Source organism: Chlorocebus sabaeus, chromosome 6, assembly GCF_047675955.1.
Source record: "Chlorocebus sabaeus isolate Y175 chromosome 6, mChlSab1.0.hap1, whole genome shotgun sequence".
Lineage (NCBI taxonomy): Eukaryota > Metazoa > Chordata > Mammalia > Primates > Cercopithecidae > Chlorocebus > Chlorocebus sabaeus.
Genome location: NC_132909.1, coordinates 24545586 through 24647545, shown reverse-complemented (window position 1 = coordinate 24647545; position 101960 = coordinate 24545586). Strand labels below are relative to the sequence as shown.

The 101960-nt window shown below is 42.2% G+C and overlaps 1 protein-coding gene across 5 annotated transcripts; it reads left to right on the top strand.

The window, feature by feature from the left end:
- Positions 1-37419: 37419 nt before the first annotated feature.
- On the top strand, positions 37420-96728 carry LSM14A (LSM14A mRNA processing body assembly factor). 5 transcript variants are annotated; one of them, XM_073016667.1, is made up of 12 exons: positions 37431-37540; positions 52788-52894; positions 62161-62324; positions 64575-64704; positions 76461-76583; positions 83819-83995; positions 84291-84356; positions 88056-88238; positions 88375-88546; positions 90159-90390; positions 95050-95106; positions 96002-96728. In XM_073016667.1, the coding sequence occupies exons 2-11, from the start codon at positions 52876-52878 to the stop codon at positions 95071-95073; spliced, it is 1290 nt and encodes a 429-aa protein (XP_072872768.1). In that variant the 5' UTR covers positions 37431-37540; positions 52788-52875; the 3' UTR covers positions 95074-95106; positions 96002-96728. The 5 variants fall into 5 exon arrangements, with proteins under 5 accessions (XP_072872767.1, XP_037847445.1, XP_037847444.1 ...); XM_073016666.1 differs by lacking the exon at positions 52788-52894 and having other exon boundaries at positions 37420-37540; positions 88378-88546; XM_037991517.2 differs by lacking the exon at positions 52788-52894 and having other exon boundaries at positions 37420-37540.
- Positions 96729-101960: the final 5232 nt, after the last annotated feature.

Below are 101960 nucleotides of genomic sequence, written 5' to 3'. Positions count from 1 at the left end.
GTACGCCTTTATTTGGATTAATAGCTAGCAGTGAAATGGTTGTGTCAAACAGTAGGTGTATGTTCAACTTTTTAAGAAACTGCCAAACTGTTTTTCAGATGAGATCAGGTGTGTTTAGGGTGATATGGCCGTAGACCCAAACTATTTTTCAAAATGGTTGTTCCAGACCAGGCGTGGTGGCCCATGCCTGTAATATCAGCACCTTGGAAGGCCAAAGCGGGTGGATCACCTGAGGTCAGGAGTTGAAGACGAGCCTGGCCAACAGGGCAAAACCCCATCTCTACTAAAAGTACAGAAATTAGCCGGGCATGATGGCGGGCGCCTGTAATCCCAGCTACTCGGGAGGCTGAGGCAGGAGAATCGCTTGAACCAGGAGGAGGAGGTTGCGGTGAGCTGAGATTATGCCACTGCACTCCAGCCTGGGCGACGGAGTGAGACTCATCTCAAAAAAAAAAGAAAAACACAAAGTGGTTGTTCCATTTCACATTCCCACCAGAAGTGAATGAGAGTTCTAGATCCATATGTCCAACACTTGTTAGACATTCTAAAAGTATGTAGTGGTATCTTGCTGTAGGTTTAATTTTTACTTATCTAATGACATTAAGCATCCTTGACTGGGTATGGTGGCACACACTTGCAATCCCAGTACTTTGGGAGGCAGAGATGAGAGGATTGCTCGAGCTCAGAAGTTCGAGACTAGCCTGGGCAACATGGCGAAGCCGCTTCTCTATTTTTTTTTTTTATTTTTAATACAAAAAAAAAAAAATTTATACCCAGCACTTTGGGATGCCAAAGTGGGCAGAGGGTTTGAGCCCAAGAGTTCAAGACCAACCTGGGCAACATGTCACAACCCCATCTCTACAAAAAAACATGCAAAAATTAGCTGGGCGTGGTGGTCTGAGCCCATAGTCCCAGCTACTGGGGAGGCTGAAATGGGAGGATTACTTGAGCCCAGGAGGTGGAGGTTGCAGTAAGCCAAGATCACATGACTGCACTCCAGTCTGGGCGACACAGTGAGACCGTGTCTCAAAAAATACATACATATAAAACTTTTAAAAGACATTAAGCATCCTTTCATGAGCTTATTTGCCATTCATATATATTTTTTGGTGAAGTGTGAATTCAAATATTTTGCCCATTTTTAAAATGAGGTTCTTTATTACTATTCATAAAAATCTGGGTATGTCTTTTCAGATACGTGTTTCATTATTATTATTATTATTTTTTCGTGACAGGGTTTCGCTCTGTCACCCAGGCTGGAGTGCAGTGGTGCAATCACAGCCCGCTGCAGTCTCAACCTCCCAGGCTCAATCGATTCTCCCACCTCAGCCTCCTGAGTAACTGAGAATACAGGTGCAAGCCACCACACCCGGCTAATTTTTGTACTTTGTGTAGAGACAGGGTTTTGCCACGTTACCCAAGCTGGTCTCAAACTCCTGGGTTCAAGCAATCTGCCTGCCTCAGCCTCCCAAAATGCTGGGATTACAGGTGTGAACCACTGCACCCGGCCCTCATAAATGTGGCCTTCATAAATAATATCCTTTTGTTCTCTTAAAAGCATATTTCAAAAGCATTCTTAATTTTGATAAAGTTTAATTTGTCAATTTTTTTGAGACGGAGTCTCGCTCTTTCTGCCAAGCTGGAGTGCAGTGGTGTAATCTGGGCTCACTGCAGCCTTCACCACCTGGGTTCAAGTGATTCTCCTGCCTCAGCCTCTCAAGTAGCAGGGATTACAGGCACACACTGCCGCACCTAGCTAATTTTTCTATTTTTTGTAGAGACAGGGTTTCACCATGTTGGCCAGGCTAGTCTCGAACTCTTGACCTCAGGTGATACACCCACCACGGCTTCCCAAAGTGATTTGTCAATATTTTAATTTGTAGCTTGTGCCTTTAGTGTCCTATCTAACAAATATTTGCCTAACCCAAAGATTTTCTCCTGTATTATACTTTTCTCTTGAACTTTTATAGTTCTAAAATTTAGAATTACATCCATGATCTACTATGTTAATTTTTATACATAGTGTAAGATATGAGTCAAAGTTAACTTTTTGCATATAGATATCCAATTATTTCAGTCATTTGTTGAAAAGTTTTTTTTTCTGAATTACCTTTGCCACTTTGTTGAAAATTAATTAATCACATAAATGTGAATTTATTATGGAATCTCCATTCTGCTCATTAACCTATTTATGTGTCTTGACACTGATAGCACATGGTCTTGATTATCATAGCTTTATAGTAAGTCTTGAAATCAGATAGGTTTTGTTTGTTTGTTTGTTTTTGAGATGGAGTTTCACTCTTGTTGCCCAGGCCGGAGTGCAATGGTGCAATCTCGGCTCACTGCTACCTCCGCCTCCCAGGTTCAAGCGATTCTCCTGCCTCAACCTCCCAAGTAGCTGGGATTACAGGCACCCACCACCACGCCCAGCTAATTTTTTGTATTTTTAGTAGAGACGGGGTTTCACCATGTTGGCCATGCTGGTCTTGAACTCCTGACTTCAGGTGATCCGCCTGCCTCAGCCTCCCAGAGTGCTGGGATTACAGGCATGAGCCACCGCACCCAGGCGAGATCAGATAGTTTTAATCTTCCAACTATTTTTTTCTCAAAGTTGTTTTGGCTACTCCATGTCCTTTGCATTTCTAAATGAATCTTAGAATCAGCTTATCTAGTTCAACAAAAAAAGCCTACTGGGATTTGACTGAAATTCCAGTGAATCTGAAGATCAATATAAGAAAATTAACACCTTAAAAATATGGTCTTTCAAACTCTGTGGATGTGGTATATATTTCCATTTACTTAGATATTCTGTAATTTCTCTCAGAAATGTTTTGTACTTTTCATGAGCAGACCTTGCACATCTTTGGTCAGATTCATTCCTAAGTGTATCTTACTTTTGTGCTCTTTTAAATTGTTTTTTTGTGTGTGTGTGTTTTAGAAACAGAGTCTCATCTGTCACCTGGCTGGAGTGCAGTGGCATGATCATAGCTCACTGACACCTCAAACTCCCGGCCACAAGCAATCCTCCTGCCTCAGCCTCCCAGAGTGATGAGATTACAGGCATGAGCCACTGTGTCCAGACTATTTTTAATTTTTTAATTTAAAACGTATTTAAATTTTTAAATTTAATTAAAATATATTTTAAATTTTTAGTTTGTTGCCAATATATAGAAACATAATTGATTTTTGTCTGTTGATCTTGTGTCCTGAACATTTGCTACACTCACTTATTAGAGTAGCTTTTTATACATTCTATAGGATGTTCCATGTAGACAGTCATGTCAACTGTGAATAAAGACCATTCTCTTCTTCCTTTCCAGTCTGGATGCCTTTTATTTCTTTTTCTTGCCTATTGCACTGGTTTGAACCTGCAATACAATTCAATGGAGGGATGGGTGGTCTTTTCACTAAGTGAGTGTGGGTCAATTAGATATTCATATAAAAAAGTGAATCTGATAAACCAAATAGTATCTGAGACAGGTCTCCAACAATTTAGAAGTTTATTTCTCCAAGGACCTAAGAGAGGTCTGTGCATTTCTCCAAAGATGACTTTAAAGGCTTCAGTATTTAAAGGGAAACAGCAGGCTGGAGGGAAAAGAGGGAGGGAATGGTTACATTACTAAATCCACATGTTGCAAAAGAAAAAGAGCGCATAGGGGAGTGAACAGTCAATCATGTTATTAGTCTCCTGCTCAATAAATCAGCACTTTACATAAGATAAGGTGAACATAGCGTCACTACCTGTGGAGATCTTCAACCTTTTATCCACAGCTCTCTGCTTAGGAACGAAAGGAAAGTTAGGTTCTTGCCTGATTCAGCTTTCAGCTTAATTTTTTCTCCTTTTTGCATAGTGAATTTTTTTTTTCTGTGTACTCTCATAGAATGGAATGGCATAGTGAATTGGGGTCCCAAGTTTCTATTTTTCTTTCACAACCTTTACCCCTACCTAACACCAAACACAAAATTTAATTTGAGAAGCATCATCAACCTCAATGTGAAAGGCAAACCAAGAACACTATTAAAGAAAATATAACAGATCATGTTAATGTGTAAGCATAGGCAAAGGTTCCTTAAACAGGATGCAGATGCCAGTAACCATGAAAGATTAATAATTTATAGAATAACTTTCAGTTGTACATTAATTAGTAAAATGTGTGTACCTCAAAAAACACCATTAAGAAGGTCAAAAGGTAAATGACAGGCCAGGAGAACATACTGCAGAACATGTGCCAAAGAGCCCTAGAAATTGATAAGAAAAAGACTGACAACCAATTTTTCTTTTTTGAGACAGAGTCTTGCTCTGTCACCCAGGCTGGAGTGCCGTGGCACGATCTTGGCTCACTGCAACCTCTGTCTCCTGGATTCAAGCGATTCTCCTGCCTCAGCCTCCCAAGTAGCTGGGACTACAGGCTCTGCCACGATGCCTGGCTAATTTTTTGTATTTTTAGTAGAAACAGGTTTTACCGTGTTAGCCAGGATGGTCTCAATCTCCTGACCTCGTGGTCTGCCCGCCTCAGCCTCCCAAAGTGCTGGGATTACAGGCGTGAGCCAGGCCCAATTTTTTTACAGGAGTGGAGGCGCAGAGGCTTGCCCTGACCTTCACCAAAGAGGATAGCCACAGGCCAATAAGCAGAAGAAAAGGTGTTTAGCATCATTAGTCCATTTGCAAATTAAAACCAGGACAGAGATGCTGTTGCAGGGCATGTGGACCCCAAAATTGGGGCTTAACCCAGGAAGGCTCTTGGCTTTGCCCAGAAGAGAATTCAAGGGCGAGCCGATGGTGTTAGCAACTTTTCTTGAAGCAGCCATGAATAACAGCAGCAAAGGGGCCGCTCCTTGCAGAGCAGGGCCACCCACAGGCAGCGTGCCCAGAGGAGCAGCTCAGAGGCAGTGCTGCAGTCACGTGTATACACACTTTTAATTATATGCAAATTAAGGGACAGATTATGCAGAGATTTTTAGAAAAAGCGTGGTAACTTCTGGGCCATCAGGTCATTGCCATGGAAAGGGATGGCAATGACCTGATGACTTCTGAGTGGTGCCATGGCAATGGTAAAGTGACAGAGCACACCACTGGGGGTGTCTTATGGAAAGCTGCTTCTGCTCAGTCCCTGTTTTAGTTAGTCCTCAATTTGGTCCAGTGTCCAAGTTCCACCTGCGGGGTCGAGTCCTGCTCCCTGTCACAACACCACTACAAACCAACATGCTCAACCCCACTATGATGGAAAACACACGGCGTCTACTAAAGCTGAACATACTCACTCTATGATCTAGCAACTCCATTCTCAGTATAGATCCAACATGAGTGCTGTGTCCACCAGAACACATGTATGATAATGTTCATAGAAGTTTTATTCATAATAGCTAAAAGCTGGAAACAACTCAAACATCCATCAACAATAGAATGAGTAGATTGTATCCACCCAATGGAACACAGTCGTGTGCCACTTAACGATGGGTATACTTTCTGAGGAAGGTGTCATTAGGTGATTTCATCATTGTGCAAACCTCATAGCGCACTTACACAAACCTAAATGGCCTGGCCTTCACCTACCTATACTATATGGTATCGTCTATTACTCCTAGGCCCCTAAATTAATTGTACAGCATGTTACTGTACTGAACACTGTGGCCAACTGTTACACCGTAGTAAGTATTGGCCAGGTGCAGTGGCTCATGCCTGTAATCCCACTTTGGGAAGACAAGGCAGGTGGATTGCTTGAGGTCAGGCGTTGAAGACCAGCCTGACCAACATGGTGAAACCCCGTCTCTACTAAAAATACAAAAATTAGCTGGACGTGATGGCGGGCGCCTGTAATCCCAGCTACTAAGGAGGCTGAGGCAGGAAAATCTCCTGAAGCCAGGAGGCAGAGATTGCAGTGAGCCGAGATCTGTGCCACTGCACTCCAGCCTGGGCAACAGAGAGACACTCCATCTAAAAAAAAAAAAAAATTAAGTGTTTGTGTATCTAAACATAGAAAAGGTATAGTAAACATATAATACAAAATATTTTTCAAAAGGTACATCTGTGCAGGACACTTACCGTGATGGAGCTTGCAGGACTGAAAGTTACTCCAGATGAGTGAGTGAATGAGTGGTGAGTGAACGTGAAGGCCTAAGACATTACTGTATACTACTCTCAACTTTATAAGCACTGTACACTTAGGCAACACTGAATTTATTTTTTAATGTTTTTATTTGTTCCATAATAAATTAATTTTAGCTTACTGTAACTTTATAAGCTTTTTTAATGTTTGACTTTTGTACTGTTGTAGTAACACAGCTTAACATATTGTACAGCTGCAAAAAAAGTTTTCTTTATATCCTTATTCCATGAATTTTTTTCTATTTTTAATTTTTTTTTTTTTTTTTTTTTTTTTTTTTGAGATGGAGTCTCGCTCTGTCGCCCAGACTGGAGTGCAGTGGCCAGATCTCAGCTCACTGCAAGCTCCACTTCCCGGGTTTACACCATTCTCCTGCCTCAGCCTCCCCAGTAGCTGGGACTACAGGCGCCCGCCACCTCGCCCGGCTAGTTTTTTGTATTTTTTAGTAGAGATGGCGTTTCACCGTGTTAGCCAGGATGGTCTCAATCTCCTGACCTCGTGATCCGCCCATCTTGGCCTCCCAAAGTGCTGGGAATACAGGCTTGAGCCACCGCGCCCGGCCTTTTTTTTACTTTTTAAACTTTTTTGTTAAAAACTAAAACATAAACACACACATAAGCCCGGGTCTACACAGGGTCAGGATCATCAATATCATTGTCTTCCACCTCAACATCTCAGCCCACTAGAAGGTCTTCAGGGACAATAACATACATGGAGCTGTCACCTCCTGTGATCATAATAATGCCTTCTGGATACTTCCTAAAGGACCTGCCTCAGGCTGCTTTCCAGTTAACCTTTTTTATATAAGTAGAAGGAGTACATTCGAAAACAACAATTGAAAGTATGGGCCAGGCACAGTGGCTCACGCCTGTAATCCCAGCACTTTGGGAGGCCGAGGTTGGGCAGCTCACCTGAAGTCAGGAGTTCAAGACTAGCCTGGCCTACGTGGTGAAACCCCATTTCTACTGAAAATACAAAACTTTAGCTGGGCGTGGTAGCAGGCACCTGTAATCCCAGCTACTTTGGAGGTTGAGGCAGGAGAACCACTTGAACTGGGGAGGTGGAGGTTGCAGTGAGCCAAGAGCATGCCACTGCACTCCAGCCTCTTGTCACTCTAGGTGACAAGAGCAAAATTCCATCTAAAAAAAAAAAAAAAGGATGATATAATACATACACATACAAAATGCTTACAAAAGAAATCCAAGACTTGAATAAATGAAAAGACATGCCATGTTCATGGACTATAAGACTCAACACAGTAGAGATGACAATCAGCCTGAAAATGATATACAGGTTTAATGCACTTCCAATTGCATTGTTACTGAAGATACCGTTTGCTAGAGGGCATGAAGCTTGTAAGTCGGCGCAGCTCATGCACCTGCTCAATGCAGATCTTGTCTTCTTGTACCTGAGCCTTCTGCTGAGTTAACTGCTACAAAGCTTCCTGCTGCTGGAATGCCTGATTCTGCCTTGCTGGTGTGTGTGATTCCTGCCGTGAGTCCTTCTGAACAGGCCAGTTGAATCAATGTTTTTTGTCTGTTTTTGTTTTTGAGATGGAGTCTCGCTGCGTCACCCAGGCTGGAGTGCAGTGGCAAGATCTTGGCTAACTGCAACTTCCACCTCCTGAGTTCAAGCTATTCTCCTGCCTCACCCTCCCAAGTAGCTGGGACTACAAGTGCATGCCATCACACCTGGCTAATTTTTGTTTTTTTTTTTTTTTTTTTAAGTAAAGATGAGGTTTCACCATGTTGGCCAGGCTGGTTTCAAACGCCCGACCTCAAGTGATCCGCCCACCTCGGCCTCCCACAGTTCTGGAATTACAGGCATGAGCCGCCGCACCCGGCCCGTGAATCAACGTTTAGTTGAATATAAGAAGACCCCGGTGGGCATTGCAGAGTGATGGCAACAGTAAACTAGACTTTCAGTCCCTACATTTCATTTGGCCAATGAACTATGAGATGACAGGGATAAGGAAGGAAACATAGACGAGGCTTTGAATGCCTGGGTAACAGCGTCTATCTACCCAGGTCCTGGCATAGAAAGCTCTCCAGCCCATGATGGGGAGCAGATGTGGGTTGAAATGAAACCAAATTCATATTAAGAGGAGAAACTGCTCAGGGTTCATGAAGAGGATCCAGGTAGAAACCTACCTGTGGCCGGGCTGTGGGGACGGATTCATGTCTGGCTGGGATGGGTGTTGGGGATGGAAGGTGAAGACAATGGAATGATCCTGCAGACCCCGTTCTTGGGATGGGACTGCCACTTGACAAAGCAGGGGAACTGCCAGATTCACTCCAACTCCTCCAAACTCCAATTTATGAGGGAGAAACCGTTTGGGAACCCCCAAGACCATATAGAGCTAAAGCAGATAGGCAGGGCTACAATAGCAACAGTTTAGTAGGATTTGGTGAAATCCCATTAAAACGTTAAAGAAATCTCTCCGAGTGTGGAAGGGGTAACCTAAACAGCATCCCTGAGTCTGAAAAGCTATGGGCTGAGGGTGCACCAGTCAACTGAACCCTGCATTGGAGTCGGACCAGTGTCCTCTGCCGCCATCTAGTGGAAATTCATAGGAATGCGGACATTTTCTAAAGTGACAGGAGATTTTTTAAGCAGTCATAAATAATTGTTTATTTTAAAGGTCTAAGCCATACTTTAAGACTGGATAAACCTTAATTTACATATTGCAGACGGGGGAAAATACACTTTTTATAAAATGCTTAAACAACTTTCACTGTAGTAAGTTGGTTTGGTTAAAAACTATCATGGGATATCATTTGATGTAAAATATCTAGGCCAGAAAAAAAAAAAAATATATATATATATATATATATATATATATATATATGCCGGGCACCGTGGCTCACGCCTGTAATCCCAGCACTTTGGGAGGCTGAGGCAGGTGGATCACTTGAGACCAGGAGTTTGAGACCAGCCTGGCCAATATAAAGAAACCCTGTCTCTACTTTAATAAATAAATAAATAAATAAAAAGCTGGATGTGGTGGCACATGCCTGTTATCCCACCTACTCAGGAGACTGAGACATGAGAATCACTTGACGTGAGGAGAAGGAGGTTGCAGTGAGCTGAGATCGCACCACTGCACTGCAGCCTGGGCAACAGGGCAAGACTCCCTCAGAAAGGGAAGGGAAGGGGAGGGAAGGGGAGGGGAAGGGAGAGAGGAAGGAAGGAAGGAAGGAAGGAAGGAAGGAAGGAAGGAAGGAAGGAAGGAAGGGAGGGAGGGAGGGAGGGAGGGAGGGAGGGAGGGAGGGAGGGAGGGAGGGAGGAAGGAAGGGAGGAAGATGTTTAAAATTCACAGAATAAAAGGAGTATCGCATGCATAATAAAGACTAATTCAGTTGCCTAAAACTGTTTCAGTTGCGTAGCATATGGGATGACATCCCATTGGGGAATAGAAATAGAAATAAAACACAAATCCTGGTGATCACTGAATGTACTAACTTGTTTTGTTGTTGTTGTTGTTGTTTTTCTGAGACAGTCTCACTGTGGAACCCAGGCTGAAGCGCAGTGGTGTGATCATAGCTCACTGCAGCCTCAAACTCCTGGGCTCAAGCAGTTCTCCTGCCTCAGCCTCTCCAGTATCTGGGACTACAGGCGCACACCACCATGCCTGGCTAATTTTTTTGTAGAGACAGGGTCTCATCATGTTGCCCAGGCTGGTTTTGAACTCTTGGGCTCAGGCAATCCTCCTGCCTCAGCCTCCCAAAGTGCTGGGATTACAGGCATGAGCTACCGCACCCAGCCTGAACTTGTCCTTTTTTGTTAAAGGTGTTAACCAAAGTCTTGGAGGTACACCATTGGCAAAAGTTTAACAAAATGCTTCTGCATGAGAATCTAACCTTAGGGTTATTTCCCTGAAAGCATGTATCAACTACATTGCTAGGCAACTATTGCTTAGAGTCAAAATGATCATTGGTACCTGGTACCTGGAATCACCGGGTAGTTATATGTGGTGTTTATACCAGTTTTTGCTTTTTAAGTGTGGAATTCTTATAACTGGGCATGTCCCTTGCAGAGACCCTGGAAGCTATGTTTATGGAATGGTTATGGGGTTGTCTCCTTTGGGGCACAGGGCTTTTAAATCAGGAATGCTGAAAGCAGTGGTTCGTGGCTATAATCCCAGCACTTTGGGAGGTTGAGGTAGGAGACTTGTTTGAGCCCAGGAGTTCGAGGCCAACATGGGAACATAGCGAGACTCCATCTCTACAAAAAAAAAAAAAAAAAAAATTAATTAGCCAGGTATGGAGGTATGCACTTGAGGTCCCAGCTACTTTGGAGGCTGAGGCAGGAGAAGCGCTTGAGCCCAGGAGTTAGAAGCTGCGATAAGCCACTATTGTGTCACTGCACTTCGGCCTGGGTGACAGAGTGAGACCCTGTCTCAAAATCATCAATGAATCCATCATTTAGGGCAGCTCTCCTAAAGGCCTAATGTAGATCTCGCCTGTCTCGTTGTATCTACTGAGTGAACTGCACCAAGGACACTAGATTTGAGGAATGACTATCTGAAGGAAGCTGCCTTCGTGACAGCTGGGGCCCCCGTGCTTCATCCTTCTAAATACTCTGAATGTGACTCGTGGTCATCTCATGAGTTTGATTAAGCCTAAAAAGACCACTAGTGGGGATTGCATCAGTTATATCAGCCAAAATGATTTTTCTTTTCTTTTGAGACGGAGTCTCACTCTGTCTCCCAGGCTGGAGTGCAGTGGCCCGATCTCTGCTCACTGCAGCCTCCACCTCCTGGGTTGAAGTTATTCTCGTGCCTCAGCCTCCCAAGTAGCTGGGATTACAGGTACCTGTCACCACACCCAGCTAATTTTTGTATTTTTAGTAGAGACACGGTTTTGCAATGTTGGCCAGGCTGGTCCCGAACCCCCGACCTCAAGTGATCTGCTGGCCTCAGCCTCCCAAAGTATTGGGATTACAGGCGTGAGCCACGGCGCCGGGCCCTCTTTTGTCTTCTTTAATTTGGAATGCTTCTTTAACTTTGTTTTGTTTTTCCTTTCATGACATGGACATTTTGAAGAGAACAAGCCTATTGTTTTAGTAGAATGTCTTCAATTTCGCTTTGTCTGATGTTTCCTCATGGTCAGATTCTGGGCTGGGGCTTCCCCCACTTTAGGGAAGTCCACTCTGATACCCTCCCCCAGCCTTGCTCTCAAGTTCACAGCCAAGGGGTCAAGCCCATTGGAGCCTGCCCACTGCCACGTTCTGGAGGACAGGTTGGCAAATTTTTTCTCTAAAGGACCAGAGAGTGAATATTTTAGGATTTGCAGGCCACATGGTCTGTGTCACAATTTGACTTTGCCATTGTAGCCTGAAAGCAGCTAAAGATAATACATAAATGAATTAGCATGGCTATATTCCAATAAAGTTTTATTTACAAAAATCAAGTGAAGGGCCAGATTTGGCCCCTGACTCTAATCCATGTCCCAGTCCCCAAAACCTCCAGAATTCCATGCCCAAACAGCCTCCAGTTTGTTTCCAGGGTAGGCCTCTCTTTCCTGCATGCTGTATCCTGAGGGGCATTATATTGCCATGTGGGTGTATGTTTTCCCTAGACTAAGAGGTGACTGGGTTTTGTTTTGCTTTGTTTGAGATTGAGTCTGGCGCTGTCGCTCAGGCTGGAGTGCGGTGGCACGATTTCAGCTCACTGCAACCGCTGCCTCCCAGGTTCAAGTGATTCTCATGGCTTTGTCAGCCACTGCGCTCGGCCAAGGTGGCTGTTTTGAGGGCAGGTGTGGATATACAAGCTGAGGTGTCTGCAAGAGTGCAGGTGAAGACTTGGCACATTGCCAGGATCAAAGTATCCTCCCACCTCAGCCTCCCAAGTAGCCAAGACCAAAGGCATGTATCACCATGCCTGGCTAATTTTTAAAAAAAATTTTAGAGGCCAGTTGGGGTGCCTCGCGCCTGTAATCCCAGCTCTTTGGAAGGCCGAGGCTGGTGGATCACTTGAAATCAGGAGCTGAAGACCAACCTGGCCAACATGGTGAAACCCCATCTCTAATAAAAAATAATTTTAAAAAATAGCCTAGCGTGGTGGTGTGCACCTGTAGTCCTAGATACTCAGGAGGCTGAGGCAGGAAAATCACTTGAACCCAGGAGGTGGAGGTTGTAGTGAGCCGAGATCACGCCACTGCACTCCAACCTGGGCAACAGAATGAAACTCCATCTCAAAATAAATAAATAAATAAAATAAAAATAATTGTTTTGGCCAGGCACAGTGGCTCACACCTATAATCCCATCGCTTTGGGAGACTAAGGCAGGCAGATTGCTTGAGCCCAGGAGTCCAAGACCATCCTGGGCAACAAGGTAAAATTTTGTCCCTAAAAAAAATTTGCTTTACCTAGCTGGCACGGGCCAGGTGTGGTGGCTTACAGCCATTATCCCAGCACTCTGGGAGACCAAAGTGGGCAGATCACTTGAGGTCAGGAGTTCAAGACCAGCCTGGCCAACATAGTGAAACACTGCCTCTACTAAAAATACAAAAATTAGCTGGGCATGGTAGCACACGCCTATAATCCCAGCTACTTGGGAGGCTAAGGCAAGAGAATTGCTCGAGCCTAGGAGGCAGAGGTTGCAGTGAGACAAGATTGCACCACTGGACTACAGCCTGGGTGACAGAGCAAGACTCCATCTTGAAAAAATTTAAAAAAATTAGCCGGCGTGGTGGTGCGCACTTTCAGTCCCAGCTACTTGGGAGGCTGAGGTGAGAGGATTGCTTGAGTCTAGGAGTTCAACGCTGCAGTGAGCCGTGACTGCATCACTGCACTCCACTCTGGGCGACAGAGCAATACCCTGTTTGACAAAAAATAAATAAATAGATAAGTTTTTGTAGAGGCAGGGTCTGGCCATGCTGCCCAGGCTGGTCTGGAACTCTTGGGCTCAAGTGCTCCTCCCACCTCAGCCTCCCAAAGTGCTGGGATTATACGCGTGAGCCGCCAGCCCAGCTACAATCCTAATTTTTCTTTCTTTTTTTTTTTTTTTTAAGATGAAGTCTCACTCTGTTGCCCAAGCTGGAGTGCAATGGTGCGATCCTGGCTCACTGCAACCTCCACCTCCAGGGTTCAAGTGACTCTCCCACTTCAGTTTCCCAAGTTACTGGGACTACTGGTGCACGCCACCAGGCCCGACTAATTTTTGTATTTTTACTAGAGACAGTGTTTCACCATGTTGTCCAGGCTGGTCTCAAACTCCTAACCTCAGGTGATCTGCCCACCTTGCCCTCCCAAAGTGCTGGAATTACAGGCATAAACCACCACGCCTGGCCTAGAATTCTAATTTTTAGACATTTAGACATATGATATATCATCTCCATTTGCACTTTGCACCTGCCCCACAATGCAAGGGGCAGCCTGTGTGAAAGCACAAACGCTTCTCAGAACAGTCTTAGCCAGGCTGGCCTAGTTCCCACAGATGTTCACCTGGGAAGGGAGTCGGCAGACTGGCTTCTATCTCCACATCTCCCCTGGGAGAGTCCGGAGTGGTTCCCCGGCCATGCCTCCCAGCCTCCCCTTGCCTGCAGCCACTCAGCTCAGCACCGGGCCCCAGCCTTGATGCTCAGCTTCTCAACAACAGAGCAGAGAAGACCCCAAACTGACCAGTTTCTCAGTCTTCCCACCCTCTACTTCTGGAATCTCTTTTCTTTTTTCTTCTTCTTTTTTTTCTTTTGTATACATTTAGGGGGTACAAGTACAGATTCCTTACATGCATATATTTCATCATAGTGAAGTCTGGGCGTGTAGCATACCCATCACCTGAATAAAGAACAATGTACCCAACAGGTAATTCTTCAGCCCTCATCCCCCTCCCACTCTCTCACCTTCTGGAGTCTCCAATGTCTATTTTTCCACTCTATATGTCCATATGCACCCGTTGTTTAGCTCCCACTTATAAGAACATGCAAGGCCAGGCACAGTGGCTCACGTCTGTAATCCCAGCACTTTGGAAGGCCGAGGCAGGCAGATCATGAGGTCAGGAGATAGAGACCATACTGCCTAACATGGTGAAACCCCGTCTCTACTAAAAATTCAAAAAAAAAAAATTAGCTGGGCATGGTGGCAGGCGCCTGTAGTCCCAGCTACTCAGGAGGCTGAGGCAGGAGAATGGTGTGAACCCAGGAGGCGGAGGTTGCAGTGAGCCGAGATCGTGCCACTGCACTCCAGCCTGGGCAACAGAGTGAGACTCCATCTCAAAAGAAAAAAAAAAGACCATGCAGTATTTCACTTTCTGTTTCTGAGTTATTTCTGCTAGAACAATGGCCTCCAGGACAGGCATGGTGGCTCATGCCTGAAATCCTGTACTTTGGGAGGCCGAGGCAGGTGGATCACCTGAAGTCAGGAGTTTAAGACCAGCCTGGCCAACATGGTGAAACCCTATCTCTACTAAAAATACAAAAATTAGCCGGGTGTGGTGGCAGGTGCCTGTAATCCCAGCTACCTGGGAGACTGAGGCAGGAGAATCACGTGAATCTGGGAAACGGAGGTTGCAGTGAGCCAAGATCATGCCACCGCACTTCAGCCTGGTGACACAGTGAGACTCCATCTCAAAAAAAAAAAAAAAAAACCTAAAAAAACAAAAAATAACAATGGCCTCCAGCTCCATCCCACGTGGCTGCAAAATACATTATTTCATCCTTTTCTAGGGCTGAGTAGTATCCCATGGTGTACATGTACCACATTTTCTTTATCCAATCCTCAATTAATGGACACTTAGATTGATCCATGACTTTGCTATTGTGAACAGTGCTATAAGGAGCATATGGGCGCAGGCATCATTTTGATATGATTTATTTCCCTTTGGGTATTTACCCACAGTGGTTTTGCTGGATGGAATGGTAGTTCTGTTTTTAGTTCTTTGAGAAATCTCTATACTGTTTTCCATAAAGGTTGTACTAATTTACATTCCCATCAACAGCATACAAGCATTCCCTTTTCTCCGCATCTTTGCCAACATCTGTTGTTTTTCGTGGAATGTCTTTTCTTTATAGTTTATCTCATTGCCTTTAACCTCCTGATATGTGAACAACAAATTCATCCCTTTTGGCAGCATTAAGACCTTTGGAGGTTTCTTGTTCTCCCTCTCTCATTCATTGAACACACCCACCACCACCACCACCGTACTACCATGACTACCCCATCTCTGCCATCTGATCAGCACAGGACCTGAAGGCACATTCCCTGTACTCAGAACACTATGAAGCAACAGGATGTTGTAGGAGTTACCATCCTACCAACACTACTGCATGCTCATGTCCAAGATGCTTTCTAACAAAATAACACTAATATGGTACCCAGGTCGCATAAGCACTCAAGTGTATCCAGAAAGATGAACAGTTCTTTAAAATGTGATCCCATGAAATATCTCTACCTTTTCACAATCTCAAAAGGCAAGTGACAGGTATTGCTCTAAATATCACTTTCAATAATATAATACTTGTGGCAAGGTATCCTATAATTTTAAGAGCTATTGCTATGTAATTTACATAATTACTATAATATAGTAACAGTTACATAATGCAATTTTTTATTTTCATTATTTTGCTCAGTGTTTTTACTTTTATCCTAAAATTGCTTTCATAAACTCAAAAAGTTGTTTCTTTCTTTTTTTTTTTTTTTTTTTTTCTGAGACGGAGTCTCGCTCTGTCACCCAGGCTGGAGTGCAGTGGCCGGATCTCAGCTCACTGCAAGCTCCGCCTCCCGGGTTCACGCCATTCTCCTGCCTCAGCCTCCCGAGTAGCTGGGACTACAGGCGCCGCCACCTCGCCCGGCTATTTTTTTTTTTTTTTTTTTGTATTTTTCAGTAGAGACGGGGTTTCACCGTGTTAGCCAGGATGGTCTCGATCTCCTGACCTCGTGATCCACCCGTCTCGGCCTCCCAAAGTGCTGGGATTACAGGCTTGAGCCACCGCGCCCGGCCAGTTGTTTCTTTTAATACTTTTTCTCTAGAGAAAAAGCAATTTTATGAAAGTGTTTTGCAATAACATATTGATTAGTTATTCTATCATTTTATTTGGCCATAGTTATACCCATTCCATAGCATAATTACTTATTTATCTCTTCAATGACCCAGGTCACCATCAGAACACATAATTACTCAAGATAAGAGGTTGGGCAAAGCAGGAATTTTGCACACTAAGGTAGAGCCATATCAGTTATTGAGTACGTTAATTTCTTTTGTAACTGGGTGCTGTAATAAAAGAGCTGAGGCTTGGACTTTAAAACTTGTGGTACAAATCTTGACCCAGCTGTCAACCACCTCAAGTCAAGACTATCACCTTCCCCGGCCCTTAGTGCCATTATCAAGAGAGGAACTTACAAGAAAGCGTTAATACCGGTGATATTAATGTGCTAGTTATTATCTCATGATGTGCAGTCTTCTCATTGGATCATGATTCCCAGTGCTGTCATGGCATTGCTTTCCTTTGACAGACTGTGATGGTTAATTTCTCATGACAACTTGGCTAGGCTAAGGGATGCCCAGATCACTGGTACAACATTATTTCTGGGTATGTCTGTGCAGAGGCTTCTGGAATAGATTAGCATTTGAAACAGGTAACTGAGTAAAGATTACTCTCAACCATGTAGGCAGGCATCATCCAATTTACTGAGACCCTGAATAGAACAAAAAGACAAGAGGCCAGGTATAGTGGTTCACGCCTGTAATCCCAGCATTTTGGGAGGCCAAGGCAGGAGGATTGCTTGAGGCCAGGTGTTCAAGACCAGCCTGGGCAAGCGTGAGATCTTGTCTCTACAAAAAAATTAAAAATTAGTGTGGCGTGGTGGTGACATGGGATTTGTTCCCTTGACCTTGACCCCCTTCGTGGGCGGGAACTGGGGTGGCTCATTTTGCTCAGCCTGCCGCTGGCCACTCCTTGCAAGAGGGAGTGTGCGAGCAAGAGAGTGTCGGAACCCGAGGGAACGAACGCTAGAACCAGGTTCTGGAGGGAGCAGGCTCTGTATGGTCCTCACAGCAGCATCCAAGTCCCCGCCCTCTTCGTACCCAGGTTCTTGTCTGGCACCCAGGAAGAATCAGGTTGCATGGTCAGATTGAAGGGTAGCATATGTGGAGGATTTTACTGGGTGATGGAAGTGGCTGTCAGCGGGATGGGAACTGGAAAGGGGATGGTGTGGGAAGAAGGTGTTCTTCCCCTGAAGCCACACCATCTGAAGTTAGCCGTGGCCATCAGTCGTCTCTGATGCTCAGTCACTTGTGTTGTTCTGCCAGTTGAAATCCTTTTATGGGCACAGGATAGGGATGTGGCAGGCCAAAAAGGCAACATGTGGGCGGAAAAACAGGGTCAGCTGTTTTCACTTAGGGGCGTAGTTCCAGGCTTAAGAGTGGGGGGAAGGTTAGCCAGGAGCCCAGCTGTTCTGTATCAGTGGTGCATACCTCTGGTCCAGCTACTCAGGGGGCTAAGGTGGGAGGATCACTTGAACCCAGAAGGTTGAGACTGCCGTGAGCTGTGATTGTACCGCTGCACTCCAGCCTGGGCAACAGAGCAAGACCTGTCTCAAAAAAAAAAAAAGAAGAGGGAATTCTCTCTCTTTCTGTTTCTCTCCTTGAGCCAGTAAGTTCACATTTTCCTGCCCTCCAACATCGAAGTTCCTGGTTCTCAGGCATGCACCCTACCCCTACGCCTACACTTTTCCATTCTTTGGCCTTTGACTTCAGACTGAATTACACCACTTGCTTTCCTGGATCTCCAGCTCCTAGACAACAGATGGTGGGACCTCTCAGCCTCCATAATCACATGAGCCAGTTCCTACAGTAAAGCTCTTCTTATCTCTCTTATCTATAAATTGAAGGAGAGAGAGAGACAGACAGACAGCGATTCTCGTGCCTCAGCCATCTGAGAAGCTGAGTTTACAGGTGCCTGCCACCACGCCCAGTTAATTGTTGTATTTTTAGTTGAGATGAGGTTTCGCCATGTTGGCCAGGCTGGTCTCAAACTCCTGCCTCAACAGGAGATAGATAGATGATAGATTGATTGATTGATTGATTGATTGATACATCCTATTGGCTCTGTTTCTCTGGAGAACCCTAATACACAGATGATGTTATCCGGACTTTTCTGCACAGGCAGCAGTGTGCTGGAACTGTCCTCTCTCTTTGTTGGAATTGTACCTTGAGAGTAAGTGCCTCCTTAAATCTTGTGCCCTAGGTGCCTACTTTGCCTCACCCTAGTGCCAGCCCTAGTACTTTGCAGAAAGATCCATAAAAAGCCAGCAGATGCAGGAATAAGCCACTGTAATCATGTCTTGGTCTAAAGAGCTCTGGTTCCTGAAGTTCCTTCATAGAGGAGTTGGCCCTCTCCATTCCCCTGCATTGGGCTGACAGCGGACCTAGAAGTCACTGGATTTTATCTTCATGTCCCATCATTATCATCCATCTCAAGAACTTTTTCATCTTCCCAAACTGAAACTCTGTATCCATTAAGCAATAGTGCTCCAATCCCCCTGCCCTCAGCCCCTGGCAACCACCATTTTACTTTTTTGTGTGTGTGAGACGGAGTTTCACTCTTGTTGGCCAGGTTGGGCTGGAGTGCAGTGGCGTGATCTCAGCTCACTGCAACCTCCGCCTCCTGGGTTCAAGCAATTCTCCTGCCTCAGCCTCCCAAGTAGCTGGGATTACAGACATGTGCCACCACAACTGGCTAAGTTTTGTATTTTTAGTAGAGACGGGATTTCACCATGTTGATCAGGCTGGTCTTGAACTCCTGACCTCAGGTGATCCACCCACCTTAGCCTCCCAAAGTGCTAGGATTACAGGCATGAACCACCGTGACTGGCCCCACCATTCTACTTTCTGTCTCTGTGAGTTTGACTACTCTAGGTACTGCATATCAGCGAAATCATACAGTATTTTTGGTTTTGTTAGAATATCCTCTTTTCAAAATGAATAAACTCCTGGTTAAAGATGGTGGTTTAACCCTATAGTTTATCACCACTCCCTCCCAATACCTCACTAAAATAATAGTAAAGGAGGTAACAAGTTGGAAATCTACAAAGCACGGGAAGCCACCAAGAGATAAGAAATTTCAACAAAATTACTAAAGATGTTAAGTAGCCAGGTGCAGTGGTTCATGCCTGTAACACCAGCACTTTGGAAGGCTGAGACAGCAGGATTATTTGAGGTCAGAAGCTCAGGACCAACACAAAAAGATCCCGTCTCTACCAAAAAAAAGATTAGCCAGGCTCATCATGTTGGTGTGTGCCTGTAGCCCCGGCTACTCTGGAGGCTGAGGCGGGAGGCTCACTTGAGATCAGAACTTGAGGCTATAGTGAGCTATGATTGCACCACTGCACTCCAGCTCAGATGACAGAGAGCAAGACCCTGTCATTAAATTTAAAAAAAGAGAAAAAAAGGGGGAAAAAAAAGATGTAAAGTAGAGGGTGGACCCAAAGGACAAATACTGTAGGACCAATACCACTTATATGAGGTTCCCAGAGGGGTCAGATTCATAACCACAGTAGGCAAAATGGTGGTTGCCAGGGGCTGGGAGAAAGGGGAATAAAGAGTTCTTGTTTAAATGGGTACATAATTTTATTTGTGTGTTTGTGGCTTTGTTTTTTGTTTTTGCTTTGTTTTTGTTTTGTTTTCAGACAGAGTCTTTCTCTGTCACCCAGGCTGGAGTGCGGTGGCATCATCTTGGCTCACTGCAACCTCTGCCTCCCAGATTCAAGTGATTCTTGTGCCTCAGCTGCCCGGGTAGCTGGGATTACAGGCGTGCACCACCGTGCCGGGCTAATTTTTGTATTTTTAGTAGAGACAGGGTTTCACCATGTTGCCCAGGCTGATCTCGAACTCCTGAGCTCAAGTGATTCACCTGCCTCAGCCTCCCAAAGTGCTGGCCGTGCCTGGCTGGGGATAGAATTTTAGTTTGGGGAGATAGAAAAGTTCTGAAGACAGATGGTAGTCATGGTTGCACAATAACGTGAATGTATTTAATGCCATCAAACTGTACACAGAGAAGTGGTTAAAATGGTGATGTTTATGTTATGCGTATTTCATCATACGCTCACAAAAATAAAGGGTAGCAGTAATGGACGAAGCGAAGCAGAGGCTGACAGGGACTGGAATGGCCACGGAGGGGAGGTGGAGAGGAAAATAGCAGCCAAGCAGGGAGCAACCCATACCTTGCGACCTCCAAGTGGCTCAAGCCCCATATATTCCCGGTAGAGCAAAGGATAGAAGTAAGACATGGAGTGGAATATTCCTACACCCTGACCCTCACGCATATGACACAGCGCATTTTGGGAGGCCGAGGCGGGTGGATCACTTGAGGTCAAGAGTTTGAGACCAGCCTGGCCAACATGGTGAAACCCTGTCTCTATTAAAAATACAAAAATTAGCCAGGCGTGATGGTGCACGCCTGTAATCCCAGCTACTCGGGAGGCTGAGGCAAGAGAACTGCTTGAACTAGGGAGGTGGAGGTTGCAGTGAGCCTAAATCTCGCCACTATACTCCAGCCTGGGCAACAAAGCAATACTCTATCTTAAAAAAAAAAAAAAAAAAATCGAATGTCTTAAAACACCCACAGTCTGTCATTTAGAGGTTCACCAATGTCTAGAGAATGGCTTCCTTCCTGATCACCCTAAGTGAAGGCCTCCAGTGAGTAAATCCACTAAAAATACAAAGGCCCTCAACAAATGATTTATGACATCGTTCTCATATACATTCCAATATGGTGACTTTGATGAAAGTCTCCAACATGCAAGACTCACTCTAAGATAAGCAAGCAAAAAGCAGGACCAGAAGGCAGGGACATCTTCATGCTATGTAACTGTCAGCACAGCCAAGCCCATGCTTACTCAGAACCAGTAGCACATGTGCATAACGGGCCCACCCTATCATGCACACAGCCTGGACAGCAGGCCTGTGTGGAGCAAACAGAGGTAACTCAGGAATAGAAAATAACTTTAAAATTTCTCTATGTACTTGGCCCGTGAGCTAAATCTGCATTTATCATAGCTGGAAATCAATAGACAACGTCCAAAATAGATGAATCAAGAACTGGTGATAATGGGATACTATTCAGCCATTAAAAAAAAGAAATTGCATCTTTTCACCTGTATCCCCAGCACTTTGGGAGGCCAAGACGGGAGGATTGCTTAAGGCTAGGAGTTTGAGACCAGCCTAGACAACAGAGGGAGACCACTGTGTCTAAAAAAAGAAAAAGACATCATGTCTTTTGCAGCAACATGGATGGAACTGGAGGCTATTATTCTAAATGAAACAACTCAGAAACAGAAAGAAAAATACTCCGTGTTCTCACTTATAAGTGGGAGCCAATGAATATATACACAAGGACATTAAGTGTGGACTGATAGACACTGGAGACTAGGAAAGGTGGGAGGTTGGGAGGAGTGTGGATGATGAGAAATGAACAGGTACAGGTTGGGCACAGTGGCTCATGCCTGTAATCCCAGCACTTTGAGAGGCCTAGTTGGGTGGCTCTCTTGAGCCCAGGAGTTCAAGACCAGCCTGGGCAATAGGACAAAATCCTGTTTCCACAAAAAATACAAAAATTAGCTGAGTATGGTGGTGCATGCCTGTAGTCCCAGCTACTTAGGAGGCTGAGGTGGGAGGATTGCTTGAGTCCAGGAATGCCAGGCTACAGTGAGCAGAGATCGTGCCACTGCACTCTAGCCTGGGCCACAGAGTAAGAGCCTGTCTCAAAAAATAATAATAAAAATAAAAAATAACAGGTGCAATGTACTTTATTCAGATGATGGATGCGCTAAAAGCCCTGACTTCACCATTACTCAATAGATCCATGTAACAACATTGCACTTGTACTCCTAAAATTAACACAAATTTAAAATAGGACCAGGTGCAGTGGCTCAGGCCTGTAATCCCAGCACTTTAGGAGACAGAGGTGGGTGGATCACTTAAGGTCAGGAGTTCAAGACCAGCCTGAGCAACATGGTGAAACCCTATCTCTACTAAAAATACAAAAATTAGCCAGGCAAGGTGGTGCATGTCTGTAATCCCAGCTACTCAGGAGGCTGAGACACAAGAATTGCTTGAACCCAGGAGGTAGAGGTTGCAGTGAGCCTAGGTGGGTGACAGAGCGAGACTCCATCTCAAAAAAAATAAAATAAAATAACTTGTGACCTAACCATATTATTTCCATGCAACAATAACCACCAGGAGAAACAGCTGAAGGAACTAAATATGGTTACCTCCATAGGACCACGGCTGGGGAGAGAGGGGCTGGAACGATTTCCATGCATCATAAACTCTCCTGCATAATTTGATTGTTTAACCTTACGCATGTATTAGTGATACTTTGATTTTTTTAAAAAAATTGTTCCAAATAAAATGACTGGAAGTTTTTTTCTCCTATAGCATTGTTTCATTCCAGAATCTTCCAATTAAGCTTTTGGCTAAACACATAAATATGATAATGATAATTATTCAGGAATCAGGAGGTTTGTGAAAACATTGTGTCATTAGAGTAATCAAGCTCTGCTCTAACACATCTTGGCTTTTTGGGATAATTAGACCACACTGGAGGCCCAGATGGGGTGAATGAGAAAGCCATGGGTGTCTGCCACAGACTAACAAGAAAACATCACACAAACCTACTCAGCTGGTAGTTGAAATCTGCATGTTAACTTTGTGCACAAGGAAAAAGGAATAAAAATACTAGATTTAGGGCAAACCATTTCACTTTAAAAACTAAGTATAGAACATGAGTGCAGTAATTAATGTCCTACATAACTTATTTTAAGCCCTTCTGTGAAAATCGACTCTTGGCTATGGGGAGGGGACAGGTCTCACTCTGTCCCCCAGGTTGGAGTGCAGTGGTGCAGTCACAGCTCACCGCAGCCTCTATCTCCCAAGCTCAAATGATCCTCCTGCTTCAGCCCCCCTAGTAGCTGGGACTACATAAATGCACCACCACGCTGTAGAGACAGGATTTTGCCATGTTGTAGAGATGGGTTTTTTGTAGAAACAGGGTTTTGCATGTTACCCAGGCTGATCTCCAACTAATTTTGTAGAGACGGGGTTTTGCCATGTTGCCCAGGCTGATCTCCAACTCCTGGGCTCAAGCGATCTGTCCGCCTTAGCCTCCCAAAGTGCTGAAATTACAGGCATGAGCCACCAGGCCTGACCTAAAACAGAATCTTTAAAGCTAGAAGTGATCTCTTCTATAGGTTCTATTTTTTAAAAAATTCACCTCCTACTGTGAGCATAATACCAAAAAAATTTTTTTAACCTATTAATTCATCTAACCAAGATGTATTGATTCCTACTCTCAGCCAGGCCAAGCTGGAACTAAGAATGCAATGGTGAGACTGGGCATGGCAGCTCACGTCTGTAATCCCAGCACTTTGGGAGGCTGAGGTGGGTGGATCACCTGACATCAGGAGTTCAAGACCAGCCTGGCCAACATGGTGAAATCCCGTCTCTACTAAAAATACAAAAATTCGCTGGGCGTGGTGGCAGGCACCTGTAATCCCAGCTACTTGGGAGGCTGAGACAGGAGAATCGCTTGAACCCAGGAGGCAGAGGTTGCAGTGACTGGAGACTGCACCACTGCACTCCAGTCTGGGAAACAAGAGCAAAATTCTGTCAGACAGAAAGAAAGAAAGAGAGAGAGAGAGAGAGAAAGGAAGGAAGGAAGGAAGGAATGCAATGGTGGAAAGACACATACAGTCCCTGCTCTCAGGGCAACTTAAAGGCCAGTATAGAATATACACAAGAAAATAGACAATGTCACCACAATGTGCAATGACAGAGTTTGGTAAAGGAGTACAGTTGTGCGACAACAGAGTTGGTACAGGTTGAGTAACAACTATCTCAGACAGCAGATCTCAGGGCAGCAGTGAGAAATCTCCTGAACTGAAAAATATCTAGGCTGAGCAGGAGTGAGAAGGCTTGATGGGAAGAATCTGGGAGAAGTTTCATGTGGTTTCTGGAATGCAGGACAAAGGCTTGGAGGGACGAGGCACAGGGGCTCACTCCTGTAATCCTAGCACTTGGGAAAGCGGAGGGAGGTGGATTGCCTGAGGCCAGAAGTTCAAGACCAACCTGGCCAACATAGCGAGACTCACCTCTCTCTTTAAACTTAATCATATTATATGATAATGATATGGTTTGTATGGTTTGGATCTGTGTTCCCACCCAAATCTCATGCTGAGTTGAAATCCCCAATGTTGGAAGTGGGGCCTGGTGGAAGGTGATTAGATCATGGGGGTGCTTTCTAATGGTTTAGCATCATCCCCCAGTGCTGCTCTCATGGCAGAGTTCTCACGAGCTCTCCACGACTGTTGAAAAGTGTGTGAGAGGTGGCTCCTGCCTGTCATCCCAGCACTTTGGAAGGCTGAGGCGGGTGGATCACTTGGGGTCAGGAGTTTGAGACTAGCCTGGGTAACAAGGTGAAACCCCATCTCTACTAAAAATACCAAAATTAGCTGGACTTGGTGGTAGGTGCCTGTAATCCCAGCTACTCGGCAGACTGAGGCAGGAGAATTGCTTGAGCCCAGGAGGCAGAGGTTGCAGTGAACTGAGATCGCACCACTGCACTCCAGCCTGGGCCACAGAGCGAAACTCCATCTCAAAACAAAACAAAACTTGTGTGACATCTCTCCCCACCATTATTTCTGCTCCATCCACATAAGACGTGCCTACTTCCCCTTCCCCTCCCGCCACAGCTGTTAAGTTCCCTGAGGCCTCCCCAGCCATGCTTCCTGTATAGCCTGCAGAACCATGAGCCAATTAAAACTCTTTTCCTTATCAATTATCAAGTCTCAGGCATTTATTTGTAGCTTTGTGAGAACGGACTGATACCGATAATATAAAAAATATTAGTAGGCCAGGTGTGGTGGCTCAAGCCGGTAATCCCAGCACTTTGAGAGGCTGAGGCAAGCCAATGACCTGAGGTCGGGAGTTCAAGACCAGCCTGGCCAACATGGTGAAATCCTGTGTCTACTAAAAATACAAAAATGAGTCGGGTGTGGTGGCACACATCTGTAATCCCAGCTACTTGGGAGGCTGGGGCAGGAGAATCGCTTGAACCTGGGAGGCAGAGGTTGCAGCGAGCTGAGATTGCATCACTGCACTCCAGCCTGGGTGACAGAGCAAGACTCCGTCTCTAAATAAATAAATAAAATTAAGTTAAGGCTTGGGGGGAGTAGAGAGACACAATAGGGGAAGGTAAAGGCGAGAGACAAAAGGTGAGACCAGAGATTTAAGCAAGTGCCAACTCACGCAGGATTTTGTAAACAACATAACCAAGGATATTCTAAGAGAACAGAGCAAGGAGAAGCTATTAAAGCCCTTGATGTCTTTGGGGATGGGGGGAAGTACAATAGACTGAATGTTTATGTTCCCCTAAAATTCATAAGTTGAAATCTTAGCCCTCAAGGGGATGGTATTTGGAAGTAGGGCCTTTAGATTAGGTCATGAGGGTCAAGCCCTCATGGACAAAATTAGTGCCTTTAGGGTCGGGTATGGTGGCTCACACCTGTAATCCCAGCACTTTGGCCAAGATCATACCATTGCACTCCAGCCTGGGCAACAAGAGTGAAACTGTCCCCCAAAAATAATAATAATAATAAATATATATATATACACACAATGCCTTTATAAAAGAGATTCTGGCCAAGCATGGTGGCTCACAAATGTAATCCCAGTACTTTGAGAAGCCAAGATGGGAGAATCACTTGAGCCAAGGAGTCTGAGACCAACTTGGGCAATATGATCAAACACTGTCTCTATTACATTTTTTTTTAATAGTGGGGTGTTGTGGTAAATGCCTGTAGTCCCAGTGACTATGCAGGAGGCTAGGGCAAGAGGATTGCTTGAGCCCAGAAGTTTGAGGCTGTCATGAGCCATGATTACACCACTGTACTTCAGCCTGGGTGACACAGCGAGACCCTATCTCAAAAGAGAAACAGCCGGGCGCAGTGGCTCACACTTGTAATCCCAGCATTGAGGGAGGCCAAGGCCAGCGGATCACTTGAGGTCAGGAGTTCAAGACCAGCCTGGCCAACATGGCGAAGCCCCGTCTCTACTAAAAAATACACAAATTAGCCGGGTGTGGTGGCACACACCTGTAGTCCCAGCTACTCTGGAGGCTGAGGCAAGAGAATTGCTTGAACCCAGAAGGCAGAAGTTGCAGTGAGCCGAGATCGCAACATTGCACTCCAGCCTAAGCAACAGAGAGAGACTCTGTCTCAAAAAAAAGAATTTTTTTCTTCAGAAAAATTAATTATAGATTAGTTTCCATTATTTGATTACTTTCCAATCATACATATCTTATCAATTTCTATTGTTCGTTGTTAGGGTAGTTGGACAAATATTTGAGAAATGGTAAGGATAATAAAACTAATTGTAGAATGCTATTAAATTCACAAAGCACTTAGTCATGCATTTACTTAAGAGGCAGATGGTATAGACAGATTTGCACCTGGTGCCACCATCCTTCTGCCCTATGTCCACTGAAGGCACTGGTAATTGATCATGGTACAAGCTCCTGATGTCTCAGACACAGTCTCACAATCCTTCTCAACACAAATCTCCAGGCAAGAAGTGTCACCTGCTTAAGTTGTCACTTGATAAAAAATTATATTTGCGCCATCCTAAAATGGTGTAAAGCACCTACATTGTGGAATTATAACCACTTGATAGAAATCCATGACTTCCACCTTAATACTAGATCTAAGTTACTTGACTTCCACTTTTGAGTGGTGTGTGTGTGCATGTGTGTGTGTTGCGTGCATGTGTGTGGTTTTTGTTTCATTTTTTTTTTAGACGGAGTCTCACTCTGTTGCCCAGGCTAAAATGCAATGGCACAACCTCAGCTCACTGCAACCTCCACCTCCCAGGTGTTGCCATGCCCAGTTAATTTTTGTATTTTAGAAGAGACAGGTTTAACCATGTTGGCCAGGCTGGTTTTGAACTCCTGACTTCAAGTGATCCACCCGCCTTGGCCTCCCAAAGTGCTGGGATTACAGGCATGAGCCACCGCGCCTGGCTGGTTTTTATTTTTTGTTTTGGGGAGTTTTTTGAGACATTCTCTCACCCTGTTGCCAAGGCTGGAGTGCAGTATCATGATCACAGCTCACTGCAGCCTTGACCTCTTGGGCTCAAGTGATCTTCCCAGCTCAGTCTCCTGAGTAGCTGGGACTACAGGAATGTGCTATCACATACAACTAATTTTGTTTTATTTTTGTAGAGCCAGGGACTCGCTATGTTGCCCAGACTGGTCTGGAACTCCTGGACGCAGGCAATCCTCCTGCTTCAGCCTCCCAAAGTGCTGGGATTACAGTCATGAGCCATCACACCCAGTCAGTTTTCTCATTTTAAAAATAGACAGAAAGACATGTAACAGAGGGCTGCTGTAACTAAATTAAGAAGCAGCAAACTATGAAATTGTACTGTCTATGTCTTTATACCAATTCAATGATCCTGTTTTGGAAAGAGAGAGTAAAAGAAAGATAGGAATCAGTAACAATTCCACTCAATGTGCATGCACCCCAGAGCACGTATGGGATGAGAGACACTTTCCCTAGCAATGGTTATTAGTTTCAGCTTCAGTGTGTCTCTCACAGAATGAGACGTTCACCCAATGAGAGTGGGTCTGTGATTTGAAGGGACATATTTTCCAAAACACAGGGCCCCCAAATGCAAGCCAACAGCATCATATATTGCTTAAACAAAGGACCAGCAGTTTATCTCAACTTTAGAGAAAAAACTAGTTAGGAGGGACTCCCTAAGGATATAACAGATATGTTCCTAATGGATTTAAATATGGCCAAAGGCCGGGTGTGGTGGCTCACACCTGTAATTCCAGCAGTTTGGGAGGCCGAGGTGGGTGGATCACCAGAGGTCAGAAGTTTAAGACCAGCCTGGCCAACATAGCAAAACCCTGTCTCTACTAAAAATACAAAAATTAGCCAGGCATGGTGGCACATGCCTGTAATCCCAACTACTCGGGAAGCTGAGGCAGAAGAATCGCTTGAACCCGGGAGGCAGAGGTTGCAGTGAGCAAAGATCATGCCACTGCACTCCAGCCTGGGCAAAAGAGTGAGACTCCATCTCAAAAAATAAACAAATAAAATAAGAATAAAAAATAAATACAGCCAAAAAAATCTTTCAAATTCCTCTTCCAATTAGGCTGTAAAGATCTAAATAAACCACCAGTTTTGTTATAAAGATGGGGGAAAACAGATAAAGTAAAATATCATACTGATTTTTCAGATACCATAAAATAGTCTAAAGGAACTAAATTCTAGAGAAAAGGGACAAGGCTTCATAGGTAGGAAAAATTAGGGATCAGTGGGGGCATTTGCCAAGTCTGGGCATGGGCAGGCAGAGGATGGGCCCTGCCACAGAGGATGGGGCTCTGCTTGGCTAAGAAGAAACCACTAATTCTTTAAACATCTCTATGGGCTGAAGCAACAGATGGAAATATCTAAGAACTCAAAACACAGTGCTAGTCTTCCATTTTTGCTAAGTGGGTTGCAGTGCAGGAGGCTGGGTCTTCTGTCTTCCTCACTGAAAGACAGAGAGAAAACTCCACTAACTCTTCATGCTTGGGTGCAAAATTCCTCTAGAAGAAAGGGCCCATAAGATGCAGATCACATCTTGCTCTTAAGACATTTAAAATCCAGGTGGACAAAAGCTAACTAAACCTGCAATTAATCCAACCCCAATTCAGCTCCAGTCTTGATTGGATCTGACTGATCAGCTCCTCATCCTAATTGACTGGCAAGAGGAAAGGGCTTGCCCTCTCCAGGGAAAAAATATTTACTTCAGTCACTTTGGTTCTTTACAATGTCTAGCATACAGTATCTAGCTAGACACAATATCTGGCATAAAATTAAAAATTATGAGATGCAAAGCAGGAAAATGTGATTCATAATCAAGAGAAAAAACAATCAACATATGCAGATTCTTACATGATTGAGATATTGGAATTTGCAGATAAGGACTTTATGATAATTACTATAAGTATGTTCATGAAATTAGAGCATAAAACAGACAAAATGATGAAAGATGAAGATTTTTTTTTTTTTTTAAAGACAGAGTTTCACTCTTCTAACCCAGGCTGGAGTGCAATGGCATGATCTTGGCTCACTGCAACCTCCACCTCCCAGGTTCAAGCAATTCTCCTGCCTCAGTCTCCCCAGTAGTTAGGATTACATGTTTCTGCCACCACGCCTGGTTAATTTTGCTATTTTTAGTAGAGATGGGATTTCACCATGTTGGCCAGGCTGGTCTCAAACTCCTGACTTCAGGTGATCCACCTGTCTTGGCCTCCCAAAGTGCTGGGATTACAGGTGTGAGCCACTGTGCCGGGCCAACAAGATGCAGATTTTCAACAGAAAAATACACTCTTTTTAAAAAGATAGGTGGACGTGGTGGTGTGCACCCGTGGTCCCAGCTACTTGGGGGGCTGAGGTAGCAGGATACCCTGAGCTCAGGAGGTTGAGGCTGCAGTGAGCTGAGCTTGCACCCTGTACTCCATCCTGGGTGACAGAGCAAAAGCCTGTCTCAAAAAATTTTTTAAAAATTTAAAAAAGAGAGAAACCCATTAATCTGGGGATCAAGTGTACTAATACTAAGGTGAGATGCAATCTCAGGATAAGACTTTAGAGTATTGTTTACCATATATACATATATATACACCATATATATACCATATATATAAAAAATATGTGTGTATATACAGTATATATATACACGTGTGTGTGTATATATGTTTATATGTTTATATATACACACACACACATATATTTTGGAAACGGAGTCTTGCTCTGTCACCCAGGCTAGAGTGTAGTGGCGCCATCTGGGCTCACTGCAGCCCCCTGCTTCCCAGGTTCAAGTGATTCTCGTGCCTCAGCCTCCTGAGAAGCTGGGATTACAGGTGTGTGTCACCACACCCTGCTAATTTTTTGTGTTTTTAGTAGAGACAGGGTCGCATTGTGTTGGCCAGGCTGGTCTCAAACCCCTGACCTCAAGTGATCTGCGTGCCTCGGCCTCCCAAAGTGCTGGGATTGCAGGCATGGGCCACCACGCCCAGGCACTACCTCTAATTTTTACTGGCTTCCAGAAATAACTCATCATGCTGTTCCAAGAAGTGAAGTTAGCCAACAGGATCTACTTCCGCTTTCAATCCAAGTCCATGCTCCTCCCAGGTAACCCCAGCCAATGACAGAACACAGCAGGGGTATTAGGGCCTAACCATTTCTGTTCCAAAGAGCCATCTTTGCTCCAGGGCTTCCTGTTGGGTTGGCCAAGACGTTGTCAGATCTGCAGTACAGTCTGGGGCTCTCGCTGCTCAATCCTGTTTCTTCTCCCTTTTACTTTTCCCAGGCATTACCTCCAATAAACCTCTTAACTCTGGCTCAGCATCTATTTCTGAGAAGAACCAACAGACACACATGGCTTTAGAACTCAACCTGTGGACTGGCCTCCCAAAGCGCTGGGATTACAGGCACTTTGGGAGGCCGAGGCTGGCGGATCACTTGAGGTCAGGAGTTCCAGATGAGCCTGGCCAACATGGTGAAACCACATCTCCACTAAAAATACAAAAATTAGGTGGGCGTGGTGGTGCATACCTGTAATCCCAGCTACTTGGGAGGCTGAGGCACAAGAATCGCTTGAACCAAGGAGGTGTAGGTTGCAATGAGCTGAGATCATGCCACTGCATCCAGCCCGGGCCATAGAGTGAGACCCTGTCTCAAAAAGAAAAAAAATTCAACCTGTGTTAAAATGTGTCTCCTCCAATGTGTGTAAGATGACTGACCCAATAACCAGGCACAAAGTAGACTTCCAGTAGATGTTAGGAATCTTTGCCTTTTGCGTCACTTAGGGTATGTGTTTGCTGGTCAGGAGAGACTCAAAATAACACTGCCACAAATAGGACAGCTGACAGCCCAAATGGTAAGGTGGCTTCACAGTGTCCCAAAAGTCCTAGACTTCTAGCTCACCCTGTGAAATAGTCAGATAAGTGAGTGAAGCCATCTTGGACCCTCTAGACCAGGCAAGCTGCCCCCAGTGATTCCAGTTGAGGCTACATGGAATTGAATTGCTTAGTCAAGCATGATCCATGAAATTGAGAGGTATAATAAAGTGATAATTGCTTTAAGTCACTGAATGTGTGGGTGGTTCCTGTAAACAGAACACATCTCCTAACTAATACAGAGAGAAAACCTTACCTTAAAATTGTATATCTAATACCATGGTACCACAGCATTTGGAAATTACTACTTTCCTGCTTTATTTTTATATGTTGTTCGTTTTTTTTTCCTTTTAAGAAAGTCTTTATACTCACACAATTCTGTATTCAGTTTTTTTACTTAAATATTATTTCAAAAGCAAGTGCTTATTTTTGCTACATAACCTCAGTTTTAATAGGGCCATTTTACATGGAAAGTTTGCCTTTTTGAGATAGAATTCACGTGTCATAAAATTCACTTTCTTTTCTTTTTTTTTTTTTTTTGTGATGGAATCTTGCTCTGTCATCCAGGCTGGAGTGCAGTGGTGCAATCTCGGCTCACTGCAACCTCCGCCTCCCGAGTTCAAGCAATTCTCCTGCCTCAGCCTCCTGAGTAGCTGGGATTACAGGCATGCACCACCATGCCCAGCTAATTTTTTTGTATTTTTAGTACCATGTTGGTCAGGTTGGTCTCGAACGCCTGACCTCGTGATCCGCCCACCTCAGCCTCCCAAAACGCTGGGATTACAGGCTGGAGCCACCCCGCCCGGCCCAAAATTCACTTTTTAAAGTATACAATTTAGTGGGTTTTAGTATATCTACAAAGTCATGCAACCATTATCATTATATACTACCAGACCTTTTTTTTCTTTTTCTTTTTGAGACGGAGTTTCACTCTTGTTGTCCAGACTGGAGTGCAACGGCACTATCTTGGCTCACTTGAATCTACCTCCCGGATTCAAGTGATTCTCCTGCCTCAGCCTCCCAAGTAGCTAGGATTATAGGCGTGTGCCACCACGCCTAGCTAATTTTTTTTGTATTTTTAGTAGAGATGGGATTTCACCATGTTGGCCAGGCTGGTCTTGAACTCCTGACCTCCGGTGATCCAACCGCCTCCGTCGCCCAAAGTGCTGGGATTACAGGCATGAGCCATTGCACCTGTCCTACTTCCAGACATTTTTATCACCCCAGAAAGAAACCCTGCACCCCTTGGTAGTGACTTCCCATTCCCACTCCTCACCCCCATGTCCCAGCCCTTGCAGCCACTAATCCACTAATATTTTCTGCCTCTATTGGATTTGCATGTTCTTGGCATTTCTTTTCTTTTCTTTTCTTTTCTTTTTGTTTTTTTGAGATGGAGTCTCTCTCTGTTGCCCAGGCTGGAGTGCCTCTTGAGTAGCTGGAATTACAGGTATGAGCCACTGAGAGTGAGCTTATCCTTTTTCCATCTATAACAATTTCCAAATTTACATCTCCATTTCAGATCTCCCGACTTTTAGGGTCATACCAACTATGAAGTAGATGGAATTGCTTGGTGTCCCAACAGGCACTTCCAGCTCAACAAGTGCAAAATTATCTACATCTATTAATATTTCCATCCCCTCACAAATAAACTGCCTTTTATCCATTCTCCTTATGCCCATCACTGGCCCTAGGACTCACCAAGGTGTTCAGTCCTGGAACTGGGAGTCCTTAACTGGCTACAACCAATCAGTCACCAATCTTATAGCTTCTACTTTATGTTTTGCAACTCATGGTTTCCTGCACCCTAGGGCAGCAGGAACTATGTATAACGCAACTGATCAGTTGGTAGCCCATAGTGTAATATGCACATTAATCTCCGTTTCGTGTACTAGAAACAAGGTTGAGAACTGTGACACATCGCAAGATTCCTAAAAATCCAAGATCCATTGTTGCTTCCCTGCTTAAAAGCTCCTGGCAGCCTGTAGAAAAAATAATTCTTCCCCATTAATGTTTTCAGCAGTAGAAGCTCTAGAATTTCTACACTTGAGGAGCTATGGGGTAAGAAAGAAGATCTGGAGGCTTTGCGAGGCTTGTCCAAAGCAATTCCCAGCTAGTACACTGTTTTTTTCCTTATATCTGTCTCTATTTTATGAGGCTAGGGGATGGCTGTTGGACAACACGGGAGAAACAAAGCCCTCAACCCTCACCACCTTTGGTGTGGCCACTGCTATCCACTATAACTCCTAATACATTCTGCATACTTTAGCCTCTGGCCATATTGAACTGCTTACTTTCCAGAATGTATATCTCACTCTTCCTCCTATAATCACTCCATCTCCTGTTTGATCTGAAAGCTTCTTAATCCCATCTCCATTTCAGGCAAGATTTGAAGTCCCCCTCATACCATAGACAAAAATTGGCTCAGGATAAATCAAAGACCTAAATGTAAGAGTTAACACATAAAACTTAGAAGCAAACATTGTGGGTAAATATTTGTATCCTGGATTAGGCAATGCTTTATTGCACCAAAAGTTGTTGCACCAAAAGTGCAAACAACAACAACAAAAATGAATAAACTGGACTTTATAAAAATTAAAAACTTTTGTGCTTCAAAGGACACTATCAAGAAAGTGAAAAGACAACCAGCCCACTGAATGAGAGATACTATTTGCAGATTGTAGATCTGATTAGAGATTTGTATCTAGAATATATAAAAGAACTCTTTCCACTCAACAATAAAAAGGAAAATTGCCCAATTTAAAAGTGGTCGACTGGGTGTGGGGCTCACGCCTGTAATTCCAGCACTCCGGGAAGCCAAGGCGAGAGGCTCACTTGAGTCCAGGCATTTGAGACCAACCTGGGCAACATGGCAAGGCCCTGTCTCTACAAAAAAATACAAAAATTATCTGGGCGTACCTGTGGTCCCAGCTACCTGGGAGGCTGAGGTGAAGGATTGCTTGAGCCAGGAAGGCTGCAGTGAGCCATGATAGGGCCACTGCACTCCGGCCTGGTTGACAGAGTGACACCCTGTCTCAAAAAGACAGACAAACGGCCAGACGCGGTGGCTCATGCCTGTAATCCCAGCACTTTGGGAGGCCAAGGCGGGCAGATCACCTGAGGTCAGGAGTTTGAGACCAGCCTGACCAACATGGAGAAACTCTGACTCTACTAAAAATACAAAATTAGCCAGATGTGGTGATGCATGCCTGTAATCCCAGCTACTGGGAGACTGAGGCAGGAGAATCTCTTGAACCCAGGAGGTGGAGGTTGCGGTGAGCCGAGATCGCACCATTGCACTCCAGCCTAAGCAACAAGAGCAAAACACCATCTCAAACAAATAAAAAAAGATAAACAATAACAGGTGTTGGTGAGGATGTGGAGAAAATTGGAGCCCTCATACAATTGCCAGTGGAAAAGTAAAACAGTGTAGCTGCTTTGGAAAATAGTTTGACAGTTCCTCAAGAAGTTAAACTCTAAGTTACTATATGGCTCAACTACTTTATTCCTAGGAGGATTGAAAACACATGTTCCCACAAAAACTTGTTCATAGAGGTATTCATGGATATTTACAATAGCAGAAGTGAAAACAACCCAAATGTTCATCAACTGATTAATGGATAAACAAAATACAGTCTGTCCCTACAAAGGGATATTATTTAGCCTTGAAAGAATTGCCGAGCACGGTGGCTCACGCCTGTAAACCCAGCACTTTGGAAGGCCAAGGCAAGTGGATAACTTGAGGCCAGGAGTTTGAGACCAGCCTGGCCAACATGGTGAAGCCCCATCTCTACTAAAAATACAAAAAATTAGTCAGGCGTGGTGGCGTGCACCTGTAATCCCAGCTACTCGGGAGGCTGAGGCAAGAGAATGGCATGAACCCACGAGGCGGAGGTTGCAGTGAGCAACCAGATGGTACCACTGTACTCCATCCCAGGTGACAGAGTGAGACTGTCTCAAAAAAACAAAAACAAAGAATTCAACTTCCTCGCAAGGACCTTGTACTGAAACAGGGATTTCCAAACCTTTCTTTGTAGCCACTGTGCACCAGCCCCATCAGAGCTCTGTCTCTCTCCTGTGTCCCTCTCTTATGATGTCAGACTTCTCGCCATTTGCTCACTCAGCTCACCACCATCCTGCCTGTGCTCTGCCTTCATCCTGCTGTTCATTCATGCAGCAAATATTAACTGAGCAGCTGCCCAGAGCCAGGTGCTGTTCTAGGCCCTGATGATACAGCAGTGACCAAAACAACATCTCTCTCTCAAAATGTTTACATTCTAGTGAAGAAGACAGACACATACAAATAATTAAACAGACATACTTGAGAGAGATACATGCTATGAAGAAAATGCAAGCTGAGTTAAGGAGATGTAGAGTGATGTGAGTGGTATTATTTTAAACAAGGCTGTCAGGGACGTCATATCTGGAGGTGATACTCGAGCAGATGCTGGAATAAAGTGCTCAAGTACTGGTTGAATTAGACGTGACTGGAATAGAACGAGAAGCTAAATCATGTATATCCTTAGAAGCCAAAGTCTGGTTTTCTCTCTGTGTAACATGGGATCAGCAGAGTGAGTAGAGGAAGAACATGATCAGAGTTAGATTTTTTTTTTTTTTTTGAGACGGAGTCTCGCTCTGTCGCCCAGGCTGGAGTGCAGTGGCCAGATCTCAGCTTACTGCAAGCTCCGCCTCCCAGGTTCACGCCATTCTCCTGCCTCAGCCTCCAGAGTAGCTGGGACTACAGGCGCCCGCCACCTCGCCCGGCTAGTTTTTTGTATTTTTTAGTAGAGACGGGGTTTCACCGTGTTAGCCAGGATGGTCTCGATCTCCTGACCTCGTGATCTGCCCGTCTCGGCCTCCCAAAGTGCTGGGATTACAGGCTTGAGCCACCGCGCCCGGCCTTTTTTCTTTTTTGAGACAGTCTCGCTCTGTCGCCCAGACTGGAGTGCAGTGGCACAATCCCGGCTCACCACAACCTCCGCCTCCTGGGTTCAAGCAATTCTCCTGCCTCAGCCTCCCAAGTAGCTGGGACTATAGGCGCGCGCCACCATACCCGGCTAATTTTTTTGTATTTTTAGTAGAGACGGGGTTTCACCATGTTGGCCAGGCTGGTCTCCAACTCCTGACCTGTGATCCGCCCGCCTCGGGCTTCCAAAGTACTGGGATTACAGGCGTGAGCCACCGCGCCCAGCCCTGAGTTAGATTTTAACAAGATCTCTCTAGCTGCTGTGTTGAGAATAAAGTACTGGGGGCAAGGGTTGACACAGAAGCAACTTTCAGAAGGCTACTGCAATAATTCAGCCCGAGTAATCGTGGTTTGTGGGAGAGGTGTAGGGATGGAGATGAGGAGAAGAGGTCAGATTTAGGATATATTGTGTAGATATAACGGAGAGGTGTAGTCAGAACAGATGTGGAAGCAAGACAGAGGTCAAGACTGACTCAAGGCTTTTAGTCTGAGCAGCTGAGTAAAAATGGTACCGGTTACATCAACAGGGAACGGTGGTGAAGGAGCAGGTTAGAGGGGAAATAGGGAGCATGGCTTTGGACCCTTAACGTTGGAGATTCGACGGAGGCTGGGCGCGAAACCCGAGTTCACGGAATTGATCCAAGCTACAGACTGATAATTGGGATTGGTGAGTTACAATGGCGTTGCAAGCCATGAAGCTGGTTCAGACCGGCTGAATGAGAGGGACAGGAAGGGACTAAAACACTCAGTCGTCGGGAGAGCCCCAGCTCCAGGGGCAGCCTCGGGGGAAGCTCCCTGGACGATGGCTGCGGTAATAGAGCCGTAGGAGCTCCACGAGGTGCAGGTTCAGTGTCTTAAAAGGATGAGCAGCGGCTCGCCACAACTCGGAGGCGGGTGGGCAGCGCTCCAGGCGGAGGGCCCCGCGTCGGCAAAGACACAGGACCCACGACAAGGCGGCCAAGGCCTGAATCAAAAGGAGGGCCGCGCGCCTCCTCTCCAGCCCGCAGCAAGCGGTGCCACGAGGCACGCAGCCGGTCCCCAAAGTTCCTCTCACGCGGCCCCAGGACCACCGCCGTAGCCCAAGCCAATAGGCGCTGCCAGGACTCCCGAGACCGCAAAGGAGCCGGGAGCCAGGAACCGGGAGCCGCCAGCCGTCGGCCAAGTCTCGCGACAGCGCGGCCTACTCCTCCCAGCATGCCCCGCGCCGCCGCCGCTGCCGCTGCTGCCGCCGCCGCGCCGCGGCTTGAGGGCGGGAGGCTGGGGGAGGGTAGCGGACCCGGCGCCGCCGCCATGTTGGGTCTGAAGCGGCTGCTGTAGGTGTCGACGGAGCTAGCGGGCGTGCGGAGCGGGCGACAGCGGCGTGGGATCTGCCTCTCTGCGAGCAGCCGGGAGCGGCGGCGGCGGCGCCATGAGCGGGGGCACCCCTTACATCGGCAGCAAGATCAGCCTCATCTCCAAGGCGGAGATCCGCTACGAGGGCATCCTCTACACCATCGACACCGAAAACTCCACCGTAGCCCTTGCCAAAGGTACGCGGGACCGGGCCTCGGGGTGGGGGCCGGGCCGGGCGCCGCTCGGGGCTGCTCCCCGCTCCGGCCCGCGGCCTCCTCGTTCCCTTCCCTCCCTCCGTCAAGCTCCGGCAGGCCTTTCCCCTCTCCCCTCCCTTCTCCGGGCCCCGGCGTCGCGGGCCGGACCGCGGCCTCCCCGCGGCTCCCTGGCTTCCGCCCCCCTGGAAGGTCCGCGCCTGAAGCCCGGGGAACTACGGGACTGAGTGCGCGGCGGGCGGGCGGCCCTGAAGTCCGAGAACGGGCTGGAGAACACGGAGAAACGCGTCTTCCAACTCCGAAATTCGGGGCTTCTGTCGTCTTAGCACAAAACAAAGCCGGAGTATTCAAAGAATTTTTCCGCCCAGCTTGAGTTCATCGCGGATGCATTGACTACACAGCACCCATTTTCTCACTTTGTTCATTTCAATTCGTGGCAATCTTCCTCTGGTGAACTCTGAGTAATGTGCTAAAACTTTGGGTTTGCTCTGCGACGCAGACATTCTCGAAATGCCATCGATGCCGTGGAGCAGATCCCATCTCCCTCGGCTCATTCTCTGTTGGTATTTACCTGTTAAACCGGAATCCTCAAAGCCTGTTGTGCAACCATCTCATTAGGGCGCGTGGTAAAAATGCTTGCTGCTGCCCCGACTCCCCTGTTTCTGGAAACGGGCTCAAGCTTGATCCAGGATCCTTCCTGACCAGGCAAGCTTGACCTTTGATCCAGGCTCAGTGGGCGTTGACTGATCCCTCTGGAGGCTCTCTGGGAAAGGGAATTCGGCCGAGAAGGAAGGTGCCCCTACCCATAGTATTAATATTTGGCATCGCTAGAGTCTGTGTGGGTTTTGTTTCCGTTCACACGTGCAGGGCCTTTGCTCTGCCAGGAACCAGAAAGTAAATAAACTAGCTCCTGAATCTTAAAGGAAATCTCACAACAGTGTAAAATACTTTGGGGGAAGCTAGATAACCTAGGTGATTTTCCCAGCACTTCTGGTAGAGGTGGGAGCTGCATAGCATGGTTAGGGACCCTCTGGGTAGGTTAGGTCCAAGGATAAAGAAGAAGATTTTTGAAATCTGTAAACTTTTAAAAATCGTTAACTGATAGGGAAGTGGTTTCACGGGATCAAGTATTTAATAATACTTGTTGGATGCTCTGGTAAATCCTTTATTTATTTATTTTTCTGAGATGTTGTTTAGCTCTTTAGATCATGCAATGACATGATCTCGGCTCACTGCAATCTCCGCCTCCCGGGTTCAAGTAATTCTCCTGCCTCAGCATCCCAAGTACCTGGGATTATAGGGGCCCGCCACCACGCCCGGCTCATTTGGTATTTTTAGTAGAGACAGGGTTTCATCATGTTGGCCAGGCTGGTCTCGAACTCCTAACCTCCGGTGATCCACCCGCCTCGGCCTCCCAGAGTGCTGGGATTACAGGCGTGAGCCACCGCGCCCAGCCTCAGGTAAATCTTTTTACTAGCCCTGGCGTTGGGACAAATCTTATACCTGGCTAGGGAACCTTTTGATGTTTTAGAACTGTACACCATAAAGGAGTAGTACAAGATGGTGATAGTTGCACAGCTCTGCAAATTTGCTGAAGATCATTGAATTATAGACTTTTTAAAATCACCAAGTCTAATTTTAAAAGTAGTATGAAAAACCAGGGAGTACCCCGACATTTCCCTGTTTACCTTGTGAAACATTGTATTATGACACATTACCTCATTAAAACACCTGTAGACTTAGCGCTTCAGTGTCTTTTTAGAAATCCACTATAGAATGCGTGATGGTATTTGGTGTTTAAGACTTTCCCAGTGATGTTTCTTAAGTAACTTAGTTTTTGCTTGGCCTTATTTTGAATTTATTTTTATATTTTTTGTATAATAGTTATTTAGCTGTATAGTGTTTTTCTGGCTTTATGCAATTATAAAAAAAAAAACCTGTCTTTATGAAATTATGAAAAGTGCTGGGTGAGAGCCAGATATGGGTTGAAAATAATTTCTCATTAAAGTGGTTTAATACATTTTTTAAAGTATTGCTTTACCTAATCTGAATTGAAAGGTGTCTTGCCAGCTTAGTGACTCAATAAGTTGGCTGTGTTACCTTTATTCCTCACAAAGGGAAAAAAAACATACATTTGAAAATTTTTAGAGTGTTTTTGTTATTTTTTAAAAACTATGAACATATCCTTTTATGCAGGAACCCCAAAAGTCTACATTTTAACCCACATTTTAAAAACTTTTCAGCAGCTTTTGGAGTCAGTATTTCATTAGTCTGTAATAGTTAAATTCATATGACATAAAATATAAATTTGTTCTTCGTGTCATGACTTGATAAATATTTGAATATAGCAGTGAAAAAAAATTTTTAATCATTGAATTTATGTTTGTATTCATGGCTTTGATATTTCATCCCACATCATTATATGCTTTTTTTTTGAGATGGAGTCTCACTCTGTTGCCCAGGCCACAGTGCAGTGGCGCAATCCTGGCTCCCTGTAACCTCTGCCTCCCAAGTTCAAGCAATTCTCCTGCCTCAGCCTCCTGAGTAGCTGGGATTACTGGTGCGTGCCATCACGCCTGGCTAATTTTTGTATTTTTTAGTCGAGACAGGCTTTTCACCATATTGGCCAGGCTGATCTTGAACTCTTGACCTCAAGTGATGCCCCTGCCTCAGCCTCCCAAAATGCTGGGATTACAGGCATGAGCCATTGTACCCAGCTGCTTTTTCTTAAGCAACATGAGTTAAACATGTAACAGGTTTGAGGAATTTGATTATGTTTGCAAAAACTGACATTATCCAACCTTTATATATTATTCTACATATTATCTAATCAAAAACTACATTATAACTGTCTAGTCAATACTGGACACTTACTACAGATTTCAAGATTAGAAGCGAGGAGTTCAGTCTTAAAATTTTAAAATTTACATGACTGGTTGAGTAATTCGGTATCAGAAAATTTCACCTTCCATTTCAAAATTTGAATGAAGAATGGTAGTCTAAAAGAGTAAAGCCAAAAGTGTTTTCATTTGTTTTGTTTGTGTTTTTGTTGTTGTTGTTGTCATTGTCGTTTTGAGGAAGAGTCTTGCTCTTGCCCAGGCTGGAGTGCAGTGGCGCGATCTCGGTTCACTGCAGCCTCCACCTCCAGGGTTCAAGCAATTCTCCTACCACAGCCTCCCAAGTAGCTGGGACTATAGGCGCCCACCACAGCTGGCTAATTTTTGTGTTTTTGGTAGAGACGGGGTTTCACCATGTTGGTCAGGCTGGTCTCAAACTGCTGACCTGAAATGATCCACCCACCTTGGCTCCCAAAGTGTTGGGATTACAGCCGTGAGGCACTGCACCCAGCCTAAAGCCAAAAGTTTGTTCGTGGAATTTATAATACAGCGTGTATTTGGATGTAGAGATCCCTGTTCCTCTTTTTAAACTATGGATTAAGAGTTAATCTCTTTGAGTAACATTCTTAGAATTCTTTTTTGAACTTTTTTTTTTTTTTTTAATTTATTGGGGAGTGTTATTGTGAAACCTAACTACACAGGCTGAAAAGATACATAAGATAAAAATGAAATATTTTTAAACACACATCTTTGTAACTATCACCTAGGGCAAGGCAGACATTGCCAGCATCCCAGAAGCCTCGCACCACCTATATTTTTCCATCACAACTATCACCATCTTAATTTAAGCTAGATATAAATGTTTTTCTGACATTTATAGTTTTACCATGTAAGGTTACATCTCTAAATAGAGTTTAATTTTGCCCATTTTTTAACTTTATGTAAATAAGATTATCTTGTATATATTTTATTTTTAGCTTTTATTGTTTCATAGTATTCCATCATGACTATAACACAAGTTTATTCCTTCTGCCATTGTTTTGGATATTGCATTTAGATTGTTTGCAGTTTGGGGCTATTATAAACAGTGCTTTTATGAACATTCCTGTTTAAGTGCACTGATGCATGTTTATGTAGTTTTCTTGAGGTTATATACTTAGAATTTGAATTGCAAGAACATGGGGAATGTTTGTCTTTATCAGGTAATGCCAAGTAGTTTTCCAAAGTAGTTGTTTACTGGTTTTTACTTCATTTATTAGTATGTAAGAGTTCTTGTTTCATATCCCTTACCAACAACCATACTTAGTATCATATATTTCAAGTCTATATAATCCTGGTGGGTATATAGTTGTATTTAGTTTTAATCATTTCCCTCATCACTAAATGATGCACCTTTTCATATGTGGGTCTTTGGATTTCATTTTTCATGAAGTGTCTTTGAAATCTTTTGCCTTTTTTAAATTGAAACACATATCTTTTTCTAGAGTTTTGTATTCTGAATATGTATCCTTTGTTGGATGTATATATTGCAAACATTTTTTTCCCATTTAGTAGTTTCTTTTAATGAACAGAAGTTCTTCATTTTAATGTAAACATGTTCATCAATTTTTTATGGCTAGTGTTTTTTTTTTAAAACATCATGGAGATACTTTGATTATCTTTAAACCTTTTTGTGCTTTGCTTTTTCACATTGAGGTTTATAATGCATCTGAAATTGATTTTGTGTACAATGTGAGATGTTCAGAGCTTTACATTTAGTAAGGGATTCACTTGGTTTATACGGTCCATATTATAATGTAGGGCTTGGATATTATAATTTAAATGTATCTGGAACTATGAACTACTCTTGAAAGTTTGGACTATTTACATTTGATGTGGTATATAATTAGGGTGACCATATGGCCTAGTATGCCCTGGTGGAAAGTCCTTGTTTGTGCCTGTTCTGGCATAATTATTAAAAACATCCCAGCTAGGCAGGGTGACTCAGGCCTGTAATCCCAACAACATTTCCAAAAGGTCGAGGCTGGAGTATTGCTTGAGCCCAGGAGTTCAAAACCAGCCTCAGCAATATAGGGAGACTCCATTTCTACAAAAAATTATAAAAAGTAAATTAGCCAAGCATGGTGGCATGCATGCCTGTCGTCTCGACCACTTGGGAGGCTGAGGCAAGGGGGGATTGCTTGAGCCCAAGAGGAGCTGTGATCATGCCACTGCTCTCCAGCCTGAGACATAGAACAAAACCTTCTCTTACAAAGTAACAGTAGCCTGTAATCCCAGCACTTCTGGAGGCTGAGGCAGGCAAATCCCCTGAAGTCAGAAGTTCGAGACCAATCTAGCCAACATGGTGAAACCCCGTCTCTACTAAAAATACAAAAATTAGCCAGGCATGCTGGTGCATGTCTGTAATCCCAGCTACTTGAGAGGCTAAGGCAAGAGAATCACTTGAACCCGAAAGGCGGAGGAGGTTAGAGTGAGCCAAGGTCGCGTCACTGTACTCTAGCCCGGGCAACACAGCGAGACTGTGTCTTAAAACACACACACACACACACACACACACACAAATAATAATAATAATAATAATAATAATCTGTTTCTCTCTTGAAAATGTTTCAGTGTGGATAAGTTATCACACCATATAATCAAAAACCTAATTGCAGAAGTGCTGTGAAATGGATGATGTGCTTTATTTTCTGCTAGAGATGTCACAGACTAGCTTTAGTTCTATCAAGTGAAACAGGTAAGTTTGAGGGGCTTTGATCCTTGGAACCTAAGCATATGTCAAGAAGTCATAAAGGCAACCTAGAAAGGCTTTCATGTCAATCTGCTAAGTATGTTTATAGATGATCTGTGTTGCAGTTTGTTTCTGCCGTTTGTTGCAGTTTGTAGTCTGTGTCACAGCTCTGAATTTATTTTCTTCTCAGCACTGATCATGACTTACACTTAATCTTCTTTGCTTATTTGCATATGTGTTTATTGTCTGTCTTCACGTTTCCCCTCACCTCCAGACTCTGAGCTCCTGGGAGGAAAGGATGTTTAGTTAATGAGTGAGTAAATGGAAATGATTTAGCATTTTAGCTTATTGTTCTTGTAGAAGTGTCTTAGAGATACCTCCAAGTAATGCTTTTCCATGTTAACAATTGCATTTCCCTATAAAATTAAAATATCCTCCCTCACATTAAAGAAATCTTGAAGAATTTCAATGAGTAGGGATACAAGAGGATGAAATCTAGTGACATAATTAACATTATTGGGGAGGTAAACTCTTTCTGACTCAAGCTCAATTATAATTTTCATTTAAAGTTTAAAGGAAGCCTCCATTCAGGATGTAGGAGGAAATTACACAGTGGTGACATGTATGAATGTTTTATGGAATAGTTCCAGTTGTGTTTGCACCTGTGTCTGTAATTGAATAGGATGCCTAAATAGGCTAAAATGAGTGAAACTCCTATCAAAAATAAATTCTTATATTTAGTTAGCTTACCTGGATAATCATTCAAATGAAAACCAGGTTGCTACTGCATTGTGAAAAGAGACTTTGTGAAGAATGATTATATAAGCCACTTGCCTTTAAAATAAGTTGTTCTTAAAATCAAGAGATTAGTGGAAGGATATAAGAACAAGTAAATTGTTAACAGATTTCTTTAATCATCTGCTAAGTCTGGCTCACTGGCATAATTTATCTACTTTTTGATGTTAGTCACATAGTCATAAACTGTGACCTTATTGAAGAGAGTGGAAGAACTCTGTGTGATGGATAAAATACCTGTGGGGTGCTTTATTTGATTTCTTGCATTATTGGGGATCTAAATGTAGCAATTCACAAAATTACTACCTAAAATGACAAAGATCTAGTGAAACTTCAAGCCTTGGTTTCTTTTTGTTGCCCTATTTAGTGATGTTGCCAGAACTTGGAACCTTGGAAACAGTTTATTATTGTTACATTGTCCACAGAAATACTTGGTAATTCTGGGAGTCTGAAGTCAGGTGTCAAAAACTGTTCATTTTCTAGTAGGGGTAAGTAAGGTAAGCCATGACTTTCTAAGTCGGAAGTAGAGAAAACAGCATAAAACTGAAGAAAAAAATAGTAGAAGGAAGGAGGTAGAAAGAAAAAAGAAATCTTATCTGTGCATGATACATAGCAAGAGTTTTGTATTTAACTCAGTGCCACAGTAATAATAGCAATAACTACAGATAGTTTAACTTGAATTTAATTACTCCATGCTAGAAGATGCTTGCTATAGAAACAATTTGCCTTTCTCTCATGATGCTGTATATTAATTAGCTGTTTTAAAAACCAGATATCACTGAAGTCAATTTTGTTGTTGTTGTTTTGAGACAAGAGTCTCACTCTGTCGTCCAGGCTGGCGTGCAGTGGCACAATCACAGCTCACTGTAGTCTTGACCTCCCTGGGCTCAGGTAATCCTCCCGCCTCAGCCTCCCAAGTAGTTGGGACTACAGGCACACACCACCACACCCAGCTAATTTTCTATTTTTGGTAGATACAGAGTTTCGCCATGTTGCCCAGGTCGGTCTCTAACTCCTGGGCTCAAGTGATCTGCCTGCCTCGGCCTCCCAAAGTGCTGGGATTACAGATTTGAGCCACAGTGTCCAGCAGATTTTTTAGTGGACAAAGTGTGAGTTGGTCTATAAAATAATTTATTCCCAAGGGCCTTATTCTAGTTTGGTAGGGTTTTTTGTTTGTTTGTTTCTGAAAGAAAATGTGACCCAAAATGCCAGTTGGAATACTTAGCAGCTTTTTGGTCTTGGACAAGTTATTTAACCTTAGCTTTAACTTCTTCATCTTTTCAATAGGAATGGATAATAATGCCCATCTTTCAGAGTCCTTCTGATAATTAAATGAGGTGATGTAAAAGAAGTAACTAGTTTAATGTTGGTGCTTAATAGAGAATAGCTGTCCTGTGTTATTTCCCACCACCATCTCCCTCTCTGTCTAGGTGCTCAGTCTCTCTAGTAGCCCAACTCTGTCAGTCATTCACACCTACTGTAGTGTACCATCATCTTACTGCCTTTCACTGTCCTCTCATTCCCCTCATAACTTTACTTCCCTCTTTATCCTGCTTCAACTCCATGAGCCACCGTGACAGTCAGTACACATACCCCCAGCCCCTACCCTACCCCTCTTGCTGTCTTATACAAGAAATCACAACCCTGATTATATCAGCACAGATGTGCTGACCAGCCTCACTCTAAATTTATGTTCGCTAGCCTCAGCAGTCATGGTCACTTCCTAGCAGTCACACTATACTTCCATAATCCATTTCACTTTTCTACATGGCTGTTCCATTCGTTTTCCTCAAGCCTCCAACACTTCCTCCCCCATCTTCAATTTCAGCCCTTTAACCGTGCTTTCTATAATAGTTAACTGAGAAAAGAACAGCAAACAAAAGATAATTTTGATAAACTTACCCTTCATATACCCAATTACCTGTATCCTTCCCCCAAACTTCTATTTTTTTTTTTTTTCTGGTAAATATGGATAAACTGTTCTTACGTCTGTCTAAGACCACCCTTCCGCTTGTGCAGTATTCGTCCCCTCTTGGTGAGTCAAGGACATTGCTCCAGCAGTTCTCTACTCTCCTCAGTTTTTCCTTGCCTAACGCATCTTTCTGTCTGCTTACAGACAGGCGATTATTTCTTCTATCTTAAGAACAACCAAAAAAACTCCACTGTACTTGAACTGCATTTCCTCTTTTCTAACGATTGCCCCATTTCTATCCTTCCCTTTATAACAAAACTCCTTGAAGTTGTCTACACCACTGGTGTTCATTCATTTCTGAGCCCTCTTTACTAAGGTTTTTATTCCTACATATGAAGTTTTCTTATCAGAGTTGCCAAAGATTTCCATGTTGCCAAATCCAGTAGTCAGTTCTTGGTCTCATTCTACTTCACCAGTCAGCATTACATGGCACAATTGCTCTGTGCTCTGTGAAGCATTTTCTTCACTTGATCGTATGCCATTTTTTTCCTCATATCTCACTGGTTACCTCTCAATCTCCTTTGTTGTGTTGATTCAACTCCGAAGCCGCCAAATGTTGGAGAGCTCCAGGGCTCAGTTACCTCCCCTTTTCTCCCTCTGTCTGTTAGCATTTGTTTAGTCATCTGCGTTCTTTTGATGATCTCATCCATCTAGTTCCTGGTTTTAAATACTACCTGTATATCATTGACTCCTATCTCTAGCCTGGATTTCTCCTCTAACTCCTGACTTGTATATCACATTGCCTCTTTAACATCTCTACTTGTAGGGATGTCTGCTTAGAATCTCAATTCAGCATCCCCTAAACCTGTTCCTCCATCAGCCTTTCCCATCTAATCAATTGACAGCTCTATTCTAGTTGGTAAGACCAAACACCTTGGAGCCATCCTTAATTCCTCCCTCTCTTTCTCACCTCATGTGATCCTAACCTATCAGCTCTGCTTTCAAACTAGGTGCAGAATTTGACCTCTGACCACCCCTACTACCGTGGTCCATTATCTCTCACTAATCTATTCAGAGATCCTCAGATTCCTGTTTCTTGTTTCCAGTATGTACCTCTCAGTTGATTCTTTCCACTCCTCCCAATTTTACTTGAGTGGATCTTTGTAATTAAAAAATAAAATACATGGAAAAGGTAGGTGACAAATCTTCTTAGTGAACCTATGTTTTCTTGATTGCTTGACTGGTTGGTTGGCTATATATTTCCAAATTAAGAGTCTTTTTTCTATAGAATTTTGAAGTTACTGCTTTTTGTTCTTCTGATATACTGGGGTTGCTGGTGCCAGTCTGATTCTCAGTCACTTTTCTCTCTGGAAGCTTTTATTTCGAATTCTCTGTTCCTGGAATTCACAAATGTGACCACACTGGTTTGTTGTTGTTGTCGTTGTTTGTTTGTTTTTTGGTTTGGTTTGGTTTTTCCTCTGAGTGTTTCTCTGTGGACCTTGTGAATCTGAAGAGTCAACTCTCTTTAAATCTAAGAAATCCATTCGTTCTCTCTACCTCCGACACTCCCTTCCTCCCCTCTCCCCCACCTCTTTCTAGTTCTGTCTCAGATTGATTTCTATCTTGTCTTCCACTCTCTAGCCTTGTTGCTGTTGTTTTTTAATTCCTCATGGATGCGTTTATCCTCCCCCCTGCTTTTTCACTCTTATGTCATATTTTCATATCTGACTCTTGGTTTTTTCATTTGGAGATTAAAATATAAAAACAGCCATAAGGAAGAATGCCCAACTGAAAGCAGCTTAGAAAGTCAACATTAAATTTAAACCATTGGGTAAATATAGCAAACTGGACATGCTTTTACTTTTCCTTCCTGTTGATAAATCCTATCAAAACTATATGAGAGGGACTTTTAAAAAAATACGTAAACCCATAGAGGACAAAGTAGATTTGGAAAGGAGACAGCATCAACACAGTTTGGAAGCCTGAAAAGCAAATACATGACTTTAAATGACTTGGCAAAGTTGAGAGCTGCAACCTAAGTAGGCAGTGGGAAAAGCCAAGATGTAACTTGACTTTTACCCTAAACTCCTAAAAGGCTCAGGAGTTGATATCAACAGGCACAATGGAAACTAGAAGATTATAGTAATTGGGATGAAGGGTATAAGTTTTGGGGTATAAGTTTAACCTGTTAACTTTTAACTTTATTGGGTATAAGTTACATACTATAAAATTCACCCACTGTAAGTGTGCAGTATAATGAAAGTTGTGTATCCATCACCACAGTCCAATATTCTAACAATTCCATCAACTCGAGAAGCTTTTTTGTGGACGTTAGTCAGTAGCTGCCTACGACCCCTAGTCCTAGGCAACCTCTGATCTGCTTTCTTTTCTAGACTTTCCTTTGCTGGACGGAGTTTTACAATTGTTACTCAGGCTGGAGTGCAATGGCGCAATCTTGGCTCACTGCAGCCTCTGCCTCCTGGGTTCAAGTGATTCTCCTGCCTCAGCCTCCTGAGTAGCTGGGATGACAGGCATGCACCACCATGCCAGCTAATTTTTGTATTTTGTATTTTGAATAGGGGTTTCATCATGTTGACCAGGCTGATCTCCAACTCCTGACCTCAGGTGATCCGCCTGCCTCGGCCTCCCAAAGTGCTGGAATTACAGGCATGAGCCACTGCTCCCAGCCTTTCCTTTGCTTTTAATATGTAAATTATACTTATTAAATTGATTTTCTAATATTAAAACTTTCTTGCATTTTTAGAAACCTTAAATTTCAAACAACTGTATTTCTCTGTATCAATTATCAGTTGGAATAATTAGCCATTATCTATAATAGATTCATTACATGGAGTTCATGGTAGGTTTCAGGGAGTCTCGATCCCCTGAAGTTATAAGCTATTTTTATTTACATACGGAAACATTTGGGAAGGGGGTTCATAGATGTTTTTAATTTTCCAAGACCCAAATAAATACAAGCTACCTTCGCTATGCCTAAGATAAAAGTCTTAACGTATCTTTTTACTTTTCTCCCTTTGTCCCATTTTCCAAGTTTTATCTAATTTGGGGTTTAAATTATCCCTTAGGAGCAGCTTTATTTACAATGTTGACTTAGATAAAACTCAGTTTTTCCTTTTTTTTTTTTTTTTTTCTTTTTTGACACAGAGTCTTGCTCTGTCACCCAGGCTGGAGTGCAGTGGCATGATCTCGGCTCACTTCAACCTCCGCCTCCCAGGTTCAAGTGATTCTCCTGCCTCAGTCTCCCAAATAGCTGGGATTACAGGCGTGTGCCACCACACCCAGCTAAGTTTTGTATTTTTTTAGTAGAGATGGGGTTTCACTAAGTTGGCCAGGCTGGTCTCTAACTGACCTCAAGTGATCCTCCCGCCTCAACTTCCCAAAGTGCTGGGATTACAGGCGTGAGTCACCGGTCCTGGCCCTGAGTTCTTATTTTACAACTCAACACTATTAAATTTGTTTGGTTTTTTTTTTTTTTTTTTTTTTTACAACAAAGAAACTTTCTATGGATTGTTATTCTGAGCTGCATGTCTGCTAATATCCTTTTGTTCTCTCTGTGTTAATATTTTGCATTACCTGGTATCTTCCACATTGTCCATTGTCTGCTTGCATTTACTGCTCCATGTGAAAGGTTAGATACCAGTCCGATTCTCTTTTGTATATAAAGAATGTAGTTATTGGTGGGCTTTCCCACACACTTCCCACTGGAACTCTTGGAGGGCTTTTTTCTTCCAACATTCCTGTCTTTTAAGGAATGCATGTCGATCCCAAGAATCAAGCCTTTCTTTAGCTCAGGAAAACTTTTCTTTGATATTGCTTCTCATTGTGGAACTCCTATTGACAATCCATTTTAAACACTTATGCTCCTTGTTGTTTATTTTTGTTTTCCAGCTTTTAACCCTTTCTGCTGTAGATTCTGAGAGAGTTCCTCAAACCAGTCTTCTGATTCACCGATTTGGCATTCACTAGTTTCCCTTCTGTTTGATGCTTCTATTGAGTTGTTGTGGGTATGGTGGAGATGTGTGTTTCTTTAAAATATTTGTGTTTAAGTAGAGAATCAATGCATGTGATAAAAACATTTTCAAAAATATACTCAGTGAAAAGTACAGTTTCTTTCCATACTATTGTAGAGGTATGCAGTGCATATATAAGGATATGTATAAAAATACCAAAATTGGCATTTTGTTTTCTATTTACTTCTCTTTTCTTTCACAGCCTGCTCTTGTTAGATTTTAATACAATTTTCTCTTTCCTGTATTGAATTGGTTTGCATGGGCACTGTGTGCTCTGATTGTCAGTCTTAATCTCCTTTCAGTCTGGCTAGTCCTCATGTGGCCCTTTTGTTTTTACTGAAATTTATAAACGGAAGTCTAGAATGACTGCTTTCGGTAGCTGGCGTATGCCCTTTTTTTGTTTTGTTTGTTTGTTTGTTTAGTTTTGTTATCGAGACAGAGTTTTGCTCTTGTTGCCCAGGCTGAAGCGCAATGGCGCGATCTCAGCTCACTGCAACCTCCGCCTCCCAGGTTCAAGTGATTCTCCTGCTTCAGCCTCCCAAGTAGCTGGGACTACAGGTGCCCACCACCACACCCGGGTAATTTTTGTATTTTTAGTAGAGATGGGGTTTCGTCATGTTGACCAGGCTGGTCTTGAACTGCTGACCTCGTGTGATCCACCTGTCTCAGCCTCCCAAAGTGCTGGGATTACAGGTATGAGCCACTGCGCCTGGCTGGGGTGTATGCTCTTTTAACAGCAGTGTAGGTCACTGTCCACTGTCCAACTATGTATGTCCTGATCATAGTTCCTCAGTGAGACTGACTAGTATGTGAGGAGTCCTCCCTGAACGATTACTTATTAAGTGCACATTGGGGAGATACCCGTTTTAAGGGATCATGAATTCATTCCTTTGGCTAACTGGTTAGTCAAAATAGAGCACAGGTTAGTCTCCTAATTGCCATTATTTATTAATTTCTGTGTGGTGTAATGCCTTTTAAATTATTTATTTATTAACTGTGTGCTAGTTCCATAGAAGATACTCTTTTAGAGTCTAGACTTTTGGTAGCCATAGCCACCCTTTGCCATCTTCCTACCCAGGAGATACATAAATGAATGCCCATGGTTAGGGAAAGTGCACTGAAGCTATGAACTTGGTAGGATTTTGAAGGAGAGTTCACATCACACCTTGGAGTGAACAGTGAATGCCCAGACAAGACACCTGAAATTTGTCCCTTTGCTTCATACTCTATATTCATTCAGTTCTTTGGATTTTACCTCCTAAATACTTTTGACTCCATCTGCTACTTCTCTGCATCTTCCCCAGCCCAGGTTTTCTTCACCTCTTAGATGGTCCACCATTGTCCCTCTTTCTATAGCATGGGCCACCCTATGGCACAAGTGATCTTTTCAAAACACAAAATCAAGTTGCTCTCTTTTTTTTTTTTTTTTTTTGAGATGAAGTTTCACTTTTGTTGCCCAGGCTGGAGTGCCATGATGTGATCTTGGCTCACTGCAACCTCCGCCTCCTGGGTTCAAGTGATTCTCCTGCCTCAGCCTCCTGAGTAGCTGGGATTACAGGCGCCTGCCACCATGCCTAATTTTGTTTTTACCATGTTGGCCAGGCTGGTCTTGAACTCCTGAGCTCAGGTGATCCACCCGTCTCCGCCTCCCAAAGTGCTGGGATTACAGGCATGAGCCACCGCACCCAGCCTCCAGTTGCTTTCTGTGGCTTTCTGCTTTTAGTGGTTTTCTGTTCTTAGAAAAACTGGAATCCTTACCCCACTCTTTGGTGCTTATTCAGCTTTATTTCATAGCACACGTCCCCTTCTGCCCTTTACTTCTCTTTCCTTTTTTGTTCCATGAACACATACAGGTCATCCTTCTGGCTTCACCCTACTCCTGTCCCATATTCATCACCAAATCTCAGTTCAGATATTTATGTTGCCAAAAAAGCTTTCTTTGATCTTCACTCTATTATAGTTTTATCTTTTTTTTATTATTTATGAGAATAATAACCACTTGCACTATACAGAATCCTTGTGAGAGTTAACTAAATTGATACATATTATGGTGTCTAGCATATGGTAAGTACTCACCAAATGTTAAGTCAGTGTAAAATCTTATATCCTTCGTGTTTTTTCTTCTTTATATATCCTCAAGCTCTTGTTTCTGACTTGTCCTCATACCCATCCCCTTTCTCAGTCTTTACTGTCACCCTCCATGATTTAGGAAATCGTTGCTTCTTGGTTCGCCTCCTCCAATAATTTCTCAATTGTAAAAACTACTTACAGTATTTACATGGCCACTGCTGGTGGTAGTTTTTTTCCTGAAACACAGATCTAGCTGATGTCCCTCCTAAAAATTTTTAATGACTACATTTCTTTCTGGATAAAATCTAAATTTAACAGAGGTCTTCCCTCCCTGTCGCCCTGCTTGTCCTAATGCTTTTCAGGGGGCAGGGGTCACATGTTGTACCTCTTTCTAGAGTGCCCCTCACTTGTTGGATTCCTCTGTAACATTCACCCTAAGCACCAAGCATGTAAAAGCTTCCTTTCTGCCCCCTTAAATTTTCTGTACTTACTATTTAAGAAGCTCTTCATTCAAGAGAATTACTCAGCTCCTGCCATAACTATATGCTAGACACTATGCTTTGTGCTAAGAAACAAAACAACGGAGACAAAGTTCTTGAGGACACAGCATTTAAGCTGGGGCCTGACAGGTAAGTTAGAATTAGCCGCATGTAGAGGCTATCTAGGAAGATGTTAAGGCTATCTCTTGTGTACAGTTACAGAGAGATCCTTTGTAAATGTGTTTTGCTTTGTAATAAATCTTCTAAGGAGCCAGTATTGTTTTGTTATTACATCCCTATCTAAATATTCAAATTGCCTTTTTGGTTTTATAAGGACAAGATGGGCTCTTAACAAGATGGCTTTGGGGTTTTTTCAGTCGAAGATGATGTAACCTCTAGAGTTAAGTGCGAAGAAGTTGATTTTGAGAATATGTTGCAGAAGGTGAGAGGAACGTCATCTGGATTATGACCTCTGGAGGTGGAGGTAATTTTTTGTCATTGGGTCACCAGTGCTTGGCATGTGATCTGTAAGGTGATTGAGAATATTGCAGACACCAGGGTAGGAGTAAAGCCTCTGTTAGGGGTGTTAAGTTCGTAGTGGGTTCAGGAAGAGATGGTGGAGGCGGAGGGACAGATGTTTTCATTCGGTGCAGTAATATTTGCTAACAGGAAGAAAGTAGTGTGGGTAAGGGTGAAGAAAGCCAGAGAAGGAGTGCAGACGTGCGGAAAGTGAGAGTTTGTGGAAGCAGGCTGTGATGTGGTTCCAAGAGCTGGACTGTCGAATCTTATTTTTGTAAAGCTCTGCTCTTAAGTAAAAAACCCAGAGTCAGCTTTCTACCATTCTTACCTTTAGGGCCTGGGAAAGAGTACTGTGTTATAGAAGAGATGGTGCTTTTTAGTATTTAAGTAATTAAACCTTGTTGTATTAAATCCATGTATAATACCTTATTCCAAGAGATCTCGGATGGTTTCTATATCTCAGATAGTTTCAGCAAGAGTTTGTGTATGGCACCAAATGGACAAGAGCCGTACTTATGTATAAATGTCAGAAGGAGAAGAAAAATAGTAACTGTAACTTTTTTGTTTCCTAGTTTGCTACTTTTGCATGTAGACTGTTTTTTAAATATGCTGAAGTTGGGTTTGTTTTTCCCACTTTCCCATTCTGTCAACGTCAGTTGTTATTTACTCTAAACAACCGTTCTTTCATTTTATCCTGTTAGTTTCTTTTATAACTTAATTCAGTTCCCTTGATATTAAACACTGTTAAGTATTTTTGGAAGTAGCTTACTTAATAGCTTTTTCTACTGTGTGATTTATTCAAGAAATACTCAAATGTCAGCTGTATGTAGAGCACTGTGTTAGATTCTGTGGGAGTTGCAAAGATGATCTAGATACAGATCTTTTTCCTGAAGATCTTTAAATTCTAGAAAGGTAGTCTAGACAGAATGATAGAATGCTGTGTGGTTTTCAAAGGAAGAACAGATTACTTCTGCCCGGGTGGAGTTGGGTGATGGCTAATTTTATGTGCCAACTTGACTGGGCCACAGTGCCTAGATATTTGATCAAATATTCTTGATGTTTCTGTGAAAGTATTTTTTATATGAGATTAACATTTAAATTGGTAGATTGTGAGTAGCCTCCACTTGTGGGTGGGCCTCATCCAATCAGTAGAAGGCCTTTAATAGAACAAAGACTGACCTCTGAGCAAGGAGTTCTGCCAGCCTGCTTTGCAGATTTTGGATTTACCAGGCCTCCTTAATCCCCTGGGCCAATTCCTTAAGTCTCTTTCTGTGTTTATATATGCACATCTGATTTATTCTGTTTCTCTGTAAAACCCTGACTGATACCTGGAATCTTCAAGTTGAAATTTAGGATACTCTAGATGTGAGGAGAGATAAAAATAGAGGACGGAAAACCTGATCTGTGAACTGAGAACAGTGAGCTTGGTTGGAATTTTTAAATTTGAGTATGTTGGGACCAGATCTTGCAGCTGATACTTGACTGAAGAGTTTTAACTTTACTACATCATAAATCTTATTATAAGTTTTCATTTGAACTTGGTCTTAGTTTCTTAACTTACTTTGTAAGCATCTTTTGGATAATTCAGTGTTTCATTTGTTGCTCTCAAATTTTGGTATTCAACAGACTTGTTTCTTTTTATTTTCAGTTAACATTAGAGCCTAATTTACAATTTTTAGTTCATGTCAAAAAAAAGTTCAGGCCGGGTGCAGTGGCTCACACCTGTAATCCCAACTCTTTGGGAGGCCAAGGGAGGCGGATCACAAGGTCAGGAGATCGAGACCATCCTGGCCAACATGGTGAAACCCAGTCTCTAATAAAAAAAAAAAAGAAAAAATTACAAAATTAGCCCGGGCATGGTGGTGCGCACCTGTAGTCCCAGCTACTTGGGAGGCTGAGGCAGGAAAATTGCTTGAACCCAGGAAGTGGAGGTTGCAGTGAGCCGAGATCGCGCCACTGCACTCCAGCCTGGGCAACAGATCAAGACTCTGTCTCAAATAAAATAAAGTAAAATAAAAGTTCAGTCTTTGGGAATTTTTTTTTTTTTTTCTTTTGAGACAGGCTTACTCTGTTGCTTGGGCTGTACTGCAGTGATGTGACCTCAACTCATTGCAACCTCCACTTCCTGGGTTCAAGCGATTCTCATGCCTCAGCCTCCCAAGTAGCTGGGATTACAGGTGTGTGCCACCACAACCGGCTAATTTTTTTTTTTTTTTTTTTTTAGAGACAGATTTCGCCATGTTGGCTGGGCTGGTCTCGAACTCCCAGCCTCAGGTGATCTGCCAACTTCACTCTCCCAAAGTGCTGAGACTACAGGTGCGAGCCACCATACCCGGGGCCTGGAAAATGTTAATAGTGTCATTTGGCGGGTACTAGCTTTACTTAAGTATGTATTTTAAGTATGTAATGTTTATCATGCTTAAAGTTAGAACATTTTTGGTGTTTTATAATGGAGGTATGGTATTGGGAAGTTTGTCACTACAACTCATTTCTCTGGCCTTGTACTATGATTGTATATACAAGTATTGTATACACTAACAACCAGTTTGACATTAAGATGATGTTGAGCTTGTCTAAATCTGGAGACTGGATTAGATGAGTGATTTTGCCAAACAATTTGACCCTGTTTTTGTTTGTTCGTTTATTTGTTTGTTTGATGCATGGAATGCATTTCTATTAAAAAAAATCTTTGGTGTTATTTCGAGCTAGAAATAGAAAATTGATTCTTTTCTTGAGACTGATAAAATTATTAGCTAGGCATCATGGCCCACATCTGTAATCCAAGCACTTTGGGAGGGTGTGGTAGATGGATCGCCTGAGCCCAGGAATTGGAGACCAATCTGGGCAACATGGCGAAACCCCATCTCTACAAAAGATTTAAAAATTAGCCAGGTGTAGTGTGTGTGCCTGTAGTCCTAGCTACTCAAGAGACTGAGGTGGGAGGATAGCTTGAGCCTGGGAGGTAAAAGTTTCAGTGAGCTGAGATGGCACCACTGCACTCCAGCCTGGACTGGATGACAGAGAAGGGACTCTGTCTCAATAAAAGAAAAAAGAAAGAAAACATTATTAAAGCAATGTAGCAACATGATGAAGTTTAAAATGTAGAGGACGACTGCCCCTAGTTTCCCCATTCTCCCCAACTACTTTTGTCATTTTCTGTATTCTCTTGTAGGCTGTATTTGTAGGTGTGCGTGCTCGTGTATGTTTGAAGTTGAAATTCACATAACATGCAATTAACCATCATGAAGCGTACAATTCAGTGGCACTTAGTGTAGTCACAGTGTTGTGCAACTACCACCTCTCCTTGGTTTCAAAACTTTTCATAATCCTACTAAAATAAAATATCCCTAGGCATTAAGTAATCCCTCCTTATTTCCCCCATACCCTGTTAACCACTAACCTGCTTTCTGTCTTCATGACTTTTCCTATTTAGGGTATATTATGTAAAAGGAATCATACACTGTGTGACGTTTTGTATCTAGCTTCTTTTACTCAGCATAATGCTTTCACGCTTCACTCTTGATGTAACAAGTATCAGCATTTTGGGTTTTTTATGGCTGAATAATATTTCATTACATGTATTTTAAAATATATATAACATACATATAAGATATATAGAGAACGTAATTTGTCTTTTCATTTGTTGATGGGTATTTGGGTTGTTTCTACCATTTGGCTGTTATGAATAATGCTGATATAAACATTTGTATACAAGTTTCTGTGTGGACATAGTATAATCTCTGGTACTTTGTTTTGGCAGCCCTAGCAAACTATATTGTGTGCTTTCTTTCCAGTGTAGTGCTTAGCACACTTGCCAGACTATAAGTTCCCTGAGGGTGAGGACATAAATATAATGCCTGCCTAATATTACTTAAATATTCTAAGCCTGCTGAATTATTATTTTCATTAATTCATGATAATCCCCCAAATATCCCAGAATCAGGTCAGTATCTATTCAGCTACATTTTGACTTAATAGTAGTATTATGGCTTAATCTGAAGCCTAATGCTGTGTTAGCTTCAGAGATTAGGATGTTGGGAAACCAATAGTAGTACTTATTAGAGGCATTGCAAGTGGTATTGAGTGTTTAGTGGACCTTCAAATCCAATTCAGTGACATCACATCCAAGTAAGCAAATAGATTGAGCTCCTTGAGAACAGGAACTGGTTTCCCTAGCATCTAGCATAGGACCTGGGACAGGTGGTGCCCAGTAAGTGTTTGAAAGAAACGGGATAAAATGCAATGACATACAGTACCTATGTTCAGCTTAAAGCTCTAGTCACATTACCTATGGGTATTTACATTGGAATGTGTAGTTGCTGTAGAATCCCAAAATGAATAATAGAGTAAAAATGTTCTTTCTGAAAGTACTACGTGTTATGAATGAAAAAAATAATAATAATTAGAACATAATTCAGATTTTGCCAGCCAGGCAAAGGCATTTGTGCTGTAATCTGAGGTATGCCTTCCTGCACTAAGAGGAACGGGGTTTATGGGAAAACTAGGATTAGGAGCAGACCATTTGAAATCTGTGCATCTTTGTAATTTAAGCACTAATGTAAACCTAATAAAAAATACTAGTGTGCTTAAAGATAAGTTAAAATTTTTAAACAAATAATTCGGTAAATTTATAACTTTCCCTTTAAAAACAGTAAAGGTAACCAGAAGTGATGGCACTACTCATGGCTAGGTGCATTTAACTGTTGTTACCTGCAAATGCAAAAACTAAATAACACTTTAGGAAAAACTGGAAATGAACCAATGTGATTTCTGAATGTACTGACATAATTCCCTTATTTACTGATTGCATATGAGCTAATGTATGTGTTGTAGTAGAATAGTTCCAGTAGTTCTTTACCTTTTCTATGCTTGTCATGCCTCCTTCCTCTCTACTCTTAATGCTCAAGTTTTAACCTTCCAGACTTCTCATTTGTTCTGTAACAGTATCTTCTAGCCATATGTGCCCGTCTAATCTGTCTTGTGGAATTTGTTCTTCACAATACTACAAAAACTCAATTGCATTGAAAACCCCAAATCTTATTAAGCCAGCCTTCATCATTAGAGCATGTTTCTCAAACTCTTGGTGTGTGCAAATCATTCTTATTCTGTGATTTCTGTTTTCATACTTTTTCAGTTTGCTTCATTTGCCATATGATAGAGTTTTTCTTCACACCATATTTTGGAAAGTATGCTCTTAGTTTTAAATTCTACTATGGGTTATTTCCAAGACCCATAGTAGAATTTAACAAATTCTTTCAAATAAAAAATTTTAAAGCCTTCGCATAGTATCAACTAACCAAAAAAAAAAAAAAAAAAAAGTGTCAAGTGACTCCTACTTGACATGATGAGAGATGAAAGTGTAAGTTTAGATACTACTACTGTCTGTTCAGTTTTCCTTTTTCTCCATTCATTTTAATCTCCCAATTTTTGTTAAAATGTTGTGATATACTGTTCTTAGTTTGTTACACTTTGTAACTTTCTAGTCTTTTCCAGAACTATTTCTATTCTAGAACCATAGTAAATTGTCATGTACACATCTTTGTTTAAATGAATTTATTGTCCATTTCTTATCTTTGGATGCCACTTTTTTTGCATTCTTTATTTTGATATACCATAACATAAGTCTCTGTGGCTTGTAGTGGTCTGATTTTTTTTTTTTTTTTTTTTTCCTGGAAATACAGTGAAAACTTTTAATGAAATTTAGACCTTCATGTCAAGACATTTCTATTCTGTTATAACTTTAATTTTATTTTCTCTTATTCTTTTGTCTGTCTCAGGGGCAGTAGTTAACTGTTGGATCTTCATAACTATCATCTTTTCTCTAACCTTTTTATTGCTGTACTACTTTTTCATGACATCTCGTTTACATTTTCTCAAAATTATTGTCTTCTAGTGATTTGGTTTTAACTGCATTGACTGTTGATGCATTTATTAGTTATGCTGTTTTATTTATCTTGTATAATTTTTTCCTTAATTCTGCATGCTACCCTTTCAATGTTTTGATCATAAGAGTCTATGCTGTTTTTCTTGTGAATGTCGAAGCAGTCCTTTCAGAAAATTTCTTCTATTTTCTGTGATAAATACTAATACTGAATGTATTTCATCCACCTTTTGAAGACTGTGTCCTCTCTGTCAGGGCAAACTGCTGGTAGTGGAAAAAAACAGAATAAGCAAATGAAGACCGTGTCCTCTTTGATTCTTCCCTTCTTTCCTGCCTTTTTTTCTTTATTTTGATATACCTTTTTCTTTCCTTCCATCATTGCCTCCCTCCTTTCCCTCTTTTCTTCCCTTCTTTCCATCTTTCCTGTAAAATTTGTCTTGATTCCCTGATGTTTCTACTCTTTTTTTCCTTAGTAGGTCCTTTCAGTATCTGCTGCTTGCGAAAACGTGAAATGCAGATTCTCTTTTACTTCGCTCTGAATTCACCTGGCTAAGCTCTATTAGGCCTTAGGAAGCTTAATAGAGCTTCTCTAGTTTTGTAGAAGAAGGGCCTTTGACTCTTGCCCCCTCTGCTTCAGGGTGATCTCATCCGCTACTTTGGAAGCGTGAGACTTTATTCGCTGTGATGGTACTGAGGTTAGGGGTGAGATTGATTTATTTGTAATTAGTTCTTTCTCCTCCTTACCCTTCCTTTTGGATAAAGGTAAAAATATAAAATCCTCCTGCCTGCTAAAGTACTGTTTGGCCACCAGAGAAGGGGAGTTTCAGGTAGGGCGTTCCGCATTTTTTTCCTCATCACACCTGTGTCCCTGTCCCCATCTTAGCAAGTTGAAGATGCTAGTCAAAATTTCTCTCAGGGGAGGAGAGGGCAAGGGATACTTACATGTGGATTCTGGGCTTGGTCTTTCAGTTTCAGCTAACTCATTCTGTACCTTAATTGTACTATTTAATAAAATTCCATGGTATGAGTTTGAGAACTTTTCGTGATTTTAGGGATATTTTAACTTCCTTTTTGTTTTTTTCCTTTAGTTTTAGGGAAGGATCTTCTGCCAAACTACCTGTGCCACTGTCTTTCCTGAAAGTCTCATAAGTACTAGAAAGAACTTTTAGAATAAGAGTGTAGGACATTATTTACACTGAAATAATATTCTTTTTTAATTATTTATTTATTTTAAGTCAGATTGTTGCTCTGTCACCCAGGCTGGAGTGCAGGGGCACCATCTCGGCTCAGCTCACTGCAACTTCTGCCTCTTGAGTTCTGCCAATCCTCTCACCTCAGCCTCCTGAGCAGCTAGGACTACAGGTGCACACCAACATGCCCAGCTAATTATTTTTTGTATTTTTTAGTAGAGACAGGGTTTCACCATTTTGTTGAGGCTGGTGTCAAACTCCTGACCTCAAGTGATCTGCCCACCTCGGCCTCCCAAAGTGCTGGAATTACAGGCATGAGCCACTGCATCCAGCCTGACATTCATCCTTAATCTAGCGCTGCATCAGTTCTGCCAAAAAAAAAAAAAAAAGCACATGCATTAAAAACGTTAAGGGGACCAGGTGCAGTGGATCACTTGAGGTCAGGAGTTCTAGACCAGTCTGACCAACATAGTGAAACCCCATCTCCGCTAAAAAAAAAATACAAAAATTAGCTGGGTGTGGTGGCACACACCTATAATCCCAGCTACTCAGGAGGCTAAGGCAGGAGAGTCGCTTGAACCCAAGAGGCGGAGGTTACAGTGAGCCGAGATTGCGCCACTGCACTCCAGCCTGGGCAATAGAGTGAGACTCCATCTCAAAAAAAAAAAAAAATGTTAAGGGGTTTACTTCCTTTAGGATACTCTTTAAATGAATAGTATATGATGTTTCATATTCTCTATTTGGAACTTCTCTATGGATGCAGACATTTTCAGAAATCTCCCAGGACAATGAACCTGAAACTTTTGTATTTATAAGAAACTTGGGATTTGGTTATTTTATTTATTTATTTTGAAATAGGGTCTTGTTCTGTCACCTAGGCTGGAGTGCAGGAGCACAGCCACGGTTCAGTGCAGCCTCAATCTCCCAGACTCAAGAGATCCCCTCATACCTCAGCCTCCTTATAGCTGGGACTACAGGCGTACACTACCACACCTGGCTAATTTTTTTAATTTGGTTTTTTATTTTTTGTAGAGACAGGACATCACTATGTTGCTAGGGCTGGTCTTGAACTCCTGGGCTCAAGCAGTCCTCCCACCTTGACCTCCCAGAGTGCTGGGATTACAGGCGTGAGCCACTGTGCCTAGCCAGAAATTGGCTTAAAATGCAGATTTTTGGACCCTGTCCCCAGCAAAAAGATTCAGTAGAAATCTTTATTTGTAGCCAGCTTACTGTGTTGCAGGTGGTCCCTGGTTTAACTTTGAGTAATGCTGTCTTCACTGTTAAAATAATCAGATTTAATTATATGGTAGATATTTTAGGTAACTAGGGTATTTCAGGCTGTCCCATGGGCCTGAATAGCTGGCAGCTACTTGGCTTGGCTTCTAGAGGACTTACTGCTCAGCAAGGTAAATATTAATACCTTCATTGCTCTCTGTGTCCCAAAGATCAGTACCCAAACTTTGAGATTTTGTAGACTGGAAAAATCTTTGTCTCCCATCCCTCCCCAAGAAAGACATAGGTTGCTAATTTTTATTTTGCTGAATGAGAACATTAAAAATAAATTAACAGTGAGCCAGGCACAATGGCACAGGCCTGTAATCCCAGCACTTTGAGAGACTGAAGCAGGAAGATCTCTTGAGGCCAGGAGTTCAAGACCAGCCTGTGCAAAATAGCAAAACCTCATCTCTACTAAAAAATAAAAAAAATTAGCTGGGCTTAGTGGCACATACCTGTGGTCCCAGCTACATGGGATGTTGAGATGGAAGGATTGCCTGAGCCCGGGAAACGGAGGCTGCAGGAAGCCATGACCACACCACTGCACTCCAGCCTGGGATACAGAGACCCAGGCTCATCAATAAATAAATAATGAAAGGACATTTTAACACCTCACTACAACCACTAAAGATACAAATAAATAAAAATATAAGAGGAGCACAACCTCGTAATACTGATAGTCTTTTATATTGCGTATATTTAACTTCAGGCAAAACCCACTCTATTTTCCTCTTTTAAAAAAATTATTTAGCTATAGATTAATGAATACTTTCTCAGACATTTCAGAACTACTGCTTAGTACTTGATATACAACACTTAGAATCTGGGGTACTACCTGAATGTAATGAGTAGTCACACATCTCATATCCTTTGTTTTCTTGCCAGTTCGATCCTTTGGTACAGAAGACAGACCGACAGATCGTCCAATACCACCTCGAGATGAAGTCTTTGAATACATTATATTCCGTGGGAGTGACATTAAAGACCTTACTGTTTGTGAGCCACCAAAACCACAGTGTTCTTTGCCTCAAGACCCAGCTATCGTTCAGGTAACTGATGGTAAATTTGTCTTGGAGTACAGGTAAACTCCACACAGGGATAGCCTTGGCTTTTTTCTCTCCAGTTGAATGTTCATGTAGCTTATCATTTTCAAGTTACCTGGATACCTGAAATTACTGGATAATGTTCTCATCTAGGTTTTTCTCTAATCATAAATTAGAACTAAGATAAGAAACAGCTGAAGAATTTGTTATGAAATATTTTCTAATGTCAACAACAATTGCAGTAGCTAACCTTGAAGGCTACGCTGTGGAAGTGGTGTACATATAAGACACCCTCTGAGGTTGGTACCATAATTATTCTCACTTTTAACAAGTGAGGAAATTCAGGTAGAGCCACTATTTGAACAGATCCAGGCAGCCTGCTTTAGAATCTAGAATCCGTGCTACCATGCTATTGAGATATGGTTTATATTGCAAACCAGGGCAATAACAGCTACTCTTAGATAAGATTATTAGGCTTAATGGGGAACAAAAAGCAAAATCACATTGTTCTGCATATGTTACGATATGCAATGTTGGGGGGTTTTTTTTCCTTCTTTTTTTTTTTGAAACAGTCGTTGGAGTACAGTGGCACGAACTCGGCTTACTGCAACCTCCACCTCCCTGGTTCAAGCGATTCTTCTGCCTCAGCCTCCTGAGTAGCTGGGACTACAGGCACGCACCACCACGCCCAGCTAATTCTTGTATTTTTAGTAGAGATGAGGTTTCACCATGTTGGCCAGCCTGGTCTCAAACTCCTGACCTCAGGTGATCCGCCCACCTCAGCCTCCCAAAGTGCTGGGATTACAGGCATGAGCCACTGTGCCTGGCCCGCAATGTTATATAATAAGAAAACACAAACATAAATGTATTTTAACATATTTAGGTCAACTCTTAAATCTCCCAATTTAAACTTTTTAATCATCTACCCCTACCCTTGTTAAGTCTTATTTTGGTGAAAGGAAACCTGAAAGAATCGGAGAAAATGTAAATCTCTTTATTTTATTTATTTACTTTTTTTTGAGATAGAGTTTTGCTCTGTTGCCCAGGTTGCAGTGCAGTGGCGCGATCTCAGCTCACTGCAAGCTCTGCCTCCCGGGTTCATGCCATTCTCCTGCCTCAGCCTCCCAAGTAGCTGGGACTACAGGCGCCTGCCACCATGCCCGGCTAATTTTTTGTATTTTTAGTAGAGATGGGGTTTCACCGTGTTAGCCAGGATGGTTTCGATCTCCTGACCTCGTGATCCACCCGCCTCAACCTCCCAAAGTGCTGGGATTATAGGCGTGAGCCACCGTGCCTGGCCGAAAATGTAAATCTCTTTAAATGGAGAAGGAAGAGACACTTTCTTAATAGAGATAGCTCCCTACACCAAACACTGGTGTTACCTTACTGTCTCTTTTATATGGCTTTCGATAATTCTCCAGGAAACCAGTTATTTGAGTAATCAGTTTTATAGGAGAAAAACTAAGAGAGTGCATATGAAAATGGTGTTGAGTAACTTCTTCCAGTCATCACAAACTTCTACTTGATCTTCTTATTCATTCATTCCGTAGTATTTACAGAGTGTCTGGCATGTGCTTAACACTAGTAGTGAACACAAAGAAAAGGTCCTGCCACCAGTGAATGTATGTCCTGGTAGCCTTTAATACACTTCATGTTTATATTATGAAACAGTTTATAATAAGATAATATATGAAGTACATGTATTAGTATATGTTATATATTTTATATGCTTTAGGTTTAAGTTAAAGTTTTTGTAAAATGTTCCTCCGCTTAATATAACTATAAGTAAACATGTAAATGGCTTTATGTGGGATATGTTTGTTTCTGCATCTCTTTCGTGTGAATTTAATAGTAAGCCTCAAATGATTGAAAATAAGAGTGAAATCACATGTGAGATTTATATCAGCATCAGACTAAAACCCATTATTACTAAGTGTGATTTTTCTCATATTTTTCTTTAAGCAAAGTTACTTTACTTAAGTAACTTTCTTTCCTCAATCTATAAAACTCTTAAATGGGGAGTTTAGTGTAGAAAAAGTATTCGTAAGTTACATTGAGTATAATTGGCACATTATAGACAGATATTGAAATCAGAAGGTCGTTTGGCTATTTTAATGTTAAGTGCATATTGTAATTCGTTTTATATTTAGTAGTTATAATTTAATAGTTTTCTTAAAAGTGTAAAAATCTGGAATTTTTTTTCATTATATACATGTTGCTTAGAGCTTGGAAAGATAACTCATGATTTTCCTTCAGTCCTCACTAGGCTCATCGACTTCTTCATTCCAGTCCATGGGTTCTTACGGGCCTTTCGGCAGGATGCCCACATACAGTCAGTTCAGTCCAAGTTCCTTAGTTGGGCAGCAGTTTGGTGCTGTTGGTGTTGGTATGTTTTCTTTTTCTTTTATTTTTTTGTTTGTTTTTGTATTCTTCCTTTCTTTGAGTTTATAGAAACTCAACACAAACTTTTAGAAATGTTGTTTGATGTTTACTTTTGTAACTTTGTTTTATGGCATTCAGAACATATTTTGATGATATCTTAAAGCCTTTATTTAATATTCTTAATGATATTAGTGGGTTTTTAAAAGTCAGTTTTCACGAGGTAACATTTTTCTTACACCTAGGTATATCCAGTATCTACCAAATCTTATTGGTAATTGGATTTTGTTTTGTTTTGTTTTGTTTTAAGACAGAGTCTCACTCTGTCACTCAGGCTGAAGTCCAGTGGCACTATCTTGGCTCACTATAACCTCCGCCTCCTGGGTTTACGCAATTCTCGTGCCTTAGCCTCACAAATAGCTGGAATTACAGATATGTATCACCACACATAGCTAATTTTTGTATTTTCAGTAGAGGTGGGGTTTCACCATGTTGACCAGGCTGGTCTTGAACTCCTGACCTCAGGTGAGCCCCTGTGCCTGGCCTGGATTTTAATTAATCAATTTTTTTTTTTTTTTTTTTTTTTTTTTTTTTTTTTTTTTTGAGGCAGAATCTCACTCTGTTGCCCAGGCTGGAGTACAGTGGCATGATCTCCACTCACTGCAACCTCTATCTCCCAGGTTTAAGCAGTGGTCCTGCCTCAGCCTCCTGAGTAGCTGGGATTACCGGTGTGCACCACCACTCCCGGCTAATTTTTTTGTATTTTTAGTAGAGATGGGGTTTCACCATGTTGGCCAAGCTGGTCTCGAACTCCTGACCTTAAGTGATCCACCCACTTCAGCCTCCCAAAGTGCTGGGATTACAGGCATGTGCCACCAAGCCTGGCCTAAAATGTTTATTTTAAACATACATAAGACATGCACACATAAAGATACGCATAGCATGATTGAGGGCTTGGTGTTTTGTTTCTGTAACACTGGGTTTGAAACAAAACTAATGAGAATGTATAGCAGGGCTGAGCGAATGACAGGCTTACTTTTGGCTGGAGGGTCAAGGGCTATTGAGTGCAAAAGCTGGATGTAATCAGATTAGCTCAGTGTTGTTTTGTTTTTATAGCTCTGCATTTTAGTGTTTAAGTACACCTTTATTCCCACGGTAAAGAACAGCTTTAAAAAAAAAAAACAACTTTAAATCTCAAGCTTTTGCCCCTAATCTTTTCAAATTTCTTTGAAATAATTATATTATCAGTTTACTGTTTCACTGCACCACAAATTTAGTTTCAGGTGTATCTTGACACTCATTAATATGCTAACAAGTTTTGTTAAAATTATTAAATTCCTTCCAATGAATATACTTTTTATACAGGTGTGACTTAAGCATTTAAATGTTTTACTTATTCACAAAATAAAAAAGAACAGCAAAAAAAGCAAACTAAAACTGAATGAGCTGGGCGCAGTGGCTCATGCCTGTAATGCCAGCACTTTGGGAGACTAAGGCGGGTAGATCACCTGAAGTAGGGAGTTCGAGACCAGCCTGGCCAACATGGAGAAACCCCACCTCTACTAAAAATACAGAATTAGCTGGACGTGGTGGTGCATGCCTGTAATCCCAGCTACTTGGGAGGCTGAGGTAGGAGAATCGCTTGAAACCCAGGAGGCAGAGGTTGCAATGAGCCGAGATCGTGCCATTGCACTCCAGTCTGGGCCACAACAGCGAAACTCCGTCTAAAAAAAAATAGATAAAACTGAATGAATATGAACAGAGAAACCACAGATGCTATTACATATTAAATTGATAATCACACAGAAGAAAAAATAATTCAGATGACTTTTACACGCTTAGTAGGATATATTCTAACAACAAATAGAACTATTTAGAAAACTTGACTTTGATTTGTATTATTGGTGTTTTTGGTTTGGGTTTTTTTTTTTTTTTTTTTTTTTTTTTGGAGATAACGTCTGGCTCACACCCAGGCTGGAGTGTAGTGGCACGATCCTGACTCACTACAACCTCTGCCTCCCAGGCCCCAGCCATCCTCCCACCTCAACCTCCCAAGTATCTGAGATTATAGGCGTGCACCACCACTCCCAGCTAGATTTCTTTTTTTTTTTTTTTTTTTTTTTGTATTTTTTGTAGAGACAGGGTTTTCCCCTGTTGTCCAGGCTGGTCTCAAACTTCTGACATCAAGTGATCTGCCCACCTTGGGCTCCAAAAGTGCTGGGATTACAGGTGTGAGCCACTGCACCCAGCCAGGTGTTAGTTCTTAAACTGTTTTGTATGTATTATAGGATAGGGCAAATGAATAAAATACTTATATTGGGAAATAGTGTTTTTACCATGGAGAAGGGAGATATAAATATGGAATGGGAAGGGTGAGAAAGAACCCTGTGATGCTGAATGTAAATAGATGGTATGAGTATGGACCCATTTTTTAAAAACTGGTTATCTCCTAGCTCTGTTCATAGAAAGGACCTAGAAACAATGGAAACCCAGTAGCAAAGAACACATGTAGACTCAGTTTCTAAATACCACTCCCCACTAAAAGGAACCAGGACGCATTGAAAAACAAAGGAAAAGATCTACTTTTTTCACATAAAGATATCTGCTAATAAGTAGAAGGAGTGGTAAATAAAATTGATAAAGAAAATTGCCATTTTCTAATCTCAGTATAATAGCAAGGATTATCATTAGATGTTGAAGTCATTGGGTGAAAGGTGTTAGGACAGGATATTAAGATGGTCTTAAAGTATCATCCCACAGTTTACAAAGGGGGAAAAATGTACCCTTGTAACACAGACATCTGGTGGTTACCAACTTCGTCAAGTGCTCAAGTTTAGCATTGCCATAAACAATTATGTGTCTCCTGTTGCGATTATTGGGGTGGGGGGCAAAACATAATATCACTTTTGTGGGGTTCTTGCTGAATATGCAGAATCTAATATTGAAGAAATGGGCATATATATCCAGAAGGTGGGTTGTTTTGCAAGACAGTTATCCACACTCTTCAAAAGATTCAATATTACAAAGAATGGAGAGAGGCAGCAGAACTGTTTTAGGCTGGCAAACACTGAAGAGACATAACATCCAAATGTAATATGGAATCGAATCCTGGGCTTTTAAAAAGTTGGCATGTTTGTTTCCTGCAGGGGAGAAAAAGAAAACTTAAAGAAAAAGTTGGTGTGAAGAACATTTTAGGGACTGCTAAGGAACTTTTGAGTGTGGACTAATTGTTGGATGTTGTTATTACTGTTCATTTTCTGGTTAATCATATGGGAGAGTGTTTTTGTTTGGGGGAGGTGGTTTTGAAGTATTTAAAAGTAAAGAACCAAATTGATTTTAGCCTCTCTAAACAAAAGAAAAATGTGCATATTAAGGTATAAAGATGGAGAAGCAGTGTGGGTTTGGTTAGATGTTAGCAGTTGATGAATCTAGGTGAGGAATATATTGATATTCTCTGTACTCCAATTTTAACATAGGTTTGACATTTTTCAGAATTAAAAATTAATTCCTTTTAGACTTATTTTAGGTGAAATAGTGTAACTTTGGTCCATAAATTTCCAAATCCAGTAGTAAGATCAATGTTATTCATATTAAATCAAGATATACTGTGTGTTAACTATAACTTAGAATCCTTTCCTGGGGATTCAAATAAGGAATGATTGCAAATTGTATTATCCTTTTTGAGGCTTCTTTGACTAAATTAAATAGTTAACTGACTTTGAGATCATCATTGTACTTCTTATGTTACCATGAAGTTTATGTAACTAATTATGTTCAAAAATTTGAGCAGGATCAAGCACATAGTATCTATATAGTAACTACTGCTTCTGCCATTCTTCAAGGTTTACTCTCTAGTCAGAGTATTTTGTGGTTGTGAAATGCTTTTTTTTTTTTTTTTTTTTTTTTTTGAGACGGAGTCCCGCTCTGTCGCCCAAGCTGGAGTGCAGTGGCCGGATCTCAGCTCACTGCAAGCTCCGCCTCCTGGGTTTATGCCGTTCTCCTGCCTCAGCCTCCTGAGTAGCTGGGACTACAGACACCTACCACCTCGCCCGGCTAGTTTTTTGTATTTTTTTAGTAGAGACGGGGTTTCACCGGGTTAGCCAGGATAGTCTCGATCTCCTGACCTCATGATCCGCCCGTCTCAGCCTCCCAAAGTGCTGGGATTACAGGCTTGAGCCACCGTGCTCGGCTGTGAAATGCTTTTTATAAATATTTTAATCTAATTTTAATATTATTGTGGGTTGTTGTTTTATTATTTGGGTGTCACAAAAGTAGAAGATTTTTCTGGTGTTTTCCATGTCAGTAGAATAATTTGTGCAGGGTCAGATTATTTTTGATTAATTGATTTCCATATTGGTTAGGATAATTTGTGGAGTGGCTAATTAGAAAACTAAGTGTTACAAGTTACCAAATCAGGAAGAGGAAAGCTGTGGCATTGGTCAAGGTGACAGATGTTTTTCAGAAAAGGAATTAACTCAAATTTAGCTTGGTTTTTGAGACGACATCTTGCTCTGTCTCCCAGGCTAGAGTGCAGTGGTGTGATCTCGGCTCACTGCATCCTCCTCCTCCCAGATTCAAGCGACTCTCCTGCCTCAGCCTCCTGAGTAGCTGGGATTACAGGCATGCACCACCACACCTGGCTAATTTTTGTATTTTCAGTAGAGACAGGGTTTCACCTTGTTGGTCAGGCTGGTCTCAAAATCCTGACCTCGTGATCCGCCCACCTCAGCCTCCCAAAGTACCAGGATTACAGGTGTGAGCCACCGTGCCCGGCCAAATTTAGCTTTTGTTGGCACAAAGTAAACCAGATTTTAAGCTAGGCCTCTTTTCATTTTTGGTTCCTAGTATTCTGATTTTAAAAGGAAATTTAAATGAATCTGGATCACACTATTGCTATTTGATGATAAAATTTTATATGTTTACATTTTTGTGTTATTACTATTGCTTTTTATTTTTATTTATTTCTTGAGACAGGGTCTCGTTCTATCACCCAGACTGGAGTTCAGTGGCACAGCCATGGCTCACTGCAGCCTAGACCTCCTGGGCTCAAGCAGTCCTCCCACCTCAACCTCCCTGGTAGCTGGGACTACAGGCATGTGCCATCATACCTGGCTAATTTTTGTATTTTTTGTAAAGACAGCATTTCAGCATGTTATCCAGGCTGATCTTGAACTCCTGGGCTCAGTCTGCCTGCCTCCGCCTCCCAAAGTGTTGGGAACCACCATGCCCACCCTTATTATTGCTTTTTAATAAGTTTTTTGGTTTGGTTTTTTTTTCATTTGTTTGTTTGGTTGGTTTGGTTTTTGTTTTGTTTTCTTTTTGAGACTCTGTCTCCCAGGCTGGGGTACAAAGACCTTAGCACTTTGGGAGGCCATGGCGGGAGGATTGCTTGAGCTCAGGAGTTGGAGACCAGCCTGGGGGCAACATGGCTAAACCCTATCTCTACAAAAAAAAAAAAAAAAAAAAATTAGGCAAGCATAGTGGCACACTCCTGTAATCCCTGCTCCTCCAGAGGCTGAGGTGGGAGGATTGCTTGAGCCTGAGAGGTAGAGGTTGCAGTGAGCCAAGAGCGCAACACTGCGCTCCAGCTTGGGAAACAGAGCCAGACTGTGTCTCAAAAAAAAAAAAAAATCAACTTGTTTATAGTGAAAAACATACAAATTAAATCTAGACTAAGACACGATTTCTCACTATCAGTTTGGCAAAAACTCAAAAGCTTCATTATATACATACTCTTTTGGCAAGTCTATGAAGAATATATACTCTCATACATTGAGAAGAATAATATACCAGGTAGAAATAAAGCACCTTTCTTAAAGCTGATGCAAAAATAATTCTTATGTATAAGAGATTAGATCATTACTGGCCTTAATTTCTGAACTCTCGGAAAAATTAAACATCTCACAATAAATGAAGCATCAAAACAGTATTTCCCTATGTTACCACTGCACAGTAGCAAGAGCTTGCTGCTGCAGTTAGAAAAAGGATTAATAGAAACAGTGAAAGGTATAGATTGACCAACTATCTAAAGTAATTCTATAGCAAGGATTAAAATGAAGAAACATGGAGCAATTAGATATTTTTTCTGTTATATTTACTCCAATTGATAAGGTCAGCTGGTTGTTCTCAAATAATTGAGACAGGTTGACTAGTGTGTCGTGGCATGCTGTTTAAGTCTCATAATCTTATGTGCCAGATGGAGGAATATTGGCTGAATAGACCATCAGTAGGTACATTTTAGTTGATGAAATAGCCAAACCATATTGGAGGATGGTTCTCTTAGGGCTCCAGTGTTTGTATAGACTAATTTTTAATCACCGAGTGATGAAGCTTGAAGAGATGCTTATGAACTTTACAGTTAGCATAAAGTCAGGGGGTGTTTCAACCATTATGGATGTTAAACTAAGGATTGTTAAAGATCAGACCAGGCACAGTGGCTCACGCCTATAATCCCAACACTTTGGGAGGCTGAGACGGGTGAATCATTTGAGGTCAGGAGTTCAAGAGCAGCCTGGCCAACACGGTGAAAGCCTGTCTCTACTAAAAATACAAAAAAAAATGAACTGGGCATGGTGGCGTGCACCTGTAATCCCAGCTACTCAGGAGGCTGAGGCAGGAGAATCCCTGGAACCCAGGAAGCAAAGGTTGCAGTGAGTCAAGATCATGCCACTGCACTCCAGCCTGAGCGACAGAGTGAGACCCTGCCTCAAAAAAAAAAAAAAAAAGGTTATTAAAGATTTACTTTGGTAAAACGTTGAAGGGATTAAACATTTCAATTAAAAGGCAGAGAGTGTCAGACTGAATTAAAAGAGACAAGGCCCAACTATATTATGTTTATAAGAAATGCACTGAAAGTGAAAGAATAGAAAAAGGTATACCATGCAAACACCAATAACAAGAAAACATACATTAATATCAGACGAAGGACCTTAAAGATCAGGATTACTTCTGGAGATAAAGCGGGGGCGGGGGTTGGTTCTTCATAAAGTTAAGGATCAATTAATTCATCAGGAAGCTACAACAGTCCTAAATGTGTAACTTTATAATACAGTGTACCCAACAATTGCAGAATATTGTTTTGATCTATATTGCTCAACAATATAGATCAAATACTGGATCATAAAATAAGTCACACTAAATTCCAAAAGGAATAAAATCATACGTGGTATATTCTTAAATCACACAATAAACTTGAAATTAATAAAGGTAACTTGAAAAATCCTCAGATAATTTGATATCAAGTAAACTTGTTAATCACTAATAGATCAAAGGAGAATTTAAAGAGAAATGAGAGAATATTTTTAATCTAGGCCAGGTGTGATAGCATACACCTGTAATCCCAGCACTTTGGGTGGCCAAGGTGGGAGGATCACTTGAGGCCAGGAGTTCAAGACCAGCCTGGGGAACATAGGGAGACCTTGTCACTACAAAAAAAAAATTTTCATTAGTTGGGTGTGGTTGTACATACCTGTAGTCACAGCACTCGGGAGGCTGAGGTGGGAGACTTGCTTGAGCCCAGGAATTCAAGACTGCAGTGAGCTGTGATGCTGCAGTGAGCTGTGATTCTGCCACTGCACTCCAGAAAAGGCGACAGAGCTAGACCTTGTCTCTAAAAAAATAATAATATATTTTAAAAATAATGTATTTTTAATTTAATGACCAGAAAGTTTGTAGGTGTAGCTAAAACTGTGTTTAGGAAAACTTTCATAGCACGGTGGCTCATGCCCATGATCCCAGCACTTTGGGAGGCTGAGGTGGGCGGGTCACTTGAGGTCAGGAGTTCGAGACCAGCCTGGCCAATGTAGTAAAAACCCATCTCTACTAAAAATACAAAATTTACTCAGGCATATTGGCATGCACCTGTAGTCCCAGCTTCTTGGGAGGCGGAGGCAGGAGAATTGGTTGAGCTGGGGAGGAAGAGGTTGCAGTGAGCTGAGATGGCGTCACTGCACTCCAGCCTGGGTGACAGAGCAAGACTTCTCAAATAAAAAGAAAATAAGAATTTTAAAAGTCAGTGCTCTAAGCTACCAGTTTAAGAAGCTAGGAAAGAGCCAGGTGTGGTGTCTCCCACCTGTAATCCCAGCACTCTGGGAGGTCAAGGCGGGCGGATTACCTAAGGTCAGGAGTTCGAGACTAGCCTGACCGACATTGTGAAACCTCATCTCTACAAAAATACAAAAATTAGCCAGGTATGATGGCAGATGCCTGTAATCCCAGCTACTCAGGAGGCTGAGGCAGGAGAATCGCTTGAACCTGGAGGTGGAGGTTGCAGTGAGCCAAGATCGCACTGTTGAACTCCAGCCTGGACGACAGAGCAAGACTCTGTCTCATAAAAAAAAAAAAACAAAGCTAGGAAAAATGGTTAGCTGGGCATGGTGGTGAATGCCTATAGTCCCAACTACTTGGGAGACTGAGGTGGGAGGATTCCTTGAGCCCAGCAGTTCAAGGCTGCAGTGAACTGTGATCATGCCATTGCATTCTAGCCTGGGTGACAGAGTGAGACCATGTCTCTAAAAACAGTTGGTGAGGACGTCAGGGGACAGCTAGGAAAAAAGTGAAAGAAAATTATTCCAAAAGTAGTAGAGGGGGAAGAAAATAAAAAGATAAGAGCAGAAATCAATGAAATAGAAATAGATTATATATCAGCAAAGACGAGTTTCTTTTGGGTGGGGTTTTTTATTTATTTATTTATTTATTTTATAAGATTCATAAGCCCCTAACAAAACTGATTAAGGAAAGGAAGAAGAACCAAGCAAGTTGCCAATACCAGGAATGAAAGACTAGACATCAGTGTAGACCTTAAAAGAATAATATGGGAATATATGAATTGCTTTATGTCAACAAATGTGATAGTTTAAATGAAGTGGACAAATTTCTTGAAAAATAATAAACCAACATAAGAGGAAACAAAATCTCAGTTATCTCTGTATCTTTTAATGAAATTGAAACAGTAATTTCAGATCACCCAGAAAGAAAATTCTAGACTGTTTACTGTTACTTTCTACCAAACATTTAGGGAAGAAATAATTTTTACTAATCTTACACAAACTCAGACATGAGTTTGTGTCTGCACCATGATACATGCCTGTAGTCCCAGTAACTCGGGAGGCTGAGGCGGGAGGATCTCTTGAGCCCAGGAGTTCAAGGCTGCAGTGAGCCATGATCGTGCCACTGCACTCCAGCCAAGGCAACAGAGCAAAAACCCTGTCTCTTAAAAAGGAAAAAAAGGCTGGGTACGGTAGCTCACACCTGTATTCCTAGCACTTTAGGAGGCCGAGGTGGGCGGAACACGAGGTCAGGAGATGGAGACCCGCCCGGCCAACATGGAGAAACCCCGTCTCTACTAAAAATACAAAAAAAAAAATGAGTTGGACATGGTGGCGTGCGCCTGTAATCCCAGCTACTTGGGAGGCTGAGGCAGGAGAATCGCTTGAGCCAAGGAGGCAGAGGTTACAGTGAGCCAAGATCACGCCCCTGCACTCCAGCCTGGCAACAGAGCAAGACTTCCTCTCAAAAAGAGAAAAAGAAAGTTCAGAGAATAGAAGAAGAGGAAATATTTGATGACTCTATAACCAAAGCCAAATAACTGAAATACCAACTATGACTAGATTGTTACAAGAAAATTATAGATCACTGTCTCCCATGAACATAAATGTAAGAATGTTCATTAGAAGTAGAAACCAGCAAGCACTTCAGAAGAAGGATTGTATATAATGACAAAGATTTATCTCAGGACTGGGAAGCTGCAACATTTGAAAATCAGTTGTAACTTACCACATTAACAGACCAGGAATAAAGAATAGAGAATCCAGAAATAGACCCACTCGAATACTTACAACAGAGTAACAAGACAGTTCAATGGAGAGAAAAGACATTGTTATAATAAGGGGTGTTGCAGCAGCTGGTTATCTGTGGAAAAAATAAAACTTGACACCTGGCTTAAACTATAAATTAAAAATAATTTGGAATAGATTATAGACATAAATTGGTAGTAGAATTGGAGTAGAGGGAGGGGTATGTGTCATGATCAGGAACTCACGGAAGAGATTTGCTCTAACCATTGAGTGCGTAATCCAGAGGACAAGCAATGGGAGGCCAAGCCAGGTGAGGAAACACAGAGCAGCATGGAGATGGAAACATACATCTCAAAGTGGCTGATGTCTTGGTCATTGCCTAAGAACACTAGAAATAACTGGATGGGTTCTACTCCCTACAGAATTCTTGAAAGCACCAGTCCCTACATTTCTGGGATATTATGGGTAGTTGTGTTAGGCTTCTCCTGAGCTTACTGGAGCTCTAGCCAGACTGGATTTCACCTTCAAGGGAGTCCCAGTAGCTCCCCTTGTCTAAGATACTAAGATACTGTGCTGTTTTCTGAAGCCACTTTTTTTCTTTTTTTTGAGACGGAGTCTCACTCCGTTGCCTAAGCTGGAGCGCAGTGGCCCAATCTTGGCTCACTGCAACCCCCGCCTCGCAGGTTCAAGCAATCCTCCTGCTTCAGCCTCCCGAGTGCTGGGACTACAGGCGTGCACCACCACGCCCGGCTAATTTTTGAATTTTTGTAGAGACGAGGTTTCACCATATTGGTCAGGCTGGTCTTGAACTCTTGACCTCGTGATCTGCCCACCTCGGCCTCCCAAAGTGCTGGGATTACGGGTGTGAGCCCCTGCACCTGGCCCTGAAGCCACATTTTAAGAGGGATAAGAACAAATAGAATTCATTAAATTAGGAGTCCAAGAAAGGAAGGGGAGAGTGTTATAAAGACCAAGTGAAGTGAGTAATGGTTGAAGGAACTGGAGTTGACTAGCCTGAAAATGAGCAGATTGCAAGGGGCATGATTGTAACCTTCATGTGTTTTAAGAGCAGAAGGATAAACTTCTGCTGTGGGCTAGACTGGTGAAAGTATAGAAACTGATGAGAGAAGAGGTAGGTTTTATTAACTGAAATAAATAGTTTGAACTTTTATCTTGAGGGGAAGCCATCAGAAGGTCTAAAGCACGATAGTAGTGTGATTACGTTTATATTTTGTAAAAAATCACTCTGACTACCATCTTTAGGTTGGATTTAGAGGTTGTGGAACGGGGAGGTGCTGTTGAAATACAGTGAAAACCTGCACAGATGAAATACTAAGGAGAGAGCACAGTATATCAAAAGTGAACAATCCCTAAGTACTGTAGAAACTTAAAGAAATTTGATATAACCTAGTATGGCAGAGAATTGGGCCCTTTCTAGGGACTTTGTTACTCATATTGCCAGAACTTTTTGCAGCTGCTTTAGGCAGAATGCAGCCTCACAGTCCCATCTTAAGGGGAAGCGTTGAAACCAGAGTCTGTTGCCTTGGAAATGCTGAAAACCTCCTTGTAAACCTGTCTGCTAATTTGGCTATTTGTCCAGATACTTAGTATTAGAATCATTGAACCTTAATGTTGGTGTTGAATGTACCATTTCTACTACTTCTCTAGCTGATATGGGTCCTTGCTGTCCCATCTGCATATCTACCTGGGACAGTATTCCATGTGTTATAAACATCGCTTGCATCCAAGGATAGTGGACAGTATATTGGCTCCCCCACCCCGCCCCCCATATTGCCATAGAATTCCCAAACTATTCAGTATGCTTCAATTTCCAAGATTATTAATTTGTACAGATTTTGGGGGGAGAAATAGACAATTACTATCATTAAAATGCTACATTACTTTATGTGATTGAAAAATGTAAAACATTTTTTAAAATCTTTTTATCATTTAAAAAAATCTCTTTAAGCTGGAAACTCTTTGACGTCCTTTGGAACAGAAACATCAAACAGTGGTACCTTACCCCAAAGTAGTGCGGTTGGTTCTGCCTTTACACAGGATTCAAGATCTCTAAAAACACAGTTATCTCAAGGTAAGCTATCTCATCCTAAAGTATTTCCATTCTAAACTTCTATAGTGGTTTTTCTCTTTTTCTGAATGTAAGAGCTTTTGCAGCTTGTAAAAGTTTTCTCCAAATTGGTGTATTGCAATGAATATATTATTGAATGACTCTTACTATTTAGACTTATTACAGTTCTTAGATCATGAAACTAAAAAGTTGAGCATTCTCTCAGTTGGACTTTTTTTGCAAAGAAATTATATAACTTGTATGTAACTCTTAAATATATCAAATTAGGCTCAGACTCACCATTAAAGTTGAGCTATCCAAGATGAATTGGAAATATCATCTGAAAAAAACTGTATTATGCTGTTACATTTTCCCTAACATCCCCACAGGATGGAGAGTAGTAGTTCTCAATGTAGGCCACCCACAACTGAATCATCTGGGTTGCTTCTTAAAAATTTAAATCCTGAGACTTATACATCAGAATACCTGGAGCCTGAGGATTTGTATTTTAATAAGCTTCTTAAAGGATTATTTTATTTATTAAAATTCTGCTTTTCAGCCAGCCAGTCTCATAATTTTAAATGGTTATCCATACCTTTTATTCTTTGTTTTCTTTCTTTCTTTTTTCTTAATCTTTTTCTTTCATTTATTTACTTATTAGAGTTGAGGTCTCCCTATATTGCCCATGCTGGTCTCAAACTCCTGGGCTCAAGCGATCCATTTGCCTTGGCCTCCTCAAAGTGTTGGGATTACAAGCATAAGCTATTGGGCCTGGCCTTTTTTTTTTTTTTTTTTTAAGAGATGGGTCTCACTATGCTGCCCAGACTGAAATGCAGGGGCTCTTCACAGGTGCGATCATAGCACACTGCATCCTTGGACACCTGTCCCCAAACAAGCCTCCCGCCTTAGCTTCCCCCGTAGCTGGAGCTACAGCTTTGTGCCACCATGCTCGACTTTTCCTTATCCATTTGTATCCACTTCTAATATGGATATTTTTGGCTCATTGCTTTATGTGAATGGGTTTTTTTTGTTTGTTTGTTTAGTAAAGCAATGTTAAGTCATTTCAGAAAGACTTATAATCACAAAACAGTGTTTTAAAAAGCTATTAAGGGTGCAAATTCAATGCTAAACATAATCTTATGTATTTCACTTAAGATATTTTGAAATAGTTCTTACTGTTACTCATTGATTAGCTTAATTTTTTTCTTTTTTCTTTCTTTTAAGATGGAGTCTTGCTCTGTCACCCAGACTGGAGTGCAGTGGCACAATCTCGGCTCACTGCAACCTCCACCTCCCAGGTTCAAGCGATTCTCCTGCCTCACCCTCCCAAGTAACTGGGATTACAGGCACGTGCCACCACGCCCAGCTCATTTTTTGTATTTTTGGTAGAGATGTGGTTTCGCCATGTTGGTCAGGCTGGTCTCAAATTCCTGACCTCAAGTGATCCACCCCCCTTGGCCTCCCAAAGTGCTGGGATTATAGGCGTGAGCCACTACACCCAGCCTACTTGCTTAATTTTTAAGCATTCTAAAGATTGTTTGTTCTTGGGATAGGGTCCTGCTCTGTCTCCCAGACTGGAATGCGGTGGTGTGATCATGGCTCACTGCAGCCTCCCCCTCCTGAGCTCAGGCCATCCTCCCAATTATCTGAGATCACAAGCAAGCACCACCAGCTAGTTTTGTAGGGATGGAGTTTCGCCATGTTGCCAAGGCTGATCTGGAACTCCTGGGCTCAAGTGATCCACCCACCTCAGCCTCCCAAAGTGCTGGGATTATAGGCATGAGCCACAGTGCCCAGCCTATTCTGGAATTTTTAGTTAAATCAGGAACACATGAAAAAGAAGCAGCATAAATATTGAAATTAGTGTTATTCATGAAGAATGAGAACTAATAAGGAACTTAAATTAGGCAGAGGCAAAATGTAAATTAAATATACAAAAGTCAGTAGTTCTGGCCAGGCACAGTGGCTCATGCTTGTAATCCCATCACTTTGGGAGGCCAAGGCAGGTGGATCACCTGCGGTCAGGGGCTCAAGACCAGCCTGGCCAACCAACATGGTGAAACCCTCATCTCTACTAAAAATACAAAAATTAGCAGGGCATGGTGGCGTGCACCTGTAATCCCAGCTACTCAGGAGGCTGAGGTGGGAGAATCACGTGAACTCGGGAGGCAGAGATTGCAGTGAGCTAAGATCACGCTACTGCACTCCAGCTTGGGCAACAGAGCAAGACTCCATCTTAAAAAAAAAAAAAGTCCTAAAGCCTAATCCATTGATTATGTAATAAGGAGAAAAGATTACAGTAATGCAAAATAGAAATTGTATACAAAATATATAATAAGAAATAAGTTGGTCATACTAAGAAATATGACCAACTTCTATGATAATGTAAGAGAGGGACTTAAAAGTCACATATAGGCCGGGTGTGGTGGCTTGCGCCTATAATCCCAGCACTTTGGGAGGCTGAGGCGGGCAGATCACAAGGTCAGGAGATCGAGACCATCCTGGCTAACACAGTGAAACCCCGTCTCTACTAAAAATACAAAAAATTAACCAGGCGTGGTGGTGGGTGCCTGTAGTCCCAGCTACTCAGGAGGCTGAGGCAGGAGAATGGCGTGAACCTGGGAGGTGGAGCTTGCAGAGAGCCAAGATCATGCCACTGCACTCCAGCCTGGGTGACAGAACGAAACTCCATCTCAAAAAAAAAAAAAAAAAGTCACATAATGGAAGAAACATCTTATTCCTAGATAAAAGAACAAGAACATTACCAGCACTTAGGGAGGCAGAGCCAGGATGATCACCTGAGTCCAGGAGTTTGAGACCAGCCTGAGCAACGTAGTGAAACATCATCTCTACCAAAAAATTTGAAAAATAAGCAGAGTTGGCCGGGCACAGTGGCTCACGCCTGTAATCCCAGCACTTTGGGAGGCCGAGGCGGGCGGATCACGAGGTCAGGAGATCGAGACCATCCTGGCTAACTCGGTGAAACCCCGTCTCTACTAAAAATACAAAAAAATTAGCTGGGTGTGGTGGCAGGTGCCTGTAGTCCCAGCTACTGGGGAGGCTGAGCCAGGAGAATGGCGTGAACCCGGGAGGCGGAGCTTGCAGTGAGTGGAGATCGCGCCACTGCACTCCAGCCTGGGTGACAGAGCAAGACTCCGTCTCAAAAAAAAAAAATAAGCAGAGTATGATGGTGGACACCTGTGGTCCTAGCTACTCAAGAGGCTGAGGCAGGAGGATCACTTGAGCCCTGGAGGCCGAGGCTGCAGTGAGCCCTAACTGCACCACCTCACTCCACCCTGGGCGACAGAGACGAGACCGTCTCCCAAAAAAAAAAAGATTCAGTATTGAGAAGACTTTACTTCTCATAGTTATCAAATTTATTGCAAATTAATTAAAAATCAATGCAAATAGAATAGCAGGAGAACTTAGTAAAACAGATTAGCTTTAAAATAAACATAGAAGTGTGGCTGGACATATTTGAAAAATAAAAGTAATGGGCTTACTGACATGATAATTAAATGTAGCATTGCAGTAAAAAAAAATAAGATGAATAGAATGCAATAGGCAGTCAGAAACAGATCCAAGTATAAATACAAATTTATCCTGGGTGCAGTGGTTCATGCCTAAAACCCCACCATTTTGTGAGGTCAAGATAGAGGCTAGGAATTTGAGACTAGCCTGGGCAACATAGCAAGAGCCTGTCTCTCAAAAAATAAAAAATTAACTGGGTGTGATGGTGTGCGCCTATCAGCTAATCGAGAGGTGAAAGCTAGAGGATTGCTTGAGCCCAGGAGATCAAGGTGGCAGCAAGCTGTGATTGCAGCACTGCACACTAGCCTAAGCAACAGAGCAAGACTTCGTCTTAAAATAATTTAATAGATGATAAAGGTATTATTTTAAATTAGTGGAGACAAGACTGTCTGTTCCAATTAATAACATTGCCTGATCATTTGGAGAAAGTCACTGTAGATTCTTTCCCTCATACTGAGCACCAAAAAATATATGAATAGTAAATAGATTAAAATGTTAAAAACTTTGAAGTATGTGTTTATTGAAAGAGGGGCCGGGTGCAGTGGCTCAAGCCTGTAATCCCAGCACTTTGAGAGGCCGAGACGGCGGATCACGAGGTCAAGAGATTGAGACCATCCTGGCTAACACAGTAAAACCCCGTCTCTACTAAAAAAATACAAAAAAACTAGCCGGGCGAGGTGGCAGGCGCCCGTAGTCCCAGGCTGAGGCAGGAGAATGGTGTGAACCTGGAAGGCGGAGCTTGCAGTGAGCCGAGATCCGGCCACTGCACTCCAGCCTGGGCGACAGAGCCAGACTCCCTCTCAAAAAAAAAAAAAAAAGAGGTGTATTTACAAGTAGCTATGACAAAGAAGTCCTAGGGTTTGCGTTTAAGTTTTACCAACTAAAATTTCTGAATTTCACAAAATTAAAATTCCTAGAATTTTCTTTTAAGTGTAATAAGATTGTGAAGATAGCTGAAGGGAGTGGGCCTTTATTATGCAGAAATCACTTCTGGATTTATTCCTAATAATGTGTCCAGTATCACAGTATCACCTGTATTTCCCTGTTTATAACAAAACTGGCATCATGATGATTATTAGGCCTTAATAGTAAAAAGACTTTTTAAGTACACAACAAATGTTTCTGTACTTGCTGTGATTGCCCCATTGCTTATACTTCTGTAGTGCTTGTGAGCCATAGGATCTCTTCTCAAAAGCCTTGATAAAGTAGTTTTATAAACTTATAAGATGATTTAATGTAGTACCATAAAATTAACTGTAGCAGCAGGCTTTTTCAAGAAGACCCGTGAAATAAAAAAATTAGCAAGGTGTGGTAGCGCATGCCTATATAGTCCTAAGAGGCTGAGGCAGGAAGATCACTGGGGCCCAGGAGTTAGAAGTTGCAGCGAGCTGTGATTGCACCACTGCACTCCAGCTGGAGCGACAGAGCAAGACACTACCCTGTCTCTAAAAAACGAAAACAAAACAAAATGTGTTTTATAAGTGATTATAAAATGTGTTTTCTGGCCGGGCGCGGTGGCTCAAGCCTGTAATCCCAGCACTTTGGGAGGCCGAGACGGGCGGATCACGAGGTCAGGAGATCGAGACCATCCTGGCTAACACGGTGAAACCCCGTCTCTACTAAAAAATACAAAAAAATAGCCGGGCGAAGTGGCGGGCGCCTGTAGTCCCAGCTACACGGGAGGCTGAGGCAGGAGAATGGCGTGAACCCGGGAGGCAGAGCTTGCAGTGAGCCGAGATCCGGCCACTGCACTCCCGCCCGGGCAACAGAGCGAGACTCCATCTCAAAAAAAAAAAAAGAAAAAAAAAAAAAAAGAAAAATAAAATAAAATAAAATAAAATAAAATGTGTTTTCTTAGACCAAAACTTATATAAACCATGATTTCCCATTATAATCCAATGGAAAAATTGCAATGCTTCTTAGTGGTAACTTAATTTTGAAGTGTTAGATTGTGCCTGTGTTGGTTTCTTGGTTTTGATAAATGATCATTTATTCGGCTAACTTTGCCATTAATAGCTAAAATACTATTGCACATTTGGAATTGCGTACTTTAGATAATCATAAATTGGGGAAATATTACTAATAAAATATCCCTGAATCATCTGGGTACATAATAATGCATTGTCAGCATTCACCAGTTGTTTGACGCCTGCAAATATGCACAGATGGACAGTAACATTCGCAGCATATTTGGGGGATTTTTTGCATGAAATGGGCATTATTTTTTTAAGCAAAATATTATATTTTGGAATAAGTATGAGATGTGAGTTCCTGAGCAGAGATTTACAGCAAACATTATCAGGACAGAAAGCATGATGGGAGCACCCGATGTTACATTCTTCAGTTCATGCTGTGACCAGGCTCTGGCCTCATAAAAGGAAAAATACAGTTTATAAGTACAAGTCCCATTTTTTGTTGTGGCTCTTTTATTTTTGTGTTTTTTGAGATAGGGTCTAGCTTTGTCACCCAGAGTGGATGCAGTGGACCAATCTCGGCTCACTACAACCTCTGCCTCCCGGGCTCAAGCGATCCACCCACTTCAGCCTCCTGAGTAGCTGGGGTTACAGGCATGTGCCAACACGCCTGGCTAATTTTTGTATTTTTTGTAGACACAGGCTTTCGCCATGTTGTCCAGGCTGGTCTCGAACTCCTGAGCTCAAGGGATCTGCCCACCTCAGCCTCCCAAATTGCTGGGATTATAGGTGTGAGCAACCGCGCCCAGCCAAACCCCATATTAAGCAAAAACTTGCCAAGTGATCTTTTAAAAGGCAAGGAATGAGTATGGCTACTGTGTGATTATCTGAAGAGTTTTGTTTGTTTTTCGGGTTTTTTTGTTTTTGTTTTTGTTTTGCTGGCGTTTTAGTTTTTGTTTAGTTACCCAAGCCCCTAAAGCATTAAAGAACTTCACCTAACTTTCTAGTTCTTTACTTTTTATTTATTTATTTGTTTATTTATTTTTGAGACAGGGCCTCACTCTGTCACCTACGCTGGAGTGCAACAGCACGATCTCGGCTCACTGCAGCCTCTGCCTCCCGGGTTCAAGCTATCCCATCTCAGCCTCCTGAGTAGCTGGGAACACAGGCACGCGCCACCATGCCTGGCTGATTTTTGTATTTTCGGTAGAGACAGGGTTTCACCATGTTACCTAGACTGGTCTTGAAATCCAGGGCTCAAGCGATCCTCCTGCTTTAGCCTCCCAAAGTACTAGGCATGTGCCACCACTCCTGGCCCTTTACTTCCTTATAATAGAAATTTAATGGAGATAGTACCTGTAGATAGATGTAAAGGTATTGTTTTGGTCATCTACAGAAAGTACTAAGAAAAATTAAAACAAGTTACCATAGTCTTATGGTTGTTATTGGGGAAAGCCTGTGTTTGACCTGACTACAATATAGCCTTTGCTAATTCTAGGGAATCTCGTACCAGGCCACAATTTTTTTTAAATGTAAACTTCCACTAAGTAGAAATAACAGATAAAATTGTGAGGGGGAGGGGGTTGTTTTGAAGCTGTTGAAGTTTTTTTTTTAATTATTATTTTTTATTTTTAACCTAATGACAAGCCCACTAAGGATAACCATTCTTAATATCTGGTCTGATAAGTGGATTAATTCAAATTTATGCTAAGGATTTGAATTGGTAGAAATAAAACTGGACAATTTTATTTAGGGTCTAGATTATTTTTGAAATCCCCAATAGGGTAGTTATCTTATCTTTTGGTTACGTTTTAGGTCGTTCAAGCCCTCAGTTAGACCCTTTGAGAAAAAGCCCAACCATGGAACAAGCAGTGCAGACCGCCTCGGCCCACTTACCTGCTCCAGCACCTGTTGGGAGAAGGAGTCCTGTATCAACCAGGCCTTTGCCATCTACCAGCCAAAAAGCAATAGAGAATCAGGAGCACAGGCGAGGTAGAACTTTAGCTGCTTACTGTTCCTTAATTGACTGATCAATGTTTTCCACTCACTTTATTTTCATTAGAAGGATTTACATCATATGAATGATCCCAGAAAATTAAACTGAACGTGATAGAATGTTCGGTCTTTCAAATTTGACTCAAAGTGTTGGTGGTGTGGGTATTGTTTTTTGGGCATTGCATAGGCTTTGTTTTGGGTTTTTTGGTTTGTTTGTTTGTAATTCTGACTACCGAAGTTTTTGATGATGTGCCCTGAGTTGATTTGGCACTTTGCATGTCTTCTTCTGTAGCTGAAGTACACAAAGTTTCAAGGCCAGAAAATGAGCAACTCAGAAATGATAACAAGAGACAAGTAGGTAAGTTCTTGGATCCGAAAGTCATATCCTATGCTTCTCAACAGGGAGAATATTTTAAATGTATGATACATAATTACTATAAAAAAAAGAAAGGTGAGGGTTGTGACTCTAAAGGAGGAGCACAGGGGAGTGTCACTGTGGTGACAGAACAGTTCTTTATCTTGATTGTGATGGTGGTTATGCAAATCTATATATGGTAGAACATCATAGAACTATGCATAAAGACATATCAGAAAATGAGTACATGTACAAACTGGTGACGTCTGAGCAAGGTCTGTAGTTTAGTTAATTAGATTGTGCCTGTGTCAGTTTCTTGGTTTTGATAATGTACCATAATTATATAAGGTGTGACTGTTGGAGTTTGGGAATTTGGGTGATGGGCACAAAGGGCCACTCTGAACTAGTTTTTCAATTTTTCTTTTCTATAATTACTTGAAAATAAAGATTTTTTAAAATTTTACCTTTCTGGAAAAAAAATTCTACTTAGTGATAGGCCTTTTTTTTTTTTCTGAGACGGAGTTTCACTCTTGTTGCCCAGGCTGTAGTGCAGTGGTGTGATCTCGGCTCACTGCAGCCTCTGCCTCCCAGGTTCAAGTAATTCTCCTGCCTCAGCCTCCCGAGTAGCTGGGATTACAGGCGCGTGCCACCACACCCAGCTAATTTTTGTATTTTTAGTAGAGACAGGGCTTTGCCATGTTGGCCAGGCTGGTCTCAAACTCCTGACCTCAGGTGATGTACCCACCTCAGCCTCCCAAAGTGCTGGGATTACAGACGGGAGCCACCACACCCAGCCAGGCAGTTATCTTTTAATATGTTCTTGAGTATTTCCTGCTAGTAGGATTTGTTCGTTTATATTTACATTTTCCTATGACTTCTACTTTTGTGGTTCTTATGTTTTGTGTCAGTTTCATGTTAGGATTATAAAATTGGTTTTCATTGTTTTCTATGCCTTTGGGAATGGAATTATCTTTATGTTACAAGTTTGAAACGTTTCCTCATTAAAATTAAGTCCAGAGGCCAGGCACGGTGGCTCACACCTGTAATCTCAGCACTTTGAGAGGCTGAGGCGGGCAGATCACAAGGTCAGGAGTTTGAGACCAGCCTGGCCATATGGTGAAACCGTCTCTACTAAAAATAGAAAAATTAGCTGGGCTTGATGGTGCACACCTGTAGTCCCAGCTGCTTGGGAGGCTGAGGCAGGAGAATCACTTGAACCCAGGAGGTGAGGTTGTAGTGAGCCAAGATCGTGCCACTGCACTCCAGCCTGGGTGACAGAGCGAGACTCCGTCAAAAAAAAAAAAAAAAAAAAAAAAAATTAAGCCCAGATCCTGTTTTTGAATCAGTTAAGAGCTATAATTTTCTTTCATGATTATTGATTTAATAAGGTTTTGTATTTTCTTTATCTGTTTTGTGATACATTCCAAAATCATTCATTTTATTAATATTTTCAAATTTATTAATGGAAAATAAATTATAATTTTACAGCTCTTCTAAATTGAAAAGGCAGTGTATAATCTACCTTATTTAGAAAATGATTGAAAAATAATCTTTCGTGGCCGGGCGCGGTGGCTCAAGCCTGTAATCCCAGCACTTTGGGAGGCCGAGACGGGCGGATCACGAGGTCAGGAGATCGAGACCATTCTGGCTAACACGGTGAAACCCCGTCTCTACTAAAAAATACAAAAAACTAGCCGGGCGAGGTGGCGGGCGCCTGTAGTCCCAGCTACTCGGGAGGCTGAGGCAAGAGAATGGCGTAAACCCAGGAGGTGAAGCTTGCAGTGAGCTGAGATCCGGCCACTGCACTCCAGCCTGGGCGACAGAGCGAGACTCCGTCTCAAAAAAAAAAAAAAAGAAGAAAAGAAAAATAATCTTTCGTTTTAGAAACCTAGATATATATATTTTTATATCCTCCCCCCACCTTTTTTTTTTTTTTTTTTTTTTTTTGAGACGGAGTCTCACTCTGTCACCCAGGCTGGAGTGCAGTGGTGCTATCTCAGCTCATTGCAACCTCCGCCTCCTTGGTTCATGCCATTCTTCTGCCTCAGCCTTCCAAGTAGCTGAGACTACATATGCCATGGAATACAGAATTTTGTTTAATTTGACTCATTATATTTTACCTTTTTTATTCAGAAAAAGAGCTCCCCTCCCAAAATAAAATAACTGCCATACTATCTTTCATTGCCCTTCAAAACTCACCCCACCAAAGAGGTTCGTTAACAGAACAGTGAATATTCTTCCAGATTTTTTTTTGTAGATTTTACAGACACAGACATCTATACTATCCAAAACCCTTTTTTTTCTTTTTTCTTTCTTTTTTTTTTTTTTTGGAGACAGAGTCTCGCTCTGTTGCCCAGGCTGGAGTATAGTGGCACGATCTCGGCTCACTGCAACCTTCACCTCCTGGGTTCAAGCGATTTTCCTGTCTCAGCCTCCTGGGTAGGTGGGATTACAGGCATGCGCCACCATGCCCGGCTAATGTTTCTGTATTTTTAGTAGAGGTGGTGTTTCACCGTGTTGGTCAGGCTGGTCTCGAGCTTCTGATCTCATGATCCGCCCGCCCTGGCCTCCCAGAGTGCTGGGGTTATAGGCTTGAGCCACTGCGCCCAGCCCCAAAACACTTTTTTTAAGACAGAAGGATTATGGTGTAATTCTGGCTTGTGGCTGAGGCATTTTTAATAGTAGAGGTGAATGTTTTAAACATCCTGCTTATCTAGATTTATGTCTGGATATGCTGCTGTGGGGTTTTGTGGTTTGTTTTCTCAAACCTAGGCAGTTTGCCAAACCTCAGCAAACAGCATAAACCTGTCTGTTACCCTGTAGTCACTTCTCATCCTTGTCAGTATGTGTGGAGCATTTCACACAATTGTGATAATTAAACTCATACTGCTTTCTGCTCTGTATTTTTCAATTAACCTCAAATATTCTTCCCTCTGTTTTTTTTTTTTTTTCTTGTTAGTCATTTTTTGTTGTGTTGGATATTTGGGTTCCCACGTTTTTCACTATAAATTATGCTGCTTTGTATTGCTTTATGATGTCTCATGATTGGCTGAAATTTTACTGTGTTATAGAGGAGAGAGAATGTATAGATACAGGAAGGCTTGAATAATGTGGAGCCATCTAGAGAGACACAGTAAAGATGGAGTAGGAAGTGTTCGGAGTCAGTAAGGATTGGTGCTTGTCTGTTTTTTATCTGTGATGTGGAAATAACACCTATTTTCTTGAAATTTGTGCCAGTTAGTGTTTATTTTTCTTACTATAAATCTTGGTTCCTGTTATTCTTTCCATAAAAGGTTTTCTACATCTTGAGAACCCACTATGTGCTGGCACTTCAGTTTGCCGGTGTTGGAGATATAGCAGTAAAGAAAACAATGCCCCTGCCCTCAAGGAGCATATATTAATTTAGTGCAGAAGTCTCCACACTTGCCTGACTGTATACTCTGTCAGTAACACGCGTGAGTGTGGACTCCATAAATACAAATGTTTAGAAATTTTGTGTGAGCTATTCTCAGTCTACATAGTAAATATTAGTGAAACTTAATTTTTTATTTTGTATAAAAAATACAAATACAATAAAATATATAGAGACCTGTAAGCATTTCTGTTGTTGACTGTTGAATCTAAAGAGCACAATAGCAACATCTGTGCTAAACCAGCTATTACATATTGAATGTCCTTTGTATATATTCTTTATTATCATAGCTCCAGGTGCTCCTTCAGCTCCAAGGAGAGGGCGTGGGGGTCATCGGGGTGGCAGGGGAAGATTTGGTATTCGGCGAGATGGGCCAATGAAATTTGAGAAAGACTTTGACTTTGAAAGTGCAAATGCACAATTCAACAAGGAAGAGATTGACAGAGAGTTTCATAATAAACTTAAATTAAAAGGTAAGCTTTGACTTTTCTATTCAGAAAATAATCTTATTTGATCTGTGAATTACAGATGTTTCTCAGATTAGGTGTTTTTATGTAATTCAGATTAGCTGTCTTGACTTTTATGATATGTGCTTTTGTTTGTCCTTAGAAGATAAACTTGAGAAACAGGAGAAGCCTGTAAATGGTGAAGATAAAGGAGACTCAGGAGTTGATACCCAAAACAGTGAAGGAAATGCTGATGAAGAAGATCCACTTGGACCTAATTGCTATTATGACAAAACTAAATCCTTCTTTGATAATATTTCTTGTGATGACAATAGGTACAGTCTTTAAAGCTGTTCTTTTGCTTTTATGATGTTGATTGAAGTGTAAAATGGTTTCATGTAAATTCACAAGATTTAATGAATACTACCATAATTGTTTTGTTTTGAGACAGTCTCACTCTGTTACTCAGGCTGGAGTGCAGCAGTGCAGTCACAGCTCACTGTAGCCTAAACTCCTGGGCTCAAGCAATCCTCCCATCTCAGCCTCAGTAGAGGAGTCTACAGTTGTACACCACCCCACCCAGCTAAATTTTTTCATGTTTTTGTAGAGATGGGGTCTCGCTATGTTGCCCAAGCTGGTGGTGAACTCCTGGCCTCAAGACCAGCCTCCCAAAGTACTAGGATTACAGGCATGAGCCACCATACCTGGCCATAATTGATTTTTTAATGTTTTATTTTGCTAAAATAAAATATATGCTGAAGTTCTAAATTATTCATTCATAAGAAGAAATAACCGTATACTTTTTTTTTTGTTTAAGGATATATTCATATTTGAATATTAGTAATTAAAACAGAAGCATTTAGGTAATATCTAAGTAGGGCCTTTTTTTCACCCCTCTACATTGTAGTTCAAATGAAGCCAGAACTGAAGTGCTAATCTACTTTGAAGTTTGCTGATACCATAAAACTGCCAGACTGTAGTAAATATGGGTCCAGAAAATTGGCAAATTATTGAGAGGTTAATTAAAGGACCCAGTGTGAGGATTAACAGTTCTAGAGGTTCTCCTGCCCAATCCAGATTGTCCTTGTCCTTGTCCTTGTCCTGGCTGAAGTTTGGTGCCCTCTGGTGGCAGTTGTTTGCTTCAGTATAAACATAGATGGGCATAGTTCTGAGTCGCACGATTGGCTGGATGACAGCAGCAACAATTCAGATACTTCTTGGGTTAATTGGTATCGGGTCCAGAGATTGGGCCAGCAACCTAATGGGGACCTAAGGGCCCACCTTCCATCTCTTAGCTTCCCAAGACAAGGCCTACCTGTCTGACTTTACCTTCTTTTCCCTTGGGGCTGAGTGGAAAGTGAAGTCAATTACCAATCTCATTATATCTGAATTTCCATTATATTGGGGCTGTTACTATGTTTAGCAGGTGCATTTGCAAGAAACTAATGTCAGTCATATGTTCACATGAAGTTTAACAGAATATTATAGGAACATATTGAACTCATATGCCTTGGACAACTTGTGATAAGAGTTTTTTTTTGAAACGGAGTTTTGCTCTTGTCACCCAGGCTGGAGTGCAGTGGCACGATCTCAACTCACTGCAACCTCCACCTCCCAGGTTCAAGTGAGTCTCCTGCATCAGCCTTCTGAGTAGCTGGGATTACAGGCGCCTGCTACCACACCCAGCTGTTTTTTGTATTTTTGATAGAGACGGAGTTTCACCATTTTGGCCAGGCTGGTCTCGAACTCCTGACCTCAGGCGATCTGCCCCCTCAGCCTCCCAAAGTGCTTTGATGACAGGTGTGAGCCACCATGCCTGGCCAAGATGCTTATTTCTAATCAGCTTTAGTAATCACTTAGCCTTAATTTGGGAATAGCACTGCATATTTTGGCTGAGGGATATTCTTTTAAACCTGATATGCTGAAGATTATTTGCTTTTATAATAGAGAACGAAGACCAACCTGGGCTGAAGAAAGAAGATTAAATGCTGAAACATTTGGAATCCCACTTCGTCCAAACCGTGGCCGTGGGGGATACAGAGGCAGAGGAGGTCTTGGTTTCCGTGGTGGCAGAGGGCGTGGTGGTGGCAGAGGTGGTACCTTCACTGCCCCTCGAGGATTTCGAGGTGGATTCAGAGGAGGTCGTGGGGGCCGGGAGTTTGCAGATTTTGAATATAGGGTAAGTGTTCTTGTTAATAAATTCTTTGGGGTTGACATACATTTTACAAGACTCAAAACATTTTTGCTTGTTTTTGTTTTGGGTGAATTGTTTTGAGGACATTAGAATAATTTCCATTTTGACTTTTCAGTAGAGGATATACATGAGTCAGATGTGTATATAAAAACACTATACAAAAAAGGACAGTATAGTATCACCTTTATTTCATATTAACAGAATACACTTTTAACACCAAAAGAGTCTATCTAGAAAGCACATCCTCCCAGAATGGAAGGGCAAGCTCTAACATTTAATAGCAGTTAACATTTATGTAGTATTTAGCAAGTACCAGACATTGTATTATTTTTTACATGTTAATTAAAATGGCACATCAACTCTGTGAGGTAGGTTCTATTATTATCCCCATTTTACAAGTGAGGAAATAGGTATAGAGGTATTAAGTAACTTGCGAAAGGTCACGTAGCTAGTAAGTGATGGTGCTGGGTGTTGAGCCCAGCAAGTTGTTTCCTGAGTTACTACTCTTAATTCGGTTTTGTGGAAAACTCAGTACATTTTCCCTGGTTTTCTCCTTTCACCATGAACTTGAAAATGTTTCGATATATTGGCCTTCAGGAGCTGCTGCTAGAGAATTCTATAACTCTGTATAGTAGCTTTATGTGTATAATTTAGCTTTTGACAGGTGTCTGTACATTAAGTCAGCATAGTAACTATCTCAGTTAACAGTAAACTATCTTAGTTTATTGATTTTAGAAGTAATGGAGAGGAAAGGCTATACAGAAAGGATCCAGATCTTCTAAAGAGCTCCACTTGTAATTGCAACAGGCAGCTGGAAACAGAAAGACCTGTTAGCAGGAGTTCCATTGCCCAGTACTTAAAACTGGCCATTGTTGAGATCTCTCTGGAAAGAGATCAGTATTAGTGGCTTTTGGACCTGCTCTATTAATTTTGATGCCTTTGATATTGTGCCATCACAGCCAAGACTGCCAAAAATTATACTCAACTCACCAGCTTATGCCATCCACCGTGGTGGCCTTATGCAGTTGCAGGACTTCTGACTTGCAAAATCCCCTTCCCAGCTAGGAGAATCTGTCTTAGGAACTCCAGAATAGCCCTTGCTTATCACTGTTACTGCCCTTAAGTTTGCCAGTGACACCTTGCTTACAGAATTCAGCAGTAGTATTTTCACAAATATTTTATTTGCCATCAGCTCCTCTGCAATATTTGACACTGACCAACCACCCACTTTGGGGTCTTTCTTCCTAGTCTTTAAAATACTCTTCTAGGTTTTCAATTTATACTCTTCCTAATTTTTTAATACTCTTCATTCTTTTTGGCGGGGAGGGCTGTGGAGGGTGGGGTGTCAGGGTCTTGCTCTGTCACCCAGACTGGAGTGCAATGGCATGATCGTAAGTCACTGCAGCCTCAACTTCCCAGGCTCAGGCAGTCCTCCCACCTCAGCCTCCCATGTAGCTGGGACTACAGGCACGCACTACCATGCCCAGCTAATTTTTAATTTTTTTGTAGACACAGGGTCCCACTCTGTGTTGTCCAGGCTGGTCTTGAACTCCTGGGCTTAAGCAATCCTCTCACCTCAGCTTCCCAAAGTGCTGGGATTTTAGGTGTGAGCCACGGTGCTTGTTCCGTCCTCCCTTTTGTAAGCCTGTCTTGGACCCTATATGTTTCTGCACTGCATCTCTATCTTCACTGTCCTGCTGTCAGCTTAACCTTCCTCAGACTGACCTCATCATCTTCCCTCTCTCCAGTCATCTCAGCTCTGCCTCCTCCCAGTGTTCCATGTTGGCTCATGGTATACTGCCCAGGCACTAGAGGTATCCATGATTATGGCCTATTGCTATGTCGTCACATTTATTCCTTTGAGATGTCCCTGTCAACTACCATGATAACCCACCAGTTGGGCTTCAGACCTTCATCTCTCTTTGCCCCCACTTTAAGGCAGATCAGCTGTGTTTTGAAGAACCTATGACAACTGCTTGTTGAAGACCACATTGAGCCAGCTTGGTTTGAGAAAAAGTATGTTTAAATTAGGCTTGGATCCAGATAATAGCAATAGTTACTAGTATGACCTTTCAGACCCTTAGTTTCGACATTTGAGGATAAAGAGTTGCACCATTTATTCTGAAATACGCCTTTTAAAGATCATTAAACTTTCAGAGTTGGAAAACATCTGAGAGGTCTGACCTGGTTAAAACATAAACCTCTTCTGCAGTATCTCTTATAGGGGGTAGGAGCTTACTCTTCCCAAGGGCATCCATCCCACCCCAGGGATGTTCTAATTGTTACAATCTCGGCTGGGCATGGTGGCTCATGCCTATAATTCCAGCACTTTGGGAGGCCAAGGTGGGCAGATCACCTGAGGTCAGGAGTTCGAGACCAGCCTGGCTAACATGGTGAAACCCCGCCTCTACCAAAAATATTTTAAAAATTAGCCAGGCGTGGTGGCACACGCCTGTAGTCCCAGCTACTCAGGAGGCTGAGGCAGGAGAATCGCTGAATCTGGGAGGCAGAGGTTGCAGTGAGCCGAGGTCACGCCACTGCACTCCAGCCTGGGCAACAGAGCAAGGCTCCATCTCAAAAAAAAGAAAAAACAAACCTTCCATGTAGTAACTGCGTGTGCTCCATGTGCTTACTAACACAAACATTTTTCTGACATCATGTCACACTGTTTATCATTTTGAGCCTTTTGTAAAACTCCTATCACATATATTGCAGAATTGAAAATGCATTGTCGTAGTTATCTGCATGCATCTTTGTCTACGCTCCTGTAATACTTGACAGATAGTCCAGCCTCTGCTTAGGTGTTGCCAGGAGTGATGGACTCAGCAAACCCTCAGGCATGGCCCAGTGTTTAGGAGGCTCAGTTGTGACATTGCAGTCCCTGCTCTTCTTAATCATGTGAGGATCCCACTTGATATATTTGGCCTCATTCCTTATTACCCTTTAACCTTTACCCTTTAACCTATCTGATTCAAGCAGATGAGAACCTCTTGGCTTTAGTGAATATGTATTCTACTTTTCTTTCCACCACAACACTCAGCTCAACAATGGAGCCATAGTGGGCTTGAAGTAATTGCTTATCATGTTGATTAGGAATTTGCCACTCCAGCCTTCAGTGAGGCCAAAGGTCTGTCAGTGTGGCTAGCCCTTGATTGTTCATTCCAGAGTTGCATAACCCTTTCATCTGCCACTAGAGCCCCGACCCCAGCAGCCCTACACCTCCTAAATTATGAAATCATTTCACCTTGCACCTTTAAAGGTAGAAAATGGTGAGTGATCACTGTACATAAAGGAAATTTACCACTGAAGATTAAACTCATATTTGAAACATCTAACACTTCCTCCCAGAGATGGACATGGATGACATTTTCTGCAGCTTTCATGAAATGAGTTGGCTTAATTTTTTGTGCTATATTAGCATGAGTCATTGTAGTTTGGGGGTAAGCATAAACGAGATTGGTTGTTTAATGAAAACATGGGTAAAGATAAAAGCATAAAGTTTTAAAATCCTTAAAAGAATCAGCCAAACTAGAATCTCTGCACTACCACACTCACATTAGGTGATTAGGAGACGACCCCAAGAAGTTAATTGTGTGATTGAGGTACAAGCTAACAAAGCCAAAACTCACTCTCTTGACTTCTGGCCTGATTTTCCTTAAGGGTAATGTTGGAAATGTAGGCCAGTTCAATGGTTTACATGTGTAATACCAGCACTTTGGGAGGCCAGGGCAGGAGGATTGCTTAAGCCCAGGAATTCAAGGTCAGCATGGGCAACATAAGGAGTCCCTATCTAGGCCGGGCGCGGTGGCTCAAGCCTGTAATCCCAGCACTTAGGGAGGCCGAGACGGGTGGATCACGAGGTCAGGAGATCGAGACCATCCTGGCTAACACGGTGAAACCCCGTCTCTACTAAAAATACAAAAAACTAGCCGGGCGAGGTGGCGGGCGCCTGTAGTCCCAGCTACTCCGGAGGCTGAGGCAGGAGAATGGCGGGAACCCGGGAGGCGGAGCTTGCAGTGAGCTGAGATCCGGCCACTGCACTCCAGCCCGGGCTACAGAGCAAGACTCCGTCTCAAAAAAAAAAAAAAAAAAAAGGAGTCCCTATCTCTATAAAAAAGTTTAAAAATTAGCTGGAGTGGTGGCACATGCCTGTAGTCCCAGCTACTCAGGAGGCTAAGGCGGGAGGATCACTTGAACCTGGGAGGTCAAGGCTGCAACGAGCCATGATCGCACCACTGCACTCCAGCCTGGGTGACAGAGCAAGACCGGTCTCAAAAAAAAAAAAAAAGAAAGAAAGAAATACAAACTTACGGTAAGTTTGGTTTTATGGTGTTTCCCACCCCTTTCCCGTCCCCCGCCCCCCAGTTTCTTTTTTGAGGTGGGAATGGAGATCAGGACTAGGATTAATAATGTAACTAGCTCCTGTTTTATATGCTGCTGTCAGGGAGGTAAAGCCACCATGGTGGGTGATAAAGATTGCATCTGTGTTTCTTCAGATGGGGTCCAGAGACAACAAAGTGTCTGAATGACTCAGCATAATGTTCTCTCTCCTCTCCCCCTTTCATTTTCTCCTTTCTCTCTCTCCTGTCCCCGTCTTTTTTTTTTTTTTTTTTTTTTTTTTTTTTTTTTTTTTTTACCTTTCAGAAAACCACAGCTTTTGGACCCTAAAAGGTCTGGACTGATCGTACTGCTTTCTGAAAGGTAAAAAAAAAAAACAAATACCTTGGGAGGTGTGAAGGTTGGCTTTGTGGGGGACAGCAGGTTCATCTTTTAGCTCATTGCTGTCAACTTATGCCATACCGTATGTATTTCAATTTGATAACATTGTGCAAATATTTTAGTGTTATATACACAGATGAAGTTAAGTCTCACCTAGGAAATGTCTGTTTCTAACAGTTGGAGTGAGAATCAGCAGTAAAAATCAGGTATATAGTAGCAACTGGTCTAGAGGAAAATAAAAGCCCTTGGCTCCCACCCTTTGTACAGGCCTTTAGTTTAGGGTCAGTCTCACTGGAAATCTTGAGATTTTTATTGCTTTCTCACTGGTTACTTTTTTAAAATTCCCCAGTCAGCTTTCCGCTTTTCAGAACTTATTTTAGATTTAAAAGTTATCCCTTTAAAATTGATTTTTAAACCATTGCTTCCTCCTGGCATGAAATTTTGGAGAGAAATGTTATACTGTCTGGGCATTTTATTGCTTAGTAAAGACATCAAAGACTTGGGGATTTTATGAAACTTGTTTCAAAGTATGTTGACAGTTGTATTTGATGAATTTGACTACTGAGTTGAGGGTTTAAGTTCTATCACGGCTTTTAAAAAATTATTAGGGAGAACAACCAAAGTTGAGGAAGTACACCTGTATTTTGGGCTGAGGTTCACCGTTACTTTAACCTCTACTGACTGGAAGATGCAGTCAACAATGAGGTACTACTGAGTATGGAAGTTATAAAAAGACTTTCGTGGAAATCAGTGAGAGATTTTTCTATGAAAGTAAAAGGGGGGTATATTTAAAGATAATTTCAAATAAACTTGAGCAAAGTAAAAAGAAATACGCCAATAATTTGGAACATGAGCTAAATTTTTTTTTCTTTTTTAGAAAGACAACAAAGTTGCTGCATAGTCTACAAACAAGTCTCTGAAAATAGGTGAATTTCTAGCTCTTCATGGTCCTGAAAATTGATTTCAGTCTTTGCGAAGAATGAAGAAGTGAATTCGCTGTACATTTGTCACCAGCACTGGGTTTTTGTTTTTTGTTTGTTTTTCCGCTTAATTTCAAAGATAAAATGCAGTTACTTTTGGGGGTGGAAGGCTCATCTTAAAACATGAGCATTAAATCTATTTGGAATAGCAGAAGGTTAAGTAATTTCTTATGTATAGTTAAACTAAAGCAGTACTTCAGTGGGACTTACAAGTATTTTTTCATCACTGAAAGGTTTTTTTTTAATCACTAAATTGTATTCGGCAATTGCAAGTTGCCTGCAGATAGGGCCGTGATACTGTGTTTTGAGCCACAGAAGGTAATGTGTGGGCGTGTGTGCGTGTGTGTGTGTGTGCGCGCGTGTGTATCTCTTTCCTCCTTTCTTTTGGGGAATCCTGTAATATGAGGTAGCTTATTTCGTCAATTAATTAGGGTGCTGGATGGTAGAGAATTTTGTCAGTCAACTATGTACACACAGTAAATACTGTTTCTTAGGCAAAGGTAACTTTTTTATATAGTTGTAAAATTCCATTATATTCCATTGCCAAAGAAACATTAAGAACTTTGTATAGCTGTATAAAAAGCGACTAATTTTTTAAAGAATAAACATTTTAAAGTCAGCAAACATACTGTGTCCTTGCAGAAGTTGATGTGCTGAGCAGCAGCATTATGGGTGGGTCTTTTTTTCTTAGTTTTCCAGGCTTAACATTTTTGATTTTGTTTTTTAATGTTTGGAACATAAATGAAGATTTGATACATTCTTTCGTTATCTAAAAAGGATTGATTATTCATGCTCATTGTAAGAACTTCATTTTGTAGCAAATGGCATATCACAGGATCTGTCCAGATAATCAATATTTTCAATATACAAATGTAAATAATCATAGATGAGAATGTACTTAGCTGTATTTTCAAATCAGTAATCCTCCCCACCTTTTTTAGGACTTTAAAACTAGGCATCAATGAATCTGTTTTTACTATTATGCCTGGAATTTAGTCATGATACCTTGACTCATTCTATCATATTTCAAGAGGATTCAGAGTCCTTGAAATTACTTTGGCAGCCTGTAACACACGGCAACACTGGTCCTTGGGCCTGTGACCCACAGATGACTCAGTATAGAGTTCGTTGCTAATTATAAATTACTAGTGAATCTTTTTGATATTTTAAGCTCTAGTGGGAAAAATCTGGCCACTTTCGTGTTTTTATGAAGGCCATGGAATAAAAGGATCCAAAGATTTAAATATTTTTATCTAATATTTTGATTGTTTTATTAACTTTCTCCTTAAAACATTCAGTAGTGATAAAGATATAGAAACTGCACTGTAGGAGAATTGGAATATTTAAGGCTGGTTGATATTTTTTATTTTAATTTTATATCTTTTGTATAGCTCTACAAGGCAGTGTTTTGTAATTTGGTTTCATTATTAAGATCCAGTACTTGGCAGCCATAGTTTAGATAATATTGTTTAGTGCTGTTTGTTTGCATGTTAACAACAAAACCTTTTAGAGGACCCACAAATCATGATATTGAACACATTTCTGAGGCATTCAGAGCATCAAAGCAAGTACCATGGCAATATATGTGTAGACTGTTTGAGATGTCCCAGGCCAATTTCAAGAAAGAAATCTGTAAATACTAGTTCTACTTGCTCCGAAAGTATGAGTTCATGCGTTTTCCCAGCCCTCTGAATCACTGACTGGGGCGTTTTGTGCCCCAACAAAAACTGGCAGCATGGCATACCTGCAGCACACCTTACAATATTAAAGCAAAGTTTTTATTCTAAAACAGAATAAAACTGTTCAATAAAAAATGCTCGTCAAAGTTCTTTCTCTTTAGTAACACTCTGTTTCAGTAGGAACACAATGAAAGGCTTCTTGTAAATGGAAGAGCGGAATTACGATGTTTGTATTCCCTGTAATAACTATAAATCAGTTACTTTATTTCTAAGATTGAGTTATTGTTGCAGATGTTTAGGGAAAGCTAAAAGCCCCTTTCTTCCCCTCCTGAGTGTAAATAAAATACTTCTGAGATCAGATCCGTGACATGAGGAGACTAAGCCAGCTAGGCACAGGCCAAGCTGGAAACAGCAGCCGGAACACACTCCCTGTGGGCAGACGCATGCAGAAGATGCAGAACCTGTCTATTAGAATCGTTCCCTCCAAAAGCTGGGCTTCATGTGAGGGTAGGGCAAGAGCTCGGGAACGGTAGTGCAGCACAGTGGCTCTCTGTCGGGTTGACCTGACATCCTAGGAGCACAGTCATCTGTTGCTTAATAATAGCGACATGTTCTTATTTTTAAATGGCAATGAGGTCTCACTTCATTGCCCAGGCTGGTCTCTTAACTCCTGGGCTCACATGATCCTCCCATCTTGGCCTTCCAAAGTGCTAGGATTACACACGAGCCACCATGCCCGACCATGACACATTCTGAGAAACGTGTTAAGCAATGTCATCATTGTGTGAACGTCAGAGAGTGCACTACACAAACTGAGATGGTATGGCCTACTCCACACCTAGGCTATGTGGTAGGTATAGCCTGTTGCTCCTCAGCTACAAACTGTACAGCATGTTACTGTACTGAATACTGTAGGCAGTCATAACACAGGTAAGTATTTCTGTAATTAAACACATCTAAACATAGAGAAAGTATAGTAAAAGTAGGGTATTACAATCTTTGGGACCACCATCGTATACACAGTCCCTCGTTGACCAAAACATCATTAAGTGGTGCATGAGTACTGAGGAATGTGAGGGGATGTGTTTTGGTTGTCACAATGACTGGGGATCACCACTGGTATTTAAAAGGAAGGGCCCGGATGGTAAATGTCCTATGCTGTGCCACACAATAAATTATCCAACCCAAAGTGCAGTAGTGCCCCTCTATTCTGAGAAACAGTGGCTAAAGTCCCTCCACATGGAAAGACAGTAAGTGGGAAATTATTTCCTGCCAACTTGAAAAATAAAAAAATTTACTACTTAGGAAATTGTCCGCATGGGAGTATTAATATAAAGGGAACTTACTTCCCGTAGCACTGTCAGTATTGTAGAAACATTATCACATAGGAGTTAGGGCTTCATCCTGTTCTCTATGAATGCTTCACAAATCTCTGATCAGAATCTACCGAGGAACTTTTCTAAGTACAGATTCCCAGGCCCAGAGAGTCTGATTCTGAAGTTCCCTAGTACAGCAGAGCCCAACATTTTTGGCACCAGGACTGGTTTCACCAAAGACAGTTTTTCCACAGATGAGTGGGAGGGGGGTGGTTTTGGGGTGATTCAAGTACATTATATTTATTGTGCACTTTGTTTGTATTATTACATTGTAATACATAATGAAATAATTATACAATTCACCATCATGTAGAATCAGTGGGAGCCTGAGCTTGTTTTCCTGTAACTAGATGGTCCCATGTGGGGGTGATGGGAGACAGTGACAGATCATCAGGCATGATCAGTGAGTGCGCAACCTAGATCCCTCGCATGCACAGTTCATGATAGGGATCCCAATCCTATGAGAATCTAATGCTGCTGCTGATGTGACAGGAGGTGGAGCTCGGAAGGTAATGCTCGCTCGCTCGTTTGCTCGCTCGTCAGCCCGCCTCTCACCCGCTGTGCGGGCTGGTTCCTAACAGGCCACGACCGGTCTGCCACCCAGGGATCAGGGCCCCCTGCTCCAGTAGGTCCTAGGAATCTTATTGGTCCCACAGGTAGTTATGATTAGCTAGGTTTGGGAAGATGGCTGTACAACACCAAAGCTGGCTCCTGCTTTGGGGGTGTTGTACATTTTCCACAGTAGGATTATCTTAGCATTTTTCCCATCTTTCCAAACCCAGTGTATCCAGATTGTGACTGGGGCATGAAGAGAGGGACGGGACTAAGTGTAAAGGAGGGAACAGTTTTGCAGGATGGAATCGGGGGAAATGGGGAGGTTGAGATTCGCGTTTCCTCCAGAGTTTGAGTGCTTTGAGTACTGAGTTTATTTATTTATTTATTTATATATTTATTTATTTATTTTTATTCCTGGCATAGGGTTTGTGTTCTGTTTCTTAATTTTACATGCCAGTTGTCCCTGCCTCTGTGGGTTCTCTGCCCATCAGAGAAGCCTGCTCCTTCTGCAGGGCCCCTCTGTTCACAGCATAGGCTGAGAAGCAACTTCTTTTCCTAAGAAGGGTTACTTAGGCCATCTAATCACGTCTGGATTTGGTGTGTTGCAGGACCCCCCTGCCCTGTTAGTTCAGAGATGAGGCTGTTTTACATAGTAAAGGTGGGGAGAGGTCATGGTATAAAGTAATCGAGGTGAATGGTCGCTTCCTGTAGGAGCACAGGTGTCATCAATTTGCTTTAGTTGACTGGTTTGGGGGGATTTTTTGAGATGTCACCCAGGCTGGAGTGCAGTGGTGCGATCTGGCTCACTGCAACCTCTGCCTCCCAGGTTGAAGTGATACTCCCCCCAAGCAGCTGGGATTACAGGCGTGTGCCCTCACACCCAGCTAATTTTTGTATTTTTAGTAGAGATGGGATTTCACCATGTTGGCCAGCCTGGTCTCGAACTCCTCACCTCAAGTGATCCATCTGCCTCAGCCTCCTGAAGTGCTGGGATTACAGGTGTGAGCCACTGCGCCTGGCCTGTTCTGTTTTTAAAAGATAAAAAGTATTAGTAAAATTGGAATCAAATTTAGGAAAGTATCGTAGTACCATTAATCTGTCAATCTGAAGATGCTAAAAGGAGATTTGCTTAGCAGGCTGCCTTGGCTTCTCCCAAGATGGAGAGACGGACAACTTGGAAGCAGTGTCCTCCAAACAGAAATTGGTCAAGGAAGGGAAGTGGGAAAGAGCTTTGAGCAGCAGAGGCTTGGAAGCCAGCCAGCCAGCAGCCAACAGCGCATGTGTGCATTGGGAAGCTAGTGGTCCAGGGACCAGGCACTGCCCCTGTGGGATCCATCCCAGCCCTCTAAGGAGTGGTGCAAAGGTTCTTATCCTGTTTATCGGAGTCAGTGTCCAGAAAAGGAGGCTTGCGGTTTGAGACATCTATAAATCTGGTTCTGAGAGCACGAGGTAGGACTCTGAATCCGATGTGGTTTCTGTTCTCCGTGATGGTACAGAGCTGTGAGCCAGTGGTAGGGTGTCCTTAAAATTCCAGTTCGGTTCACTAATGAACTTGGCTGACTGATAAAAATATTTTCAGGTTTAACTCATAAGCATATCAACGTAGACCTGAATATAATTCCAGTTCATCATGAGTGTTGATTTTTGAGGAAATGCTTTAAAATGTCCTGATGCCCATGTTGTGGTTTATAAACAAAGCAGGTCTGTGAGGCCAAAGCATATTTCAGTTCAATAGTAAGGCTTTCTTAGAAAGAATGACTCATAGTCACTCAGAATTGAGTCGCACAGAAACAACTGAGAGCAGACAGCAAGGAACGCAGGGCCCAGAAGGTCCAGCCTTTCTCTCCAGGCTTGAAGGGTTAGGGAAGATCGCCAACCTTGAAGAGGGTATGAGAGGCCTGGGCCCAGGTGAGATTGTACTGAACTCCAGTAAACGGTGTACAGTTGTTCCAGGACAGAGGACAGGAACATGTTTACTAGGTGTCTGAAGTGCATCTCTGTAATCCTCATACGCACTTAATCCAGATAATCCTGGGATGCCAGCCTCACGCAGGATCATTGATGAGAATGCAAATCCCAACATTGCAATTCAGGATTTTGCTTGTGCTGAAAGCATTTTGTCAACGTTTTCTTTTGGGGTTAGCTAGGTGACAGTTCTCCCTTGCTGTATTCCCAGTACTTAATAGTGTTTATTTGACTGAAAGTGGATATGTGGAACATTGTAGACTGCAATTTATAAAATATAA

Coding starts and splice junctions, on each gene's coding strand:
- LSM14A (XM_037991516.2), top strand. CDS start 37,420: ATGAGCGGGGGCACCCCTTACATCGGCAGCAAGATCAGCCTCATCTCC. Junction 76,584..83,818: donor AAAAACACAGTTATCTCAAG/GTAAGCTATCTC, acceptor GTTACGTTTTAG/GTCGTTCAAGCCCTCAGTTA. Junction 84,357..88,055: donor TGATAACAAGAGACAAGTAG/GTAAGTTCTTGG, acceptor TTATTATCATAG/CTCCAGGTGCTCCTTCAGCT.